Here is a 144,179-nt window from a genome sequence, read left to right on the forward strand (position 1 = left end):
AGAACTACTCCTCTCCTTTTTTGGTTATTGTTTACTTGTAAGATGGTTTTCCAGCTGTTCACTTTCAACCTTTTTGAATCTCTGGGTCTAAGCTTATAGATGGATCATATTTCCTTATCCATTCTTCCAATTTGTGTCTCTTGGCAGGTGAGTTTAATCCATTGACATTCAGTGTTATTATTTTCAAGGAATTTCTTATATGAGCCATATTTTCTTTGGATTTGTATTGTCATATTTTTTTTTCTCTTTTCGTCTTTTCAGTTGTACTTACACTTCCCTCCAACTCTGTCTCTCCTGTTTTTTGTTTTTTTTTTCTCTTTCCTCCTGCAGAACTCCCTTTAATATTTCTTGAAGGGCAGGTTTCTTGTTGGCATACCCTCTTAGTTTCTGTTTATATGTGGATATTTTGAACTCTCCATCATTTTTGAATGCTAGCTTTGCTGGATAGAGTATTCTTGGTTGGAAATTCTTTTCTTTTAGTACCTTGACTATGTCATACCACTGTTTTCTTGCCTCCATGGTTTCAGGTGAGAAATGATCACTTAATCTTATAGAGCCTCCTTTGTATGTGATGGTTCTCTTTTCTCTTGTTGCTTTTAGTATTTTCTCTTTGTCTTGTGCATTGGATAATTTGACAAGTATATGTCTTGGTGTATGTCTTGGGGTAGGCCTGTTTGGGTTTATGCTGTTTGGGGTGTATTGTGCTTCCTGGACATGTACATGCATGTCCCTCAATTGTTTTGGGAAGTTTTCAGCCATTGTTTCCTCCAACACCCCTTCTGTCCCCTTTCCCTTCTCTTCTCCTTCTGCGATGCCTATAATGTGTATGTTTGCATGTTTTCTGTTCTCATTCATGTCCCTAAGTCCCTGCATGATTTTTTCTCTCTTTTTATTGATCAATTCTACTATCTGTTTGATTTTAGATGTACTGTCTTCCACATCACTAATTCTTTCCTCTGTCTTTTCAAATCATCCATCTCCCTCAATAAATCTGGAAAGTTTTCAGCCATTATTTCCACCAACACCCTTTTCCCTACTCTTCTCCTTCTGGGATGCCTATAATGCATATGTTTGTGCATTTTGTGTTGTCATTCAGGTCCCTAAGTCTCTGCTGGATTTTTCTATCTTTTTATCCATCAATTCTACTATCTGTTTGATTTCAGATGCACTTTCTTCCACATCACTAATTCTTTCCTCTGTCTCTTCAAATCTGCTGTTATTTGCTAAGAGTGTATTTTTGATTTCTTGGATTGTGCTGTTTATCACAATCATATGCGTTATCTTTTTGTGTTATGTTTATAATTTCTTCTATATGTTCTCCACGTATTTTCTTAATAAACTCAATATCTTTCTTGACTTCATTAAATTGGTCCATGATATTTGTTTGGAGAGCTTTGATTAGTGGTTTGATGTTCTGCTCCTCTTCCTGGTTTTAATTTGTTCATTGTAGTGGGTCATTGGGTTTTCCTGATTATTGGTATGGTTTATAATTTTTTGTTGCTGTTTGACTATCATTATATCTTGATGGGTTTGTTCAGTTGGTTAGCTTTTCTGTCAAGTCTCAGGATTTATTTAGGTGCTGTTTTTGTGTGCATGTTATGTCTTGTCTTTGTCACTTTGTTCTTATTCTATTTCCTTGTTGTTGTCTAAGTTCCCTTGAAGGAAAATATTAGGGCCAGGGAAAGGTAAATAGGTAAGAAAAGAAAAAGTATAATAGTAGTATTTATAGTAAATATTAACAGAAGAACCATGTGAGAAATAAGAGAATGAATATTAAATTCATGTAGGCTGTGTAGAGATATAACAATAAAAAAGTGAGATGTAAACTGAATATGGAGAAGAATATAGTATGAATTAAAAGGCCAGTGTGTTCAGGAGAGAAGGAAAGAGAAAAGAAAGGAAAACAACATAAAGAGTGAATAAAAGAGAGAAAACAGAATAGAGGTGTTAGAAATAAAAAGTTAGAAAAATTGGGGGCTAAACAAAGAAAGATGGAATGTAAGAGCAACAACAGAAGATGGAAGATAGAAAGATGTAAAGGAAAGGGGATAGCATTAGTAGCCAAAATCAGTCCACAGAGAAAAGAGAACATCAAGGATGAAGAAGCACAGCAAACAAGAAACACTGCCTGCAGCACCTAATAGAAAAAAAGAAAAAAAAATGGTGGTGGGGGGAGAAAGAGGAAGGAAAGACAAGAAAACAAACAAACAAAAACCAGACAAGGCATCAAACAAGGATCCTCTTGCAATTGAATAAACTGCTTGGGAGTCTATCCTCCCCCTTTTTACCTTCCTCACTTCTCTCTCTCTCAGGGCAGCAGGAAGCCCATGTGAGACCTCCCCTCTGAGATTCAAATGGGACCCTGGTGAACCAACTCACCACAGAAAATAATGACTCTTAGTCTCTTTGAGAGTGAGCACCCACACCTTGCCAGGATCCCTAAATATGCTATTGGAAGTCTACCAGCACATTCTACTGTCCCCCTCCTTTAGATGTGTTGCACAGGACTAGTTAATTGCCTGACTCCACCTTTTCCCAGATGAGTTCTCCCTATTCCAAGGCATTTACATAAATCAGGCTGTCTCAGGAGATTCACCTCTCCTCTCTTGCAAGCCTCTCTGCAAGCCAGCTAGCATGCTCATCCAAGCTCAAAAAAGGGGGGGACCAGATAATTAAACCTCAACTCCTCAGGGCTCTCTGCACTCCTCACAAGAACCCTCCCACTCTCAGAGTTTGTCTGTGACCAGTGGGCTAGGGGAATGCTGGGGTTCAGGGAGTTCTAGGTTCAGGGAATGTGGGCTTTGGGAATGTGGGCTCGGAGAATGTAGGTCTGGGGAGCAAAAGGGTATGGGGAGTGTGGGATTCAGGAATACGGGGTTCAGGTAATGTGGGTTTGGAGATTGCGGGTTAGGGGAACAAAGAGCTCAGGAATGCCACTGTACAAACCAGCAGTGTTCAGGGAATGCTGTGGCTAGCGGCCCTAGGGGAAGGATTTAGCCTTCTCACAGTTTCCAGCTCAAGTGCCAGAAACCCATAGTTTTACCTTGAGCAAGCACTCCTTTTGTCACACTCTCTCCAGATTGATGTCCAGAAACTTCCTACTTTGTGGTTCACAAAACAGCTCACTTAGGCAGGATTCTGTCCCCACTAAGCCAGGTTTTTTTGCAGGAGAGATGATGAGGGTGCACTCACTCGGATGCCATCTTGCCCCACCTCCTATAGCTTTCTTTCAATTGGCATTTATGTCCCTACCCCACCCTTTCACTCACAATTATATTTATAAAACATGTGTATTAGTTATACTCACCGTAATGTGTTAACATCCACTCTATCCATTTGAAAACTTTTAAAATAACCTTATTAAATATTCTACATATATTAAACATCAGTTCCCCTTCTCTACCTTCATTCTATCTCTCAGAAACCTATATTCTAGATTTTAACTCCATGAGTTTATTCATTGTAATTAGTTCATATTTCTGATACTATACAATATTTGTCCTTTTGTTTCTGGCTTATTTTACTCACCATAGAGTCCTCTACTTTCATCCACATTGTCATTTTCATCATGATTTCATGTTATCTTATAGCTGAATAGTTTTCCATCTTATGTACATACCACATTTTATTTATCGATTCATTGATTGGTGAACACTTGGGTTTTATACACCTTTTAGCAATTGTGAATAATGCTGCTTTGAACACTGGTGTGCAAATGTCAATTCACATCCTTGTTTTCAGTTCATCTGAATTAATTCCTAGTAGTGGGATTGCTCAATCAAATAGCAGTTCTTTGTCAGATCACACAATAGTTCTACAACTTAGCTTCCTGAGGAACCACTAAACTGGATTCCACAACGGCTTCATCATTTTACATTCCCACAAACAATGAAAAAGTGTTCCTCTTTCTCCACATCCCCTACAGCACTTGTATTTTTCTCTTGTTGTTTTTTTTTTCAGACATGAGACCAATTTACTCAGAGAATTCACATTTCAGTTTGGCAAAGTATATCCAGGGACAGAGAGTTTAGGATAAGCATTTCATGGAGGCAATCACATTTACTAGAGCTATGAAGTCATAGGTTAGTATCTGAATAAAAGAAAGCAAAACTCCTTTAAATCATTTAACAGGGGTGGTGGAAGATAACCATAATTGAAATTTCACAGAATAAACAAAGGAAACAATCAGCTTACACAAGTAAGGCCTGAAATATGTTAGTGCTAGTAGTAAACTTTTAGTCAATTTAACTCAATGTACATTTAGCATCTTATTAGTGTAAGACACTGGACTACGTGCTGGGGTTGAGATGGAAATACAAATCACAGTAAAATAAAAAATCTACAAGATGCAATCCTGTCCTTATAAGTGAGGTACACATAACTGCTCCAATAACAGGGAGGAGGGTTTACTTCCTGGTAAAGGTTAAAATTGGGAACTGCTTACATGTGCACACCATGCTGTGGGCCACAGTCCAACCACCCTGTGCACTGTTGGTTACCTATGGGGTGTAGGGACAGGTCAGACCTTGTGGGAGCCTTGGATCTGATGCTGAAAGGAATGGGAAATCTTTGGAGGGTTTTAAACCTGAAGGTGACAAAGTCTGCTTTTCACAGAATTTCAAGCCCCTCCTGGTGTGGACTGGGAAATGAAACCAAGGTGGTCATGATTTTCTCAAGATCATACTGCCAGAACTCAGCCCTGTTTCAAGTTGTTTCCTGCTGCTTCCATCCCATCTTGTATTTCTTCCTTCTCTTCATTTGTGCATTGGCTAGATGTGAGACCATGCCTCAAGTTTACTAGTAATTTTCTCCCATCCACCTAATGGGAAGTGTAAGCTAGATTTCATCCCTTGTGTAGCAGGGGAAACTTGGGTGGCCCTGAGAGACACATAGACATGTCCAGAGTCACAGAACTGGTAGGAGGAAGGTTGTGAATCCACTTGTCTCCTCAGATAGTTCTCGATGCCCCTGGCCCTAGTGGGGCAGCCTGGAGGGCTGTATTTGGGAAATTCTGTACAGATGGGAATTGTCATGGGAAAGGAGGGCAGGGGGTAGGCATTCAGCCGCCCAGAGGGGACACTGAGGAGTTGTTGTCCATGGAGGGGTCACAGGAAGTGGATGCAAGAAGTTACCTCACTTCCTTGGAGATAGAACACAACAGAAGTTTGAACTCTGGTAACCAGGCACCCACATTCTAGAGTCTTCTCCTAACAGCTCACTCAGGCATAGATGCTCAAGGGAAGGTGTTTTCTTGTTGCTGTCTACCTGATTCCCATGGCATTGGCCACAGGAAAGCCCACAGCAAGAGCTTTATCCAATGCTGCAGGCATTGGCTCAACCCTCACCTTCAAAGATTCTGGCCATTTACCAAAAGGAAACCAAAGGTGATGCAGGGACCCCATGGAAGGGGGATGCAGGCCAGGCTAATCCTGTGATTCTTCCTGGGCAGCCTCAGCACTTCCCACTCCCAATATGGATGTATGGAAAGAAGACATGATTGTGGACTAGGGCTGGGCAGAGAGAGGTGATTGGGGGTGAACACCTGGTAGACTCGTCACATTTACATCCAGTTCATGGATGGCAGTATTAGAAGGGGAGACCTCGGGTTGGTGCCATCTACCCAGACATTGATCCTGAGCTGTGGAGCTGTCATTTCCCTCCTGGAAGGAGATGTATACATCAGGGAGTAGAACTTCATGTAGGGCTATTCCTCTGGATGACTACCAGGCTGAGCCTTGAAACCTCGTGGCCCTGCTGATGACCCTGTCTTTGCAGCACTCCAAGCATACCAGCTCAGAGCAGGATGATTGTGTCATCACCACCACCTCCCTGACCAGAACACCTGAACACATGGCCACCAACAGAGGCCAGAACAGCCCTGAAGTGAGATGAGATCTGAGGGTTCTCCACACACAGGTCCAAGACAGCCAGGAGACTCCAGAACTATCCCTATTCTGGGAGAATCTCTAGGCTCCCTGCCAGGGATTCCCCTTGTTGGAACTCAGTCCCATTCTCTGAGGAATCTGGAATTCCACCCCAACCCCAACACCCAGCCCCACTCGTGACCAGGTGCAATATGTGTTAGAATATCAGAAATGAGGCTTTTATAATGATTCATCTGCATGTTAAACCATGACAGTGTTTGTTTTTTATCCTGCCTTGGTGGTTTGATCTACCTGCCTCTAGGTGTTCCCATCCTCAGGTGTCCCATCTGCATTCAGATAGACTGTCTCTCAATACCTTCTCTATCTTTATGCATCCTCATGTTTCCTAGGTTGTTTTCATCCAAAAAGGGTGAAAAGATTATACTGTACTTCATATTTCTCTGGAACTTGCAAACTCATATAGTTCAATACATGACTCTTGCAGGCCAGGTGACAGGGCTACAGTATGTTTTAAAGGTGAGGCCAGGAACCTCAAATGTCCAGCTTCACTGCCCTTGGAACTAGACAGGATTTCTTCCTCTTGCCATTTCAACAGGGCTGCAGGGAAAGTCATGTGATCATGAATATTCTAATGTTTCCAGTTCTCCCAGTATGGACTCCCAGGAATGGGATGGCTTGTTTGAACATTAGACATATTTAATGATTGAATGGCTGGGGCCAGATTCCATGAAACAATTCAGACATCCAAGAGCAGGCAATGAAGTGCTTGCTTCTCTTCAATCCAGTGTGACCTTGGTTGTGAAAGTCTGAAAATTTGCCCATCTGGTGTCAGCAAGGCACAATCATATTTGCAATTGCCCCTTTAGAAGGTGATCTACACTTGAATATTTTCAAGACCATTTGGAATTTCTCTTCCATGTGGTATCAGCTCATTTCCCTGGACAATCCAGGGTCTTCCTCCCTCTTGGAATCTCCAGAAATTTAGCCTTTACAGAATTTGGTAGCACCTTAGCTTCAGATCTTCAAAACTCCCTTTAATTTGAAAGTGAGGAGTGAAGGTTTTTGAGGTCTTTGAAATCAAATGCATGAACACAGGATGGGTCTCCCTATGTCCTGTCACCAACTTAGAGGGACCAGGAGTACCTGGACACATGCAACATCCTGGGGAACAGTCAAGCTTTCCCTCCCACCCAACAAACAGGGCTACAAAGGGTCAGCAGGTGAGCACAGCACCGCTTCCATAACCTTGACTCTGCCAATCTTCTCCATGGGACTTTGGAGGTCAATTAATTTCTCAGAGCCTCAGGCGGATCCTTAGAAGAGTACAGGGTTAGAGGACACACAGCAAAGGGTTACTGAGTGGATGGAATGGGATGAGACAGAGAAAGTGCTGACCAAGGCCAGGCCATGCATGATCAGCTATCATAGGGGCTGGGGATGGACAGAATTATTTTCCACTCACCTATAGAAAAGCCACTGACTAAGCCCTCAGTTACCCCAGGGCAAGGCACAGATGAATTTTCCTATTGTAAAGGAGATTGAAGATTCCATTCTGGAGGTCTTCAACCAAGGTCTAGTCAAAAGGCATTGTGGGGGCTGGAGAAGCAAAAGGAGTGAAACCTGATACCTGGGAGTGTGATGATTGGGCTCAATCAACAAATAAAGAGTGGGTGACTGTGTTATTGCAAAATTTAGTAGTTGAAGCAATGAAGGAGCAAAAATGCCTGCCTCTCGGACTTCCATTCCATGGGAATTCAGATAAAAACAATGAACTCACAAGCATAGTGAGAACACAGCACGTTAGATGTGATGCACTATACCTCTCTCTAGGTATGGGCAAATCCGCTGGGACTATGAAGACCAAGGAAGATTTCTGGACATAAAAAAATTGTGAGTGGGCACTATGTCAAGAACGAGGGCACCAAATGACACAGTTGAGTAAGAAATCTGTGGCAGGGAAGTAGTTGGAAAGTTCTTGTCAGATCCCTATGTCCCGTAAATTTTGTGCTTCTTATCTTAGATTAATTTCTCACCAACTGCTCCATCCTGCAACTGGAATCCATGGTCACAGGATAATACATGTGTTGAGCCTACTGCTACCCACTCCCCATGGATGCCCAAATAAGGGTGATGAGCAGTAGGCAAGATGGGGTCACGCAGTGCCCATGCCAACAAAAAAAAACTGTATGAAGGGAATGAGAAAATCACAGACCCTCAAAGAATATGGCAGTTCTTGGTATCTTGGCCTCAGGCTGAACAAGAGTTAGGACCTGGAAGATGAGGTAGGAGGTCCCCATTCTGCAGGTACTTAAGAGCACCTAATTTTTAAAAAAAAGTGTAATGAACAGGGCAGTCTCGGTCTTTCAATGTCTTTCTGCAGCCCAGATTCTTATGGAGGGGGGAGGGAAGACAGACAGAGATGTATCAAGGTCCCTGATATAGGTAAGAATTGATCAAATGTTGGACAGGAGCCTTCTATGATCGACTGTCCTCAGTCCTCAGTTAGGGGACAATCAGCCACTGCCAGGTCTGAGAGTTTGGGGAGTTGGTTCAGGGCCTGGGATGGGCACTGGCATGCACAGGAGCCCTTTGCAAATGCACACATGATTACCTTCAGAAGGAAAGTAGGCTGAAAGGGAAGGCCTTTCTGATCTACTGTCTATAATCCTCTCACAGTACTATTGGCTCATTCACAGAAATTGGGTGGGCCACCCCAGTAGGGACTTGATCTAGCCCCAGGGATGTCTTATACAAAAGGACCTGGTGGTGCCCATAGCAATGAATATTATGGGATTGTCATTTAAACGGAGGTTCATTCCTGCAATTGCCCAGCATGAGTTTCATCAACCAAAGGAATCCAGCCAGGACATGAGGATTTTTGGGAGTGAGTGCCTGTGAGCCTGGGCAGACTGCGTGGGTTGGAGAATCCAGGCAGGATCTCCAGGGCTGGGGCTGTCCATGAGTAAGAAGAAACTCAGAAGGGGCATCGCTTGAACCACTACTCAGGAAAGCTTCCTGGTTTGGGTGTGGTGAGTTTGTTTTTTTTCACCTGAAAGGTTTGGGGATATTTTCTGCCTTGGAGATGAAGGGTATTAACAAGACGCAGGTGGTCTTGAAGAACAATTTGAAAGCCTGAGAAGAAAAGTAACAGATGTTAAGGGAATGAAAGTCAAGTTGGATGAGATTAATAACATATTAGAGGTACATAACTGCAGATTGGAAATGTGCAAAGACAGAATTAGTGATTTTGAAGGCAGAACATCTGAACTGGAAAATACAGGAGAACAGAAAAAGAAGAAAAAGGAAACAATGGAAGAGATTTGAATGACAAAGCAAAATGCACAACCATACACATTATTGATGTTCCAGAAGGGGTAGAAAGACTATTTTTGGAAATAATGACTGAGAACTTCCCAGTTCCTATGAAGAACATAAATATCAAATCCAAGAAGGGCATCTCACCTCAAACAGAATAAATCCAAACAAAACTGCCCCAAGACACCTTCTATTAAGTATTACAAATATCATAGATAAAGATAGCATGCTGAAAGGAGCAAGAGAAAATCAAAGAATCACATGAAGGGAAAACTCAACAAGATGAAGTGCCAGCCTCTCATCAGAAACCATGGAGAAGAGAAGAAAACTGATGTATTTAAGATAATGAAAGAGAAAAACTGCCAGCCAAGATTTCTGTATCCAGTAAATCTGTACTTCAAAAATGAGGTGAGTTCAAAGTCTTCACCAACAAACAAAAATTGAGAGGAGGTTTTCAAAATACAGATATACAAGAAATATAAAAGGGAGTGCTACAGTCTGAAAGGAAAAACAAGGGTGAGGGAGTTGGAGAAGTGTGTAGAAATGAAGATTATTAGGAAGGATAAATTAAATGTTAAAAAAAAAACAACAACAGACAATAGTATGATATGTAAACAGAAAGCCAAAGGAAAAAATGGATGACGTATGTAATGCCTTTATAGTATTAGGTTGGTGTAAAAGGAACTGCAGTTTCAGGCAATGAATTTTAAATCATTTTAAATAGGCTCAAGCACATCTTTATTAACCAAAATAGGAACCATTACAATCAACACATTTTTGCCAACAAGAGATAAGTTTTTTTATTCCTATAGGTCAAAATCCATGCTTTGGGGTTTGACAAACACTTGAAAAGCATTTTCTGCATCCTATTGGTTGCGGAAGCATACAATGCACTGCTACTCAGCTGAGAGAAGGAATATATATAGTACAAACACATAGGATTACATGGATGAATCTTGAGAACGTTATGCTGAGTGAAGCAAGCCAGGCATTGAAGGAAAAATACACTGTGACTTCTTTGATATGAAATAAGCAAACCAAGCTGTCTCAGAGAGCTAGAGACTGGATCTAGGCTTATAGGAAATTGGGGGGGGGGGGCGGGGAGAGGAAGGTTGTGAGCTGATGCCTAAATGGGTGAAATCTATGATAAAATGGAGATAAGCAGTTGTACAGGGAAGGGCAAGACATTGGGCATAGGGATACTATTGGGTGGGGCTTTGCTTGATGGGAGCTAGAGTTGGGAGGATGGGTCAGATTGGCCAAGGAATTGGGGGGAGGGTGGGGGGAAGCAGATGAACATGGGAGAATGTCATTATGTGATTGAAACTATAATATTGAGAAAATTCTTTAGAAAATATAATAAGGAAGAGTGACTTTTTTAAGGTGCTTAATGTGGGGCATCTGGCACAGGGGCAGGCTTCCAGGGAGTGTGTGAGTGCTCATCTTGTCATAGTGTGTTATATCATTGGATGGAGACCCATACAATGAGTGGGAAAGTGTACCCCCTTCCTGGAGAGGTCTGATATTCTCAAAAATAGGGAAGGGTGTCTCAAGAGAGAATTTGTGGTTCTCAATGGGGGAGGACAGTCTAGTATGTCAAGCCCTCAGCATTGCTGCAAGTATCTGTGAATCTGGTCCTTCAAGCAGTGAAGCTTGGTTTTCACTGTGGGCCCAGAGGGGAGGGGGAGAGAGGAATAGAACAGATGAAAGCAGGGGTAACTGGGGGGCAATGGAAGTGTTCCACAAAATCATGCAATGATAGATATAGAACATGTTAAATTTCACCAAAAATTTATAGTCTAAAATGTAAATGATAATGTAAACCATAATGCAACTAAAATTTACAAAAGTGAACTGTCTAAAATATAAACCATAATGCAAACCAAAATGAAACCATTATTAGTAGCTATGTTTCAATATCTGTTCATCAGCTGCAGCAAATATAACATGAACATGTAAAGATCATTGCTGGAGAAGGAGGAAAAGGGTTTGATGTTGGATATATGGGAGTCTCTCTATTGTATAGGTGACTTTAATGTGATCTAAAACTTTTTTGAAGGCAAAATTAAAAATTAAAAATAAAGGATGTAGACACTGAGGAAGGAATGAAAGAAATTGGCTTGCCACTGTACATACAAGGCAACACCTATTAGAGTAATTAAAAAACAAAACATCAAAATCAAAGTTTTGTGATATTTTTTCATTTTAATACCCCAATTTATTTTTTACTTATTTTAGTTTTTCTAAATTAGTATGCATTATATTTCTAATCTTTAAAGCTATCATTAATATTTCATTTTCCTAATAATTGAATTTAGCAATATATTAGGTTTCATTTTTGAAGAAGTTTTGGACTACATAGGGGTTCATCTATGGTAGGGGTGGAATGCTTGTGTGGGGTGTTATTGATGGGGGAACACATGGTTGGGAGGGAGTTCTCCAGGGTATGCATATAGGGTACATAAAAATGTTTGGATATATGTTGGGTATTTTCATAGCAGTTAGAGTTACAAATGACTACTCAGGTGCTGAGTTCCTAGCCAGGGGGGGCTCTGTCATGCTCCCCAAAGGAACAGCAACAATCCCCTAAGTGCAAGGGCAAAGACCAATGAAGAAGGAGGGTCCAATGATGAGCCCTTGATACTGATGACTATGCTTATAAGCCTGTGTGCCTGAAATTTCAACTAGGCCTAGAGCTGCAGGATGCCTAAGAGTTACCTCCTGAGAGACTCCATGTTGCTCAAATGTAGCCAATTTCTAAGCCAAACTCAGCATGTAAATGCGTTACCTTCCCCCAGCATGGGACATGATTCCTGGGATGAGTTTCCCTGGTGCCGAGGGATTACTACCAATCACCAGCTGATGATCAACTTAGAAAAAGACATTGAATGAAAGGGGAAAATGGTAAATACAAATGAGTATATATGGCTAAGAGACTTCAAAATTAGTCAGGAGGTCACTGGAGGGGTCATGCTTACAAACATCTCAGCAGGATCCCAGAGACAGCCAAAGTAGATCCAATCCCAGGTACTGGTATTCCTGAGCACTAAGGAGACACACAGGTTCTATGGTCATGGCAGATGGCTCTGGAGTTCACTGCCTTGTCAGTGGGCCCTACTTTGGAATTTGTGCTCCTGAGTGTGATTGGGTTGATGTAACCTCAGATGTAACCTTTCTGAACATGCCTCTTCTGTCACTTTTATTGAATCTGTGGTTGGTGCTGGGGTTGTTGTATACTCAGGAGACTTGAATCTCTGGACTAGGCATGTGCCAGCTGGGCTCGGAGCCTCAGCAGAATTCCAGATCCTACTCTCTGGTTCATTAGACTTACCCAAGTCAGGTAATATGGAGGGGAAGATGGCCAACCACCACACCAGATTACCAGGAGTGCCTACAACTTCAAGCAGGAAAATCACATCCATAAGCCATGTGGGATCTAAGCCCCCTCTGATTTAGAGGTGCAGTGGACATAGCCATCCCAGGGTCCACAGAATGGAGGAATAAAATATGAATTAGAGCGAACTTACTGGTGTTCTACTATAGAAATATAGTGACTGTAGCAATGGAAGAAACTATCATTGGTGAGGAGACTGGCCACAGTAGTTGCTGAGGGCAGGGAGAGGGAAGAAAAGATGTGATGTGGGGGCATTTTTGAGACTTGGAGTAGTCCTAAATGATATTGCTGGGACAGGTCTTGGGCATTATATATCCTGCCATAACACACTGAATGGACTGGGGAAGAGTGTAAACTTCAATGTAAACTACAATCCATATGGTGCCGCAATGCTCCAAAATGTATTCACCAAGTGCAATTAATATGCCACAATGATGAAAGAAGTTCTTGATGTGGGAGGAATGGGGAGATGAGGTGTGGGGTATATGGGAACATCTTATATTTTTTAATGTAACATTTTTTGTAATCTATGTAACTTTAAACAAAAAAGACAATAAAAAATGAGTAGTAAAAACAGAAAAAATAGTTGTTGAGATGCTTGAAGAAGTGGTAGTCAGTTGACAAGAGGTCAGGTGAATATGGTGGGTCAGGCAAACCTTTTAAGCCCAATTCATTAATCTTTTGAAGCATTGGACATGTTATGTGCAGTCAGGCATTGTCATGGAGAGGAATTGGGCCCTTTCTTTTGACCAATGCTGGCTGCCGGTGTTGCTGTTTTCAGTGTATCTCATTGGTTTGCTGAGCGTAATTCTCAGATGTAATAGTTACACCAGGATTCAGAAAGTTATAGTAGATCAGAATGGCAGCAGACTACCAAACAGTGTCCATGAACTTTTTGTGAGTGCAAGTTTGGCTTTGGAAAGTGCTTTAGAGCTCCCACTCTGTCCATCCACTGAGCTGGTTGTCACCAGTTGTACAAAATCCACTTTTCATGTCCCATCACAATCTGATCAAGAAATGGTTCATTGTTGCTGTGTAGAGGAGAAGACAACACTTTCAAACGATGATTTTTAAAATTTTCAGTCAGCACATAAGACACCCACTTCTTGAGCTTTTTCACCTTTCCAATTTGCTTCAAATGTGGGATGACCATAGAATGGTCAATGTTGAGCTTTTCAGCAACTTCTCATATATTTACAGGAGTATCAGCTTCAATGATTGCTGTCAATTAGTTGTTGTCAACTTCCAATGGCCAGCCTCTATGCTCCTCATCTTCGAGGTCTCGTCTCCTTTGGAAAACTTATTGAACAACCCCTGCACTGTACATTCATTAGCAGTTCCTGGGCCAAATGATGTTATGAGTTGTCTCTGCTGCTTTATGACCCATTTTGAACTAAAATAAGAAAATCACTTAAATTTGCTTTTTGTCTATCATCATTTCCATAGTCTAAAATAAATATAAAATAAACAGCAAGTAACAAAAATCATTAACAAAAAAACATAAAGCAAGAAATGCACATTAAAATTATGTTTAACATAACCACATTTACCTAAAAATATATTCCAAAATCAAATGGCAAATTTTAACATGCAAAACCACAATTCCTTTTGCACAAACCTAAATAAAAACACTGAATGTTAATGACTTAAACTCTCCAATCAAAAGACATAGACTAACAGAATGGATGAGAAAAGATGAACCATCTCTATGTTGTCTATAAGAGACTCACCTCAGATGTACCGACACAACCAGATTAAAAGTGAAAGACTAGAAAAAGATATTCCATGAAATAATAACCAAAAAAGAGCTGGAGTAATGATACTACTATCAGACAAAATAGTTTTTAAATACAAAACTGTTATAAGGGATGAAGAAGGCCATTATATATTAATAAAAGAGGCAATTCACCAAGAAGGAATAATTATACTAAATATTTATGCACCCAACCTGTGTGCCTCAAAATATATGAGGCACACACTGATAAAGCTGAAGGGAGAAATAGATGTCTGTACAATAATAGTTGGAGTCTTCAATACACCATGCCTTCTATTGGATGGAGCATCTGGACAGAAGATAAATAAAGACACTGAAAGCTTAAATAATATAAGTGAACTAGACCTGAATGTTATCTATAGAGTGTTGCCTCCCAAAACAGCAGGATATATATTCTTTTCAAGTTCTTATGGATACTTCTCTGAGATATAGCATATTTGGGTCACAAGGCAAATTTCAATAAATATAAAAAGATTAAAATTATACAAAAATCTTTCCCTGATCAATAATGAATGGAAAAAGAGAAAATTGATGAACTGATAATTATAAACCACACACTCTTAATCAGTAGGTCAAAGAAGAAATTCCAAGTGAATTCAGGAAGTATTTTGAGATGAATGAAAATGACAACACTACATATCAAATCCTGTGGGACACCATAAAGGCATTGCTGAGATGGAAAATTATAGACCTCTCTTTTTACAATATAAAAGGAGAAAGAGCTAAATTTGAAGATCTGATTGCACACCTGGAGGTACTAGAAAAAGAACAGCAAGCTAATTACAAATAAAGATGAAGGAAAGAAATAGTAAAGATCAGAATAGAAATAAATGAAATGTAGGACAAACAAGAAATAGAGTGAATCAACAAACCAAAAGTTGGCACTTTGAGATCATCAAATTCTACAAGCACTTTGCTATACTGACAAAGAAAAAAAGAGAGAAGATATAAATAAATAAAATCAGAAATGAGAGGGGGACATTACCACAGACCCAGCAGAAATAAGAAAGACACTATGAATAACTCTAAGCTGAAAGAACAGACTATGTAGATGAGATAGACAAATTCCTGGCAACACAGGAACCACTGACGAACCATTGCACACCTGGAGGTACTAGAAAAAGAACAGCAAGCTAATTACAAATAAAGATGAAGGAAAGAAATAGTAAAGATCAGAATAGAAATAAATGAAATGTAGGACAAACAAGAAATATAGTGAATCAACAAACCAAAAGTTGGCACTTTGAGATCATCAAATTCTACAAGCACTTTGCTATACTGACAAAGAAAAAAAGAGAGAAGATATAAATAAATAAAATCAGAAATGAGAGGGGGACATTACCACAGACCCAGCAGAAATAAGAAAGACACTATGAATAACTCTAAGCTGAAAGAACAACACAGGAACCACTGATGAAGTCCTCAACAAAACAATCACAAGTGAAGAGATTAAAATAGTCATCAAAAACCTCCTACAGTTAAAAAATCTGGGACCAGATGGCTTCACAAGTGAATTCTACTCATCATTCAGAGATCATTGCCCAAGCTCTTCCAAAACAATGAACAGGAAACTATGGTACCAAACTCATTCTATGTAGCCAACATCACCCCAATATCAAAACCAGATATAGATACTACAAAAGAAGAAAATTACAGACTATATCCCTAATGAATATAGATGCAAAAATCCTCAATGAAATACTTGCAAACTGGATCCAAAAGAACATTAAAAGAATTAAACGCCATGTTCAAGTGGATTTTACCTGGGTATGCAAGGATAGGTCAACACAAGGAAATCAATTAGTATAATAAACCACAATGATAAATTGAAGAAGAAAAATCACATTATCCTCTTGACTGATGCAGAAAAAGCATTTGACAAAATACAGCACCCTGCCTTAAATAAAAAAATTTCAAAAGATAGGTATAGAAGGAGGTTTTCTCAACATGGTAAAGTACAAATATGAAAAAACTACAGCTAGCATTGTACTCAATGGTGAAATAATGAAAACTTCCCTGCTGAGATCAGGAACAAGACCAGAATGCCCACTGTCCACACTGTTAATTAATATTGTGCTAGAAATTCTAGCTAGAGCAATTAGACCAGATAAAAATCAAAAAGGCACCCAAGTAGGAAAGGAAGAAAAAAACTTGCACTATTTGCTGATGATATGATCGTCTATCTAGGAAATCCTGAAAAATCCACAAAAAACCACTGGAACTAATAGATGAATTCAGCAATGTGACAGGACACAAGATTAATACCCAAAAGTTGATAACATTTGGTAGCACTGATGTGCTTTCTGAGAATGGATAAGAAAAATAATTCCATTTATAATAGCAACTAAAAAAATTAAATATTTAGGAATAAACTTACCCAAGGCATAAAGGCCTTGTATTAGAAAACTACAAACCATGGCTAAAAGAAACAAAAGAAAACATAAATAAAGGAAGGGATGTTCTGTGTTCATGGATTGGAAAATTAAATATATTTAAGACATCAATTCTATCTAAACTGATTTACAGATTCAACACAATCCCAATAAAAAATCCTAACGGCATTTTTGCAGAAATGGAAAAACCAATTATCAAACTTCTTTTGAAGGGTAAGGGCCCTGAATAGCCAAAAAGCCCTTAAAAAGGAACAAAGGTGGAAGATTCTCATTTCCAGACTTTAAAGCATATTACTCACCTACAGTGTTAAAAGCAGCTTGGTACTGGCATAAAGACAGACACATTAACCAATGGAACCAAACTGAGAACTCAGAAATAGATCCTAACATCAAAGTCAAGGGATTTTTGACAAGGCTGCCAAGCCCTCCCAAGAGGGTCAGAAAAGTCTAGTCAACAAATGGTGCTGGGAGTAATGGGTAGCCATATCTACAAGGAAGAGGACCAATATCTCACACATTATTTTTAAAATAACTCAAAATGGATAAAGACCTAAATATACAAGTGACATAAAACTCCTGGAAGAAAATGTTGGAAAACATCTTCAAGATGTTCTAAAACCTTGCACTAAAAGCATGAACAACAAAGTAAAAAAAAAAAAAAAAAAAGGTAAATTGGACCTTCTGAAAATTAAACTCTTTTGTACCTCAAAGGACTTTGTCAAAAGGATTAAAAGGCTGCTGACTCAATTGTAGAAAATATTTGGGAATCACATATCCCATATGGGATTAGTATTGATATAAGGAGATCATACAATTCAACAATAAAAAGACAAAATACCTAATTAAAAAATGGGTCAAAGACTTGAAAAGATGGTTGCCCACAGAAGAAGAACAAATGGCAAAGAAACACATGAAAAAAATATGCAACATCACTAGCAATTAGGGAAATGCAAATCAAAACTACAATAAGATATCATTTCACATCTATTAGGCTGACCACTATTAAAAAGTTGCAAAACTGTAAATGTTGGAGAGGATAGGAAAGGTGGAAATGTTTATTCATTGCTGTTGGGAATGTAAAATGGTACAGCCACTGTGGAAAACTGTTTGACAGTTCCTAAAGAAGTTAAATATAGACTTATCATATGACCCAGAAATACCATAACTAGGTATATATTCAGAGAACTGAGAGCAGTGGCATGAATAGACATCTGCACAACAATGTTCATAGTGGTGTTATTTACAATAGCCAAAAGTTGGAAATAACCCAGATTGTCCATCAACTGATGAATGGGTAAATAAATTGTGGTGTATACACATGATGGAATATTATTTAGCTGTCAGAAGAAATGACATCATGAAGCATTTGACAACACGGACTAACTTGAAGGTCAATATGTTGAATGAAGCAAGCCAGACACGAAAGGGCAGATACCATATGATTGCACTATTATGGAATAAATATATTATGCAAACTCATGGAGTTAATAATTAGAATATAGGTCACCAGTAAATTGAATGAGGTTAGAGAATGGAAGCTAATGGTTAATCTGTGCAGAACTGGTTTAAAGGTAGTTTGCAAATCTTTGAAAATGCATGGAAATGGCGAGAGCATATCATGTTGTTTGTGACTAGCAGAGATATTGTATGGTTATTAGAGTGGTTGAAAGGGAAAGCTTAAGTACATATGTATTACTAGAAGGAAAGCTAAAAAATGTAACTAGGGATTGTATAACACTGTGAAAACTCATGTAAAATATGAATGTGGGTGATATTGCATATATAAGATTTTTACAATTATGTGTATAAACTAGAGAGAAGAAAACAATATCAGCTATGTTAAAAGATGATCATTGAGCTGTAAGAGAATTTTATATATTACATCAGTAAGTCAATGCCAGTGTATCTGTGTATTTTAGATTGAACTGTATTCTAGATATGACCTGCAATATGTTCTACCTTTTATTTTATTTATTTATTTTTTTATTATTCATTTTTTAAAAGTATTACATTCAAAAAATATGAGGTCCCATTCAACCCCACCGCCCCCACCCCACCACTACCCCCACAGCAACACTCTCTCCCATCATCATGACACATCCATTGTATTTGGTAAGTACATCTCTGTGCATCGCTGCACCTCATGGTCAATGGTCCACATCATAGCCCATACTCTCCCATGTTCCATCCAGTGGGCCCTGGGAGGATCTACAATGTCTGGTAATTGTCCCTGAAGCACCACCCAGGACAACTCCAAATCCCGAAAACGCCTCCACATCTCATCTCTTCCTCCCATTCCCCGCTCCCAGCAGCCACCATGGCCACTTTTCCCACACCAATGCCACATTTTCTCTGTGGACATTGGATTGGTTGTGTCCATTGCACTTCCATGTCAAGAGGGGGCTTAGATTCCACATGGATACTGGATGCAATCCTCCTGCTTTCAGTTGTAGGCACTCTAGGCTCCATGGTGTGGTGGTTGACATTCTTCAACTCCATGTTAGCTGAGTGGGGTAAGTCCAATAAATCAGAGTGTAGGAGTTGAAGTCTGTTGAGGTTCAGGGCCTGGCTATCATATTATCAGTCCAGAGATTCAAATCCCCTAGATATATCTTAAACCCCAGCACCAACTACAATACCAGTAAAGTAGCATGAAAGTCTTGTGAAAAGAGATCCCATCTGAGTCCAGTTCCATCACGCAGAAACACCAGCTCCAAAGAAGGGCCAACTGACATGGCAGTGAACCCCATCTGCCATGACCATAGAACCCGTGGGTCTCTTTATCCCTCAAAAGAACCAATACCTGGGGTTGTATCTACTTTATCTGTCTCTGAGACTCTGCTCAGGTGTGCATAAGGGCAATCCTTCTGACAACCTCCAGACTCTTTTTTAGAGACTCATAGCCATATAAACTCATTTCTCCTTTCCAATTCCCCCTTACATTAGGTCAAACAGCATTTTAAACTCCTGTTATTATATGTAGACAGGGATACTCTGCTGGTCCACGTTGAACCTTTAATTCAAGATCATTTTCTAGTTGCATCATCAGCTGGTATTTGGTAGAGATCCCTCGGTGCCAGGGAGGCTCATCCCCGGGTGTCATGTCCCACACTGGAGGGAATGCACTGCATTTACATGCTGAGTTTGGCTTCTAGACTGGCCACATTTGAGTAACATGAAGGCTGTCAGGAGGAAACTCCTAGGCACAGTGCTGTTCTAGGCCTTGTTCTTATTTCAGGCATATAGGCTCACAAGCACAGTCATTAGTATCAGGGGCTCACTGTTGGACCCTCATTCCTTCCTGGTCCTTACGGTTGCACCTGGGGGACTGCCACTGCTCCCCTAGAGACCACGACAGAGCACCCCAGGCCAGGAACCCAGCACCCCCCCAGCTGTTGTTTTGAATTGTTTCCACTATGAGTATATCCAAACATTACCATGCACCCTGGACATATGCCCTGTATAGTTAACTCCCTGTCAACCATATATCACCTGTCAATAACATCCTTTGTCACATTCTTGGTAATGTCATTTGACCATGAAAGTTTTATTTTGGTTTGATTTTAAAAGTTCTATTTTTGTTTTTGTTTCTTCTGCTTATGGTGTTATATCTAAGAATCCCATGGTTAATATGTGGTCATTAGATATCACTCTTACAACATTTCTAGTATTTCTAGTTGTATCCCATATTCAGTGTTATGATCCATTTTCAGTTAATTTTTGTGTTGGATATGATAACAGGGACCAAATTATTTTGCTTGCCTTTAGATACCCATTTTTTCCAGCACCATTTGTTGAAAAGACTATTATTTTACCAATTGATTTGTCTTGGGCCCCTTGTGGAGAATAATTGTGTTAATTAATGGAACTATTTCTGCACTATCAATTGTTTTTAATGCTATTATAAAGGGAACTCATTATTTTAACTTATTTTTTATTTGTTATTTATACATTTTTGCATTATGTTAAGGACATTACATCATCATTGTGTGCTACCATCTCCAGCATATATTAACAAAATGTTTCCATCATTTTAAATAGATACCTTTCCCCTTTAAGCAAAAATATCCATTGTCCCCCTCCTGCCATGCCCAGCTTATCTCAAATCTACTTTCTGTCTCTATGAATGATTTTACTCTATATATTTAATATAAATAGAATAATACACTAATTGTGCTTTTTGTCTGCATTATTTTGCTTAGTGAACAGTTTTCAAGTTCCATTCATGCTAACCATTTATCAAATTTTACTCCTTTTACTGAGGAATAATATTCCATTGTTTATCCATTTATTTGTTGATGATATGAGTTATTTTTAACTTTTGGTTATTGCAAGTAATGCTTCTATAAACTTTGATACCCAAGTATATGATTTTTGTTTTCAAATTTAGGGATATATACCTAGGAGTGGAAGGGACAGGTAATGTGGTAATTCTTTGTTTAGCTTGTTGAGAAAATGCTGAACCATTTTCCTCAGTTGTTCTATCATTTCATCTTTCAGCCAACAATGTAATGTATTTCAGTTTCTCAGCATCATCATCAAGACTTGTCATTTTGCATTTTGAAAGTAATAGCCATCTGAGTCATTGGAAAGGGGTATCTCACTGTGATTTTGATCTGCAGTTCTTATATGGCTAATTATATTGAGCATACTTTCATGTCTTAGTAAAGACCATTTGTATATGTTCTCTGGAGAAATGTCTGTTAAAGTCCTTTGCCCACATTTTAATTTGGTACTTTGTTCTTTTGTGTGGAATTGTAGGGATTTTTAATTTTTTTTATTAAAGAAGTTGTGAGCTCACAAAACAATCATGCATATTGTGCAGCACTCCCATACATCACCCCTTCACCTTCACCTTACAATGTTCTGGAAAATTTGTTGCAGATTTTGAAAGAACATCATCAAAATATTACTTCTAACTATGGTCCACAGGTTACATTTGGTGTATTTTTTCCATAAACTTCCCTATTATTAACATCATGTTATTAGTATTATAATTTGTTGTATTTCAGGAGAGAACTCTCTCATATTTGTGCTAGTAACTGTAGTCTGTCACTGACCACATGGTTCACTCTGTGATACAGTTCCATGCCTTGTACAATTCATCAAAAATATATACTCAGTGGAATTTGTGTTCCTGAGTGTGATGGAGTTGGACTCACATATGACCTTTCTACACATGCCTTTTCTGTTACTTTTACCAGACCTGTGGTTGGTGTTTGGGTTGGTGTATACTCAGGAGAACTGAATTTCTGGACTGTCCATGTGACAGCCAGGCTCTGAGTCTCAGCAGACTTGCAACTCCTACCCTCTGTTTTATTGGACTTACCCTGGCCAGATAACAAGGAGGTGAAGAAGATCAGCCACCACACCAGGAAGCCAAGAGTGCCTACAACCGCAAGCAGGAGAATTGCATCCATCATCCATGTGGAATCTAAGCCCCCTCTTGATGTAGAGGGGGACTGGACATAACCATCCCAGGGTCCGCAGGATGGAGGAATAGAATATAGATTAGAGTGGACTTACTGGTGTTCTGCTGGGGAACTATTGTGATTCATAAGGGAAGAAATTGTAATATCATGTGGAGAAAGTGGCCACGGTAGCTGCTGAGGGTAGGAAGAGGGAAGAAGAGATATGATATGGGTGCATTTCCAGGATTTGGAGTTGTCCTGGGTGGAGCTGCAGAGACAGATGCTGGACATTGTGTGTCCTACCATGGCCCACTGGGTGGACTGGGGGAGAGTGTAGACTACAATGTGGACCACTGTCCATGTGGTGCAGCAGAGCTCCAAAATGTATTCACCAGGTGCAGTGAATGTGCCACGATGATGGAAGAGGTTGTTGATATGGGAGGAGTAGGGTGGGGGAGTGGGGGCAATACATGGGTCCTCATATTTTTTTAATGTAACATTTAAAAGAAAATAAAGGAGAAAAAAAGAAATAAATGTATAATCAGGGGAAATTTGTAGCATGAGTAGAATAATTGTAAGTGTAACTTATCAAGCTCCTTAGGGCAGACATAAAGTTTCTGTAGAAAAGCGCATAGTCCTGCCTACTATGATATTAACCAGATCTTTTCATACTTCTTTGTAAAGAAAAATGTATGATTCAAGCAAACTATATATATATATACTCAGTGGCTCTCAGTTTCATCACAGACTTGTGCTATCATCCTTTCAGATAATGTTTCCATTACTCCAAAAAGAGAGGGATATATATTTGTGGTGTTTATTTTATTAGCCTTCTTATTTAACATTTCTGATTACCTGCATTTGTTTCTGTGAATTTTTGTTTCCATTTATTGCCATTTTTAAATTCTAATGGAGTTTCGCTCCTACATCCTGATATTGTCAAATATATTTCAATTCCATATGTGGTGAACTAATTCTCTATATCTCTAGAAATAATGGACCTATAAATTGCATCAACAATGAGATGGTTTGTCCATAATTTTAATAAGAATTAGTAAATAACCATATCATATACAGGTAAGTAGGTATGTGAATAGAATTTTGTTGGCAGAAGTATAAATTTGCCATTATTTTGATAAAGCTGATTGGTGATATTTACAAATATGTAAAATCTATTTTCAGTTTTTATCAAATTATTTATTTTAGAAACATTTTCATATGTGAACAAAAATTCAGGTACAATAATATTGAAATTATTCTTGAAACTTTGAAACTTAAGAAGAAGGTTTTTATTGAGAACTGTGTTATTTTATTTCATATAAAAGTTGCATTGAAAGAAGAAGATGAAATTCAAGAAGACTTGATTTGCACACACTTGCCAAGTCTCACATGCTTCAACCTCATTGACAATATTTTTGATTTATGATACTTATTTAAAGCCTCATACTGAAGCCCAGTATGCATCTAACCCAGACAACAAATGTGAAAATGTATATGCAAAGCAACATCTGGAGATAAGTGTCTCCTAGGTCATCCACTATATGTGGTGGTCCTCTGGTTGTCACACAGCTCTTCAGTGACTGATTCCATTTCAAAACATCACACAAAAGAAAAGACTTAAAAAAATAACACAACTTTCTTTACTTGGCTACTGACTATCTATTAAGTCCCTTTGTGATAATTCATCAACAGTTAGAGTTCAGATTGCTTTACAAAAAGTGTTTTTAAAAAGATCAAAGATAAACAGACATAAACACTGGGAGGGAAAGACCTTCTTTGTGATCAAGGGGGAGCACTAATGAATCCCAGGTAAACAGAAATTCCCTGAAATGCTAGTTTGAGAATTGATTTTTTTTATGATTGAAAAATTCAGCTTCAAACAATTATGCTTTTTCCTGAGTAACGCTTTCTCCTCATAACTCTCTTTACAGCTTCCTTTATCTGCTTGTTTCTAAGACTATAGATGATTGGATTCAAGAAAGGAGGGACTAGAGAATAGAACACAGAAGAGAGTGTATCCTGAAATGTGGGTGAGCTGGAGACTGGCTTCACATACACAGCAGTACCTGAGCTGACAAAAATTGTTAACACAACGATGTGAGGGACACAGGTGGAAAAAGCTTTTCCTCGCTCACCCCTGGTTGGAAACTTGAGCACAGTAGAAAATATGTGAATATAAGACATGATGATGAAGGCAAAGCAGCCACCAGCAATCACCACTGAAGAAATGAAAATTAAAATTTCATTGTTTAAAGTATCAGTGCAGGAGAGCTTCAGAAGAGAGGACAGGTCACAGAAGAACTGATGGACCACATTGGACTGACAGAAGGACAGCCTGAATGTGTTGCCAGTTTGGAATCCAGAGTGGACCAGACCACTGAGTACAGAGGCCAGAGTCATCTGGACACAGACCCGAGGGTTCATGATCACAGAGTAGTGCAGGGGCTGGCAGATGGCCACATAGCGGTCACGAGCCATGATTGTAACGAACAGCAGCTCTACTGTCACAAATGCGACCACAAGGAAGATCTGAGCTGCACATCCAGCCATGGAGATTGCCGTGCTGTCAAGCAGGAAGATGACACATGCCTTGGGGACTGTGACAGAAATGTAGCACATGTCTAAAACAGACAGATTCCTAATGAGGAAATACATGGGGGTGTGAAGTTTCCAATCAAAGGTGATTACTATGACAATGAGAAGATTCCCCACCAGGGTTGCCAAGTACATCAGTAATAACAGCAAGGCATGTAAGACTCTGAGCTCCCACACATCAGAAAACCTTGTAAGCAGGAATTCGGTCACTGTGGTGGAGTTGGGCATCTTAGGAAAATTTCCCTTGGCCATGAAGAGTCAGGCAAATAATCCCTAAGAAACATGAAAGATTCACATGTGGAAGGAATTAATCTAAGCTCATATATTGCCTCACATTAATACATTTATATTCTATTAAAATGTTTTGTCAAGGTTATAACATACTTCCCATTCTCCTTTGGGCTCCCTGCTTTTTACACTTGTCTTCAGAATTGAGCTAGCAGTAAAATGTAATATTTACTAGCTTGTCCATATGTTTGCATCGATTTCTATCATTTACTAGTTATAAAATGTATCTACTGGAAGTTATATATTTGCCCAGAAGATTAAAAGATTTAATATAAGTAATTTCTATTCTTCCCCATCTCATTAGTCAGGTTTTGTGTATGTTAATATTTATGACAATGTGATAACCTTGTAGAATCTGAGTAGAGATTGGAGGGTACTATTTATTCAGAGCTTATCAATATATTATAATCAATTATAATCCATTCCATGACCACTAAATCATTCCCATTAAATGCCACCATACATTTCTCATTCTTCTCCATGTACTCCCTGAATGTACATAGGTGCTTAGTTTTCTCTGTTCAAAAGAATCACTTACAACTCTTGATATGTAGATATTACCTGTGGTGAAAACTATTTATATATTGATACTATCAGGGTCTCTAAATTTAGAATGTTTATTCTTCTGTTTTTTGTCAAATACTGTTATGTTTTTTTCAATAAAACCTGAACATACTTCAGAACTTGAAGAAGCTAATATGGAAAGACATTGCTTGAGTGTGAGTCATTACTTGTTGTTGTACTCACACATGATTCCTTCATAAAGCTCTTTTTATAGTCACTCTCAGCACTCAGCAATCCTTACTCAACCCTCAAGTGCAGAATGATTTCTTCTGAAGTTCCTTCAGCTTTGAGTCATATTTTAACTCATGCCATTGAAATGGGAATGGCTTTCCTTGTTGCCTTGAAACTGCAGAATGTACCTTTCCGACTTGCTTATCCAGCCTCTCTAATCCTCAGGGCTAATGCACTTCACCTTCCTGCTCTGTGTCCCTTTTTCTCCTGACAAATGTAACTACTTCTAGAGAAACTCTGCTCACTGTAAGAAGACAGGACACCTGTCACTTTCAGACTGACCTTCTGAGCTCAAGAGTAAAAGCTTTCTATCTCTGCTCCTCTTTATTTCAGAATTCTTCAAAAAACTACTTCAATAAGTAGTTGTTCTTGTTTTATACCAACAAGTTTACTGAAAACTTACGATAGTATTGTATGATGACCCTGATTGAAAATTGCTAACTTCAACTATTTATAAGTAGTTCTAACCTATTTAAACTAGCCTCATGCAGAATTGAGATTATTAAAAATAATTGCTTAATTTTTTCCTCACTAAATTCCGTATCAGACTTCTACTTTATTACAAAAATACAATGGGATCTCACAGTTGAAACATAAAGTGAACATATTTTATTATTTTACAATCACCAATTATACATTTCTAGCTTAAATTTATAACATGTCAGCAGGACAGAGGTGAATTTTTGCAGATTACAGAAGAAGATATATTTTATATCTTGACTCTGCCATTTATTTCTATGTATGTAGATCTTCATATATATCTTTGATTTTCAGTTTCTTTTTTGATAAAATTTGTAAAAATGCCAAGTTCATGAATTTAATATTTTTAAAAGTAATTAAAGATTCTCATAATGGTAGCAATGTTAATGAAAAATGAATGAATATGAATTAAAATTTCTAAAAGGGGGTTTAAGCACTACATTTCTTCCATCTCAAATTCATATTACTCTTATTTTTTTCAGAAGCAAACAAAGAAGCAAAGGAATGCTAGCACTCTGAATTTGATAAAGCAATTTTCTTTTAAAAGAAGTACAACATCATAAAGGTTATGCACATGTAAATACAGATTTTCAACCATGATTATTCTTAAGTAGTATACAGACTACAGGAAGATTACTCACAAAGTAATATCTCCTGGGATAACTAAGCTATTGAAGAGATGTTCCTATACATAAAATTGTAAAAGCAAATGATTGCTTGCCTTTTCTGCAAAGACCTAAAAAATTTAGATGACATATTTTGGTAATTAATATATTAATTTGTGTATTTATTGATTTAGACAATCCTTGTAATGTTCGTTTACAATATCTACCTTTAAACATATTTTGGGGTGAATTATGTGCAGGCATTTGTCTGGAAGCTGTGGAACTCAACTATGAACAATGCTTACATGGTTTTCACAACATGTTATTAGAAACTCCCAGAATTACACGTGAAGTATAAGGAGTCATGTGCACTATTTATTTTTATGACAAGGACTGACTTACTCATTATGTACTACCAAATGAATATAACAGAGTGCTGGGGAAAAAGAAAGTAATGTGAAAATAATCATTGAAATTAATTGATTTGCAATAATACACATAAATCAAAATTTATATTCTTTTAAGATAAAACACGTCAATCAGAATTAGATCTGTTTAAGTATAAACTTAAATTAGCATTCTGCGTACTGAAGCTGTGGTCAGTGTGCCGAGCAGCTCCTGCCCCTGCTCCTCTGGTGCTGCAACCAGCTCACTCTTTGCTTCCATGAACAGCTATCAATTCTGCTAAAACTGCTTGAACTGTGAGTTTATTTCATTGAATAAAAAAGAAGTGGTTCATTTCACTGTGTGAGTACCTTTCATAGACCCCTTGACAGCTTCTCTTAAAAAATCAACTAAGCAGTGAGGGAAAGAAATGCAGGCGATTTTTGGAGGGAACAGAAGGAAGAGAGAAAGAAAAGAGTTAACATCAAAGTCTCAAAAATTGATTTTGTTTATTACTTACACTGGATAGCCATGTCAAGACTTCTGATAAGGGTCCACCTGGGGACAAGACTGAATGGGCATATTTGGTAGAGGTCACTGACATCCTGTCTGGAAACTTTCTTTTGTAATAAGAGCTTTTGTGTAAAGTTTTATATCCAAACAGGGGTCTCCAATGGCATCATAGAAACCCCCAGGAGCCCAGGCTTTGGCACCAATAATAGCCAGTGCCCACGGGTAATTTCCAAGAGATAATTGGTTGTAAAGGTTAGGGAACAGGACCCAAGTAAAATCTGTCCATGAACAGCACTTGTGTAGAAGACATATTAGTGTATTTGAATGTAGAAAATGGTGTAGATTAAATGGCTAATCATAAAGAAAACCACAGGTCTCCTAATATTCTCAGTGCTCTTAGGGTGAAATGCCTGCGGATCTGAGGGACCAAGGAGCAGGGAAGACCCAGAGCCTGGCCCCGGCCCAGTCCCAGGACACCGAGGTTTCCTGCTCCTCCTGAGGGTTTTCCTCTTAGGAACAGAGTGATTTTCTCTAGTCCAAACAAACCCACGGTATTGTTAAGGATGACAAAACAGTGTTTCTGAAATTGTCCAAAGCACATAGGAGCCTGGTGCCAAAGCCCAGCACAGCGGCCTGTGAGCTGGATGATCCTCATCACGTTGCTTTATCTCTGATGACTCAGTAGCTCAACAGGTGAGCATATTAACAACGGTGTCCACCCTCATGTGCCATTGGAGGGTAGGACTAAATGGAGCATGTAACCACTTAGACTAGTGCCCAGCACAAAGTGCAAACATATTAGGAAGCACTACAGTAACTGTTCAGTCTTCACAATCATGAAATAAGTGGGTCGTTTTTATCGTGTTAGGGAAGTAGAAAGTCTCAATATGTTTCTTAGAAGTGCTATGAACCTTTCTGTCATTGATTTCCAGTATAATTCAAATGTAAGTAAACAATATACACTTTTTAATTTCAAACTACTTAACATACACTTGAATGCACTTTCTACACCATTAGGAGTTAGTCAACTACACTTTTCAAGACTTTTATACCTTTCCTGATGGCTGTCTCATGGTGATTACACTGTCTGAATTGTTTTTGCATATCCAGGTACAATATGGGATATTTTAAGTTGTCCTTTGTGATACAATGTGTTGGGCATTATGTATTTGGAAGCCATGATAATAGATGAATATAAATTTAGCATTGTTCGTCTACCATGATGCAAAATAATCTTAATCTTGAGCCATACATCTTGCCTTCAGGTGTACACTGTTTGATAAGAAGGTAGCCTTTGATGTTTTCAACTTATATGCACCCCCGAAAATCATGTTCTTATAGCTAGCCCATTCCTCTGCATGTAAACCTATTGTAAATAGCGTATTTTGATTAGGTTGCTTCAGTTCAGGCTTGGTCCAATGTGAGTTTTAATCCTTTTAATGGAGTCCTTCATAAAGTACGAATATGATTCAGGATGAATATGAAGTCAAAGGAGAAAAAACACAGAATCAAGAAACTGGAAGGAATTACACCTGGAAAAGAAGGGAGACACCAGCAGATACTGACATGTGCCGTGTCACACGGCCTAGTCCAAGCTGGCTGGCAGTCAAGCTTCCCAGAGAAACTTCTCTCCATGATGCCTTGATTTGGACATTTTTCTCAGCCTCAGAACTACAAGCTTGTGAACTAATAATGTTCTATTGTTAACGGCCAACCCCATTTTATGGTGTCTGCCTGAGCAGCTTAGCAAGCTAAAATGCAGCAGTAGAGCCACAGCAGCTTTTGGTTTGTGCTATATCTATATCATCTATCTATAGATCTTTATCTATATTGTTTTAAATTTACTATCAATGTATATAATTTACATATATTTCAAATAATCTTTCTTATCCACAGAAAGGTCTTGTATATACTTCAGATCTTATATAGGTAAATAATAATATGAAGATGATATTTATACCCTAAGTGCAGTTACTTTAAGTTTCTTCACATGGTGTAGGTTCAATGTTGTCATCAGGATGCAAGATTTAAAATTGGGAAAATCAATCACTGACATCTCATCCCTCCAAACATCAACATCTTCAACAATATATTTATTTGATCATTGCTCTATAGTGCCTTCAGTTAGGCATTCATATTTTCTAGAGTTTATAATGATTAGAGAGTTGGTCCTGTAGTAATATACTCAGCATCCAGAAATAGAATGGTTTTGTTTGTGTGTTTTAGTAGATGCTTCCTATCATATTGAAGAATCCCCTTCACTTATTTCCCCCGAGGTGGCTTCCTGGTCTGTCTGCTCCCCGTGTCCCCTCGTCTTCTTTCTTAGGAAGCACCAGGAATGGAACTGGGCCCTTCCGTGTGGGAGGTCAGCACCCAACTGCCTGAGCCACATCCACTCCATCCATTCACTTTTAATTCGATGAAAGTTTTCAGCCTGAATAAGCTTCGGCATTTATTGTTTTATCTACAGTTAATGTGAAAGTTACATAAATTTTCTCCTTTATTGTTGCATCCTCACTCCAAGAGTCTTAAATGAGATATAACAGCCACCTACAGAATCTCACTTTAATCAAGAAAGGAACCTCCATCAGTCCCCCCCGAAAAAAAAAAAAAAAAAAGGATCAAGTAAATGACAAGGCCTAATCAACTGATAAAACAAGAAATTAATGAGGTGATGGAAGTGTTTCGGTCAACTTTCCATTGAGATCATTGGAACAAGGTTCAAATTGGGATCATAATTAAGTAAAATAAAATGGCCAGATGCTTTGGATATAGCTGGGGGGTCACTGCCGCAGACTGCCAAGGCTGCTGACGCGGGGACCTGAGCGGCAGGCGGCAGCGGCGGGCGGGCGGGCAGAGCCTGGGATCCAAGAACTCCCGGGAGCCCAGAGAAACCTCGGCGGGAAAGGGGGCCGGAGCGCAGCGCGGCGCTCACTACTGCCGCCCCCGGCGGGGCCCCGCACTGCGCTTAAACCCGGGACGAGCTGCCGGCAGCTGCTCTCTGGCCCGCGCGGCCTAGTTTAAAATAAAAAACACAAAATAAGACAGGATCTCTCTATGAGTAAATCTCTGGCACAGCATCATAAATGTGAAGTTGCTTATCCAAACACTTGAAGTTATGTGAAGATTTGCAGCACTAGGAAGAAGTGGTCCCTGCAAAGGAAAGGGGTAGATACAAAGAGAGTGTGCTTCCTGGGGGATGCCTGCCCAGGGGACCAAACTGTAGAACCACGTAGAACATTGTTGAAATAACTGTTATGAGATCTGGTTTCTGTTTCAAAAACTGAAACACCTTGGCTATGTTTCCAAGTTAAATGGTATGTAACAATAACTGTATAATTTGGGGGGTGTGTGTTCATGTATTTAATTGTACTTAATAACAAGACTTCTCCAAATTTCAACATAAAATGTGTGCTATTTATATCCATACAACTTTCCTATCTTTTCCTTATCAATGGCTATTAAACAGATTATATCTATTAGGTGCCCATTAACAATTCAGTGAATTCTTAAAGATAATCCTGTGAGGGTGCCTTTTCTCAATCTGGTAACTTATTTACAGTTTTTTTCATTTGTCAAAATAGAGCGAACGATACTTACTTGTCAGGGTTGTAGGGTTTTTGGCAGTACCAGGGACTGAATCCAGGACCTCGTTCCTGCAGAGCAGGCACTCAGCTCCCGAGCTACAGCAGCTCCACAGTGTCAGCCTTGTTTTTAAGACAAATAGATGATGTCTTTAAAGTGCCTAGTTCTGCCTGGTAGGTAGTCAGTTCACTCTTAATGTAATAGCTGTTTTTAATTTTATGATTTTCCTAACTGATGACTACTGTTATCAGTGCTAATTCTGGGAGAGGTATCATTTGTTCTTGTGTTCCTCTCGGATAGTAAGGATTTTTTTGTTTGTTTTATTTTCTCAAAAAGACATCCTTTTTTAAAACCCTGAAGATAAGAGTGAAATGAACAGACCACTAACATAAAGGGTGTCATCACTGTAAGGGAGTGGGATTTTTTCTGATCGTTGATGGATGTTCTTATCTACTTGAAGAATGGCCACAGAATAAATACTTAGCTTAGGTTTTCCCCAAATTTCAAAATCCAGCTCTTTGAACCACTTTGATCTGTTTAAATTGGAAAATGGGCTGTTTTCCAGTCAGCCACTGTCTCCAATGTTAGAAATATCTGGCATAGTGAATTTTTATGTATGCTTTTTGGGATATCTTTGAGGTATACACGACATAAAGTAAACTATACAGATTTAAAGTGTGCAGTTTGATAAACATAACATACATCTACACCTGTGAAACTATCACCACAATCAAGGTAGTGCACATATCCATGACCCCCCAAAGTTTCCCTTTTATAAGTCCCCCCTTCCATTCACCCCTCTCTCCCCAGACAACCATTCATCTGCTACAGATTAGCTTAATTTTAGATTAACTAGAGTTTTATAAAAATGAAATTATATAATATAGACTATTAGATTTGATCTGGCTTCTTTCAGCAAATTATTTTGAGAATCGTCCATGTTGCATGTATCAATTTATATCTTAGGATTTTAAATTTCACTTCTATTTGAGTTCCTAGATGGGAAATATTAATTCTTTGAAAACTGTTACCTAGATTTTTAATTTGGTTCAGGAATTATTTGAATCTTAGTCTTAGTGAAAATCTTAAGATTGCTACTCTATATTGTCCTTGTGCAAGTCTCACTCACCTTATATTTAGATTAACTTCCTCATGTATTTTAATTGAAAACTTTTTAGGCATTTAACCGGCATATCATGTTACCTTGTTGGCAAGAGTTTCTTGGGAAATAGAGAGTGCATTTAAATATTGTCATGTGTTTACTTTGAAAAAGTTGCCGTATGTCTCGTGCTAATACCATCATTACTAATTCCAGATTTATTTTTCTTTGCAGATCCTTTCCAGGAGTTCAGTTATGGGTGTGAGAGGCTTCCAGGGATTTGTGGGAAGTACCTGTCCGCATATATGCACAGTAGTAAATTTCAAAGAATTGGCAGAACAACACCGAAGCAAGTATCCTGGATGTACTCCGACCATAGTGGTTGATGCCATGTGTTGTCTCAGATACTGGTATACTCCAGAATCTTGGATCTGTGGTGGCCAATGGCAAGAATACTATTCTGCTTTGAGAGATTTTGTTAAAACTTTCACAGCAGTTGGCATCAAGTTGATATTCTTTTTTGATGGCTTGGTGGAGCAGGACAAGAGAGATGAATGGGTGAAACGAAGACTCAAGAACAGCAGGGAGATATCCAGGATTTTTCATTATATCAAGTCACACAGGGAGCAGCCAGGCAGAAATATGTTTTTCATTCCCTCGGGGCTGGCCATATTTACACGATTTGCTTTAAAGACACTGGGTCAGAAAACTTTGTGTACATTACAGGAAGTAGACTATGAGGTGGCTTCTTATGGGTTCCAAAATAACCGTCTTGGAATTCTTGGAGAAGATACTGATTATTTAATTTATGACACTTGTCCCTATTTTTCAATTAGTGAGCTCTGCTTGGAAAGTCTATATACTGTTATGTTCCATAGAGAGAAATTTTGCGAGAATGTGAATCTCAATATAACAGATCTTCCTCTTTTGGCTTGCCTACTTGGCAATGATATAATCCCAGAAGGCATGTTTGAAAGTTTTCGGTACAAATGCTATACCTCTATAAGAGACAGCCTTGACAAAAAAGGTAGCCTTATCCTAGCTGTAGCAGATCATATATCTAAAGTTCTTCACTTGCATCAAGGTGAGAAAAAATTAGAGGAGATGTTACCTTTGGGACCAAACAAAGCTCTTTTTTATAAAGGAGTGGCATCATATCTTTAGCCAGGACAGAAATCTCCATGGTTTTTCCAGAAACTCAGAGGTACAATAACTTTGGACAAGCAAGTAGCATCCATGAGTTCAGACCCTGAATCCAAGCAAGTTCCCATGTGTACAGACCCTAATTCGAAGCAAGAAGTTCCCATGCATACTGATCCTAAATCCAAGCATGAAATTCCCACACGCACTTTCCCTAAATCTAAGCTAGAACTTCCTGTGCGTCCTAACATTAAATCCAAGATAGCTCTCATGCGTACTGACCCTAAATCCAGACTAGGACTTCCAATGCGTCCTAACATTAAATCCAAGATAGTTCCCATACGTATGGACTCTAAATCCAAGCATGAAGTTCCCATGCATTTGGACCCCGCGTCCAAGCGCGAAGTTCCTGTGCGTACAGACCCTGAATCCAAGCAAGATGTGCCCATGCATACAGAACCTGAATCTAAGCAAGACGTTCTCACATATACAGACCCTGCATCCAAGCATGAAGTTCACGTGTGTACAGACCCTGAATACAAGCAAGTTGTTCCCATATGTACAGACACTGAATACAAGCATGAAGTTCCCATGCATACAGATCCTGAAACCAAGCAAGAAGATTCCAGGTGTGTAGACCCTGAATCTGAGCAAGAAGTTCCCATGTGCACAGAGCCTGAATCCAAGCAAGAAGTATCCATGTGTACAGATCCTGACTCCAAACAAGAAGTTCCCATGTGCACAGACCCTGAATCCAAGCAAGAAGTAACCATGAGATCAGACCCTGAAGTTAAACAAAAATTACCCATAGATTCAGATCCTGAATCTAAGCTAGAAGCACTCATGCATATACACCCTGAAATTAAACAAGGTGAATCCATGAATGTGGAGCCTGAAACTAACCAAAGAGTAACCAAGAGTTCAGACCCTGAAATCCAGCAACAAGTAGTTATTTATTTAGCCCCTGAAATCAAGCAAGAAGTAACCATGATTTCAGACCCTGAAATCTTAAAGGTATTTAGATATGCTCACCCAAATTTAATATGTCATGATTGAGAATGTGTCAAATGATGGGTTTGTCAGTGAATATTTATTGAACATATTCAGTGAATATTGAATATATTCAGTGAATATTTATCTCTGCAGTGGCTAAGGACCACAAGAATGGGAATCTATGAGACTAATTAGGGGGTATGGCATAATTGCATGTGAAAATTCAAAATAGAAACTCTATTTGATATTGTTAACATGAATATTACAGGTAAGAGTTCTAGGAATTAGGAGAGAGATCACTGTGGGTTAAGATAATTAGGGAAGGTATCGAAAGAGGTAGAACTGGAGCCAGACCTTAATGGGACCAAAAGTTGCTTTGAAAAGGCAGAGTCTTAGGGTATGGGAGAGCACTAAGGGTGTAAAGTTGGGAATCTTTTTATCTCTTTGAGGAACATAACAATAGTCAGGCTGGGGCATGGGGTTTAAGGGGAGAAAAATTTGAAAAGGTAAGCTTTGCAGCTTACCTTTAATTACAGATTGGGAATTCGAATTTATCTGCAAGTAATATAGACTCTCAACAGAGCTTCAGAAGTAACATTAGATATTGAACTTGCAAACTAGGTAGCAGTTTGCCAAAAGGACAGGGTGGGGAAAGGATGCCAAACAGAGCTAACAGCAAAAATCTGGAGATAAGAGAGTATGCCTGAGGCATAGAGATAGTACCTGCCTTGACTTGGTATCCGTGAGCAAACCCAGTGCATGCTTAGTTACACATGAGCCATAATTCCCTACCGGCGTGTAAGGCAATCATTCTGGACCCTTTGGATTCTGGCTGAATCACAGTGGTTTTATAAGGATAAAAATGATGTATAATGCTAGAAAAGTAAACGGAAGCCTTAGAACGGGAGGCCTTGAAAGTTATGGTGAAGAATTTGAGGAGCCATTCAAATGTTTCAAGGAGGATGGTGACTGGCCCTCTCTTTCCAAGAAAATAATATGACACTAGTGCAAAGGATAGGTTGGAGTCAGGGAGAAAATGAGGCAGAGGTTTCAGTTAAGAGCGTTTAATAGTATAGGAGAAAAGCAATGAACACTTGATTAGTATGAGAGTATCAAGTAGACCAGGGGTTCTTAACCTTTTCTTGTTGCACGGACTCCTTTGCCAGTCAGGTGAAAAGCACAGACTCCTTACTAAGTCCACCCTATGCTGTGTATTATTTAATAAATATGCCATATCAGCACCAACATGTCCCCACAAGAATTTTTTTTTATTCAAGCTCCTTTACCCCTTGTTAAGAACCCCTGAAGTAGACAAACTGATGAGCTACTGCAGAGGTAAATCTGGTAAGACTGATAGATGATTGGAGCAAGGAGGAGCGAGAGTCATAGAGATGAAGTTTGGAGGCTGGAAGCCCAGAGGAAAGGAAACAAATACCAGCTTGCCATCATGAGTTCAAATGGCAATTATTCCATTTCTGAGTGCCTTAAGAAAAAACGCATAGGATACGGGGGTGGGTATTTTTTATTTGAAGGTTACTAGTTTGTTTTCAAGGAAACCTCAGTTGAACTGTATTTAAATTTTGAACAGATTGCTAAAGCACATCATGTCCAAGCTGAAAGCTATCTGGTGTACAATATTATGTGCAATGGAGAGATTGAGTGCAGCAACACCTTGGAAGATGAGCTCGATCAAGCTCTACTGAGCCAGGCCTTCATTTACCGTCCTGTTCGACAGTGTGTTTACTCACTCATTTTGGGAGAATGTAGAGGTACGAATTAGTCTCTCTCGGTAATGGTTCTACATGGAGTCGAAGCCAGAGAAGCTGGCCAGATGAAACAGTGCATTCTTCCAGGACCCCAAGACAATTAAAGGGGATTTGGTTCTCCATCAAATCTATAATTGAGAATACCATTCACATCTGTAAAAAATTAAGGATAAATGCCATGGGACGTTTATATATAATTAGCAAGCAGTTGATCAGTATTCATTAAATGGAGAGTGCATTGTTTCTATAAAATGTCATATTTTTAGGCTTTAAAAGAATTTGTGTTTTTAAAAAAAGTAAGGATTCTTTCCTGCTATAGGAATGTAGGGTATGTTTATTATTAGAAGACAATGCGTACTTAGTCTCCCCTCAAAATGTGATTTTCATAAAATAATTTTGCAGAATCTAGTATATCATATTTTTAAACATAAACAAAAAATGTTTTGTGGAAAAGAAAATACTGCTTTATGTCTTTGAAATTAAGTTTGTTTTTTTACCCATCTGTATTTCCATTGTGCGCTAGCAGTAAGAGTAGAGGAAGAATCCTCCATGACCAGAGCAGTGAAAAAGGAGAAGACCTTCAACACCAAGTATAAAGTTAATCAGCGCTCTATAACCTTCTACTAGAATAGTTTAGGGGGATAAGGAATATAGAAGAACACTGCATAATTAGAATGCAGGGATGCTTAATGCATTTACTTACCTCTTGGGTAAGGCCTAGCTCATGTCACAGACTGACTGGTACTTTATAGTCTGATCGGAGAATGCTTTGATAAGAAATGTGGTCTAACAAACTATTATCAGTACCAGAGGGAGAAACATTCAAATCCTGGTGAAAGAACATCTGTGACCTGTTTGTGTAAACACCATTATTTCCAAACATATCAATATTAATATTATTCTAGAAAGTAAATATTTAAATAATCTAGAGGTGATAATAGAATCATCAGAATAAAATGTTGTAATTATTTCTTTTTTGAGGTGTGGGGCATAGAGTATTCACTGAATTCCAGTTTTCATTAGCTTCAGCACTAACTATCATGTAGTACTTTCTCCCATATGTACTGCAAGAGGTCAAACACTTATGTGATCAATGGACAACATAAGAAATATGTTTAAGATGATTTTTAAAAACCAACAAAAACAGAAGCAAAAGAACCTATGTAATAAACTTTGAGGCCAAATATTGTGTAAATTTTTTTTCTTTTTCTTTTGTGGCTCTGTGCCCATTCCTTATTTGTTAACTTGAATGGTGGCAAATTTACACTAATGAATTAAAAATATATATCTTCAACATGAAAATTTTTTCACATTATACAATCGTATTGACCTGGAATTGTTTTAGAGTATGTCATTAAATGAGATAAAGATATATAAATTTTTATAGTTTATTTTTCAATTTCATATTTTGTTCATTCATTTCTAGCCATATAGATACCTTTATTATATCACTACATAAACAGTAAAAACTATTCAAATTGAGCTCACCTTCACAGTTGATCTTTGTTTTCCTTCATTCTTAATATTTTGAAGTTTTACAATATTAGTATTAAATTTTATTATGAAAATAAAATGCTGCTTTTACTGTTTTATTTACAATGTTAGTAATGAAACTTATTCTGTGTTACTTGCTTGGCCTAGTTTATTCCATGTGCATTAAATAGTTGTTAATTGTAGTGTTCGATAAATATCAAGTGTTAATAGAGTTATTCAAGTCTTATGTCCTTACTGATTTTCTGTCTACTTTCCTTAGTTCCTGAGAGAAGAGTGTTGAAATCTCCAGATGTTATTGTGGATTTGTCTATTTCTTCCTTCAATTCTATCAGTTTTTGCTTCAGGTATTTTGAAGCTCTGTTATTAGGTGCATATACATTGAGGATTGTTATGTTTCTGAATGAACTGACCTTTGTAACCTTATACAATTTCCCTCTTTTTATCTGGTAATACTCTGTGTTCCAAAGTTGGTTATGTCTGATATTAATGCATGCATTCTACTTTTCTCAAGATTAATGTTTGCATGGTGTATCTATTTCCTATCCTTTTACTTTAAACTGTTTCTTTATAAGTTCATCTCTTTTAAACAGCATATCTCTTCTTTTGATTGGACAATCAACCCTTTTGATTGTCAATCTTTCTTTTGATTGGACTGTCTATATCATTTACATTTAATATAATTATTGACATGGTTGGGTTTTGGTCTTTTTTTTTTCTTATATTTTTCCTTATTTTCCCCTTTTCTGACTTTATTTTGAATTAGTTGAATATTTTTTAAAAATATTTTGTTTTATCTCCCTTACTAGGTGATTTCAATTAGCTATTTATTTTTAATGCTTGCAGCATTTACAATGTGCATTTTTAACTTACTGAAATTTGCTTTCAAATAATATTGCCACATATAATGGTAATATAAAAAAACCTTACAACAGTGTACTTTGATTCTCTCCTCACTTTTGCTGTTGTCTATGTTTCCTGTATTTTTAAAAACTATTTATTGTGAAACAATTAGACTCCCAGGGGGTTGCAAAAATAGTGCATGGAGTCCTATGTACACTTTACCTAGCTTGCCCCAAAGGTGGCATCTTATATAACTGCAATATTATATCAAAATCAGGACACTGATATTGGTACAATACTGTTAAGTAGACTACAGACCTTATTCACTTTTCACCATTTTTATATGCATTTGTGTGTGTACATGTGCATGTGTGTGTGTGTAGTTCTTTGCAATTTTATTGTATGTATGGATTCACGTACCACCACTGCAATCACAATACAGAACTCTTTGGTTATCACAGAGGAAATTCCTCATACTACCCTTTTGTACTTGCCTCCCTCTCCCTGCCATCCCTATTCCCTGGCAACCACTAACCTGTTTTCCATATTTATACTTTCGCAATTTCAAGGTTGTTATATAAATGGAAGCATATCATTTGTAACACATGTTTTAAGCTCCATAAAACATTGTTTTTAATGTTACTTTACATAAACTTTCTGTGAAGGGCCAGATGATAGTCTCTGTTGCTACTACTCAATCTGCTCCTTTAGTGCAAAAGTGGCCATAGACAATACAAAGATAAATCAGTGTGGCTGTATTCCAATAAAACTTTATGTAATTTTCCCATACCATGAAATTGGAGTTTTATATAATCTTCCTGCATCACAAAATATTATGATTTTGATTTTTTTTCAACCATTTAAAAATGTGAAAACCATTTTTAGCTTACAAGCTCTACTAAAATAAGAGGCAAGCTGAATTTGGCCTATGGACTATAGTTTGCCAACCCCTGCTTTAAACAATTATCTTTTTAAGAAATGTGGTGTGGGTGTTAATTTTGAGTTTTTTCCTAATGAAAATCTTATTTCACATTTATTTCAGAAGTTCCGTATGGATATGATAGTTTTGTGGGGGGTTTTTTCTTCCCAGTGCTTTAAAGATGTCATTATATTGTCTCCTGGCTTTTATTGTTAATTATAAGATGGCAGCAGTCATTCTTATTGTTGTTGCCTTTATGTAATGTTTCTTTTTTTTCTCTGTTTTCAAGATTTTATTTTCTTAATCACGTTTTTTTTTAGCAATTTGATTAAGATATACTTTGGAGTGGTGTATGTTGTATTTATCCTGCTTGGGGTTCTTGAGAGTCTTGGATCTGTGGTTTATATTTCCTGTCAAATTTGAAAAAAAAGGAGGCATTATTTCATCAAATATTTGCTTCTGCTTCAACCTCTTTCATATCTCTGTCTGGGCCTCTAATTACTTATATATGTTATGTGTTAGATTGAATTATATACCCTAATTTAGACATGTCCTTAATATTAATCCACATCCCTGTGGTTGTGAACCCATTGTAAATAGGACCTTTTGAAGATATTATTTTTAGGTAAGCTGTATCCAGCTAAACCAGGGTGGGTCTTCAACCACATTACTGGTGGTCTTATAAGAGAAGGCCCCAGGGAGAAGCCAGTCAGCAGGAACCCTTAAGAGGAAAGAGAGGACATCGCCACATGACAGGGAAGCCAAGGAACCCAAGAATTGCTCGCCAGCCGGAACACTACCAACCCTGGGAGGAAGCAAGCCTTTAAGCCTCTGAAACCGTAAGACAATACATTCCCATGGTTTAAGCAAACCCATTGTGTGGTATTTGTTATGGTAGCCTGGCAATCAAAGACATGGTATGTGACTTCTTAATGTCCCTCAGGTCATAGAGGCTTTCCTGTTAAGACTCTTTTTTTCTCTGTGCTTTGATATGAATAGGTTTTATTGCCTTGATTTCAAGTTCACCAATTTCTTCTTCCACAATGTCTAATCTGCTATTAACCCTGTCCAGTGAAGTTGTCATTTCAGATATTGTATTTTTCACCAGTTTTTTTCTTTCATGTCTCTTTCCTGTCTTCATGTTTTTCTTTAAATCCTTAAGTATATTCAAAACATAATAGCTCTGTAAAGTCCTTATCTCCTAATTCTATCATCTCTGTCATTTTTGGGTCTATGTCTGTTTATTGACTTCTCTCCTCTAATGTATCCAGACATTTTTGGTTATTCTTATGTGTAATATTTTTGTGTTATATACTAAAACATTTTGGATGCAATAAAGAGCATTGGGATTTGTTCTGTAAAGCAGTTAATTTACCTTATCCTTTTGGGGTTTGTTTTACAGCATTAGTAGGGCCAGTCTATAGTAACCATTACCTTAGACCTAGAGAGGCCCTATTTTTTTTTTTTAAGATTTATTTTATTTATTTATCCCACCACCACCCCTTGCCATTTGCTTGCTGTCTGCGCTCTGTATCCTTTCACTGTGCATTCTTCCGTGTTTGCTTGTCTCCCTTTGTTGTATCATCTTGCTGCACTAGCTCTCCTCAGGTGCAGCCCATCAGCTCTCCACAGGCGCAGGCTAGCTTGCCTTCACAAGGAGGCCCTGGGAAGTGAACCCAGGGTTTCCCATATGGTAGACAGGAGCCCAGTCATTTGAGCCGCACCTGCTTCCCAAGAGACCCTACTTCTAATACATGAGCTATCAACTGAGTGCTCAGGGTGTTTGACAAGGTTTCTTACTTTGGCTGGTGGGAAATCCAATGTCTTCAAGCCCTGTGCAAGCACCATTAGTTGTTCAGCTCATGGCTTCCAGAAGTTATTCTTTGCCTGACCTCACTGAGTCTTGCCCTATGCATGTATAACTTATTATTCATCCAACATCTCAAAGGCACTTCTAGGAAGATTTCTGGAATACTGTTTCTGCCTAGCTTGCTCACTCTCTGTCTAGCTCGCCCTCCCCTCTCTTCCCTTTCCCTCCTCTTCCCCTCCCCCCCCCCCCCGCCATACTCTACCCTGCAAGTCCCAGCTATCTCAATAGCCTTGATCTCCATCTCTGTTCCTTCATCCTGGAGAGACTGTCTTGGTCTACTAGGCATCACTTTCTTTAAGCTGCAGTCTGGAAAGTGCCTTTGGTTGGAAAACTGGAGTGATTGTGGATTTTGCATTGTTTTTCTTCTCCCAGGATCATAATCCTTGCCCATTGTCCAACTTTTTAATGCGGTTACTTCAAAAGTTTGTCCAGCTTTATAGTTATGATAGGAAGACCAATCTGATAGCACTACTCCCTCATGGCCAAAAGCAGAGTCTATCTACAGGATTTTCAGTCATTGTTCCATTGTCATTTGGCATCAAGTGTGGCTAATGAAGTCTAGTGCTAGATTGATTAATGTCCCTTTTTTGGTGACATTTTTCTCTTGGAAAATTTTGAGCTATTATCTTTATCCTTTATGTTTAGAAATTTTCCTCTTCTATACTACCTCTGTTTTCTGTTACTAGACTTGCAGTTAGATGGATGTTGGACTTCCTAGATTGATAGTCTATGATTCTTCATATTTTAATTCCAGTTTTTGCCTTTTTGTTCTACATTATGGGACAATTTGTCAACCTCACTTTTCAGTTGAGGAAAAATACCCCTCTTTCCAGCTAGACCTGCTTTTCCCAGTGCCCTCAACTGAATGTACTGCTCTTTGCTTTTCTCTGTTAAAGCAGCTCTGCTGAAATTTTTTGGCTTCTGTGTGACACCACCTTCTCCTGGTTATCTTCCTTTCCTTCCTTGGCTTCTGCGTCTTTGTCTGGCACCTACATTTCCTTGATTGACTTCTACATGTTGTAGTTTCTAGGAGCTGGGTCTTTGGGGTCCTCTTATGCCCATTCACTCACGTTGCTTAAACTTTATCCATGTTGGCAGAAGCCACATTTATATTTCTGGCTCAGGCCATTCTTCTGAACTCCAGGCATGTACCTGATTAACGCTCTTCAATCCCCCAAGTCCCACCTTAAAGTTAACTTTCTCCAGTTCTTCCCATATTCCCGAGTCAAAAGTAAGTTCCTCTCTCAAAGCACCTTATGCTTTTCATTCTCAGACTTATAAAAGTTTGTAATTACATATTTATTTGTGCAGCTTTTGGTCTAATATATCCCTTCCCCTCTGGGCTGCAAGCTGAATTGCTAGGGGATGTTTTTTGTTTGTTTGTTTGTTTTTGGAATATGGTTTTACATCCTTTAGCCTTAATGATGAACCTGCCTCTAGGTGTACTGTGGGCCTTCAAAAGAGAGTAGTTCAGGGAGCGTTTGTAGCTCAGTGGTTGAGCACCTGCTTCCCACGTACAAGGTCCCAGGTTCAGGGAGTGTTTATAGTGTTATTTGCTGCACTTGGCAGATTTCTTGGTGTGAATTAGGTAATCAATATGTGTTTGTAGAATGTAGGTTTAAAATATGACCTTTTCAGGAATATTTGCATTTAAGGAGCCATTCCTTAGAAAAGAATGACTAACAACTGAATTTCAGACACATGTGGGAGAAATTTGTGACTCTCATATCCCATTAGGTAAGCAGCTGTCTCCAAGTGAAGCTAGCAGGTGGGAGCTCACTACTAGAAAGTGAGATTTAAAATCAAAAGTCCCTTTAAACTATATCGTATGGGCTGTAAGCACTAGAGCCAGTCTTTTAAATATGCACAACGAGCTCTGAACCAAAAGGTTTTAAGTCACAGACATTGAATTGATACGTTAATACATCAAAATTCCTAATTATGGGTGCAATTTGGATAACTGACCTATTGGACACACCAGTTCATCTAATTATATTATAGTATCACTTCCTACATTTTTAATATAGTTGAGTACACAATGTTTAGCTTTACTAGATGGCTTAGTGGTCAAAAAGGGGAAAAGAAAACTTGAAATGGCATACACATCCACAGCCCTGAATCTGGCTTTTAACTCTTTTTGTATTCTCTCTGAATGATATTCTTAGCTTAAAGCACTTCATAAAACTTTACAAATTTGAGGAAATAGAAGAGATTCAGGAAGGTATAAGAAGCAGAATCTATTCTCTTCTCTCTTACCACTCACACAGTTGTGGGCAGCCTTTAACAATGGCTCCAGTTCCTTTAAGGCAAGGGTCCTTGTCATTCTCTCCTTCTCACCTAGCTGAACTTCTAAAAAATCCATAGATAATTTGGAGAAATCAGGTAGCATTGTTATGGAGATACACATTAGCCTTCTGAGTAAACAGTCACTGCCCAGTTGGTTTAACACTTTACAGAGCTGCCACAAGGCTATCAATCCATTAAAATCCTAAATATTTACTTAAAAGTTGACTTTTTCCCCCCCACATGTGTATACAAAAAAGAATTCTGGGGTGCTTTTCTGTTATGTTTTTTTTTTTAAGGACTAAGGCCACACACAATTTAGAATAAACCAACAGTATAAAAATACTACAGAACCGTAAGGACAAGATATACATTTTTTATAAGTCTGGAGAACTGTTATCAAATTTTTAAATCCCAGTAATTAAAAGGTTAAACTCAACATTGCTTCTCCTCATCCTCTTTCTCCCTGCCCAGTGCCAACCCTCCCACCCCCGTACATCCTCACATACCCCTCATACTTGAGCAAAATCGGCCTCCTCTCAAGCTGCTTTGAGTCTGTTCAACCCTTTCGAGACCTTGTGTATTTGCCTAATCTAGTCAGAGTTTTTTGGGGACAGAGTTGGGAAGTATAGACAGTTCCACAGTTTTGCTCCCAGGGGGAAATGTCTTAGTTATATATAAAAGCTTTTACAAAGTTGAATAACATGTCCTTTGGGGATACCAATAGAGCAATTTGATTATTTTTCCATTTTCCTTGTGAAATGTCATAGGCAAGAAGTAGAGTAAAACTAACAAAGGATTTTTATTTAGTTAAGGACTTAGTTTCAGTTCAAACAAACACCTTTCTATTTCTTCTAGTATTGAAATAAATAAATCAAAAAGTATAAACTATGCTTAATATAGTTTTCAAACTGCTACTTAATTTCAATTTTTTGAATAGTGCTGTCAGAATTTGATTCTTCTCTACTTTTTTAGAGCCCTTGAATTAAACTTCACCTAGTTTTATTTTATTTTATTTCTTATTTCGTTTCTTTGAATCTGCAGTGCTTGCTATGTTGGTATAACTTTATTTGTTCTCTTGAACTCAGAGCCCAGCAAAGTGAAAGCTCCGATGAGAAAAACCAGTCTTTCCTTTTAGGATTTCCCAGACTTAATTTCCTCTTCTTTTTTCTTGATATATCAGACATTTAAAATGAGTATTTCATTTTTAATTCAGACAAATCAAATTGTTGCAAATGTTGCTGCTATGGTTTTAAAAATGAGTGTAAGATTAAAATCTGAAATGATAAGACATACAAGAGTATTTGCTAAACTTTAGGATTTTCCTATACATCATGTTTATTTTTTATTTCAAGATGTAGTCTCTGATATTGCTTTGCATCCACTTCAAGTTTTTTAAAGTAACACCGGCAATTGTAAGTCTAACTATAAGAATGATAATCTGAATTAAAAATGAAAAACAATTCTCCGCTGAAGATTTAGATTTGAATAGACATTATCCAGACTTCCAACATTATCCTTTATTAACATCAGTTATATTTTCTAGCCACTACATGCTAGCATTTTATCCTTTTTTGATAAAAGAATGAAACTAAAGCATATAGGTCTCATAATTTACATGTCCACTGTTGAAGAATTAGTCACAAAGTTAAGGCTAGAATGTAGAACCTGACAACATTGCTCTATTGTTTCACTATTGTGATTTAATTAGGCTACTGCTACCTCAGAGAAAATACTGAATTTTGATCTCCCTTTCTTTTAGCTACCCAATTCCTTTCTGGTATTCTACCCCATAATTTACCAAAATTTCAGATGAAATTTCATTTAGACAATGAAACAAGGCATCAACAGAGTTGAGTTTAACTTTTATTCTTGGGTAAATTAATTTTATATGTGAATGAATAGTTTTTCACGTTAATTCTCCATCTAGTAAATAGCTTTGAGTACTGAGTTTTACGAAGCATAGTTTACCTTTGTTCTGTGACCATCTTGCTTGGTCAGTAAAAGTCATCAGAAGTAAATCAGTTAAAAAAATAAAAGCTTTAGTTAATCTCTTCGTTTAAGAATGCAGTGTATTCTTGCTTTTTGCTGTAGTTATAGTCTCTAGAGTTGCTGCAAATGCTAAATTAGCAAATACTGAACCAAAGGAGATACATAGTGTTAGGTTCCTTTGAACCTCTGGTCACAAAATTTCATCAACCAGTTAATAAATTATCTTGTTTTATGTGCTTTTCTGTAACAACACCTTATTTAACATATGTGTTTGATTCATTAGCATTTAACTCATGGCCAATAGCACTGTAATTGTGCCTCAGTGAAGCTTATGTAAACATCTATATTTACCCTATAAGACACATCACAGCCTTCTTGCATTTAGGACCACTGGACAGCCCTTCAGCACTACACTTGGGGATTATTTTAAACAGTGAAATCACACACACACACAAAAGTACAAAAATGTGAAAAATGTGGCACTAAATATACCACAAAAAAGACACTTGTTTACTCTGTGAAAACGGAAACAAAAGAGTCAGGGCACTATAGTTACTAGTAATAATTTGACGATGCTCTTTCATAATTTGTTGCAAATGTTTCACAGCAATGCAAGGTGTTTGTGGTGGGGTGATGCATAGGAGCCCAGTATGATGATATGCATGTTTGTTTCGTAAGTTCACAACTTTTACTATATACTTATTGTTTATTAGGTTCATGTATGAGTGATATACTTCAATAAATTCTTTTTAAAATGAAAAAATAGAGGGAGGGGGCAAGATGGCGGCTGAGTGAACATCCCTGTTAGAGTCTTCTGCAGGGAATCGGCTGGGCGGCGTTGGAGACTCTTTGGGACCGGATTGTTTCGGGATTTTTGCTGGTCCGGAGGTGTCTGGACATCGATTTGGAGGGAAGGTAACAGAGAGGATTCGTCTGTGAAATATACACGGAGATCCCAGCTACCTGCAGAGGATTCCCTTCTTGGGTAGGCGGAGACGAGGCATCTAGCCCCGCTCGGTGGGGCTGAGCCAGGCCGGGCCGGGCCGCGGTAGCGTTTGGAGCCGGGCGGGGCCGGTGCAGGCCCCGGCTGCGGGCCGCGGTAGCGTTTGGAGCCGGGCGGGGCCGGTGCAGGCCCCGGCTGCGGGCCGCGGTAGCGCTTGGAGCCGGGCGGGGCCGGTGCAGGCCCCGGCTGCGGGCCGCGGTAGCGCTTGGAGCCGGGCGGGGCCGGTGCAGGCCCCGGCTGCGGGCCGCGGTAGCGCTTGGAGCCGGGCGGGGCCGGTGCAGGCCCCGGCTGCGGGCCGCGGTAGCGCTTGGAGCCGGGCGGGGCCGGTGCAGGCCCCGGCTGCGGGCCGCGGTAGCGCTTGGAGCCGGGCGGGGCCGGTGCAGGCCCCGGCTGCGGGCCGAGGTAGCGCTTGGAGCCGGGCGGGGCCGGTGCAGGCCCCGGCTGCGGGCCGCGGTAGCGCTTGGAGCTGGGCGGGGCCGGTGCAGGCCCCGGCTGCGGGCCGAGGTAGCGCTTGGAGCCGGGCGGGGCCGGTGCAGGCCCCGGCTGCGGGCCGCGGAAGCGCTTGGAGCCGGGCGGGGCCGGTGCAGGCCCCGGCTGCGGGCCTCGGTAGCGCTTGGAGCCGGGCGGGGCCGGTTCAGGCCCCGGCTGCGGGCCGCGGTAGCGTTTGGAGCCGGGCGGGCCCGGGTCAGGCCGCGGCGGGTACGGAGCCGGGCAGGGCCGGTCCAGGCCGCGGTGGCGGGAGGTGGATGCCGGAGCCGGCTGGGCCGCTGTAGCGAGCGGAGCTGGGCGGAGCCAGGCCAGGCCAAGGCGGCGTGAGGAGCCGGGCAGAGCCGGTCCAAGCCTCCGCGGCGGGCGGAGCCGGGCCTGCGGAGGGGTTTCTGGTTTTTTTTGTTTTTTTTTGTTTGCTTGTTTGTTTGTTTTAATTTTACTTAAATTTTTTTTTTTTTTTTTTTTTTTTGAGCATCTGCAGTACTGGGGAGTTCGTGGGCCCTGGGCGGCCTATTGGGGGTTTGTGGGAAGGGAGGTGCTTGCAGACCCATTTGGGCAGACAGACGGGGGGGTTTTAGGGCAAAGCGGGGGGAAGTTGTTGTTTTAGATAGTGTTGCAATTGTGACACGTGTGTACCTGTATCTCTCTTCTCCCTATCCGTTCCCCACCGTTTGCCCATCCTCTTTTTCTTTCTTCCTTTCTTCTTGCCTTTCTTTTTTCTCTATTATAATTAGTTTGTTTTTTTGTTTGTTTGTTTTTTTTTCGGTTTTCTCTTTCCCTCTTGTCCCTCATCTTCCACTTATTTTTACTTTAATTCAAGTATACAATAGGTGCTACAGGGAACACCTCACATTTGCTGGGTTTTCCCATCCTCCACTGCCTCATTTCTGTGTGAACTGATTTAGGCTACCTACACTATCCCCCTTCCCCTGCATCTTGATATCCACTATCATCTACTGTCTCTCCTATATTCCACCCCCCACCTCCCGTTCTTTGATCCACAAAGTGTCTAACTCTTAATTTCTAATACCTTTGTTCTGTTTTCTGTCTATTATCCACTCTTGAAACTATTACCTTTCTTTTCTTTTTCCCTCTCTCATGAAAACAATAGCTGTGTAGTTCATACCATATTCCTCCCAAATTCAGCCATCAACTTCATAAAAGGTACTCTACCTACAGCTATAACTCTATACAATCTACATGAATCTAACCTCCATCCTTCCAGATCTCATATTCCTGCTTTATTAACATACATCACCAATACAACTTTACACTTTTCCCTTGCTTACACAATTGCCTTTCCCCAACACTAATACTTTCCTCTAAAGTGAACTTAACCAACAACAAGTAACTAGAATAAGAAGAAAAAAGTGACAAAGAGAAGATATAACACCTGTGCAAAAATAACAACTAATTAACCTCCAAGAGCAGAGAAAGAAGCTAAGGAACTGATTAAATTCGTCAAAATAAAGAGATGACCAGAAAGCAACAAAAATCTATGAACCAAACCAATAATCAGGAAAACATGGCTGAATCCAATCAACAAACCAATAATCACGAAGGGGAGCAAAACTTGGCACAAGCAATGAAAGATCTCAGAACATTTATCACCGACAAATTTGATGCAGTAATGAAAGAGGTTAACAACATGAAGACATCACTTGGAGGGGAAATTGCAGACATACGCAAAAACATAACAGATATGATGGGAATGAACACCACAGTTCAAGAAATCAAAAATACACTTGCAGCAAATATCAGCAGACTAGAAGAGACAGAGCAGAGAATTAGTGATGTGGAAGACAGTACATCAGAAATCAAACAGATAGTAGAAGGGGTCAATAAGAAGATAGAAAAAATCCAATTAGGATTTAGGGACCTGAATGACAATGCAAAACGCTCAAACATACGTATTATAGGCATTCCAGAAGGTGAAGAGAAGGGAAAGGGGTCAGAAAGAGTGTTGCAGGAAATAATGACTGAAAACTTCCCAAATCTACTGAAAGAGACAGATGTACATATCCAAGAAGCACAGCGCACTCCACAAGTCATAAACCCCAACAGGCCCACCCCAAGACATATACTTGTCAAATTATCCAATGCTCAAGACAAAGAGAAGATCCTAAAAGCAGCAAGAGAAAAGAAAACCATCACATACAAGGGAAGCTCAATTAGATTAAGTGCTGATTTCTCTTCTGAAACCATGGAGGCAAGAAGACAGTGGTATGATATAGTCAAGGTACTAAAGGAAAAAAATTTCCAACCAAGAATACTCTATCCAGCTAAACTAGCATTCAAACATGATGGAGAGTTCAAAATATTCGCAGACAAACAGAAACTGAAAGAGTATACCAACAAGAAACCTCCCCTTCAAGAAATTCTAAAGGGAGTTCTGCAGGAAGAAAGGAAAAAACAGGAAAGGCAAAGTTGGAGGAGAGTATAAGACCAACAACAACAACAAAAAAGACAAAAAAAAAATATACAAACAAAATATGACAAACACAAATCCAATCAAAATATGGCTAACACAAATAATTCCTTGATAGTAATAACACTGAATGTCAATGGATTAAACTCACCTATCAAAAGATTCAGACTGGGACACTGGATAAGGAAATATGACCCATCCATATGCTGTCTACAAGAGACACATCTTAGACCCAGAGACGCATGGAGATTGAAAGTGAAAGGCTGGAAAACAATCATACAAGCTAACAATAACCAAAAAAAGGCAGGAGTAGCTATATTAATATCAGACAAAATAGACTTTAAATGTGAAACAATTGTGAGAGACAAAGAAGGATACTACATTTTAGTCAAAGGGAAAATCTGTCAAGAAGATCGAACAATCATAAATATCTATGCCCCTAACAAGGGTGCCTCTAAATACGTCAGGCAAACGCTGGAAAAACTAAGTGAAAGAATAGATACATCTACAATTATAGTGGGGGATTTTAATACACCACTTTCAATTCTGGACAGAACATCTCAAAAGAGAATCACCAAAGACACAAAACATCTGAATAGTATATTAGAGGAGCTCGATCTAATAGACATATATAGATCGCTACACCCAAACACAGCAGGATATACATTTTTCTCAAGCGCACATGGATCATTCTCCAAGATAGATCATATGCTAGGCCACAAAGAAAGGCTGAACGAATTCAGAAAGATTGAAATCATACAAAACATTATCTCTGACCACAGTGGAGTCAAGCTGGAGATTTGCAAGGGAAAGAAGCCCAGATTTCACACCACGATTTGGAAATTAAACAACACACTCTTAGAAAAACAGTGGGTCAAAGAGGAAATCTCAAAAGAAATCAATGACTACCTTGAAACAAATGATAATGATAACACAACATACCAAAATTTATGGGATGCAGCAAAAGCAGTACTGAGAGGGAAGTTTATAGCCATAAATTCATATATCAAAAAAGAAGAAAGAGCAAAAATTGAAGAACTAACTGCACATTTGAAGGAATTAGAAAAACAACAACAAAGTAACCCAACAGGAAGAAGAAGGAAGGAAATAACAAAGATAAGAGCAGAACTAAATGAAATAGAAAATAAGAAAGCACTTGAACAGATAAACAAGACCAAGAGCTGGTTTTTTGAGAAGATTAACAAAATTGACAAACCTTTAGCAACACTAACAAAGAAAAAAAGAGAGAAGATGCAAATACACAAAATAAGAAATGAGAAAGGCGATATCACCACTGACCCCACAGAAATAAAGACTATCATAAGAGGATATTTTGAAAAACTATATTCCAACAAAAATGACAATCTAGAGGAAATGGACAAATTCCTAGAAACACATAAACAGCCCATATTGACAAAAGAAGAAATTGATGATCTTAACAAACCAATCACAAGCAGAGAGATAGAATCAGTTATTAAAAATCTCCCAACTAAGAAGAGCCCAGGGCCAGATGGCTTCACAGGTGAATTCTATAAAACATTCCGGAAAGAACTGACACCAATCCTGCTGAAACTATTCCAAACCATCGAAACAGAAAGAACATTACCCAACTCCTTCTATGATGCCAACATTACCCTAGTACCAAAGCCAAACAAAGACATCACAAGAAAGGAAAATTACAGACCAATTTCTCTAATGAACCTAGGCGCAAAAATACTTAACAAAATACTTGCTAATCGTATTCAACAACACATTAAACGAATTATACACCACGACCAAGTGGGATTCATCCCAGGTATGCAAGGATGGTTCAACATAAGAAAATCAATCAACGTAATACACCATATAAACAGATTGAAGGAAAAAAATCACATGATTATATCTATTGATGCAGAAAAAGCATTTGACAAAATACAGCACCCTTTCTTGATAAAAACACTCCAAATGATTGGAATACAAGGAAATTTTTTAAACATGATAAAGAGTATATATGAAAAACCTAAAGCCAATATTGTTTACAATGGAGAAATCCTAGACTCCTTCCCTCTAAACTCAGGAACAAGACAAGGATGCCCACTGTCGCCGCTCCTATTTAACATTGTCTTAGAAGTACTTGCTCGAGCACTGAGGCAAGAACCAGAAATAAAAGGCATTCAAATTGGAAAGGAAGAAGTCAAAATTTCATTATTTGCAGATGACATGATCCTATACATAGAAAACCCTGAGAGATCTACAACGAAGATTCTAGAACTCATAAATGAGTTTAGTAAAGTCGCAGGTTATAAGATCAATGCGCAAAAATCAGTAGCATTTCTGTACACCAATAATGAGCAAGATCAGGAGGAAATCAAGAAACAAATACCATTCACAATAGTAAATAAAAAAATCAAATACTTAGGAATAAATTTAACTAAAGAGGTAAAGAACTTATACACTGAGAACTATACAAGATTGTTCAAGGAAATCAAAGAAGACCTAAATAAATGGAAGACTATTCCTTGTTCATGGATAGGAAGACTGAACATTATTAAGATGTCTATCCTACCAAAATTGATCTACACATTCAATGCAATCCCAATAAAAATCAATGCAGCCTTCTTTAAGGAACTAGAAAAACTAACTATGAAATTTATTTGGAAAGGAAAGAGACCCCGAATAGCCAAAGACATACTGAAAAAGAAAAACGAAATTGGAGGAATCACACTACCTGACTTCAAAACATACTATAAAGCTACGGTGGTGAAAACAGCATGGTATTGGCATAAGGAGAGACATATAGACCAATGGAATCGAATTGAAAGCTCTGATATAGAACCTCACATATACAACCACATAATATTCGATAAAGCCACCAAACCCTCTCAACTGGGAGAGAGTGGCCTATTCAACAAATGGTGTCTGGAGAACTGGATAGCCATATGTAGAAGAATGAAAGAGGATTACCATCTCACACCTTATACAAAGATCAACTCAAGATGGATCAAAGACCTAAATATAAAAGCCAAGACCATAAAAACCTTAGAAAGCAGTGTAGGGAAACATCTACAGGACCTTGTAATAGGTAATGGATTTATGAATATCTCACCAAAAGCACGAGCAGCAAAAGAACTAATAGATAAATGGGACTTCCTCAAAATTAAAGCCTTCTGCACCTCAAAGGAGTTTGTCAAGAAAGTAAAAAGGGAGCCCACACAGTGGGAGAAAATATTTGGCAATCATATATCTGATAAGAAACTTATAACTTGCATATATAAAGAACTCCTACATCTTGAAAATAAAAAGATAAACAATCCATTTAAAAAATGGGAAAAAGACTTAAACAGACACTTCTCCGAAGAAGAAATACAAATGGCAAGAAAGCACATGAAAAAATGTTCCAAATCTCTAGCTATCAGGGAAATGCAAATCAAAACCACAATGAGATACCATCTTACACCCATAAGATTGGCAGCTATGAAAAAAACAGAAGAATACAAGTGCTGGAGAGGATGTGAAGGAAGGGGAACACTCATCCACTGCTGGTGGGAATGCAGAAGGATCCAACCATTCTGGAGAACAGTATGGCGGTTTCTCAAAAAACTAGCCATAGATTTGCCATATGACCCAGCAATACCACTGCTGGGAATATACCCAGCAGAACTGAAAACAAGAACACAAACCAATATATGTACACCAATGTTCATAGCAGCATTGTTCACTATTGCCAAAAGTTGGAATCAACCCAAATGCCCATCAACAGACGAGTGGATCAATAAAATGTGGTATATACACACAATGGAATACTACTCGGCTGTAAGAACAAACACACTACAAACACATGTGATAACATGGATGAATCTTGAGAACCTTATGTTGAGTGAAGCAACCCAGACATTGAAGGACAAATACTACATGACCTCAATGATATGAAATAAACAAGCTGCCCTAGATAGCAAGAGACTGAACGATAGGCTTGCAGGAAATCGGAGGGTGGAGGAAGGATATGAGCCGATGTCTGCAGGGGTGGAATTTAAGACGAGATGGTGGTAAGTATGAACACAAAGAAGAGATAAAAGGGGGGCAAGGGGTTGCCTTTGCTTGGGGCTTTGCGGGTTTGAGGGTGGCTGGGGAGGGACGGGTGGGTAACGTTGCCCAAAAGTGGGGGGAGGGAGGGGTAGCATACGAACCAGGAGAGGGTCAGGTGTTGGTGGAGAGTAAAATGCCGAGAAAATCATATCAAAATATAATAAAGAGGGTTACCTGTTTAGAATGCTCGGAGGGGAGGGTCTGATGCAGGACGGGCTCCTGGGGAATGTCTAAATGCTCATTCTGCCAGAGTGGGTGACACCATGGGGTAGAAACCCAAGTAGTGAGAGTGGGGGTGGACCCACATCCTGGGGAGGACTAATGCCATCCAATAGAGGGAACTGTATCCCTCGAGAGAAAGGGTGGCTCCCAGGGCATTGGGGCAGTTGAGCAAGTTAGGCCCTGAACACTATTCCATCTATCTCTGGAAGTGGCTCCTCAGGAAACGGAGGTTGGCTATCACTGAGGGCACTAAGGTGGAAGGGAAAATGGACGTTAAATGTGTGGAACCAAAGTAAATGGGGGGTAAGAGAGGAGTTTCTTGAGAGTACACAAGGATGGATATAAAACATGTAATATTACACCATAACATATAGGAGATGACAGACTGATAATGTAAACCATAATGTAAAACATAGGATAACTAAAAATGTAAAGAACTGTGTATCCTAAAGTATGCACCATAATGTAAATACAGATGTCACCTTGTTAGAAAGCTAATGTCTCAGACTCTGTACATCACTTTAAGTAAATATGATATGAATAGGGCGTAAGAGTATCACTGTGGAAGGGAAAAGGTTTTCTGGTGGATGTGTGGGAGTGCTGTATATTATATATATACATTGCTGTGGTCTAGGACTCCTGTGAAGAAAAGCTGAATAATTAGGGGCGGGGGGGGGGGGGGAAGAAAAAAATAGGATGTGGAATTTTTTCAAGTCAACATTCTTTATCTAAGTTCTTTATCTAACTTTATCCAAGTTCTTTATCTATCCTTTAAACTCATCGCTATATGCCATTCCCTAGTAAGGGACCATGACATTATATTGGGCTTCAAATTTCGGGGAGTTCTGGATCACAGAGTGTTTCAATAATGGCAATGGAGGGATACTGGTATGGGATACCAATGACAGATGATATATGACTGACAGGGAGCTGTACAGAACATATATCCAGGGTGCATGGTAATGTTTGGATATACTCATAGTGGCAACAATTAAAAACCACAGTAGGGGGGGTACTGGGTTCCCGGCCAGTGGTGCTCTGTCGTGGTCCCTAGGGGAGCAGCGACAGTCTCCCAGGTACAGTGGTGGGGACCGGGAGGGAGTGAGGGTTCAACAGTGAGCCCCTGATACTAATGACTATGCTTGTGAGCTGATAAACCCAAAATAATAACAAGGCCTAGAGCAACTTTGTGCCTGGGAATTTCCTTCTGTCAGCCTTCATGTTACTCAAATGTGGCCAGTCTCGAAGCCAAACTCAGCATGTAAATGCAATGCCTTCCCCCCAGCGTGGGACATGACACCCGGGGATGAGCCTCCCTGGCAACGAGGGACCACTATCAACTACCAACTGATGATGCAACTGGAAAATGACCTTATACGGAAGGTTCAATGCGGATCAGCAGAATATCCATGTCTACATAAAATACCATGACTTTAAAATGCTGTTTGACCTAAAGTAAGGGGGAAATGGAAAGGAGAAATGAGTTTATATGGCTACGAGTTTCTAAAAAAGAGTCTGGAGGCTGGCAGAAGGTTTGCCCTCATGCACAACTGAGCAGAGTCAGAGAGACAGATAAAGCAGATACAACCCCCAGATATTGGTTCCTTTGAGGGCTAAAGAGACCCATGGGAGTTATGGTCATGGCTGATGGGGTTAACTACCAGGGCAGATGGCCCCTCTTTGGAAATGGTGTTTATGTGTGATGAATCCGGACTCAGATGGGATCTCCCTTCATAAGACTTTCATGCTAATGTGCTGGAGGTGCAGTTAATGTTGGGGTTTAAGATATATTTAGGGGATTTGAATCTCTGGACTGACAATGTGATAGCCAGATCCTGAGCCTCAACAGACTCCAGCACCTACAATCTGATTTATTGGACTTACCACACTCAGCTAAGATGGAGGTGAAGAAGGACAACCACCACACCATGGAGCCTAGAGTGATTACAACTGAAAATGGGAGGATTGCATCCAGCATCCAGGTGGAATCTGAGCCTCCTCTTGACATAAAGGTGCAATGGACACAACCAATCCAGTGTCCACATAGAAGAGGTGGCATTGGATTGGGAAAAGTGGACATAATGGACAAAGGGTATGGGGAAAGGCAGGAAGAGATGAGAGGTGGAGGCATCTTCGGGACATGGAGCTGCCCTGGATGGTGCTTCAGAGGTAATCACCGGACATTGTAAATCCTCACAGGGCCTACATGATGGAATAGAGGAGAGTATGGGCCATGATGTGAACCAATGTATATGAGGTGCAGAGGTGCCCAAAGATGTACTTACCAAATCCAATGGATGTGTCATGATGATGGGAACGAGTGTTGTTGGGGGGGGGAGAGGGGGGGTGGGGGGGTGGGGTTGAATGGGACCTCACATATATATTTTTAATGTAATATTATTATAAAGTCAATAAAAAATAAAAAATAAAAAAAAAAAAATAAAATGAAAAAATAAAAAATAAATAAAGGGCAGAGCATCACCTTGTTCAACCACAGCTGGGAATGTGCACATCAGATGATTCAAAATTTTCACTGCTTGCACATGTCTTGAATGACTATAAAAGTACCACAAGGATTGATTCTGGGGTTACAAATAAGTTTTAGTGAGTAGACAAATTCGCAAATATGGAATCCCGTACAGTGGGGAGTGTACTTTATAATTAAATATGGACATTAACCCTAGTTCACCTAATACCGATTATTGAGGAAAGAGGGAATCTGGTCTTTGTGGTTCCCTCCAGTCTTGTTTTGCTTGCTGAGTCTTGTACAGAATCATGGTTTTATAGATTTTATGGTTCAACTGCTCTAGATGACCAACTGTTTCATTCTGGACTGTAGCTGAATTACTGACTCAGTTGTGTGGCATTTCTCTTGGAATTTTTGTTCATAAAACTGACTTACTTAGGTTTTAACAAGAAAGGAAGTAATAGAAAATCTGCTTTTTTTTTTTTTAATAAAGAATACCAGTGCCTAACACAAAATTCTTCACTCTCTCTGTATAAGTTATTTAGACTTAAAACTATTTGGGAAGTCAACTCTAAACCTCTGTGTTGTGAACAGTTTAGGATGAAGCATCACTTTCTGCATCGGTGATATAATTATGGCTTTGTATATATTTTAGTAATTTCCCAAGAAGGACATTTGGCAAACTGAGCATTGACAGTTGTGGAACGTTCTTACCCAGTGAGTTACTAAAGCCTAGTAATATCTTTTGGCATGAGAGACTAAATTCTTTCTGAAATAGCAATTTAGGATACAGTTCACTGAGTTGACCAATTTTGTTTTTATTAGAGCAGCTTTAAGTTTACAGAAAAATTGTTCAGAACATTCCCTTATACCTCCCACTCACATGCAGTTTTCCCTATTACCATTTTGCGTTAGTGTGGTACTGAAGGCGGCCAGTCGGCTGCAGCTCGTGGACCTGCTCCGCGGGGGGAGAGGGCCTTCCTCACACTGCCAGTGTGAGATACGGGTTGTCGGGGCGACCTCTCTTGCCTCGCTCAGGGAACCGCCGCCGGGGCCACAAACCAGCTGCAGCGAAGAGGACCAGGCTACGAACTCACACAAACACCGGTCGGAAGAAACAGGAGACTTTATTAGGAGGGCCAGCACGTGTGGGCTCATGCGCATGTGTGGGCTCATGCGCAATCTGCAGACGGTTAGGGGAAGAGGAGGAGAAGGGGGAATATATAGGGATATGGTAATTTAGGGGAGGTGCATGGGCCTTGGCCTTGCCCCATGACTCAGCATTCCTGACTCATCATGACTCAGCACTCCTGACTCACCATGACTCAGCACTCCTGACTCATCATGACTCAGCACCTATGACTCAGCACTGTGATGGCACCCAGGCCCACAACACGGCCTATTCTCCCTACATGGTACTTTTGTTACAATGGATAAAACAATATCATGACCATGCTATTAATTTAAGCCCACTGTTTACATTAGCGTTCACTCTTTGTGTTGTACAGTTCTATGGTTTGTGTGTGTGTGTGTGTGAGGTAATTTATATACAACCTAAAATTTTCCCGAGTTGACTATTTTTTAACATAGTGAAACCCTAGGCCAGGACGATTACATAGGAAATGGTTTGTTTTGTTTTGTTTTGTTTTTCAACTATAAGAATACTTTCTCAGACTTTCTCCGTATGTGTGAATTTAGGCTGAGTTGAATTTGTTCATTCAACTTATTTTAACGAGCATTGTTCTGTGCTGGAAAATGGAGATACCATATGAAGAAGACATAGTTCTTGTCCTCAAGGAGCTCACAGTTAGGAGGGGTTGGTTCGCATTTACATTCCATTAGCCAAAGTACCGTGATGGATGTAGGATGCTTCAGGAATTCACGGGAAGGGCATTAGATCCCATCTTTGAGGAGCTGACATCGAAGCTTAACAGAAAAGTAGAAATGACTGAGTGAAAAGCAAGGGAGGTGAACCACAGAGGAGAAGGGTTTGGGGACCAGGGGGTCCCACACCAAAGAAACACCACATCCAAACCCTGATGTATGAGAAGGTATGAGTTGGAGGAGCTGGAGGTAGATCAGCACAGCTGGACCCCGAAGCGTGAGCCAGAGGCTTGGTTCCCAGAGGCCAGCAGCACCTGCGCTGTCTGAGAACTCATTAGAAATGCGACTTTGTGAGTCCCACCTGCATCTGCTAAGGGAGGGGGGCCAGGAAACTGCTTCAACACGACCTCCGGGGATTCTGATGCTCGGTCGGTCGAGCATGAGAACTACTGGGGAAGAGGACAGTGAGCAGTGGGCTAGGGAGGAAGCAGCCGCCAGATCGTGAGGGCCTTAGGCCGTCTGCCCTCCTGTGTTCAGACTTTTACCCTGGGGGCATTGGGGAGATTTTAATTAGGGAGCAACCTGATGAAATTTTCATTCCAAGCATTGGATTAGAGAGGGATGAGACTGAAGTCTGAAAGAGTTATAACCAGGAGACTGTTATAACTAATCCAGGCGAAAGATAGTCATGGCCAGAACTAGGGTGGGAGTGGTTGGCATAAAGGGACTGGGTCCATTGCCGAGATAGTTCCGTTTACAGACTTGATTTTATTGGCTGTGAAGGGCACGGGCAAGGGTAGTCAAAAGCATTTTAGTTTGGGTGCCCAGGAAGTTCAAAGTGTCATTCACTAAGATAGGGAATATGACAGGAAAAAGAAGTTTGGGCTGGAAGATGGTCACTTTAGCCGCGGGCGTGTTGAGCTGGAGGTACCCATGGGAGGGTACAGCATGACGGGTGGCAACAGAGGTCCTGGGCTCAGGCCCCTCAGAGCCTTGGTTTCCTTTTCTGTATCTTTAGAGTTGTTACAAGGATGAAATGAGAAAATGCATGGTAAATGCCTAGCACATAGTAAACAAAAGCGTTAGCTGCTGCTGTCATCCCTAGTACAGGTGCCTGGGGCTTAGGAGAGAGCCAGGCGGACACTCAGGTGAAAGTGTCAGTCTAAGTGTGGAAGCCTTGGGAGTAGAGGAGTAGCGTGGAGCAGAGCAGGAGAGGAGAGCCCTGAGCAGGGAAGGGACGGGCAGAAAACTGCAGCCTTACAAAGGAATTCAGGAGGAGACCTGAGGGGTGGGAAAGAAACCAGGGGAAGGGGATGCCACAGAATCCGAAGGAAGCGGAAATGCTGATGAGAAGGCTGTGTGGCCAGCGGTGTAAGACAGAAGTGAGATCTAACTATGACAGGGACTCAGCACAGCCACTGGAGTCCGCGACGAGAGGCCCTTGCCGGCTGGCCTTGGCAAGGCCGGGTCCGGGGCGGAGTGTGGACGGAAGCGGGAAGCGCGACGAGCGCGCTGGGAGTGAGGCCGCGCTTCCAGCCAGGTTGGCTGTGAAGGGAGGCAGCAGCCGAGGGGGGCCTTGCCGTCCAGGGAAGAGGCTTCCAAGAGGAAAGGCGGGCCTAGTGAGTAGAGAAACGCCAAGAGGGTGGGATCCAGAGCCCAGATGGAGCGAGGCGGGTGTTAGGGGCACGAGGGGGTGGCATGGAAGCTGTAATAGAGCTCCAAGGCTGCCCTTACCCGATGGCCCCTGTGTTCTAACTTTAAGATAGGCTAGTTGAGAACACGGAGTCGGAGAGCTTTGATTTCACTTTAACTGTGTCGCGTAAGCGAAGAGAATTGAAATGGAAAGCATATAGAAGTACATTTGTTCTAGATTATTTCCCTCACTTTTGGAATAGTCACACGAAATATTAGTTTTGACAGTTGTTTAAAATAGTGTAAGACAGAACAGCCTTGTCTTATTTCAGCAAGTTGTCCTCAGTGTTTTATGGAGCACGTGGGAGGGAAGGCAGGAAGGCCATTTTAGTAATCGTTGATCAGCTCTCTGCTCTCCTTCAGACCTAGATTATACCCCCTTTGCTTTTTAGACTTTTGCTTCCAAGAGTACCTTGTTTCCTCAGGCACCTAGATTTTAGTCAGAGCCAGAGATTATTGTCCTTTCTGGAATGAATGAATGAGCCCCAGAGCTGATGAGGGTAGGAAACCAACTGTTGGATCACTGAAATCACTTTAATCACCCTTGGCCATGAGAACACACTTGCGCTGATGGATTTTGAGTTGGTTAAATGCAGGCAAATTTGGGTTTGTTACACTCTTAACCTGGTAGCAGAAGTTGGCATTGGTGTGCATTCCTTGACCCAGCTGTCTTTGTTTAGGTGGTGGTAGCTCCTCCACAGTGAAGGAGTGGTTTGTGTACTCTGGGAACCCGCTGAAGCGCCCGGATCTGGTGAAGCCTCTACAGATGAACATCACAGGTACAGGCAAACTGGACTACATTAAAACACAGATCTGTGTATTATATCTTCTAAGTCCCCAAAAGGATCAGGCAAGGATATGTACTTTTTCCAGATCTACATATACACTCATTTTCGTTTCAAACCTTAGCCCAAGATGAATATATTTATCTAGTATTGTTTTGAAAAGACAGAGGCAAGGACATTGTAGCAGACTCATCCTAGACCTGCTGCAATTCTGCCTCTCCTGGACAATCTGCCATATTGCTTTGCTCCTATCTTCTGCCTCCACCCCTGCTCAAGGTCCACACCAATGGGAAGAGAAGAGAACCCTTGAGAAAACCCCACGCCCCAAAGGTCAGTGTTGTTGTGGTTTAGAGCTCTTTGCTCCTGTACACCCAGTGTCTGAAGCATAGTGGGCTCCCAGTAAAGAGACACCAAATAAGCAAAACTGGATTCTTGGTGTTCTGTTTCAGTCAACTCTGGTCGTCTCCCACTACTGGAAGTTTACTTTGGGGAGTGGATGTGGCTCAGTGGTTAAGCTCCTGCTTCCCACATATGAGCTACCAGGTTCAATCCCCAGTACCTCCTAAAATAAGAAAGTATATTTTAATGAGTTCTAGAATTGAAGGGAGAGATAAAAAGAACAACTTAAACTGAAGAAACAAGTTTTATTTTCATTAAAACATGTCAAGAGAGAGGAAGAAAAACAAAGTTCACTTAAAACTTGGCAGCTTTTCTTCCTAAGAGTTCTTAGTATCTGAAAAATGCCAAGAATTTATACTATAAGGGATAATATTCTACATACAGATAGTTAAAAAAAACAGAGTGGATTTTAGAGTTTATTTTTAGTGGCCCTTTTCATTCTTTCAGAGAAACAAATATTTTTCTAAAACTTTGATATTCCATTTTTGTGTGCATTAAGTTCTCTCATCCCACTATTATTTTCCATCACATGAGCCTGTAAGTTACCAAATAAGTATTTGATTACAGCAAAATGTTTTTATAAAATGGAATTGAATTTGGAGAGAAGTTGAAAACTTTATTCTAGGGAAATGTTCCCTATTCTATCAATCAGTGATAGACTCAAGCTAAAAAAGTACTTGTCTTGAAAGGAGATACACTGAAATTTATTTTTACTGCAAGAAGTATTTTTAAATAATAGCAAAAATAATTTTTTAAAACTAATGTATATAATTACTACCCTATAATCTCTTTCCAAAAAGAATAAAAGAATTATTATAGTTCTCTTCATGGTTTGAGTTAAAGGGAATATTTGACTATCCATCATTATATTTTCAATTAATTTTAAAAGTTACTCTATATAATATTTTAATAAACTCTAGAAATAGTGTAATAATCAGAGCTACTGCTCCTAGAGTTTATTAAAACATTCTCTTTGGCCCTAAAAGAACGGCAAAGCTTATGCATATAGTACTACATCACAGAATTTTGCTTCTGGAAGGACCTTTGAAAGCCTATTCATATTTCATATCTAATAAACTAGTGATGTGATTTTGAATTTTTATTGCAGATAATTTAACTGAATGAATCTCATTGTGTATGCTTATGTTAATAATGATAAAGTAACATTTTAAAATTTAAAACTTTCCTGTATCCATGAGGAATAACGCCAAATGGTTTTAAAACTAAAATAGAAGCTTTTCTGTTACAGGTATTCTCCATTACTTACAAAAGCAATTATTATTAAGAACAACAGAATCCTACTGATTGATCCTCTGCTTCCACCTCTGTCAGGAAAATCTGAAATTGGCAATTCACCTTTCCCATAGGTGCTAAATACTGTTACATGAATAGTCAGTTGTTTCCAAGTAAAAGAAGCAACAAGGTCATCAAAGAGTTGAGCATCACCATAAGAGTACTCATTTCAGATTTTACTTGTTCTTCTGAGATCATTTCAGTTAAGTTGATCTCATAAATGCTACATTTTTCAAGGAGTTTCCTAATATTGTGGCTGGAAATGTTCTCTTTTTTTCTTTCTTTTTTTTTTTAAAGACCCTTTCCTTTAGCAGCACATATGATTTAGTGCTTGCTTTCTTAAATGGTAGAAATGAAAATTTTCTCTTTAAATTTTAGATAGCTTATTTACATGCATATATTTCCATCTCTGTTCATAAAGTATGTATATGTATGATATATACACCCATCATATGTATATTACATTTCACTTATCTACAATATATCATGAAAGATGTTTCTGATAACACAAGAAGGGTATACATTTTGAATTTTAGCTTCCTTAATCCAAACACAACTCTTAAAAACTCCTTGTGTTGCATATGTGTTTGTTTATTCACTCTCAACACACGTTACCCCTACTCTCATTTTTCTTCCCCAGTTTACTAGTAGCATGCATTGTGTGGGAATGAATCTTAGGCCAAACAAAAGGCAAATATTTGAAATAGCTTTTTCTACAGAAATTAGAACTGCTTCTTTAAACAAAGTACAGGGATTTTTTTCTCTTCTCAGTGTCATTTTTTTGGTTGTCTTAAGACATCTTTATTTTAGAAATCTAGAAAAGCTCATTTCACACATCTAATTGATAATTATCCATCCTGAATGATTTTTGAAGTGTTGTTTGGTTCAAGAAACAATAAGTAACCTTAATATTTGACTCACCAGAAGCTTGCAGAGCATCTTAGAAGACTTTCCGAAAACAGAATGGGGTGAAGTGTTATATTTCATGAGAAAAAAGTTTCTGCATTTGGTACATTCATTCTGTCATTTGCTATTACACAATTTTAGTGAAGTTTTCTCGGTTCACTTTTACATATACTGTTGAAGGTTTTCATCCTGACACTTGTTGTATACAAGTCAACAAAGTCTTGTCAAATCTTAGAGGTTTCTATGGCTGGTGAATAGAAGACTTAAAGTCACCAACTGTTAGATGTACACATGTATATGCAATTGGCACTGCAGGATGTGTATTCCAACAGATGCTAACATTGCTGCCAGTCTCGAAAATTACCTAGCCTGACCATCATAAATCAAGCTAAATGAATTTAAAAGCTCAATAGTGACCTTTCTTCCACTTGTAAAATATAGTTTGAAAATTTGTCAAATAAATGTAATACAAATACACAGAGTGACAAGCCAAGAATTCAGTTTTGCATTGAATATTTTTATAGCCACATTAATTATATTTTGAATGCATTAGATAGAAGTAGTGTAACAATATCATTTTGCAGACATGAAATTATACAGCTTACCCATGTAAATGTAGAGTTCAATGTCTTGAGATGTTAATATATTCTCCATTTATATCTCAATTGTTTGTTTATTGTAAATAGGCTGTTGAAATTTATCACTTCATTGAAAAGGAAAGATTTAGTTTGCATGTGAGTAGTCAGGGTTTTTTTGGTTGTTGTTTCATTTTGGCCAAGAATGTGCTACCAACAGAGATTGTTAAATAAATAGCTATTTGAATTGAACGTATGAATTAAAACCATCACTGATGAACTTGAGATGTAAGAATCTCTGCAGGGTAATTCCAGAAGTTTCACCTCTCACATTCTGAGAGTGGACTCAAGCCAGACAGTTTTATCGTTTTTCTCACCCTAAGAATATGCAAGAAAAATAACCATATGCTAACTCTAAAATCCAGTTATTAGAATACTTCTTTCCCTATAAAAAGCACATAGAAATACCAAAGCTTAGGGTCTAGGAGTCTGTATTCATTCACTTGTGTTCATAGCTGTAAAAATACGAATGGGACACTTGCTTTGTTACTAATGAGGCAAGTCCAGCAACCCTCCCCCAGGGTTTGAGTCCTCCCCTGCATGTCTCAAGACAGTCCTCAAAGCTGTCAGTCATAGAAATGACCTTCCTCCTGCCCTCTGCTTGATCCTCTGGGGTCTGTCCAGCCTGAAAAATCCCTTGGCTGCCTTGTCCATCTATTCTCACAAAAACTTTGACCAATTTATATAATTAGGTTTTGAAGTTGGTGCATTTTAGATGCAATGCTAGTGAGTGACCTAGAGACCAAAGTGCCTGTTCAGCACTCTAGATTATTCTTTGAAATATTTCGTATGCCCATGGAACCTGGGTGAAATGTGAGGGCACCTTGATCTTTATTGGAAGAACCTGCTTTTCTCATGATCTGGAGAGGTATGTGTTGGGGCAGGGGGGACTTGCCAGATGGTTTGGAAGTTTGAGCTTCTCTTCCTCTGATAGTTTCAGGCCTCTTAGAGTTAAAAACCATTTTTCTTAGAGTAAGTTTATCAATTAAAGAGAACCTAAATGGTCCTTCAAAGTAATTCATATCCTTTCTTGATTAAGATGATTGGAAATCTATCAACTAAGATGCACATCTTGGGAAGTGTATTTGGCTCAATGGAGAGAGCATCTGCCTACCACATGGGAGGTCCAGGGTTCAAACCCAGGGCCTCCTGCCCGTGTGGTGAGCTGGCCCACGCACAGTGCTGATGCGTGCAAGGAGTGCTGTGCCACACAGGGGTGTCTGCCGCGTAGGGGAGCCCCATGTGCAAGGAGAGCACCTCACAAGGAAAGCTGCCCTACGTGAAAAAAGTGCAGCCTGCCCAGGAGTGGCACCGCACACATGGAGAGCTGACACAGCAAGATGATACAACAAAAAAGAGATTCCTAGTGCCACCTCACAAGAATGCAAGCAGACACAGAAGAACACACAGCAAATGGACACAGAGAGCAGACAACTTGGGGGGGGGGGGAAGGGGAGAGAAATAAATAAAAAGTAAATCTTTAAAAAAATTATTCTTTGTTTTTATCTGGGTATAAATGATTTCTTAGCCTTTTTGTTAGAGAATATTCTTTAAGAAGTGTTATTTAAACTCTGCCTACGAGGTTTGTTAAAACACAGATTGCTTAGTAAGTGAATGTGGCTCAACTGATAGTATGTCCTTCTACAATATGGAGGGTCCAGGGTTCGATCCCCAGGGCCTCCTGACCCATGTGGAGCAGGCCCACATGCAGTGCTGCCAAGCACAAGGAGTGCTGTACCATGCAGGGGCGCCTCTGCATAGAGGTGCCCCACGTGCAAGGAGTGTACCCTCCAGGGAGACCTGCCCTCCGTGAAAAAAGCACAGTCCACCCAGGAGTGGTGCCACACACACGGAGAGCTGATGCAGCAAGATGATGCAACAAAAAAGACGCAGTTTCCCAGTGCTGCCGGATAATGTAAGCGGATGTAGAACAAACAGCAAATGGACACAAAGAGCAGATGGGGGGGGGGAGGAGGCAATAAATTAAAAATAAATCTTTAAAAAAAACAGAAAAACACAGATTGCTGAGCCCCATCCCTAGAATTTCTGATTCAGGGAGTTTGGAGTCGGGGAGTGCCCTAGAAATTCACATTTCTAACAAGTTCACAGATATTCCTAATGATCCTAGTCAGATAAAAGATATGCTGAAAAGAAAACTAAAATCCATCAATCATGTGTTACAAGATTTTTCTTTTTCATTTATGTTGTTCCCCTGAAGGTTCAGAGTTCCCCTGAAGGTTGAGGGTTAGAGAAACCATTCAATTCATATTTATTTAGTGCCTTCAATTCTAAGTGCTGTGCTCATTACTAAGCAGCCCCATTACAAAGAGGCCACACTTTGAAATAGTGTTGTTTTCTATGAATCTCTCCACCATCCGTCTAGTACAGAAAGCATAAATCTGGGAGTCTTACTTAATATATCTGGTTTTTCACCATGTCCTACCTATTTTCCTCCTAATCGTCTCTTAGCTCCATCTACTTCTTTCCAGCTCCAGCTCCAGCTCCTTTGTCTTCCTTCCAGCCTGCTGTCATACCTTCTTGTACTTTTTGCTCATGTCCCATTTTATGTTCCACCAATCCATTTTCCACTGCAGCCAAATTGACCTTTCCAAAATGCAGACTCAGTTATGGCATTCCTTTGGTTTAACCCTTCATTTTCTTCCCATTGCTCATAGGATAAAGACCTTTTCCTGGAACCTCTCTCTCCTTCATCTGATTTAATTGCTATTCTTCCTTCAGATCTCAGTTCAAATATGTTTTTCTACCATGTTACTCCCCAGATAGTTCAGGTCTTCCAGAATATGCTCTCAAAGTACTCTGTATTTCTCTTGTATTGTACAGTTAGCAATTATATAGGCATGTGATTGTTTGGTTAACATCTCCCTTCTCTACTAGGTTGTAAAGGCCCTATAGGCAGGCACTGTGTCTGTTTCATTCCATTCCCTCATGTATCTCCAGCACCTACCAGGATGCCTGGCAGATGGTAGTTACTCAGAAATATATGTTGAATGCATAGTTGCTTGATGTTTATATACATGGTAGGAGGAGAGAAAACAGCAAACATTTTATTTTATTTTTTGTAGCAAATTTTTTAATGTTCTTTTTTTTTTCTAAAGATACATAGATCACACAAAACAGCAAAGGTTTTATAATATACCCATTGCTGCCTCCTCACAATCCTAGAAGAAATATCCTGTATTCAGCCAAGCCCAGCCCAAATGTTTCACCCGTCTCTTCGGTGGAAACTCTCTCCGTACTTCCCGCCCCAATTGGTTACTCTCTTTGAACTTCAGTATTCCTCTAATAAAACTTCTGTGCCTCTTGTATTATAATTTGTTTGCAGGACTTTTTTCTGCAAGTTCTTCCAAGGCAGGGACTGCTCATATATCATATGGGGCAACCCATTAACTTTTTCCAATCTCAACCTTCAGAGAAACTTTGTATCAAGTTCATGAAAAAGAAAAAAGAGATGGTAAAAACAACTTATGGAACTCACTGGTTTTGCTTTTCTCTCTCATATCCTTTATTAGACAAGATACTAGGACACACCTCACCTGAATATTTCACCCAGTTTTGTTCCTGTTGGAAATGAATAGCAGGTGTCCACTAGCACCATCATTTTGTTGGTGGTTTCATTGGTGAAGTCGTGGCAGTAACTCTTCATTCAGGAAATCCTTCTTTTAGCATTCTGCTACTCTTGGTTCTAAATATATTTTGTGAATCTCCATTTTTTTGTACTAAAGTTTTATTAAGAGCAAATGAAACACAAAATCTGTTAATCTCTGTGCACTCTATGATAGACACTTGACCTTTTAGATATGTTTGTAAATGGTTTATATGCATTGAGGAAAGGGCTAGAAATTGTATTTGATAATATGGTTTTATCTAGATAGTGAGAATATAGATTATTTTTCTTTTTTTCTTTATGCTTCTCTATTTTTCTAAACTTTCTACAATGCAGCAGAGTTTTTTCATCAAAATAAATGTTTTTCTAAGACTTTAGTGTATTTGAAATAACTTAGATTCATATTCATTGTTTACCTTAAATCAGAGGTTGGCAAACTTTTTCTGTAAAGGGTCACAGAGTAAATATTTCAGGCTTTGCTAGCCGTGCAGTTCCTGTTGCAATTATTCAACTCTTCTTTTACAGCATAGAAGTAGCCATAGATAACAATACATGAGCATGGCAGTGTTCCAGTAAAATTTTGTTGATGGACATTGAAATTGGACTTTCATATAATTTTCACATGTGATGAAATATTATTTTTCTTTTGATTTTTTCCCCAACCATTTAAAAATGTGAAAACCATTCTTAGTTCACAGACTGTACAGAAGCAGGCAGTGAACCAGATTTGGCCCATGGGCTGTAGTTTCTATTTTCTATCTTAGATGATGCTTTTCCTAAAAGCATGCTTCTAAGAAGACCAGCTGATAACTTGTCATTTTCCTGGGAAAATATCTCTATCTTAAGTACTGTTACCACAGGTTTTTTCCCCCCATGTTATCTTCACTATATTCTTTCTCCCAAGAGAAAAATGAAGGTTTTGTTTTGGTTTTTGTTTTTCTCCCTGAAATAAATAATGAAAAAGTTGTGTTTTGTTGTTTGTTTTTGGTGAAGAGAACAGTTTAGCCACTTCAGAAATGCAAATGACTTTTACTGAGTTGTTTCACTTCTAATGGTGGATAGGAAATACACCTCTGAGAATATTAAATAAATAACACTGCGAGAAAGGCAAAAAAAAAAAGGAGAATTTCTTTTTTTTTTTTTTTTTTTGAGTCATTAAATTCTGTTACCATTTAGTTAGTGGGTTTTGTTTCTTTAATAAACCTGTGGAATATTTAGACCCCAACCATCCTTGCACTTTAGTTGTCTATTATAGCCAAGTGTACTAATAGAAACTCACAGCTGCTATTAATAAAGGGAGATGTGTTACCCATTATAGATTAATCTGCCCAATCTTAAAACTGGCACCTTTCTGTTTATTCAATAAGCAAAAGCAAAATTGCTCTCCTGTGGCTGCAGCTCTGTATATCTTCATTAAGACTCAAGTGTCTTGGCACAGTATTTGTTTTGTCAGTGATTTAAGTAAATGAGGAAGGGGTTTTTCTTTTGATTGTAGTAATTTAGACATAGATAGAAATGGTATTTTAAAACTTCTAATTTGTTTATAGTTTCAGAGAAGTGCTTTCCAAACTGTGGACTCCATAGACTTCTGGGTTGTTATTTAAAGTACACCCTTGCAGAAACTGTCACAAACCTCATGAAACAGAATCTCTGGATAGAGAACTCAGGAAAATGCTTTTTTTCCCCCCAATACAATCTCTACAGCTGATTTTTATGCACACCAAAGTCTGTAGCATTGGTTTAGGGAAATGAAAGCAAACTAAAGGGGTAAATTGATGGTATTTCAGTGAAGAACTCTCATCATAGTTATTTTATCTCACTGCAGCAGTACTTTGTTATATCCTTAAGGCAGTGCATTTGGAATATATTCTGAAAAGCATTCTTAACAACATAATATGCAACTTGAGTAGGAACGAAACCCCTTATTTCCCCAAAACTTTGAAAAAGAATGCTTTTGAATATATTTATTATAAAAGCTAGCTCTTTAGGGGTGGTTGGATTTTTAACCAGAAAGCTCTGTTCATGTTTATTTTCTAGTTCCTTCAAGCTTTAAAGCCCCAAGTATATCAGGAAGGGAAGAGATTTGTTTCCTTTTATTGTGTTTCTAGAAGCAGTATGTTATAACTTGCTACTGCAAAGAATAATGGTAAATGACTTTTCCTTTTTTTTTTTTTTAATCAGGGGAAACACCTAATTTGAAAAGCTGTGGCTGAACCAAGAGCCAGGAATACAATGTCTGTGCTTTGACACGCTCCTGGCCTGTTTCAATCTTTCCTGTGCAAAAGAAGAGCTGCAGACTTTAGAAAACCCATTTAAAGCTTTATGCTGCCTCTTGATCTACCTCTTTGTGCAGGTAAAGTCGAAGTGATTTGTTCTAGTAGCTGCAATCTGCTGTTTACTTCTGGCCCTCATCTTTCACGAGATACAGTGTTATGAGATATTTCCATGGAGCAGTGCCTCTGGGTCATCTTTTTCCATTATACCTTCCACAGAACTTTAGACCTTTGAAATGCTCTTAAAGAAAAAAGAAAAAAAAAAAACAAAAACAGCTTCTGGGTGAAATAAGTTTGAGAAACATGCCTGTTATATCTGACTCTTGAGATTTTTAATGTATATGAAATACAGTATTGCCGGTAAAGAAATCTGTTTCAACTTTAAGCCAACATTCCCAAACTTCTTTGGCCATGGATTTACCTGTACTCACCCACTTAGTCGTTGTTTCAGTGGTGGTGGTTATTGTTACTGGGTTTCTTTTAGTGTAACAGTTAGAAGATTCAGCCCCATAGTCAGGCAGACCTGGCTTTTCCACTCAGTAGCTGTGTGACTCTGGACAGATCATTTTCAGTTTACCTAAGTCACATTCATTCATCATCCATTGGATGCTTATTGAGCACTACCCTTAGTTTTCTAATCTGAAGATGAGATAATAGTTCTTCCTCAGATTTCAAGGGATCATATTATATGATACACACAGTGTTTTTGCACCATGCCCAATAAATTCCCCACTATCATCATCATCATCATCAGTGTCCTCTTTGTCCTACTAAACTAGTATGCCAAAAACTATATACTTTGGATGAGTCCTTTTTTATTAGTTTTATTCTTTTTTTTTTGCAGTTCTTCCCATATTCATATTTCACATATTTTTTAACTTAATTTTTAAAAATATTTCTATTCTTTTTTTTTTAAGATTAATTTTTTTTCTCCCCTCCCCCCCTAGTTGTCTGTTCTCTGTGTCCTTTCGCTGCGTGTTCTTCTGTGACCACTTCTATCCTTATCAGCGGTACCAGCAATCTGTTTCTTTTTGTTGCATACTGTTGTGTCAACTCTCCGTGTGTGCGGCGCCATTTCTGGGCAGGCTGCACTTTCTTTCGCACTGGGCGGCTCTCCTTACGGGGTGCACTCCTTGCGCGTGGGGCTCCCCTACGCAGGGACACCCCTGCGTGGTATGGCACTCCTTGCCCGCATCAGTACTGCACATGGGCCAGCTCCACACGGGTCAAGGAGGCCCAGGGTTTGAACCGCGCACCTCCCATGTGGTAGGCAGACGCCCTATCCATTGGACAAAGTCCGCTTCCCTTTTTTTCCTTAAGATACATGGATCACACAAAATGTTACATTAAAAAATATGAGGTTCCCATATACCCCACTCCCCACACCCCCCACTCCTCCCACATTGACAGCTTCTTCCATTAATGTTGTACATTCATTGCATTTGATGAGTACATTTTGGAGCATTGCTGCACTATGTATGACAATAGAAACAGTCAATTAAAAGATTTGCCTTTTAATAGTTTTCCTCATACATGATAATTTTTGTACATCTTAATGAAAGAAGGATTGAAAATACCTCCCTTCTTCTAGTCCCTCTTTCCATATCTTTCTCCACCTCCCTTCTACAGTGCTGTCATTTTAAATGATTTTTGTCCCACTGTTGTCATAACAACAACAAAAAGCCCTTTAAAATTGAGTGTCATTTCTTTAGCCCATCTAAATAGTCTTATAAACTCTCTTGACCCCTTCAAGCTATCTTGTCAAGTCCTCTGATCTCTGTATGAGTCTACTCTGGCACAACCATTAAATTATCATTTGCCTAAAATAGAAAGTTAGGTAATTGTGTTTTCAAACCTGAATTCACTCTACAGTTTACTAATTGTAATTAAGAAGCTTATTTTAGAATTATATCCCAAGAGAATACTATCCTGATTTTTTCATCCTAATTGTCCTCTTGTCCCTGGCCATTCTATAGCTAGCTCTTTATTTTATTTTTTATTTTCATTTTTTTATTTTTTAAGAGGTACTGGGGACTGAACCCAGGACGTCATATATGTGAAGCAGGTGCTCAACCACTGAGCTGCACCTGTTCCCCAAACTTAGTCTCTTTATTTGTTTGTTTATGGAGGTGTGGGGGATTGAACCATGCAAAGCAGGCATTCAACCACTGAGCTATACCTGCTCCCTCTTCATTTTAAATATCAGACAAATGCGGTATGGATTAAACAACTTTTTTTTTTTAAAGATTCTTTTTTCCTCCACCATTCCTACTCATTTGTTTTGTGCTTGCTATCTTCTCTCTGTGTCTGTTCAGTGTATGCTCATCTTCTTTTCAGGAGGCACTGGGAACCAACCTGGGACCTCCCATGTGGGAAGGAGGCACCCAATGGCTTGAGCCACCTCTGCTCTCTTCTTTTGGTGTCTCTCATTGTGTTTGCTCATGGTTATTCTTTGTTGCATCATTTCATTGTGTCAGCTCATTGTATTAGCTCCCCGCGCCAGCTTGCTCTCTTGCTTGTCTTCTTTAGGAGGTACTTGAAACTGAACCTGGGACCTCCCATGTGGTAAGCAAGTGCCCAACTGCCTGAGCCACATCTGCTTCCCCTAAACAACTCTTAGAAATGTTATTGCTTTATTATTGGTTTCACATGCACCAATAGAAACTTTTATTTTTTTTTACATTTTGTTTATTTGTACAAAACTTAGCAAAGTATAAAACCATAGAGGATGACAGGAATTGTTTTGTATTTAAATGTAAGCACACATTTCTTTTTTTATTCTATATTAAATATACATGACTATATGGATTAATATTTTATATCCATTGTTTATTAATCCACAGGTGGCTATGGTTGAAATTGAGTCAAAATAGAACTGGAAAGTGGAGGAAAACCAATAAGCTGAGTTATCTCACCCATAAAAATAAATATGCTGTTCTCTGTACAGGATTGGTATATATAGAGATAGATAAGAATGCCTTTGTATTAGCACTTATAAGACATACATTTTGAATGATTTTTTCCAGCAGTAGAAGTGGGTTATGTGAACCCATTCTCACTAATTCCACCTAGCTCTGTTTTCTGTCCAGTTAGGCACTTGATCTACAGATATTACAGTTCACTTCAAGGAGAAAAGACCCAAAATCCCAGAACGATAGTTTTATATCTGTATTTATATAAGCCTGAAGCAAGAAAAACAACAGAAGGAAAAGTTTTCCTTGCGCCTTTTTCCTCTCTACAATTTGCTTTTAAATAAAAATGTGTAATTCAGCATAAAATAGACTTGATGATTTGGCTTTAAAGGACATATTTAAATTATAACTTTAAAAAATTAGAAAACATCAAAACCATACTTGGTAAATCAATAAAGCTGTAGTCTGTTAGATTAAGAGGTACTCTATTATTATACACAGGGATAACTTTCTCTTACAATAAATGAGACTAAAATGATAAATTTATTAACATATTCTAATTTTATGTAGTTAAGCCTAAATTAGAAGATTGATTTGCAATGTGGGATAAAATTGCTTTCTTATCAGTGTAGAAAACCTACAGAGAAGCTAAATACTCATTTGGTCCAACCTCCACATTAAAAAAAAATTATAAAAAACAAAAAATAAGTAAGTTTTCAATGACTTGCCTGAGAAAGTCTTCTGGAAAGGGAAGTTTATATCATAGAAAGTATGAAATCTATAGTACAGCAAGCACTTTAAAATAATGATCCCCATTATGTGAAATTCTAATAAAATATATTATTAAGAAACTTTGGACCTGTGACATGTTTTAGATTTGTTAGCTGTAAAGATGATGGCAGAGTGTGAAATTGCTTAACTATAAATCATGACATAGCAGATAGGTGTTCTTTTCTTATAGATTGATATTTTTAAATCAGCCTTCTTCAAAAGTTACTAATGGCAAGAAGTAAAATTAAATTCCAGCAAACCTCAGCCTAAGCAGAAAGAGATGGGAGTTGATGGATTTAAAAAAATAACTCCTGCGTTTGATCTCGCTTCTCTAGATGGGGATCCGTCTAATGTACTGTACATTTACAGATAACTCTGGCTTTCCCTAAAATAATTGCAATTGCTATCATTTATACAAAGGTGACACCTGCTTTCAAATAAAATGGAATAGGATGGTGGGGGGTAGGTTCAGTAAGAACATTCTTAGGTCTTAGCAGCCAGTCAATACCTTCCGCTCGGGTGGAGATGGTGAGTGGCAAACATACCGTCCAGCCTTACACTCCTCTTAATCAGCATCCCCCCACCTTCTTCATGAGAGATTTAGCACATCTCTCAAAAGGGAGGAGAAGTTTCATGGTGAGAAGCAGCAGGAGCCCCTAAAGAAAAGTATTTCTGATATTTCTTATTTATGGTGGGATCATTTTGATCCTTGAGAGGCACCTTAGCCATTTTTCTTATCCAGGAAGAATCAATGAAATTGTTAGCAGAAGATTTGTTGTTTTCCATCTTTGTTTTCCCTCCAGCCCATACTTGCTACAGAGTGTGCGCCTCTATAAAATTCTCAAGAGTAATTCTCATGTTCATATAGGATAACAGAATTATTTAGGGAGAGGGCACCATAGTGTTTTTTGTTTCTTGTTGGGTTTTTTGGTGGGTTCTTTTGTTTGTTTTTTGTTTTTTAGGAGGTGCCAGGGATTGAACCCAAGACCTCATGCATGGTAAGCAGGTGCTCAACCACTGAGCTACATCCACTCCCCAGTGAGAGTTGGTTTTCTCGGTTGTTTATTTTTAGGAGGTACCAGTGAACAAACGTGGGACCTTGTATATGGGAAGCAGGTCCTCAATCACTGAGCCACATCAGCTCCACCATATTGTTTTTATGTGGTTAGCAATATTTGATTGCTATGCTAGAAAAGGTGCAGCCTCATCACCATATGAGAGAGGAGAAAGTGCATTAGACAGATGGCTGTGCTGCCCTTGCCCCATCGTCTCTGCTCCTCAGGTCCTCTCTGTTGTGACCATTCATTATTTGAGACCCAGCTATTGCCACAAGGTCTCTTTCTTTCTGTGCATTTCTCTGTCTCTCCTGGTTTCTCACTTTTGTTATGCCTTTTGATTTCACAGAGGATTTGAGGGCCCTCATGTTTTAGGTCCCTGGTTCATTTTCAACCGGGATCCAAGGACATATGTTTCATCAGGGATTGGTGAAGCTCTGTTCACCTCCCAGCTCAGCCTCGCTGTGGATGATAGTAGTAAGTTGAATTGTGTGCTTCCCCCAAAAAAATGCATGTTCTCAGTGTGCATTTGTGTGGGTATGACCCAACTGTCAAGAGGACCTCTTGAAGAGCCATGCTTAAGGTGTGGCTCCACTGAATGACTGGAGTCCTTTTTTAGCAGAAAAAAATTGCAGCACAGTTGGAGGAGGCCTCAGGGAGAAGCCAGGAGTCAGGAGGAACCCGCAAGAGGAAGGAGAGGACATTGCTCTGGGATAGGAAAGCCAAGGAGCCCAAGGATTGCCAGCTAGTCAGAACACTCCTGATCCTGGAGGAAGCACGCCTCAAGCCTCCCAGACCAACCCATTGTTGGTGTTTGTCAGATCAGCATGGAAACTAAGACAGTGGTCTCTGTCTGGAAACCTCAGAAACACTTTTTTTCATTTTAGGGTCAACTCTGGCAATTTGTTCCCCCCCACCCCCCCAGAAAAAAAAGTGATCAGCTGTACTACTCTATGAATTGGATTTGGTCAGTACCTCATGATTACTTCTAGACATTCTGGGGCTTTCTGTATTGCTAGAGAGAAGGGATATTAGAATTCCAAGAACGAGAGCTTTTGCCCCTGTGAGTTAGGTAGAAGGCCTTGGGCACAGTGGAGAAGATTTGATTTTACAACCACTGATTTTGGACTGTGAAAGAAGAGATTGTACTCCCTTTTATCTGCATTTTTCTCACTTGTCTTGTTTTTTTCTCTCTCGCCTTTCAGGTGGACTCTCTTTGCCTGGAGGATTTACATGCTTTCATTTCTCAGGCTGTTTGTCTCCAAGGAAAATCAACTAGTCAACTTGCAGGCATTCAGGTACAGACATGACTGATTAATTACCACATTTCCAGTGATAACCCCAGATCGAAGGTTCATTCAATGTTCTAAGTAGTTTTTTCCTTCGTTATAGTTGGTATTTCACAGAAAAGCTCAAGATCTTTAAGTCAAGGTCTTTTTTTCTTTTTTTCTTTTTTTAAGATTTATTTCTTTCTCTCCTCTTCCCCCCCACCCCCTTGTCTGCTTTCTGTGTCCACTTGCTCTGTGTTCTTCTCTGTCCGCTTGCACCCTTGGTGGCACCAGGAAACTGCGTCTCTTTTGTGTTACATCATCTTGCTGCATCAGCTGTGTGTGTGGTGCCACTCCTGGGTGGGCTGCTCTTTTTTTCACGCAGGGTGACTCTCCTTGCAAGGGCACACTCCTTGTGTGTGGGGCACCCCTACACAGGGCACCCCTGCGTGGCACAGCACTCCTTGCTTGCAGCAGTTCTGCACGTGGGCCACCTTACCACACAGGTCATGAGTCCCTGGGTTTTGAACCCTGGACCCTCCCATATGATAGGCATACGCTCTTATCAGTTGAGCCATATCTGATTCCTGGTCAAGATCTTTCCATAGTGCAATGATTAGCTTCATTTCTTAAACAGTAATTTTGTAATAACTAAGCTGAGATTCCTGTAAGATTAGTCAAAGTAACTATGTATATATATAAAACTTCTGCATCCCTCTAGAATGAGGCCATTTGAGATTTCTTCATGAGCAACTGAAATCAAATGCTTACAAGTACTGGCCAAATTCTATTTTTGAGAAGCTTGTAGTTCTCAATACTACCTTGATATTCCAATAATTGGGAGGGAATAGTTTACTTAGATCCTTTATAAGCTTTACTGACCTTAGCATAATATGATACTTTGCTCTGGTTTTGGTAATTCTGGCCATAAATGAGTTGTTCTGCCTATTTTGTCTGTGAGTCTTGCCTCCAGACTACACTGTTTAATACAGGAGTCTTGGATCCATATCATGTCTCTCTTATATCCTCTCCCAGTGTTGTGCTTAGACACTAGGGGTTAAGTAAATCATGTTTACATAGAGGAAATAAGGCACTTCATTTCGGGGATTCATACCCGCCATTGTTTTTATTCAAGTTTCATTTCATTCACAAAATGGTCCAATCCCAGGATAAACTTGGTAGCTCTTCTCCAGAGCTTCATCCTTTTTGATCTGACTGATATTTACTGATGGGAAATTCCAAGGCCAGGTAGTTGGAATCTTAAAACTTTGCTTTGTAAATGCCATTTGATTATTAGTTTTATCTATAGCTTCTATTTTACTGAATTAGTTTTTCATGTCTTTCTAATGGAAAAAAAACTAATACCATTTATAAATTACTTTTTAATCTAACTTTGAGATTTGCATACTGGGTTTAACTCATAAACTAATTCTCATAGCAGTCCAATTTTTTTTTAATTGCCAGATTTTTTTTCTTTTGTGTTAGCCATTTTATCACATCACTTTCAAAAAAGCTATTTTAAAGTGCTTTTTTCCTCAGGCAAAACAAAATTTTAAAATTTGAATTCTGAGTTCATATAAGGTCTTTTTGATACTAGATTGTAGTTCTAATGCTCAAGACCTCCCTTTCAGAACATTTCCTACCTACCACCAGCCCATTAATTCCTGAAACCTGTTAAGCTCTTCCATTATAACCTGAGGCCCTCTCACTGCCTGTCCTGGTCCCCGTCAATAAAATCAAACAACTCAATGAAAGTAGAAATGAACTATGAGATCATTTAGTCTAATCCTTTGTGTTATAAATGAGGAGACACAAGCTCCTAAGGCACATAGGTAGCAGAAAAAGCTGGAGATTTGGAACCATACAGATAAGGGTTAATCCTGGATTATGTCCCTTACTAGCTGTGTGATGTTGAACAAATTCTTAAAAACTTGAATCTAGCAACTGCTCTGTATTAGTCAGCCAAAGGGGTGCTGAGGCAAAGTACCAGAAATCTGATAGAAGGTGTTTATTTGGGGTAGAAGCTTAAAGTTACAAGGCCCTAAGGAGTCCAACTCAAGGTTACTTCCTCACCAAACTCAATTGGCATGTGTTGATGCAAGATGGCAGGTGGTCTCTCCTGGTCTCTCCTTCCTCTTAAGGTTTCATAGGCCCAGCTTCTTCCAATTCATTGGCTCAAGGCTGGAGAGCTCATTTCTCTCCAGGCTCTTCTCAGCTGCTCAGGGCTCTGTTCTCTTCAGCTGCAAATGGCTCAGTTCTCTTTGGAGCCCCTGGATCAAGGTTCTCTCCTCTGGGTGTCTGTGGAGCTCTCTCTTTCTTCCTTGGGTCCTCTGTGTGTCTTCTTGATTGATTGCCAAGTTATATTGCCCACCGAGGGGGCAGGGATTCAACCCTGAGTCACCCTAATAATGTGGGCAAATCAAAGCCCTCATCTTGATTTAATCAAATAAACATTAAATTTATTAAAATTTATTAAAATCAAAAGGTATGATGCCCAGAGGAACAGACCAGTTTGCAAACATAACCAAATATCTTTTTTTGGAATTCATAAATGATACCAAATTGCTCTACTGCTCTGAGCCTCAGTTTCCTCTTCTAAAATGAAGGTAATAACCTCATGTACTTGTGGCCAAACCTACCTGCAATAAAATATGTAATGTTCTTTGTCTTCCTAGGCATTTATTAAATGTTATTCCCAGTCCTACACTGGTTTGTGACCTGACTATGTTTACCAGCTCATTATTGGTAGAGCTGAGGTAAAATCCTGGTCTTTTGACATGCAATCCAGTGTTCTTGCCACCTCACCATTTTCCATGAGAAAGATTATAAGAGTAAAGATATAATAGAAAAAATCCACTTTAGAAACAGACTCTTACAAGTTTATCCCCCCATAATGCAGAATTCCATTACTCTTAGATCTTCATTTGCTGACTTTTGATATACACAAACAACAGGGCTTCTTTTCATGGTTCTAATTTTTTTTCCTTCAAAATATGGACCTAGGCCAACTCGTATCATCATTGGTTTATTCTGGTACCGTAAATGGGTAGAATGTGTCCTTTGAGTTTAAAGTAATGCTCCCAGTGATCGTCAGAGCCATTCAGGAAAGTGTTTTAAAGAGGATGGCGGTTTGACCAAGCCATGGTACTAACAACAGAGTATGACTTTCAGTTCCTCATTCTTGAGCCTAAGATTTGCTGTTATAGACATACAATGAATGCTTATCATTAGCCCTCCCTTTTTGGCTCCCCAGATTGACTTTGTGGAAATAGAGTAAAAGATGAAAATGGAGGCTGGAGAGGGGAAAGGAGTATCAGGTACGGGCAGAGTCTCATTTCACGTTTTGACTTGATTCTGGTTGCTGAGGAACACATTGTAGGTTGAGTTAGCCTTGGCATTGGTTTCAAAACCCCCTATCTTGATAAGGAGATAACTGAGCCACTTAATGTCTAGTGGGCCTGTCGTCAGTGCCTGCTGCTCTCTGCAAAATTGTTTAAATGCCCTGTTAGATCTTTGCCCATCATTATTTTTCTTGTCCCAATAGCTCAAATACATTCTTTACAGCTATGAATGTATTTATATATTTCTTTATTAAAAACTCAGATGATTGACTTACATACATAAAGATATGTATATATATATGTATATATATATTGCACATTTGTTAACAGACATAAAATCTCTATGAAATAAGGGAATATACAAACTCAATCTGCAATAATTATATAAAAAACAAAAGGAAAGAGCTATCTTTGATATTGTATAAAAGCTTAACACAGAGAAGATGATAATAGGCTACACCTTTTATTGATACTGAGGATATGAGAAACTGCGTATACGTATGTTAAAATTAAATTGCTATAGTTTTTAAAGTTATGGATGTGTCTTCTCTGTACTTTCAGAGATCATGTTCTATTTATCGTACTTTTAACAGTATACATGATTCTTTAATAACTACTTCTAGAGCCCATATTAAAATATATATACACACACACACACTTATATACACACCCATATGGGATTTAAGTTAGAGTTTGTTAAAGTGAAGTAAAGTAAATTAATCCACTGAATTAGTTAGCAAATAAATAACTGAGAGCTCTCCTTTAAATAACTTTAAAGGGCCGGACACAGATTCTTATCTCTGGATGATTTAAAATAAGTTTGCCTAGGGCAGAAGAATAATCTCTCTGAGCTCTGACCTTGAACTCTGCTGCTCTGGCTAGTACCTCTTTTATTTATGCCATGATATGTGTCCTCCTATAGATACTCGTAACTCTTTATCCCTTTCCCAATTATTACCCAGCTCTTTCACAGCTGGTACCAGCTGCGATATGATAGACCCTGAACTTGGAGTTGAGCATCCTTGTTCAAGGTCCTATGCTTAGTAGCTGCTAACAAGGGCAGACGGTTTACCTGTCAAGTATGTAAAAGAGGTCGAAATATCTACCTCACTTATCTTAAAATATTTCTTAAGAATCATATACATGCTGAGAGTATTTTGTCAACCATAAAGTCCTCTTTAAAACATACTATGATTGTCATTATTCTTACCACCGAGCCAAATATAGTGTATACTCTGTGTATTCATATGGGACCAGAACCTGGATTCTGCGTGTAATATACTCTCAAAAGTCTGTTTGTTCCTCTCCTACTGCACAATGGGACTTTTAAATTTGCTCTTGCTCTCTTTTTTTTTTTTTTTTTGGTGGGGGGAGCCAAAACAACTGCTCTTGCTTTTTTTTTTTATTTTTTTATTTTTTATTGACTTTGTAATAATATTACATTAAAAATATATATGTGAGGTCCCATTCAACCCCATCCCCCTACCCCCCCTCTCCCCCCCCCCAACAACACTCGTTCCCATCATCATGACACATCCATTGGATTTTGTAAGTACATCTTTGGGCACCTCTGCACCTCATATACATAGGTTCACATCATAGCCCATACTCTCCTCCATTCCATCCAGTGGGCCCTGTGAGGATTTACAATGTCCGGTGATTGCCTCTGAAGTACCATCCAGGGCTGCTCCATGTCCCAAAGACGCCTCCACCTCTCATCTCTTCCTGCCTTTCCCCATACCCTTCGTCCACTATGTCCATTTTTCCCATTCCCATGCCACCTCTTCTATATGGACATTGGATTGGTTGTGTCCATTGCACCTCTATGTCAAGAGGAGGGTCAGATTCCACCTGGATGCTGGATGCAATCCTCCCATTTTCAGTTGTAATCACTCTAGGCTCCATGGTGTGGTGATTGGCCTTCTTCAACTCCATCTTAGCTGAGTGTGGTAAGTCCAATAAATCAGATTGTAGGTGCTGGAGTCTGTTGAGGCTCAGGATCTGGCTATCACATTGTCAGTCCAGAGATTCAAATCCCCTAAATATATCTTAAACCCCAACATTAACTGCACCTCCAGCACATTGGCATGAAAGTCTTATGAAGGGAGATCCCATCTGAGTCCAGATTCATCACACATAAACACCATTTCCAAAGAGGGGCCATCTGACCTGGTAGTTAACCCCATCGGCCATGACCATAACTCCCGTGGGTCTCTTTAGCCCTCAAAGGAACCAATATCTGGGGGTTGTATCTGCTTTATCTGTCTCTCTGACTCTGCTCAGTTGTGCATGAGGGCAAACCTTCTGCCAGCCTCCAGACTCTTTTTTAGAAACTCGTAGCCATATAAACTCATTTCTCCTTTCCATTTCCCCCTTACTTTAGGTCAAACAGCATTTTAAAGTCATGGTATTTTATGTAGACATGGATATTCTGCTGATCCGCATTGAACCTTCCGTATAAGGTCATTTTCCAGTTGCATCATCAGTTGGTAGTTGATAGTGGTCCCTCATTGCCAGGGAGGCTCATCCCCGGGTGTCATGTCCCACGCTGGGGGGAAGGCATTGCATTTACATGCTGAGTTTGGCTTCGAGACTGGCCACATTTGAGTAACATGAAGGCTGACAGGAGGAAATTCCCAGGCACAAAGTTGTTCTAGGCCTTGTTCTTATTTTGGGTTTATCAGCTCACAAGCATAGTCATTAGCATCAGGGGCTCACTGTTGAACCCTCACTCCCTCCCGGTCCCCGCCACTGTACCTGGGAGACTGTCGCTGCTCCCCTAGGGACCACGACAGAGCACCACTGGCCAGGAACCCAGTACCCCCCCTACTGTGGTTTTTAATTGTTGCCACTATGAGTATATCCAAACATTACCATGCACCCTGGACATATGTTCTGTACAGCTCCCTGTCAGCCATATATCACCTGTCATTGGTACCCCATACCAGTATCCCTCCATTGCCATTGTTGAAACACTCTGTGATCCAGAACTCCCCGAAATTTGAAGCCCAATATAATTTCATGGTCCCTTACTAGGGAATGGCATATAGCGATGAGCTTAAAGGATAGATAAAGAACTTGGATAAAGTTAGATAAAGAACTTAGATAAAGAATGTTGACTTGAAAAAATTCCACGTCCTATCTTTTTCTTTCCCCCCCCCCCCCTAATTATTCAGCTTTTCTTCACAGGAGTCCTAGACCACAGCAATGTATATATATAATATACAGCACTCCCACACATCCACCAGAAAACCTTTTCCCTTCCACAGTGATACTCTTACGCCCTATTCATATCATATTTACTTAAAGTGATGTACAGAGTCTGAGACATTAGCTTTCTAACAAGGTGACATCTGTGCTTACATTGTGGTGCATACTTTAGGATACATTTTTAGTTATCCTATGTTTTACATTATGGTTTACATTATCAGTCTGTCATCTCCTATATGTTATAGTGTAATATTACATGTTTTATATCCATCCTTGTGTACTCTCAAGAAACTCCTCTCTTACCCCCCATTTACTTTGGTTCCACACATTTAACGTCCATTTTCCCTTCCACCTTGGTGTCCTCAGTGATAGCCAACCTCCGTTTCCTGAGGAGCCACTTCCAGAGATAGATGGAATAGTGTTCAGGTCCTAACTTACTCAACTGCCCCAATGCCCTGGGAGCCACCCTTTCTCTCGAGGGATACAGTTCCCTCTATTTGATGGCATTAGTCCTCCCCAGGATGTGGGTCCACCCCCACTCTCACTACTTGGGTTTCTACCCCATGGTGTCACCCACTCTGGCAGAATGAGCATTTAGATATTCCCCAGGAGTCCGTCCTGCATCAGACCCTCCCCTCCGAGCATTCTAAACAGGTAACCCTCTTTATTATATTTTGATATGATTTTCTCGGCATTTTACTCTCCACCAACACCTGACCCTCTCCTGGTTCGTATGCTACCCCTCCCTCCCCCCACTTTTAGGCAACGTTACCCATCCGTCCCTCCCCAGCCACCCACAAACCCGCAAAGCCCCAAGCAAAGGCAACCCCTTGCCCCCCTTTTATCTCTTCTTTGTGTTCATACTTACCACCATCTCGTCTTAAATTCCACCCCTGCAGACATTGGCTCATATCCTTCCTCCACCCTCCGATTTCCTGTAAGCCTATCGTTCAGTCTCTTGCTATCTAGGGCAGCTTGTTTATTTCATATCATTGAGGTCATGTAGTATTTGTCCTTCAATGTCTGGGTTGCTTCACTCAACATAAGGTTCTCAAGATTCATCCATGTTATCACATGTGTTTGTAGTGTGTTTGTTCTTAAAGCCGAGTAGTATTCCATTGTGTGTATATACCACATTTTATTGATCCACTCATCTGTTGATGGGCATTTGGGTTGATTCCAACTTTTGGCAATAGTGAACAATGCTGCTATGAACATTGGTGTACATATATCGGTTTGTGTTCTTGTTTTCAGTTCTGCTGGGTATATACCCAGCAGTGGTATTGCTGGGTCATATGGCAAATCTATGGCTAGTTTTTTGAGAAACCGCCATACTGTCCTCCAGAATGGTTGGATCCTTCTGCATTCCCACCAGCAGTGGATGAGTGTTCCCCTTCCTTCACATCCTCTCCAGCACTTGTATTCTTCTGTTTTTTTCATAGCTGCCAATCTTATGGGTGTAAGATGGTATCTCATTGTAGTTTTGATTTGCATTTCCCTGATAGCTAGAGATTTGGAACATTTTTTCATGTGCTTTCTTGCCATTTGTATTTCTTCTTCGGAGAAGTGTCTGTTTAAGTCTTTTTCCCATTTTTTAAATGGGTTGTTTATCTTTTTATTTTCAAGACATAGGAGTTCTTTATATATGCAAGTTATAAGTTTCTTATCAGATATATGGTTGCCAAATATTTTCTCCCACTGTGTGGGCTCCCTTTTTACTTTCTTGACAAACTCCTTTGAGGTGCAGAAGGCTTTAATTTTGAGGAAGTCCCATTTATCTATTAGTTCTTTTGCTGCTCGTGCTTTTGGTGAGATATTCATAAATCCATTTCCTATTACAAGGTCCTGTAGATGTTTCCCTACACTGCTTTCTAAGGTTTTTTTGGTCTTGGCTCTTATATTTAGGTCTTTGATCCATCTTGAGTTGATCTTTGTATAAGGTGTGAGATGGTAATCCTCTTTCATTCTTCTACATATGGCTATCCAGTTCTCCAGACACCATTTGTTGAATAGGCCACTCTCTCCCAGTTGAGAGGGTTTGGTGGCTTTATCGAATATTATGTGGTTGTATATGTGAGGTTCTATATCAGAGCTTTCAATTCAATTCCATTGGTCTATGTGTCTCTCCTTATGCCAATACAATGCTGTTTTCACCACCGTGGCTTTATAGTATGTTTTGAAGTCAGGTCGTGTGATTCCTCCAATTTCGTTTTTCTTTTTCAGTATGTCTTTGGCTATTCGGGGTCTCTTTCCTTTCCAAATAAATTTCATAGTTAGTTTTTCTAGTTCCTTAAAGAAGGCTGCATTGATTTTTATTGGGATTGCATTGAATGTGTAGATCAGTTTTGGTAGGATAGACATCTTAATAATGTTCAGTCTTCCTATCCATGAACAAGGAATAGTCTTCCATTTATTTAGGTCTTCTTTGATTTCCTTGAACAATCTTGTATAGTTCTCGGTGTATAAGTTCTTTACCTCTTTAGTTAAATTTATTCCTAAGTATTTGATTTTTTTATTTACTATTGTGAATGGTATTTGTTTCTTGATTTCCTCCTGATCTTGCTCATTATTGGTGTACAGAAATGCTACTGATTTTTGCACATTGATCTTATAACCTGCGACTTTACTAAACTCATTTATGAGTTCTAGAATCTTCGTTGTAGATCTCTCAGGGTTTTCTATGTATAGGATCATGTCATCTTGCTCTTGCTTTTTTTGCCCATCACTTTATCTCTGCTGCTGTGGGTCCCTGAAACCAACAAAACAATCCACCCCTCCTCCTGCTGGCCTGGTCTCCAGCCTCCTTCCAGGTGAACAGCCCTTGACTGTTTTAAGAGTCAGGGTTCAGAAAGAGCACGGAGGGGGTCATATCTTCCAAACCAAGGTCCTAAAGAATGTGCCTCCTCTATTCCAGACACTGGGCTTTGAGGAAATTCCAGTCACATTTTTCTTGTCCCTCATAACCTCATTCGAAAGTTCTTTGTCTTTTTTTTTTTCTTTTGGTTTGGGAATAAAAAAGAAAAGAAATAGTTAATGAAAGGAAAAATTCTGTTATAAAATTCAAGTCATCCCACATTAGAAAGTAATCTGTTGTAATTAGCCTTCTATTTTATTGCTGCTGAGAGGACTTTTTTAAATTTTTGGTGGAGCACATGGCCTTAACATTGGAAAGGACTCTTGATGTTAATAGGACTGCATACTAAATTCTACCCACAGCAGCAACATCACATGAGAAGGAACACAGTAGGACTTCAGAAAGGGACAAACTGTGTGTGCACTATTTTTGTTACAGTCATTATAATTGATGGTTATTGTCCATTCTAGCAGCAGATTTTGGTTAAAATATTTTATGGCAGACTCAGGCAAAGCCTTATGCCCCAGTTTTTACTTTATTATGATCCTATTTATTCTGGGTCCTCAATTGCCCAAGCAACAAATTTACTTTTCATTTTATTTAAAACTGTCACAGTTGTGCACACTAACTGAACGCTGCCTTCCCGCCATGAGATTATGTCAAAAAAGCATTTATTAAACTTGAATTTTTTAAATACTTTTCTTGCTGGGTTATCTATTTAGGTGAGTTAGTTTTAACTTCACGATTCTTAATAGTTTGTAAGTCTTCAAGAACCCCTTGTATAGCATGTACCTTTTAAGCTTTCACTCTTTAATAATTTGTTTTAAAAATCACGGAAATAATTCAGCAGTTCACTTAAAATGGGTCAATTTTCCTGTTCACTACAATTTACGATGCACTGCTTGTGACTCCCAGGGCCTCTGATCGAAGCTGGTCTCTCTACCTTGACTCTACTGCCCATTTCCCATACCTCCATGGGGAGTTTGCAGTATAAAGTATCCCCTTCTCTTTATCTTTAATTTCATCTTTTCTCCTGACTCTGGTCACTTGTTGAAAAACTCACGAGTCTCCCAACTGGAAAAAAAATAATTCTCCTGTAGCAATGTTTTACATTCAAGCTCTTGCCCTTCTTTCCTTTTCAGAGCCAAGCTTGAGGACATAACTGGACATTTACTGTCTCTACTTCATTTCCTCTCATTCAGCCCATTACAATGGGAGTTCACAGCATGAAACTGCTGAAGCAAAGGTTATAATCCAGCCTTCTATAACTTTCTCTAACCTCTCGCTCCTTTGAGCCTGCAGTGTATCTTTTGTTTATCTTTGTTAAATGATACCTTTCACATTTTAGACCTTTTTCTAAATACACATGTTGAAGCCTCGCCCTGCAGAGTCCTGGGTTGGTAGGTCTGAAGCAGCGTCCAGGGCACGTTGTTTTGATCTGTACCTTTGTTTAAGAAACCTTTGGTATTCCATTTATGTGTTTCCATGGTTCCCTTCCTCTACTAGACTAGGAGAAAGGACAGTGTTTTCACGTATCTTTTTCTAGTGCCTAAAATTAACTGTAAACATCATGCTCTGAGATGGATGGTATTAATATGCATCATATGGGGAAGCGGATTTGGCCCAATGGATAGGGCATCCGCCTACCACATGGGAGGTCCAAGGTTCAAACGCAGGGCCTCCTGACCCGTGTGATGAGCTGGCCCATGCACAGTGCTGATGCACGCAAGGAGTGCTGTGCCACACAGGGGTGTCCCCCGCATAGGGAACCCCATGCACAAGGAGTGCACCCTGTAAGGAGAGCTGCCCAGCACAAAAAAAGTGCAGCCTGCCAGAACTCGTGCCGCACAGACGGAGAGATGACACAGCAAGATGATGCAACAAAAGAGACACACAGATTCCAGATGAGACTGACAAGAATACAAGCAGACACAGAAGAACACACAGCGAATGGACACAGAGAACAGACAGCTGGGGGGGAGAGGGGGGGAAGGGGAGAGAAATAAAAATATAAATGTTTTTTAAAAAAAGAAAAAAATATGTACCATATGAATATAAAGCTAAACATCTGGAAGAAGTTCTACTTTTGCAAAGTTCCCTTTGCCTCACTGATGCTTCTACATGGAGTACCCAGCTATACCAGTTCTATAGAATCGGTGAGGACTTCAGCTGCCTGAAGAGTTGATTGTGCAACTTGGAGTTGATTCTGGGGATTAGGAAATGCCAGTGGATCCTCCAAAGGCTCAGGGGTTTCTGGCTGGTACTGCAGAAACAGAAATGTGGAAACCACCCATTGATACATTCTTCTTTCTTCTCCAGATAACTGACAACACTTTATGTGTTACCACTGTGCCCTGCAAAAATGCTACTGGCTTGTAGACTCTGTTACAATGTTCAAATCTACAACTGGTGAAGGCAAAATCCCCTTTGTAAACGTGGACTCAGGTGGCTGAAGAATGATTTGGGGATTCACTTGACTGACCTCCTGGGTTGCAAAGCAAAGCTAGGGCTCTAAAGTTTGCAGTACAGAATAAGGGAGGGCAGAAGATGGAAGCAGAAGTGGCAGGGAGAAGGAGGGAATAGTATAGAATCTATTGCATCTGTGGCATTATATTTCTGTTGGTTAGGTCAGAAACTAGAGTCCTACCCTGTCTCTAGCAGCTCCCAGCCCAATGCCCTTATGTGTGTTAAATTGGAAACATGGATTTGTTTTTGTGAAGCTATTCACACTTTTGCAGCCATTTGGATTTTCTGAGACCAAAATAGTGTAAACTAAAGCTAATGGGAAACTTATATCTAAATGGTTTAGGATAGCAGACAGAGGAAATATCCGTGTCCATTTTCTTTTTGGTCTTCTAGACAGCCTTTCTTGCCTTATCAGAGATAGTATTTATGGTCTATATCATGCATTTTTTATTGGTTTATTTAGATTGGTTTTATTTAGAAAATTTTAAATACTGTTTTATAATCATGTGAAAGACATGTTTCTACAACTAAATGGTAAGCTCCTAAGGGCTGGCACTATATCTTATCTTTTTTTGTAAGTACTCAGTACCTAGCATAAAATAGATACTCAATAAATGCTTGTCGAAATGCATAGTAACAGTCATTTAAGATTTTTATGGAATGAATCTACAACATTAGTTTTACCAGTGTTGCTGTCTTTATTTAATATAGGGCTAAATTGTCCTGCTAGAGCACTGTCTGATGTTATACCAGTAGAATATGGCTAAAGACATGAGGCATTTTACCATATGGTTAGTTTTATGATTTAAGGTTGGGTTTGGACTTGACCCTTTGATTTTGTGAATTGTTTTCAAATATGTCCATTGGAAAAAAGTAGGTCACAAACAATGCTTTAAATGATAACAAGTGCTAGACCATGAAACCATGGAGGAATGAATTGTCAAGGAAAAAGGCTCCAGATATTTTCCATTCATTAAATATATCCCACTTCAGGAGAGAATTCAAATCAAAGAATTGTTAAGAAAAAACTGGTACCAGAATGGTATAAGACTAGGGCATGCCTTAAAATATCTTCTAGAGCAACCTCTGGATACAGGATGCTTTATTCTTGGCCAGAATTTCCCATTTTCTCTCCAGCTAGAATTGTGGAAAGAAATCATGCAGGCCGTTTGGAGCCTACCAGAACTGCAAAGTCCTGTGATTGTTTGGTACTTGAAAATATATCCCATGACAGATTCTAACATTTGTTGGCAATTAACTACATGATTAGAAATAAAATGGGTGCCTACTGAATAAAATAACATAAACATAAAATAGCAGAGGAAAAAAAGTAAGCTCCTTGCTATGATGGCAGCACTGATGTGCTTCTTGATCTCTGGAGGAAAATGCTTAGAACCTAAATCCATTGAGTAAATTAAATAAATAAGCAAAACAGATTTGGTGATATATGTCATATGTTGAGAGCCCAGATTTTCAGCATACATAAGAACCTCTCTGCAACTCTTAGGAAGTGGTGCAGGTTACTTACTGGGAATTAGATTCTTATTGTCTGAGGGCTAAAAGGTCAGCAAAGATTTCTTTAAAATAAACTGATGAAATAAGACCTTGGGGTAGAGTAGGGTAAGACCAGGTATGGAAGAGCAGTTAAGAGATAAGCTTGGCTATGGATATGTAGAAGTTGGTTCCATTCTGACAGAAAAGGGACCATAATTTCTAATGGATTGATTAGTCACCTCCCAGTTGTCTTCCCATAGTTTCTACTTGCCCATACATAAAAGAGCTTTTTTATATGGACTTGAAAGGGATGATTGTGAACAGGAATGAAAAATGGGCAAGGTTAGGAAATAGAGTTTGCTTGGCTGGGGTGGGGCTTCACTTCATCAAGTGTTTAGGGTTGACCTGTGTTCCTACGTAGCAGGTGCTGCCCAGAGGGTGGGGCAAGGCGGGCCTGGAGAGGAGACAGCAGTAAACAGTGGCACGCGTACCTGCCCATCATGTGCTCTGCTGGCCACCTGCACCTGTCAGTGAGCCCCTTGTTACCCTGACAGGAGCATGAGTTTCACATCTGACTAAGCTTTCACCAGATGAGGCAGATGGTGGGGCGAGCTGAAGCCCAAAGAAAGTCGGAGTGCTCTAGGAGCCTCCCACACAGAGTGGTCCTCCGGAGTGGGACTGAAGGGAGCACTGATGGTTCCGCCATACCCTCGCAATCACAATGACTTGGTGAAGTTGTAGATCTTGCTGAACAATAAAAGACCCTGGCAAGGGATAGCCTCTAGTTGCAAGCTTTTGAAAAAACGTGTTGTCACATATAGGGTATTTTGCTGAAATGAGTACATGAAATGAATAGTATTGCTTCTCTTAGTTTTGTGACTATTGATATATCAGAATGTGGAGTTTCATACAGATCATTTTCCTGCTTCCCCATTTGATGAGGGTAAGCTTGAGGTAATTGGGTTTTTAAATTGTTTTTCCTTCTTCTTTTTACCATATTTATATTCAGGACTTTGACAAACAAACAAGATACTAGATGTTTCTTCCTGTTGTGCCTGTACTACATTATCCTTCTTGACTTTCTTAGAACAGTATCCAGAAACAATTCCATAATGCTGGATTGAGTTACTTTTAAACTTATTATAAATTTTGGCAATTCTGACTTCAAACAAATGTTTTTCTTTTTGCATTGTAGGAAAGCTGTAAAACTCATCAATAGAAATTTTAAAGGAAATAATTCTAGGACATTGAATCTCCAGATCATATCTTTATCTTGCTGCAAATTAAAGTTAGTGAAACTTTAAATGATAGTCTCACATTGTCATTGGCAAGTGACAGCCCATAGGCCAAATCGGTACTGCTTGTACCTATTTTTCTAGGGTCTTCAAGTTAAGAATGGTTTTTACGTTTTTAAATAGTTGGCGGGGGAGTCAAATAATATTTCACGACATGTGAAAATTATTTGAAATTACAATTCCAAATAAGGTTATTTATTTATCTATGTATTTTGAACACAACCATATGCATTCATTTACCTCTTGTCTATGGCCACTTTTGCACTACAAGGCAGTCAAGTGGTTGTGATAGAAACTAGTATGGCCTACAAAACCAAAAACACTGACTGACTGAAAAAGTTTGCCAGTCCCTGACTTCAAGTCAACGGCTCCTAGGCCAACAAGATAATCACTGGAGGATGCGCCCCCTCAGCAGGGACCCTTTCACTGGTCTTTATGCTGCCCTCAGCACCGTGCCTGACCTAGAGCTCACAGGCAGTGCGACAGTAAGAATTCTTACATAGATATTGCAGTTTTATAGAAATTTTGAGGGCTTCAGAAATATTGTATAGTTTTCATATCTCTTTGAGATAAGTAAAAATCATATCATCTGTTTTACTGTAAGAAAAATGCAAACATGAAGGGGTAGGTTCTTGGCAGAGGTCACCATGAAGGAGCTGAAAGGAGGATGTGTATTTCTTGACCCTCGAGTCTACCAGCCCTATCATAAAACCTGCACCCAGGGTTTGGGAGACTCTCGGGGTCAAGGATTGTCGCATATTCATCTTTGGGCCCTCTGTGTCACCTGATGAGAGGCTTTACAAATACCAAGTACGTAGCAGGTTTTTCAAAATGAAGTCTACTATTGCTCATTAGAACCAGAGCAGAATGGAGCCTGAGCAACAAGTTAGTCAAACTTCTTGTTTTTAGAGATTATTAGTGTCTTTAGTACAATGATCTGCCCAAGGTTAAGGTACTTGCAAGGGTCAGAGCCAGACTGAGAGCCCAGGTTGCCAAGTTCTAGTCAAGCATTCTCATTATTTCGTATCATTTTCCCAAACAAACAACTAAGCTCCTTTAAAGTTATGAGCAAATGTGCCATGTGTAAAAAGCAATCTTCCATTATCCAGGTATCACCCTTGCTGTTGAATCCTCACTTTCCAAATCAAAAGTTTAAATTCCATAGATAAACATCAAAATGCTGAGGATATATGGAAATCACATTTTTGTAATATATCAAAATCAAGTCCTTAGATTGGTGCTTTATTGATTTGTTTAAATCCCTAAAACAACCACAACAATACAGGATTATATAAATATTCAAGGGAATATTTACAATTGCATCCTAGAAAAATGCTGTCAATAAATACGTGAGAAATGAATGGACAGTAGAAATAGAAGCTTTTAAAAGTTTTTCTGGACTTTAAAAATTGATATGTAAAAACAGAATGACCTCTAGACAGCTTAAGTTAGATAATCACTATGGCAAAGAAGAAAAATAAGGAAACTGTCTTTCATATTTTCCTCATTTTTTTCTTCTGTGCACATATGACTTTCAAATATTTATCAAAAAGCTCCACAGGTAGAGTATCATTGATTTGCCTTCATGAAAACAAATTTGTGGCAACATTTTATCCTAGAAAAGGACTTTATTTGAGGCCCCATGCCACATTGGAACCAACTGCACACCTTCTGGGTTTGGATTTTGCCTGATGCCCCATAATCCTAATATTTGATTCAGAAAATATGATCTTTTGGGGTAGGCAAGAAAGTACATGAAGGGACATAATGAAAAAGTAGAAAATTTAGATTATAGTTCGAAGAGAATAAAGAGGTAAACTGTAAAGAGCTGTAGTGATAAAGATAAGTCAGATTTTGAGGACAGCAGTGTCAGGGAGACCTGAACAGCTAATGGGCTGAGCTCCAGCCTCTCTTCTCAGAACCTTAGCCGTGTGGGTATTGCTTAAATAACCTTTGCTCCAACCTAATTACTGTGCTCTTCTACTTCCTGCTTCCATATCTAGTTGTTAAATATGAACTTTCTCTTGGCCCAGTGAGCCTTAAGAAAAATAGATGTTTTTGGTAATCAGAAGAGAGCTGGGGCAGGCGCCGGTAGCTGAGACTCAGGAAATTTGTTTTGGCACATCGTCTTAGGAGTGGGCTGGCACTGCCTTTGTCAGTGAGTCTTTGAAGGAGGGAAGTACGTGAGAAATTTCACTGAAGAGTTCCTGAGGAGAGATCCATTAGCTGCCGTTTCCAAACGCTCAAAACCTTACCCGTTCCATAACTTGTTCCTTTTTTTTTTAAACTTTGAATGTTTATCTTTTTAAAGTACAACTTATGTAATTGAAGTTTTTATCATTTAATTTCTTCTTTAATCTTTTCATTTTGAAATATTTCAAACTTACAGAACAGTTACAAAATAACACAAAACCCATACAGAAAAGTCTACCTGGATACCGAGATCTACTACTCTTAACATTTTGCCACATTCACTGTATCTGTCTATCCATCCTTCCGTCTTTCTATCCAGCCCATCTATTTGTCTGTTTTCTAACATTTGAGAGTAGGTTGTATATGTCAGGTTCCTTGAACACGGTGCTTCCTTGTACATTTCCTAAGGGCAAGGGTATTGACTTATGTAACCATAGTAAGTAGATTTATCAAGTTCAAGAAATTTAACATTAATATAAAGTCTACAGTCTATATTACAGTTTTTCCATACATGTCAATAGTATCCTTTTGGGACTTTTATCCTCAACAATTAGATATGGTCTAAGATCATGCATTGCATTTAATTGTCATTGCCTCTTTAGTTGCTCTTTTTTTAAAACTGTGGAAACATATATACAATATAAACTTTCCCATCTCAACCACTCCCAAGCACACCATTCAGTGAGATTAATCATAGTCACAGTGTTGTGCTCTTCTTACCACCATCCATTACCACTAATTTTCCATCATCCCAAACATAAACCCTCTATCATAATTTATTATTAGAAAGCCAACCATCACTAGAGGCAAATCCTTTGAAGAGATACTGTATAAATCATCTATTTCCTTAATCAGGGTTTTTTTCCAGGGACTCACCTAATTATCCAAAGCCTAATTTGTAGTGGAACTGTTCTAATGATCCATACTAATTGGAGGGAGAGACCAAAAATTGATATATTGATAGGCTCATTTACAACAATATTCAATCTCTCCAGACAACTAATGTGCAGTTTAAATAACACACAAAGTAAGAGATTTAAAGCAGGGATTAGCCAACAACAGCCTGTGGACCAAAGCCCACCTACTGCCTGTTTTTGTAAATAAAGTATTTTTGAAACACAACCACATTCATTTATTTTCTACAACTGCTTTTACACTACAACCAGATTGAATAGCTGCAATATAAACCATGTGGCCCGCAAAGCCTAAGATTACTTATTTTCTGGCTCTTTACTGAAAAAGTTCATATTCCTTTTTTCAGTGCTTCAATGGTTTTACTATTGAGGATTTTTAAATATCCTAATCTAAGGTCTCTTCAGATCCAGCTCTGCCAGCAACTTCTGCCCCTCTCAGCCGCCCAGAGTCATTATGCTGCTCCCACACAGACTGGGCCAGTGAGCCTTTGGGAGACCCTGTCTGCCGAGACAGCCCCTGTAACCATCTCTTCTCGGGGATTTGGCCACCTTGTGGGGCTTTACCTGGGAAGGTGGTTGCAGCTCCTTTCTGCTCTCAGATCCACGCCCACTCCCCACACCCCCCACCTATGTCCGAGGGTTCCATCTCTTCCAGGAGGGACAAGACCGAGGACCCCATTTTCTGTAGGTCTTGCACTTTTCCTGCACACCTGGATTTCCCTCATCCTCTTTCTAGCCAGAGAATCTGCATCTAGTCTTGAGAATGAGGATTCTTGCTCTGAGTCATGATATGTTATTGTAGATCAATCATCTATGCTGAGTTCTTTAAAGTTCTCCAGTTAAGGTTTGGCTTTTGAAACCCAGAAGCCAAAAATTGATAATATTCTCCTCTTCTGGTTTGCTCATTTATACTACACCTATAGATTGATTGTTGTGGGCATGCCCCTGGGGCCGTTAGCTATACGGCTGGCCTGGCGGTTAGCTAGACGGTTTTTGCCTCAGTGAGGCGAACTTCTCGAAGGGCTTGTGAGTGACGACGGGGCCCCGGTATCACACAGCCAGGTTAAACACACAGTAACCACGCCGGAGACGCAGGCTCGTGGCGCAGGTCTGGTTTACTGGGGAAGTGTTACAGCTTATATAGGCAGGGGTGGGGGCTTGAGGTGACGTGTTAATTATAGATAGGCTAAGGGGATTGGGATAATATGAAGCAGCTACTTGATTGGATGAGGTAGTTTTGAAGTTGGCGTGGGCGGGCTTCTCTGGCGGGAAGCTGGCTAGGAAGAAGGGAAGTGCCTTTTGTGATAGCCATTGTGTATGCTTAGTGGCCATTTTGGCTACATGTTGTTTGTCAGCAAGCTCACCAACAGATTGTGAAATATCTTAGATGAGTAAAGGGGTTAGAGGCGGGAGATAAGGGGGAAGAAGAGTGGAATTCTGGTTAATAATCCAGATTATGATCTCACTACATTTCCTTTAATGATTAGCCTTTAAGCTCTTTGAAGGATTTGTTTTCCTTAATATACTTTTTGACTAGGATTCTTCCTGTATCTTTATCCTTATTAAATTATATCATCACAGAATTACTATGGTCCACTAAATGGTGAAAAAGCCCACACCAGAATGTCATGGTGAGGTTTTTCCTTCTTGGGATTAGAGCACTGAACTACTACCACAGAGCCTCCAGAATTCTGGGTTATGTAGTCAATCAAGAAAAGTGGTATACTTTTTTTTTAACATACATTTTTTTCATTTGTTACTGAGAAATAACTTACATAGACCATACAGTTCACCACTGGAAGTGGACAAGTCAGTGTGTTTTAGCATAGTCACAGGGTTGTACAGCCATCACCACAGTTAATATTAGAACATTTTCATGACCCCAGAAAGACTTCCAAACCCATTAACAGTCACTCCAAATGCACCAGAGGGCCCCATTGCATTGAACTCTACAATAGCTGGTCATTTGTGACTGGCTTCTTTCACTTAGCATGTTTCTGAGCTTCATCCATGTTGTAGCATCAGTTCTTCATTGCTTTTTACAGGTAAATAGTGTGTCATTGTAGGCATATACCATATTTATGTCCATCTTTTTATCAGTTGATGGACATATGGGTTGTTTCCACTTTTTGGCAAATATGAAGAACACTTCTATGAACATTCGTGTGCATGTTTTTGTGTCGACATGCTGAAGGAATTTCCTTAATATATGAATGTAATAGAAGTCAGCTCTCAAGTGTTGAGTAACTGAAGGCTTTCTCCTTTTTAAAAAGTACCTTTTCCACAATCAGAACCATCTCTCCTCAGAAGTTTCAAGAATTCCTTAAAATATTTTGAAGAAAAATCTCTACCTCAAGATGCATAAGGAAATAGGGACAATTCTCCAGAAATAAAAAATGAGGAATGAAAAGAATCATTTGATAGCATTCATCAAATGGATCTCAGTGACAAGAACTTTCTGGAATAAATTATAGGTTTGAACCCCCTATATAGATCAAAACTCTTTACACATCAGGCCTTCAAAAGACTGTGGCCAAAGAATATGGAATATTGGGGAGTACAAGATGCTGCTAGCTACTTAAAAGGTTAAGATAAAAATTGAAGCTGGTGCCTACTGTGACTTTTGTAGGAGCAGTACAGGATGCTGAAACTCTACAAAATGTTTGAAAAAGGAGAAAGATTACTTGGAGGGGGGGGGCGAGTTGAAGCATGGAAGAGGGAAAACCAAAGCAAGATGAGCTACGTATAAACTTTGCTATCTTTCTTCAAGACATTTCTGGTTTTCAGGTGTTCACTTGAAGAAATTCAGCTTTTCATGCTTTTTCCCATGTTAAGTGAGCCAAGAAATTTTTTAAAAGTAGAGAAAATTAACATTAAATTAGATAATTATTTCTCAGATTTATTCAATAATTATTTAGGAGTTTGCTCTACTTGAAGCAAGTGAAATAAGGTTTTTATTAGAAATACCGATAGTTTATTTTTTGTTTAGACATAACAAGGATTTATATTCCTGCCACTTGGTAAAAATATAGCAATGAGCTCTTTGTAATTTATTGTTTGTCCTCAGATTAACTAAACTTTTTTTTTTTTAAGGAGGTACTGGGGATTGAACCCAGGACCTCCTACAGGGGAAGCAGGCACTTAACCACTGAGTCACATCTGCTCTCCTATGATTTTTTTTTTAAGATTGGAATTTCTTTGTACTAGATTTGTCAAAAATGCTAAGAAAGCCTCAATTCAGATACTGCTTTTACAAATTATTTAATTACTTTAATATTACAAAAAAAATAATGAAACCTTTACTAGAGTGAGAATAGTATCTCACAGTCACCCAGTAAAAGCAATTTGACTATTTTATTTTCAAAAGTAGTAGTGGCGGGGCAGGGTATTTAAATTCAGCTTTGCCTGGAAGTGTCTGCCAAAATGTCTTCCCAGTTCTGTGATTCCTTGAATTATAAGAGTTCTTAGAAGGGGAAATGGTGTAATTATATTAACTGATAATTATAACTCAGAATAATATTTTGAACTTTCTTCCCAACTTATCTATATAAATTGTGTGTGTGTATGTGTGTGGAGAAAGAGACATGCCATTCCCAATCCATCTTCTCCCTTGTTGCCTTTCTCTGTAGAGACTAGAGCCTCAGATTCACTTTTCCATCCCTCTAGAAGCTGGGTTGACCATGTGGCCCAATCATAGCCAATAAGACATGAAGAGAGGTTGGGAACATTTGGGAAAGATCTTCCTTCTTGCCTTGAATGTAGACATGACGTCTCAAGCTATAGCAGCCATTTTATTACCATGAGGAGAAAATTCTAACACTCTAAAGAAAGCTAGAAAGAGCTTGGGTCTAGATGATCCTGGTGAGCGGCTGACCTAACTGTGAGACTGCCTGCCGCTGGTTATTCTTATTAGGTAAATAGCCAATAGCTTTATGGTTTAGGCCGCTTTTAGTTGTGGCACACACGCAGTCTGAAGTACTCCTCCTTAACAACTGCATGGTGCTGCTTTTTGCAAGTCTAATTTTTGTTCTCACTTGGCTTGCTTTTTATAACCAGCATATTGATGCCAGGGAGAAGTCAGATAAGGATTATTACAGGCCTGTATCCTTTAGTTGCATCTTAAAAAGGAAATTGTAGTTTTAAAGGCAGTGAGGATGGGGCAGGTGGGGTGGGGGTAGTGCTTTCTAGTCAGAAGGAAGAGCATGTTCACAGCCCCAGGTAACGGCAGAGGTTGGCAGTTACAGGGAGATGGCCTGAAGCTCTGGCTGCATGTGGGGGAATAGGTGGAAGTGAGGGCCGAGGGCCCAGTCCAGGGTTGCAGACAGATGTGTGTCTCTCTCTCCCTCTCCTCCTCCCACCCTTCTCTTCTCTCTGTTCTACTCCCCTCATTCTTGGATAGGCTCTCTCCAAGCACAGCCCCAGACCTATGTCAGTCTTGTGCAGCTCCTTCTTTGGCAACTCCAGAGAAAAAGAGCTTGGAACTCTTTGATGGCTCTGGCAAAGTTTTCAAGAAAAGTGCTTATTTGCCAAGACTAAGTTGCATGTCCATTCCTGGACCGAATAGTACTCTGACCAGCTCTAGTGGAAGGGGTAGAAGATAGGCCCCTATGTGAGTTGAACAGGATTACAATCCATTAGGGGTTGAATGATTTCCCAAAGAAATGACTGGCAGGAAGAAATAATGTCCCTTACCATTACTATAGGAAAAAAAATTTATATATGAGATGTTAGGGAGTGCTGGGAGATCTACCTAGGCTTTCCTAAGAAGATATTTGATCAGTAATAGTAGCTAATTTGTCCGTGTCTAAATAGAATTATGGATGAATTTTGTTTTCTTTCTGTTGCTTGTTTGCATTTTCTGTTTTATAATAATGCACTTGTAACAGGCATATAATAGAGTTAAAAATAATAAAGGATAAAGTGCTAGGCAAAATAAACCCAAACATACACAATGTGGGTATGTAGTATATATTATTAAGAATCTGTTCCCAGTCAAGCTTTTTTGTAGGTATCTCAACCAGTTCTTAATAAAACACAGCTCAACAGGAAACTGCGGTTCAGAAGTAATTTGCCTGAAGCTAGAAATGCTAGAGCCAGGATTCCAGTCCTTGACTTTCTAAAATCAAAGTAGATGATGTTTTCTTTATGTCATAGAAATGCCAATTAAGAGGTCTCTGCTGTAGACCAGGTAAGAGATAAGATCTTGAGCTAAGACAGCCCTAGAAGGAGGGTAGCACCGCCATTACATGAGAGCGTCTAAGGGAGGAACAGGTGGAAACTTGAATGAGCTCTTTTTTGGAGCTGTAGAATATATGGGATGTCCAGGTAGAAATATATGGTATATGCATCTAGAGAGAAGTCTGAAATAAAGATCCAGATCTGGAGCCATTAGCATATGGGTGTTAGTTGATGCTGTGAGAGGTGGTGATGTCACCCAGTGGACTTAGAGTGGGGAAGCAACAGGCAGAAAGGAAGACTGAAAAGCATTACTCAGAGAAGGGAGAGAACTGAGAGAATCTGGTGTCCCGTAAGCAAAAAAAAAAAAAAAAATTCCTTCCATCAAGGGATTAAGATAATGAGGGCTGACACTTGGCCTCTGGAGCTCTCAAGTTCATTGGCACCTTTTTCCAGAATAGTTTTGCAGCTGTGGCAGGAGCAGTCTGCTTGGTGCTATATGGTGAAGAATAGAAAAGTGAGGAAGTAGACATCAGGTGAGGCAGTTCTTTCAGGAAGCTTGGCTCTGAATAACAAAGATGACTTTGTCAGAAGCTAGAGGTGGCCCTGGAGTGGAAGGGGGTTAGCCTTTGTATTGATGATTTCATAACTTTATCTCCATTATCTCCCTCAATCCCCACATATTCTCTGTCTGGGGTAAAACTGTCTACACTATACAGTGCATCTACTTTGTATGTTCTGCTTTCATAGTTATTGCCTCTTTTCCCATAAAATCTTTCTACATTTTCATGTCTTTATACTAAACTTCATTTTTCCTTCCCCCATTCTTGGTTCCTTCCTATAAGCCATCTGAAAAAAAAGTAGAAGAGAATTTGTTTTTCCTGGTTATTGTCTGTGGTCTTCAAGTCTGAACTTTAGTTTCCCAGTAAATTTAATAAAACCATAGACTCTTAGAGCCATTCCCACTAGACATTAGGTAGCAAGGATCAGTTTGAAAAAAATATATTTTTTTAGGCAGTAGTAAGGCCTTTGAATTTTTTTTTTAACAAATCAATTTTATTGATACTTATTAAGACTGGAAATTATTGTTTTCAGAGAGTAGAAAGACTGCCTCATTTGCCTCCTTGGGACCCTTCCTCTTTTTCAGTACCATGGGTTGCAAATAAAGAAGGTTACACCTTGTGGGGATGCCAGATAGAGCTAATTGTTAGACCTAATTGTTAGACCTATCTAGGATGCCTGAGACAACACACTGACTTTAGCCAGGTGGAGATCTTATTTCTTTGCACATTAGGTTTAGAAAACTTGCTGTTGCTTTCACTTGATATCACGCATATTTCACTGATGGATAATAAGGTGCCGCAGCCCACCCTAGGTCTGTTGTACAGGAGTTCCTGTTGTACTCCAAGCAACACTCACTCGTTTATCAATTATTCCCTTCCACCTCCTACCCATCTGTTCTTTGGAAGGGTCAACTCAGATCCTAGGAAGGCATTTCAGCACAATTCACTTTATCCCTGGTTTAATGATGTGAAGTAAAAAGAAACAGCATTGGATAAGAACATGTACAAAAGAAATGGAGTTTTTGTTTAGCTTGCTGAAGATGGGATTAATCTAAGGGTTGAGTGTTGCTTCGATGGAGGCCTTGGTGTTCTGTGGTTACAGCATCTGCTGCCTTTCCTAGGAGCCAGGTATCTTTACTCTCTGGCCAGTACCCACCCCTGCCCCCTTTGCATTATAGGAGAAAGACAAGACTTCAGAACGCAAGGTGGCTGGTTCCTTGTTAACCCATACCCCCCATATAATTATTGTCCCTTGAAGAGAAGACCAGAAAATAGTAGGTTCCCCCATGCAGCCTTCAAGTATAGTCATTTACTTACTTATAAATACAACACACATATTTAAAGCACCCACTCTGTTCAAGGCATTGGGCAAGGTGTTAGGGATCACCGGCCCTCAGCGACTTGCCTTATATTTAAAGTCTAATTGTACTTTTCCTGCATTTCTGCTTCCACAGTGTTTTCAGAGGCTTACCTGAGTGTCAGACAAATCTGTCGTGTCATAGTTCTGCTTAAAAATATTAAATGGTTTTCCAGGGCCCACCAGATAACTTCCAGAGTCCTGATGCTGTGGTCTGCAAAGCCCTCTGCCCCGAGGCTCCCCTCTCTCCCCTCCACACATTGTGTCAAAAGTTTAAGATTTACTCCCTCTTTCCTCAACACATACTGCATTTTCACACTCCTGCCTGTTTGGTCATTTCTATCCCCCTTCTCAAGTCTTTGAACTGACTTAAAATATCTTGTCTGTGGTCATGCACTTGATGTTTGACATCTTTTGTCACCCCCTCTCCCCCAGGGAGCCCTTTCTCTTTGGACAGTTCTATTGTTGTAGAATTTGAGAGAAGTTCAATTATTTGAGTATAGAGAGGCCAGGACTCAGGAATGATTTTGAGAAGGAAAAATGGTTTATTGACGGCCGGCCGGCTAGGGAACTTTCTGTTTGAATCCCGAGCCCGGAATAAGATTTTCAAACGTCTTTTATACAGAGAGGAAAGGCCAAATGGTTCCTTTGTTTCAGTTCTCAATAGGCTTCAATTAGCATATATATCTTCCACATCTTAGGTAAGCTTTTAGCATGGACTCCAGATATTCTAGATAAGCTTTTAGCATATTTACTTTTTGCATTTCCCCTAAATACTTAAAGTTTATAGCCTTTGCATTGTTAAACTGTTTCCTGGGACTGGAGCCTGTTGCCATTGTCCCTAAGGGCAGGACTGCAGCCTCTTACCATTCCACACCCACAGCCTTCAGCTTAGGTTATCTCTGAAGAGACAAAGAGCCTTCCACCCATAGCCCACATCAGTATGACAAAGTTCTACCTTAGGATAAGCAGAATTCTGTCTTCTAGATGCTGAACTATCACATCACATTTCCTCCCAAGGATAAACCATTGGACAAGTTCTTAGATGTGTAAAGTAAGTAAAATGGAAAGTTTAGAAGTTTAAAGTTGGAGAGTGCTGTTAGGCTATGGAATAATATTGGCATTTTGTTTCAAATCCATGGCTTTTTTCTAGGTCTTGGTACATTGCTCCCCCTGCTGAAGTCAGTGAGAGTTCTGGGAGGGTCCGAAGGATAACTCATGTAGGTAGTCATTTACTAGCCAAGCTCTTTACCAAATGTAAGGTTTTTTAGAGCGAAAAATATGAAAACCATGGAGATGATCAAGAAAAATCATAAGTGAGATATTAAATACAAAATGAAAAATTTCAAATGGTTCAGTTGTTTTGATAAAAGGCTGCAGTCCTGCCCTTGGTGAGCAGGAAACTGTTTAACAATGCAAGGTCTATAAACTTTAAGTATTCAGGGGAAATGCAAACCAAATATGCTAAAAGCTTATCGAATGCCTGAGGTCCATGCTAAAAGCTTACCTAAGATGTGGAAATATATGCTAATTCAAGCCTATTGAGAACTGAAACAAAAGGACCATTTGGCCTTTCCTCTCTATACTCAAATAATTGAACTTCTCTCAAATTCTACAACAGTTTAGTGCAAGTAAGCAGATGGTTAGCCTAAGGTAAAATGGTCTCTGCCCTCATGAATCATTTTTTAAATGAAGTTTCATGTAAAACTTTGGACTCCTTTCATCCTGGCTTAGTAAGGGTTGAATAACAGCTTGGATGTAAATAAAAGTTACACCTTATTTCATTTTACATCTGCCTCAGCCTACATAATGTTAACTGTTTCCAGTATTCTCTATCATCAGAACACCTGCCCCTCCCACCACCAATGTTTAAAAAAGTTTCCTTTATGGCTATTTTGTTTATGCCAAACTTTTAATCAGACTTCTTATGCAGAGGAAGAATTGTAGTGAAGAACCTCTAGAATCAAACTAGTCCTTTTGAGACCAAAAAACCTCAAATCTTACTTTTATTGTTTTGTTTACCAATAAATAGTGATGTGTTTATAGTGTTCTCCTCTGTTTGCATTTCCATCTAGTTAGACAACTATCTGGTGAAGCAATATTTGAAGCTTTGTTTGGGTTGGCTTAGATGTTTAGGCTTGTGGAGAATAGCCATTTTCTTCCTCGCCAGTATCATTTTACATATCTACCAACAAATCTCAGTAAATGAACCTTCCTTAGCATATAAACACCAAACAGTTGAGCTGTTTACTGTTAAATATTTACTGTGAGGCATTAGGAACATTAAGAACTGGTTCTTCTAGTTTCCATGTTCCCAGCAGACCACCATTAGGCCACCTCTTTGCTGTCCGCTCCATTACCTCTGCAGGAAGAGCACAGCTTTACCTTGTCTTTTATTCCAAAGCACCTTAAATCCTGTTTCCAAAATATTGACTGCTCTTATTTATTAATTTTATTTGTTGAGCCAGACAAGCAAAAGGCCATACCTTTTAGCCACATCAGATTGCCTGATGCTCACTTGTGATCCTGAACCTTAGATCTGGGTGGGGAGGGGGACCCCCTCTGTCATGCTGACTTGGGTTCCCAAGTTTTCCCTTAAATTCCAGAAGTTTAGAGGGGAAAGGAGAAGAGTTGCTCTGTGATGTCCTCTCTTGCTGAAAATATAACTGAAATCTTCAGATTTTCCTCCTGTAGCCTATGAAAATGTTCTGTTTTCCATATAACTTCAGTTAAATAAATTAGTGTTCTCTGTTTGATGAGTAATTTAGAAATCAGTCTTGGTTGCCAAACTTTTCATAAGCCTCTGATTCTCTCAACGCTATTTTTAATATTTCTGCAGCCCATTTAGTATGACCTTATTCCTTAACAGAGGAAAAGTATAATTTATATTCTAAAACCTTACATTATAATTAGAAAAATTAAATCGTGAGGAAAACATGTCTGAGAATCACTTCTAAAACATACTCTGAGAAATGAAAATTTTGTAGCCATGATGCTTTACAACTAATATATTCTATCTCCCTGACCTCAAGACACACAAGAAAAAGATACCCTAGTTGCTTCTAAATATAAAATACATCTCTGAGAATTATTTGTGGCAATTGCTAAATTGCTAAAGCCAAGTGTCTCCAAGTCTAGTGCCACCACTAACATGCATGTCTTTAGCATGCCAGTTTCCCTCTCAGCTAAATCTGTGCTTTTGTCCTAACTTATATCTAGAGTAGTGGGGGAAATAAAATCCTGTTTAGGAAAGTAGGTAGGTGTTTATAAAAATTTCTTAAGTTAACAATTTCACGTAAGTATCCGTTAGCTCCATTTTTAGTCCCTAAGTCTTATTACCCCTAAAGAGAGCATAGTTGAGTTGTACTGCCCCCCCCCACCTCCCTCAAATGGTTGGCCCTTAAGACAGGTTCAGATCCCTGCATTTGTTGTTTTTACCTATTTTGGATATGCTACATGCTTAATTCTCTGGGGTGGAGAGATCAAGAGGTAGAATCACATGTCATATAAAATGATTTATAAATTGTGGAAGGGGAGCATGATAAGTTCAGTTTACTTTTAGCTCAAAGTAACCTGTAAGGAAGCAGTTTCTTTAGGAAGGGCAGGGGTAAACTGAGTGTGGTCGCTGCTTCAGTTCCAGCCATTTACTCGCCCTAGATAAGATTGCTTTTCTTTTCATTACTGCTCTTACTTTGATTAAATCGTGAGGGGTTGACAAGTTCTGCTTTGTAACAGAACCACTTAGTGTAATGTTTGTTGGATTGTGAAGGATTTTCTTTCACTAAAAAATTATTAAGTAGCTCTCAGTTCAGAGCATATTCTAATCGCCAAGAACGCATGCTTTATCATTTAGGTTTAGTTATTTTTCAAGAGCCAGCTTTCCAGTTTAAAAATTAGTAGTCTTTCCTTTCCCTTTCCCCTCAGTACTTAGTAACATAAAAGTATGTAGAAAAGGATATTGTTGGTCTAGTTTTTAACCCAGGATATTATCAGATGACCTCTGGATACATCATTATCATTTTACCTTTCCTAAAGAATTTTACCCTCACCTCGTGTAGCATGTAACAACATGGGATTTCAATCCAAGAACTTTGTATTCGCTGGGACTTTAGAGGACATCAATAGATTATAGTTTCATGCCTATCTTTATTTCCCATTATATTTTAGTTTCTTGAGGATAGAAAATTATCCCTTAGCACTTGGCACAATGTCTTGTCAGATGGATAGTTAGAACTTATTAAGTATTGGTAACTGAATTGACTCAAATCCAGTCCCTCATTTTACAGATGGGTTAAATATCCAAGACCCAAAGAAGTTAAATGACTTGCTCACAGTCAGCTGGCTAGGTGGAGGAAGAGGTGGGACTCCTTCCGCAGTAGCGTGCTGACTCTGCTTGAGTGAGGAAGCACTAATGTGAAGTAGGTTGTTACTTTCATCAATGTTGCAGTGCAGAGAATTCTACAGTTCCAGCATCATACCAAATCGGAACTCACTTCAGAATGTTTACAGCATATACAGCCTATAGGCCAATGGGCTCAGGAATCCAAGGTTTTGTGAATTCCATTCCTTCTGGAATGGAAGGCTACTGTTGGCAATACATTGAACTATCAGTATTATTTATTGTTTTTTACAGCAAGCCACTTAAGTCAAACACTATCGTTGCCTGCTTTTGCTTACAGAGAGAGGTCTCTGGTGTTACGTTGAGTCAAAAGTTTTGGCCTGTGTTAAGCAAGAACCCGGTGACAGACTTGTATAGTAATTGTGTCCTTGTAAATCAACACTGCATTATAAGATGGAATTAATATATTTACTGAGAAGCCTCAATTGATAGAGAATAAATATGAATATATATGAGGTTCTGATACTTATTCAGCAAACTGAATCATTCACTAGAAATTTGAATGCCAGCTATGTGCCATACTGGTATTGGGGGTGTTAAGAAGATAAGGCAATAAGGCCTTCAAAGAACTTGTAGTCACCTCTGGAAGATAATTACAATGGTAGATATGAAAAGGTGATTATGAGATCACGGAGCAGAGGTCTGACACTTATCCTGAGCAAGAAGGGTATCTGTGTCTTAGAAAATCTAAGGAGGAGGCACCTCCTAGATGGGAGCTTTCAAAGGGCGGGCAGACTTAATGAGTCAGAGGAAAGTGCTGGAGAAAGAAGCGGAAGCATTTCAGAAGAGGGAAAATTATTTGCAAAGGAGCTGAGCTAAGAAACTCCATGGGATGATCCCGAAGAGTAAATTATAAAATTAGTAGTGTGAAGAGATGAGTCCAAGGCATACAGGGCAGTGTAGATTATATAAAGGAGCTTAGATTATCCCAGCTGGCAGGGAGCCACTGAGGGGTCGGGGGCAGCACCATGACATGAGACCACTCTGGTGCCTGTAGCAGAGGTATGTATTTAGGCCAGAGGGCTGGGTAGTGGGTCAGCTCAAAGAGGGTGCAGCGATGCAGGGTTGCTGTGGCAAGTGGGGCACTAGGGCAGGGGGGCTGAATGAAGGTTGATTTGAAGAAATGGAGGGCAAGAAATAATTAGGGGGTTAAATTGGCAAAGGTTAGTGAAAGAAGATGGTGTGGAGTAGAGAGAGATTGCAGGAAGGACATTTTTTCTGATCAGGGTGTTTGAGGTAGGTGAACAAGCAAGTAGAGGAAATGACAATGAATTCCTTCTGGGGAATGTCACATTTGAGGTAGGTATATCCAAAGAGTTGGATGTACCAGTTGGAAACTTGGAGGAGAGATTGGCACAAAGGATAGATTTGGAAAGTGTAAGCACAAATGTATCTGTCAAAACAATAAGAAGACGAACCACCTATATGGTGGTAAGGAGCGTAAGCCAAGGATGGGATCCTGAGAACACACTATCATTTAAGAACCAACAGAGAGAGAAGAGCTTATGAAGAGCACAGAGTGTCTAAGGTCACAGAGTTTTGAAGACAGATTATAGTTGATATAGCCTGTGCATTAAATCAAAATTATTTCCAAGAGTACCTAGTCTCCAAAGATGGCCAAATAAGTACTATAGGCCCTACAGTCTTTGAATGTTCAGAAGGGATGTGAGACTGAGTGTGTATTCAGGGCTGCCTCCAGACAATGTGGAAGATATGCTAATCCAAACTGGCTTGGATGTGGAGAATATGTAACTCACCTGGAGGAAATAACCTATCTGATACTAAGATCAAACACTGAAGAACCTAACCAAAGGTCTGTTTACCATCACTGTTAGTCTTCCTAATCCTATATCCTCTGTATAAAAGGGTCTGGAAAAGGCTGTTCGGGGCTCGGTTTTTATTAGGACAAGAGTCTGCCAAGCCCGGCCGGTCGAAATAAACCAACTTCCTTCTCGGTATTCTCGTGTCCTGGCCTTCGATACCGCGCACACCCGATTTCTCCACTACATAGTCAGAATAGGAAATAATTCCAAAATGAAAGGAACGATCAAATATAACAAGAATATTTAAGAAAAATACTGAAAAAATGTTTATTGGATTTGAAACTTTGGTCATTGCTGACCTTGTTGAGAACAGTTCCAAAAGTGTTATGAATGGAAGCTGGTTTGGTACATGAATGGGGAACAAGGAAGTAGAGATAGTGACAAGGTTAAGTGAACGAGTGGACAGTTGTTAGGTGGGAACCTGAGGAGGTGTGTGGCGATATGGCTGTTTGGTAAGGATTGTAAATATGGATGTTTGAAACAAGAGGTTTGGGTGACCCTCTAAAAAAGAGAAAAAATAGTCATGCTTTAGCATGTAACAAGCTATCTTTGTGCTCTTGTTTCCGCTGGCATTTCCTAATCCCCAGATGTCCCCTTTGGATAGCAGAGAAACCCTTGGCATAAAACAGTTAAGTGAGGAATTTAGAATCAAAAAGGAAATGATTACATGTTGAGAAATGAAATTATTAACACATCCAGCCCTTCAATACTATGCCTTTTTTCCTAATTTAATGTATTTTTCTGGGTTTAGATTTCATTTTTAATGCCCAATGATTAGTATCCTCATAAGTTTCCGAAAAGTGCCCCATGTCTGTCTGTAGAATTATCCTCAGCTAATACAATCTATGACTCCTCCAGCAAAGATTATTTTAATATAAGGAAAGCAAATGCAAGTCTCAGGACTATGATCCATATGTTTAAAGAACTGTTCTGCCCCAGTTGATTTTTTTTTTTTTGCCATATCTAGAATTGTTGTAGTATAATTTTGAAGACTCTTTAACACCAGAACTAGTTCTAAGGGGAATTTCAGACTTCAGTCATTACAATATGCTCAAAACCTCACAGATCTCAAGGCCTTGGACTTGACCTCCGAAAACCCATCAGAAATATCTTTGTTCACTTACAAAGTAAGTTACATATCTTACTTAGTAGGATATGTAACTCTGAGTACTTCTAGCCATCATCCCTTTGGGAAGAAGAGGGAATGATAAAGCTATAATCAGTCTAAAAAGTGATAGGAGGCACAAAAAATAAATGTAACTTGAAATTCTGAAGTTGAAATACAAAACAACTGAAATAGCAGGGCAAAAATGTGTTCTTTTATAAGTATAATTTGCAGTTATTTTAGATATTTACTTGGTTTTGAAGTATTGAAATCTGATTCATCTTTTTTTCTGACCACAGTAGAGATAAACTAGAAATCAATAATTAAAGCAAGAAAAATTAAAAATTCCCAATTATTTAAAAATTAGGTAGTGTACTTCTAAATAACTTATAGATTAAGGGAGAAATCACTGTAGACATTATAAAATATTTTGAATGATGGTGAAACTGCTACATATCAAAATTTGTGGGATAAAACTATAACCTGCTTGGAAATTTGTAGCATTAAATAAATATATTTGAATAAAACCTGAAAATCAGTGATCTAAATATGCATCTCTATAAATTAAAAAAAGAACAAATCAAACCCAGAAAGTATACTAGGTAGGAAAGAAAGAAAGAGCAAGAACTAATGTAATAGAAAACAAGTATAAACTACAGAAAAAAATTTTTAAGGTAATTCTTTAAAAAGATTAATAAAATTGATAAAGTTCTAACAAGATTAAGCAAGAAGAGAAAGCACAAATTACTAATCCAAGAAATATAAAAAGGGCATCATTATAGAGAATATAGACATTTAAAAAATAAGAGGATATTATGAGACAATATTATACCAATAAATTGGAAAATTTAGGTAAAATGACCATCTTCTTTGAAAAACACAACCTAATGTAACTGAAACAAGAAGAAACAGGAAATCTGAATAGTTTTTTCTGTATTTACTAAAGACATTGAATCTGAAATGAAGAAAAAACCTTCTCACAAGATAATCTCCAGACCAAATGGATTCCCTGATGAATTTTCCAAACAGTTAATAAGGAAGCAATAACATCAATATTATACTAATTCTTCCAGAGAGGAATTTAGAATGCTTTTGGATTTTTTTGAGTCTGGCAAAGCCTTGATACTAAAATCTAACAGATATTGCAAGAAATTATGCCATTCTGTTTCATGAAAATGAATTCAAAACTCCTGAACAAAACTTTTAAAAATTGAATCCAACAATATATAAAACTGATAATCCTTGATGCCAAGTGGATTTATTTTTGGAATACAAAGCTGATTTAACATTCAAAGACCAGTGTAATTCACTTCATTAACACCATAAAAGAGAAAAAAAACGATATATCAATAGGTGCAGAAAAGTATTTGTTTAGATTTGATATTTGTTCAAATCTAAAGACTGAAAAGATTAATAAAATTGATAAAGTTCTAACAAGATTAAGCAAGAAGAAAAAGCACAAATTGAGGTAAAAGGTTGAAGGTAAAAACCTTCAACAAACTAGGGTTAGAAGGGAACTTCTTTAATCTGAAAAAGAGTACCTACAAAAATTTATAGCAAGAAAACTTAATTGTGAAATATTGAAAGATTTTGCTCTGCAAGGAGAGTGATTGAAGGATGCCTTCATTTACTACTTCTGTTAAACTAGAGGTCCTAGCTGGTATAATCACCAGAAAGAAAGAAATCAAGAGATAGGTTTTAAAGAAAGAAAGAAAACTATCATTATTGGCAGATGACATGAATGTGTATGTAGAAAATCCAGAAAAGAATCTACAGACAGCAATTACAATTAATAAGCAGATTTGACAGGTTGCTGGATACCAGGCCAATATATAAAAACCAATTGTATTCTATAAAGCAGTAACAAAAAAACCCCACATTTTTTAAAAGTGGTATCATTTACACCAACATTGAAGAAAAAAAATACAAAGTACTTAGGAAAAAACAAAAATGTGCAAAATCTCTACATTGACAACCACAAGATCTTCCTGAAAAAAAATTAAAGGAGCCCTAAGGAAATGAAGAGAAAAAATATATTCATGGATTGTATGAAGACTCAATATTTTACAGGTGTCTATTTTCCCCAGATTGATTAATAGAGTCAATGCAATCCCTGTCAATGTTCCAGCATACAGTGGCATATAATAATAGCAATGAGAGTGAAGGAACTTGTTCACATAACAACATGGATAAATCTAACCGTGTTTCCCAAAAGAAGCCAGAGACAAAAGTATTTATACCGTTTGTTTTTAAATAAGGTTCAAAAATAAGTAAAACTATAGTTTTACAAGTTAGGGTAGTGGTTACTTTTGGGAAAGGATAGTGACAGGGAAGGCACAAGGGAACCTTCTATGAGGCTAATAATTTTTTTTTTTTTATGTAGGTGTTGGTTCATGTTGTGAAAATCCAAGTGCACACTTTTGATTTATGCATTTTGGGATGGTTTACTTAAAAATTATTTTAAACAAGTATGGAAAGGGAGAACAGAAGTTGATTCCATTCCAGAAGAATCTGCCAAGTCAGAGATCTGCCGCCCCCTGCCCCACTCCACAATGCTCAGAGCAGCTATGCATTAACCCCTTTGACATCTTTTGGGCAGTTGCTGCATGATGCACTGAGGTGGGGACTAGGGTTCAAATACAAACAAGGCACCGCCACCCCTCACGGAGCCTGTAGAAGTGGTGCTGTACATGAGCTATGTACAGCATGCTGTGGGCGCCCTGCAGAGAGGGTGCCTCTGGGTGGAAGAAGGCCTCGTGGGCTGAGGCTGGGGCTGGGTGGAGTAGGATACGTTGGAGCTGACTAGAGCTGTTGAATAGAACTCTCCAAAATGATGGGAATGGTCTGTGTCTGTGCTCATCTGGTGGCCACTAGCCACATGTGGCTGTTGAACACTTGTGCATCTGAGAAGCTAGTGCATCTGAGGAGCTGAATTTTACATTTTATCCCATTTTGATTAAGATTTCAGTTCAAATGCCCTCATGTGACTCCTAGCTGCCAGATGGGACGATGCAGTTCTAGACAGACAATATGACACATAACAAAGATGCAGAAGCTCAAGGGCTTGCTTTAGTGAAGAGTAAAATGATAGATACCTAATGACAACAAAGAGTAAATAACATGGTAAGGAACAGTCCGATGATGGAGAGCCACTTCCCAGGATGGCTCAGTGGAGAAAAGAGAATAAGGAAGTTGACTCTCTAGTCAGTGTTTTGTGACTAGAGCCACTTATCTGGGCAACTTGCCTGAGAAGCCTATATCTAGGGTGTTGAGCAAAGTGTACCTGTAATTGGGTACATCGGCTTTGAATATTGTTAAACATGGGCTTAACTGATTTGAAGACAAGTAAATTTAACAGAGTGAAGATGAATTAACACCAAAGTACTTACTATCTTGTTATTTCAGAGTGAATTGTATGTTTTAAGAGTGATAGAAGTTGGTTGGGTGTACTGTAATGTGAAGTTTTGTTTAATAACGTTAGAAATGAAATTGTATTCTTCTCAGATAAGTACAGGAAATAGTGTGTAGACAGAGGGTAAAAGGATCCAAATTGAGGAACTATCAACAGACTTGACAGGACAGCTTCACAACCAGCCAAGAACCTAACATAGGATAAAAATGAAAGGAGCTTTGAGGTGAATCTCAGTTTCAGCAACCTGACAGCTCCTTTATCTCCATTTCTAAGGGGTAATTTTAAACCCCCACCAGCAGGTACCCTAGATACCCTCGCCCTCTCAGTATTGCCTTCTCTGCTCACCACTTCCTCTTGGCCTGAGTCCTTTCATCCTGAGGAAGAGTACACTGTCCTCTCACTCTGCAGATTCACTTCCTCCAGCTTTTTGGATTGCCTGACTTGGTGACCAGGACTCTAAGAACCATGCAGAGATTGGGTTTGAGATCATGGTAGTATCCTTTCACAATCACAAGAGACCTGTATGAGGAGCTAGCTAGTAAAGCAAACATGTTTGACCATTCTAAAGAAGTAGTAAGACAATTGAATGATATTTCTAAATTTTGTCCAACAATATTCTTTCCACCCTCATAGTTACTCAAGATGTTCAGTGACATTGATCAGTAAGTACTGTGGTGAGGAATAGCAAGCAATAGAGGGCCCCTTACCTGGATGTTCCTGTAGAGAAAGGGGAGTAGCAAATATGCTTGTAATTAACCTATCCTTCCAGTCAGAATAAGCTCGGTCCTGCATGCCTGCTTAGTGGTTGCTGTTTCTCAAGAATGAGTGTTTTTTTTAGGATAGTTTCTAAAATAGTCCTGTGCACCAAAGGCATTTTGATTAAACCTTAAATTAACTCTTGGCTAATCTCAGTTCATGGTAGGTTCCTGTTTTCCTAAAATGATTATCAAACTCTAAAGGTGTAAAACACCTTTTCCCTAATTTATCACTTTTTTCCCTAATTTATTTCCGTTTTAAAATATAAATACTAAATATGTAATGGCACTTAAAACAACCCCTTGTTAATTTGAGCAACATAGATAAGCCAGACAATGAATGACCCAGTCACTGACAAAATCACTTAGGCACTTGCTAGATATTAATTGTCCCCTGCTCCCACCCTGCTTTTCGCTGTATTATGGCCCTTCTCGGCAGCAGCTTATGCTGCTGCCTCCCTCCGCCCCTCCTCCCAGCCACTGTTATCTTCCCCCTCCCAGCCGATCGCTGTTCTCCCTGCCTCATTCCAACCGCCCTCATCCCGTATCCGCCCCGGCACAACCTCCGAAACAACCCCCTCTGCCATCAATGGCTTAAGTCATAAACCGCAGGTCCGCCCTTGCCTCTGCAGCCAATCCCCAGCTGCCCCGCGGACATGGCCCTCCCACAACCTCCCCGCCTCCATGAGACTATAAAACCCTATGTACTTCCCGAATAAAATCAGACCTGCGCATAGACCTCGTCTCCGTGGTTCTTCTTCCATTGAACTGCGCATCCCCACCAAGCCTTGAGCCGCCCGCTGCCGCCCCAGTCCGGCCGTGGGCTCGGCCCGACTCCCGGCAGTGACCCGCCCACGGTACCGCAGCGGCAGACACAGGTGGTGCCTGAACAGGGACACCCGCACAGGGACCACCGCTCCCTTCTGTATGCGGTGGAGCGACATCTTCGCGTTCCTGTTTGGCCGGCCAGCCGCTCGATCTCCCGCACGGGACCCATCGCCGTCCTCCCATGCCGCCGGTCAAGGTAGGGACTCTCCGGCGCTGTTCCCTTCCTCTTCACCGTCCCAGCCCATCCGTGAACCTAACCCGGCCCTCAGCGACAGCGAGTCTACCCCCACACCTGCTTCGATCTCCGCGCCCTTACCTGCCACCCCAATTGCCTTGTCTCCCACGCCAACGTCTCGGTTATCACCCATACTGTCTCCTCGCCTACAACCCCTCCCCCCAACGTCACCTTCACCTCCACCCCGTTCATTCGACACCCTTACTATTTCCTTTTATGCCCCCCTCCTTCCGAATCCACCCTCACCAACTGCAGCCTCACAAACCACTGGAACTCTTCCTTCCCTTCCGCCTTCCTGGTGATGCAGCCCCGCGTTATGTGGCTCCCCGTTGACTCCCCCGACTGGGTTGCCCCCCAGCTGGTAGATCTCCCCCTTTCTCGCCACCCCCGAAATTTTGGCATCACAGCCGCCATTACTGCTGCCGTCCTCGCATCCCTCGCAGCCGCCACCACCGCGGCGGCGGCCCTTACCGTCTCTTCTGGCGCTGCCTCCGCCGTCATCAATGTATCCACAGCAGCAGCCCTTGCCCTCGGCGACCAAAGCAACATCAACTACCTTCACCACCAAGCCTTATTCAACCTACAGCAGCAAATAGACCTGCTCGCCACTGACGTTGCCGCCCTCTACGACATAGCCACCACCACCTGTGATGCCCGTTGGCCCCTCTCTAGCTTCTGCTTAACCCCCCACCCCATCAACTCGTCGGTGACCACCCACCTTGCACTACGCCAATGGATGTTTTCCTCTTACAACACCTCCTTCCTCAACTACACCCACTCCCTCCAGCAACACATCCTCACCCTCGAATCCGTCAAGCCCCCAACCCTCTCAGCTTCCCTCCTTAGAGACGTGCTCCAAAAATTCCTCTCCCTTTTCCAACCCTCCAGCCTCCTCCTCTACGCCTTCCTTTTCCTCCTTCTCCTCCTCCTCCTAGGCCTCGCCTGCTGTATCTGCAAGTCTGTTCGCCAGCACCGAGAGCGGCAAAGGCTCTTGGCCACAGCTGTCCTAGTCCTCTCCCAAAGCCATCCCCTTCCCGAGGAGGCCCGGCATGCCCAGGTGTGGCTCACGGAGGTGGCAGGAGGTGGCCATCGATAGGGCCCATCGTGGTCACCTCGAGCTGCGGGTACGTGTTCTCTGCCCTCCGCATGGGGAATCGGGCATTTCAGCCGCCCTCCCCTCTGCTCACGCCCCCCTCGTGCCCCCATGCCCCCTGCCGGTAACCCCTCCTCGTTCCTTTCTCTCCTATTTCCTCTCCTCTCACCCCCCTCATCTTTCCTCCCCATAAAGATGTCAATCCTGCAAAATCTGCGCTTTCTTCAAAGCCGCCAATGGTTCTTATTTTCGAAAGAGGGAGCAATTGTCCCCTGCTCCCACCCTGCTTTTTGCTGTATTATGGCCCTTCTCGGCAGCAGCTTACGCTGCTGCCTCCCTCCGCCCCTCCTCCCAGCCACTGTTATCTTCCCCCTCCCAGCCAATCGCTGTTCTCCCCACCTCATTCCAACCGCCCTCATCCCGTATCTGCCCCGGCACAACCTCCGAAACAACCCCCTCTGCCATCAATGGCTTACGTCATAAACCGCAGGTCCGCCCTTGCCTCTGCAGCCAATCCCCAGCTGCCCCGCAGACATGGCCCTCCCACAACCTCCCCGCCTCCATGAGACTATAAAACCCTATGTACTTCCCGAATAAAATCAGACCTGCGCATAGACCTCATCTCCGTGGTTCTTCTTCCATCGAACCGCGCGTCCCCACCAAGCCTTGAGCCGCCCGCTGCTGCCCCAGTCCAGCCGTGGGCTCGGCCCGACTCCTGGCAGTGATCCGCCCGCGCGGCAGCGACCCGCCCGTGGTACCGCAGCGGCGGCCACAATTAATTCACTTGGGGCCGGACTAATGTAGGCTAAACTGTAAATGAAAATTTCAGAATTATAAGGGGGTTCACTTAAAACATAAATTAATAAAGAAAGAGCAGTTTATAAACTGCTCTGAAAATTTGTGTTTTAGAACTTCCTGGAATTCGTTCAGAAATCTTGAACCAAATCAAATAAGGGAATCAGAAAGTAAATTTCATAAAATGCATTTTTTTGCACAGAGAAGAAAATATTTATTTCTTACCATGTCTATCAGGAAATTTACAAGGAAAGGGAAAATAAGTGATAAAATTCAATACTAGTTATAAAAAATTATTTTATCTAAATTTCTGTAGGCTTATGATATTTCATATTTGTTTTAATATTGTCAATATTGCCTATCTTGAATGTCAAAGACAATATTGGAATACGTTTGTGTGTTATGAATTGAATCCTACTTTTTGAATTACCTTTAATGTTCAGTAGGAAGAACAGTCTTTGGTTTTATGTATCCAATAAGTCCTATTGTTGTAGAATTTGAGAGAGGTTTAAGTATAGAGTGGCCCGGACTCAGGAATGATTTTGAGAAGGAAAAATGGTTTATTGACGGCCGGCCAGACTCGGGAACTTTTTGTTTCAATCCCGAGCCCCGAACAAGATTTTTTAGTTCCTTTTATACAGAGAGGAAAGGCCAAATGGTCCTTTTGTTTCAGTTTTCAATAGGCTTGAATTAGCATATATTTCTACATCTTAGGTAAGCTTTTAGCATGGACCTCAGACATTCGATAAGCTTTTAGCATATTTGGTTTGCATTTCCCCTGAATACTTAAAGTTTATAGACCTTGCATTGTTAAACTGTTTCCTGCTCACCAAGGGCAGGACTGCAGCCTTTTATCATCCCACACCCACAAGTCACAGATAGTTTAGGTTATCTCTGAAGAGACAAAGAGCCTCCCACCCATAGCCTACATCACTATCACTTATTAAAACCATTAAGAATCTTAGAAAGTAATTAAATTATTTGGATTTAATACAAAAAGGTCCTAGGTATTCAGGTGTTTTTATAATATCTGTTATTGCTTGCTGCACATCATTGATATTCGTTATAAAATGTTTAAACTAAGTGAATTTTTATGTTGCCTTTTTATTATTTAATAGAATAATAAAATAAGCAGTAAAATGCATGTTTTCATGATATGATTTCAAAGCATCCCAACCAACCAGCTAGTGCTTGTAACACCTCTCTAAAGCTATAAGCAGGTCACACGCCCTCCCTGGCCAAATTAGCTATAGGGCAAGTGTACCCCAGGTTAGCTTGCTTGCAGTAGATATAAAATTCTACCTAACTGCACTAATCAATTGTCTAGAGAATGATAAAATTATGCTCATCTTCCACTAACTGAATTGTCACATTTTTATGTTTTTAAAAGGGAAAAATATCATATAGATATATCATTTGTATTTTTACTGAAAAGCTTTTAGTAAATCAAAAATTTTCTTTCAATTGCTAGTAATTTAGAACTGAAGGCATATAATATCTGTTTATTGACATATAAAAAGAAATGCATGCAATATCAATATATATATCTCTATGTCTATTTATATATACTAATCTATCTACCAATCTATAACACATATATATTGTGGAATTCCTTAATGGTTAATCAAACACTGATTGCTTCATTAATCAACAAATGATTAGTAGTTACATCTATAAAAATGGCACAATTCCCTTCCACTCAAATATATGTGTCTAGATAAAATATATATGTCTAGATGTATATGTCTAGTTAACCCATTACCTCTTAGGATCCCTCCCTTGTGTCCTTGCAAAGGGCCTCCACTTCCTATTAGATTGTAGCTGCTGACTACAGCAGTTATACTGTAACTGTAAATGTCATATTAGCTTATTTCCACTCATTTACTTGTTATCTTATGTTAACTGAGCAATTTACAACTGTTGTGGTGCATAGCCAAATGCTTGCTCCCAGCAGGCTTTCGTCAGTCTTCAGGGGCTCTGGGGGCAGTTGCTTACACACTCCCTATTGACCAGCACTCTAATATAACCCAACAATATTGACCAGCAACACTATCCCCCCCTCCTTTTGTGTAAATCCATGAAAGTCCTAAACTCTTTAGATTTGGGAGACAGACCTGCCTCCATACTTGGCACCTTGCATAAATTCTTTCTCTTTTTGAAAAAAAAACAGCGTCATGGAATGGGCCTCTCACACTCACTGGTCTATGAACTCACTTTTCTGGCAACAATATAACTTGCCATTTTGAATGAATTGCTTTTACCTGTCATACTTATTGAATTAAAAAGTATTTTATCACTCCCCCTTCCTGAACCTAGGTCAGTTGATGTAGCCAGGGAGCTTCTTGGTTAATTGTTCTTCAGTCACTCACTCTAGACTTGACAGGAAAGTGTTAAGTTCAGGGCCGGAATGCTGAGCAGGACATGAAGGTGCACAGAGAGAGGGGAAAGGGCATTCTCACTCCAGCTTGGCCTTGCTTTGTTCTTAAGATTGCCCAATGCCAAAAGAATTCCTATTCACTTGACTGGAGGGGTGTTAGGTCATTCATCTAACACCACCAGAACCCATTTCATTTGTGATTGCAATAATCTTTAAGAGGTAACAACTTAGCCAGGGTGTTCCTGCAAAATGACCTGGGCAGAATGGAACTCTAGGCCTTTTCTACTAAATTGGATGCATTTTCACCCTTTCACTCTTCAGAAGAGTATCCTAGTTCCAAATCCACACCCTCCATATACTTCATTATTTCACTCAAATGAATTGTAAATTAAGATCATAAAACTGAAAAAATCAAAGTATACCCTCTGGAATGATGTGCAAGGGGATGAAGGAGACTTGGGTCCTGGTCGTTCTCTTTATACAGCCTTACTATTTGAAATGAGAGTTAAGATTATCAATAAATAAAATGTCAATTTAAAATTCTAAAAAATGAAATGAGGGAAGCTAGAAATTCATTGGTTTATTTTCCCACATGTAAAATGAAACTCAATGGCATGACCTCTGCTGCCCTACCATCTCTGACTGTATTTACCCATCATCCACAGAGAAACTGCCTTACACATGTCATTCCACTGTCTCTGGGGGATGCTGACTCTCCTTCCACTTATACCAGGGAAGGGACACTTGCACCAAATCCAAACGTATTGATGAGTTGCTTCCTTTTGCAACCATAAGCTGATCTTAGGCACATCTAAACCTCATTAAAATGATAAAAATTAAAGTAATCTATGCTAAATTATTATTTCCATGTTTTTCTTTGATAAGATATTACAAAGAATAATTACAAATGGATAAATAAAATTCCTTTAATCAAATATCTGCCTTGATGATTTTCTAACAAATACAAACATTGACTGAAATAATTCTTTACAGAAACCTAAAGCAAATAAATTCCTCTACCACAGTGGGTAAAAATTTCAAAAGCTCCAGAGCAATAATTCTGTTACATGCCTCTGTTTATTACAAGAAGAAATTATGTAATAAAATGTGAAAACTCAAGTCAGACTTCTGGGGAAGATGGTAGAGTAGGGAGCTACAGGACTCACACCCCCTCCAAAAACAGCCAGTTCATAGGCAAAATTGTATGAAACAGCTGTCCTGGAGCTCTGTGGGCCAGGGGTGTTCTCTACAGCATCCAGGGAAGAGCTGGATGAAGAGACTGAGAAACTGTGGTAAAACAAAAATGTAAGTAACTCACTCTACCATGGCTGGCCCCCCATCCTCAAGTAGAGCAGCCTCAGATCTGGTTCCCGGATGACTGCTGCAGACAAAGGGATTTGGAAGAACACCTCCCCAAGAAGGGGTGGGGCACAGCTGAGGACTGATCCTGGTTCTCAGTGGGCAAATTTAAACTTCTGGGTCCCAGCTGTGAACCTCTGTTTTAGCCTGCCGTGGAGTGGGAGCTACAGTCATTGCATCAACTTCAAGCCCACCAATGACAACGGGCAGAGCCAAAGGAGTTTAAAGAGGCACTCCTTCTTAGAGCTGTGGGAAGAACTTGGCAAAGAGCACATTCAACTGAGCATGCTGGAAAATCCAGTCTCAGTGTGCCAACAATAGTGTTCTGGGCCTTCTTTCCTGACCCTTGTCCAAGGGCTCATTAGAACTGTTCTGTACCTTTCTTTCTGGTGTCTTGGCCCTGTTTTGGCTGAGAATTACTGACAGGGAAAGTCCTCTCTGGGGGACTTTTCACAGAATTTGCCCTCCACACAAAACCATCTACAGACAATGAAAGAGGAGTTTTTTTAAAGTAGCAAAAGAGAAAAAAACAGAACTGATTAAGATACCCACAAAAAGAAGAGAGTAAAGGAAAATTTCTCCTGAGGTTGAAACAAATGCACAAACAGAGCAATAATAAAATTGAACTGAATACACAGAGAAAGAATAAGATGTAAAAGAGGTGAATAAATCTCAACAGTTAAACAAGGGTAATTCCAAAGGCTTGGAATAAGTTGAATCAAGTACCAGAGAAGAAGACTAACACAAAGCCAACCAGCAACTAAACCCTAGATAAGAGAGAGAAGCTGACCTTCAGAATAAACTCATCAGGATAATCAGATGCCTAGACATAAGCAAAAAAATAAGCCATATTAAGAAACAAGAAGTAATGACCCAGCAAGAAATAAATTGAATCACACTCCCTATATAAAAGCAAACTCAAAATGGATCAAAGACCTAAATATAAAATCCAGGACCATAAAATTACAAGAAGAAAATGAAAGGAAATTTCTTAAAGATCTTGTGGTAGGTGGTGCTTTCTTGTACCTTACAGCCAAGGCATTAGCAACAACAAAAAAAAGTTAATTGAATCACAGAGTGGTTCAACAATGGCAGCGGAGGAATACCGGTATGGGATGTTATTGACAGGGGACAGATGGTTGACAGGGAGTTATGCAGGGCATGTGTCCAGGGTGCATGGAAATGTTTGGATATACTCATAGTGGAAACAGTTAAAAACAACAGCTGTGGGGGTACTGGGTTCCTGGCTGGGGGGCTCTGTCATGGTCCCTAGGGGAGCAGCGGCAGTCCCCCAGGTGCAACAACAAGGACCAGAAAGGAATGAGGGTCCAACAGTGAGCCCCTGATATTAATGACTATGCTTGTGAGCATATACACCTGAAATAAGAACAAGGCCTAGAGCAGCACTGTGCCTAGGAGTTCCCTCCTGACAGCCTCCGTGTTACTCAAATGTGGCCAGTCTCGAAGCCAAATTCAGCATGTAAATGCACTGCCTTCCCCTCAGCGTGGGACATGGACATGACACCCGGGGATGAGCCTCCCTGCACCGAAGGATCACTACCAAGTACCAGCTGATGACATAACTAGAAAATGACCTTGAAGTAAAGGTTCAATGTGGACCAGTAGAATATCCCTGTCTACGTATAATAACAGGAGTTAAAAATGCTGTTTGACCTAAATTAAGGGGGAAATGGAAAGGACAAATGAGTTTATATGGCTATGAGTCTCTAAAAAAGAGTCTGGAGGTTGTCAGAAGGATTGCCCTTATGCACACCTGAGCAGAGTCCCAGAGACAGATAAAGTAGATACAACCCCAGGTATTGGTCCTTTTGAGGGCTTAAGAGACCAACAGGTTCTATGGTCATGGCAGATGACCATAGAACACTGCCATGTCAGTTGGCCCTTCTTTGGAGTTGGTGTTTCTGCATGATGGAGTTGGACTCAGATGTGATCTCTTTTCACAAGCCTTTCATGCTACTTTACTGGAATTGTAGTTGGTGCTGGGGTTTAAGATATATCTAGGGGATTTGAATCTCTGGACTGACAATATGATAGCCAGGCCCTGAGCCTCAACAGACTTCAGCTCCTACACTCTAATTTATTGGACTTACCCCACTCAGCTAACATGGAGTTGAAGAATGTCAACCACCACACCATGGAGCCTAGAGTGCCTACAACTGAAAGCAGGAGGGTTGCATCCAGTATCCATGTGGAATCTAAGCCCCCTCTTGACATAGATGTGCAATGAACACAATCAATCCAACGTCCACAGGAAGGAGGAATACAGTAAGGATTAGAGTGGACTTAATGATATTCTGTTCATGAACTATTGTGGTTAATAATCGAGAAAATGTGGCATTGGTGTGGAAAAAGTTGCCATGGTGGCTGCTGGGTGCGGGGAATGGGAGGAAGAGATGAGATGTGGAGGCATTTTCGGGACTTGGAGTTGTCCTGGGTGGTGCTGCAGGGACAATTGCTGGACATTGTATGTCCTCCCATGGCCCACTGGATGGAACGTGGGAGAGTGTGGGCTATGGTGTGGACCACAGGCCATGGGGTGCAGCGATGCCCAGAGATGTACTCACCAGATGCAATGGATGTTTCATGATGATGGGGAGAGTGTTACTGTGTGGGGAGTGGTGGTGTGGCGGCGGCGGGGGTGAATGGGGACCTCATATTTTTTGAATGTAGTATTTTTTAAAAAATAAAATAAAATAAAAATAGTTAAATGGGACCTCCTCAAAATTAAACACTTTCAGTTGGTACTATGAGGTAAGTTCTGCTAATTGGGAGAAAGCAGATATGGTACATCTCACTTCCTGGCTCTATCATAGAAAAATAAGTGAATTATCTGTACTCTCTTCTCTCTCTGTGGTAACTCTTGGTGCCAAGTATTGAAATGGGCATATTAGAAAACACTAGAACCTCTATCAACCTTGATTACTTTATGACTAAATGGAGAACTGTTTGAGAATTGCCCTTCTACAACCTCACCAACACTTAATCAAAAGTTTTGTCAGCCTTTGAAAGTTTTCTGCCAGTTCAATGGTATACATTATTTTTTAACTGATAACAAGTGAAAATTAGGAACTTTTTCAATTTTTGTTGGTTATTTTAGTTTCTACTTCTGTAATTGCCTGTTCATATTTTTTTTTGCCCATGGTAGTGACAGGGTTCTTTAACTAATTGGTTTTTACAAACACCTTATATAGTTCAGAAATTAAACTTTTACCTGTTACATTAAAAAAATAGCCCAAATCGGTAGCTTATCTTTTTAATTAATTTGTCATATCTACCTAACTGGTTAAAAAAAAAATCAAATGAGGCCTTTTATACATTTATAGTTTTTTTAAAAATATTTCAATTATTTTTATTTTTTTATTAAATTGTCTTTTTTTAAAGATACATAGATCACAAAAAATGTTACATTAAAAAATATGAAGTTCCCACATACCCCCACCTCACCCCCCCACTCCTCCCTTGAAAATCTAAAGTAATAGCTATTTTTCAATATTCTGAAGTTACACTTTTTGTTTGTAAGCTTTTAATCCTCTATATAGTTTTTGTTGGTGCATATTGTAAAGTAAGACTATTACTATTTTCCCTTCAAGAATAGTTAATATTCTCAAGACCATTTATTTATTAGCCCATCATTTTAATTGTTGATAATAAAAATTAAGTCATATATCAAGTTTCAATTCATGCAGGGGTTTTTGATAGTTTCAATGGATTTTTTGTCTTTCCCTGGTTCAAGGCCTTTCTGCTGAGTAATAAGACTTGATATCTGGTAGGGTGAGAATCTCTCCAACTTGAGAAGAGACAACAGGCACAAGGGAGAATGTCTTGTGAAGACAGAGGCAGAAACCATATCATATAAATGGAATAATATTTATATTTTATATCTGCCTTATTTCATGCAACATGTTGTTTACAAGGTTCATCTGTGCTTTAGGATTTATCACTACTTTCTGTATTTATATGGCCAAAAAATATTCCAGTGGATATATATGCCATTTTTTCTTATCAAATAATGGATTGATATTTATGTTGTTTCCACATTTTGATTTTGATAAAAATGTCAACAGCAAAAACAGTCTACATTAGGAAAGAAGAAAGATATTAAAGATCTAATTTTGTATTTTGAGGAAAAAGAAAAGGAAGAGCCAAAAAATAACTAAAGTGATTGGAAAGCAGGAAATACTAAGGATTTAAGTGGACATAAATGGATTAAAAAAGAGAAAAAAGTAATTGAATTAATAAAACCAAATATGGGCGGCAGACTTGGCCCAGTGGTTAGGGCATCCATCTACCACATGGGAGGTCCATGGTTCAAACCCTGGGCCTCCTTGACCCATGTGGAGCTGGCCCATGCACAGTGCTAATGCGTGCAAGGAGTGCCCTGCCACGCAGGGGTGTCCCCGCAGAGGGGAGCCCCACGTGCAAGGAGAGCGCCCAGTAAGGAGAGCCGCCCCGGTGCGAAAGAAAGTGCAGCCTGCCCAGGAATGGTGTCTCGAACACAGAGAGCTGACACAGCAAGATGACGCAACAAAAGGAGACACAGATTCCCGTGCTACTGACAACAGAAGTGGACCAAAAAAAAAAAAGATGCAGCAAATAGAACAGAGAACAGACAGCCGGGTTGGGGGTTGGGGGAGGGGAAATAAATAAATCTTTAAAAATAAATAAATAAATAAATGAAACCAAATATTGGCTCCTTGAAAAGATCAATAAAATTAACAAAATAAACTAGACTTATGAAGAAAAAAGAGAAGACACAAATAACTAATCTGAGAAATAAAAATGTGGACATCATTACTGATCATAAAGAAATAAAGAGCATTATAAAATAATACTATAAAGAATTAAAGGCCAAGCAACGAGATGATCAAGATGAAACTGACATTTCTAAATGCATAAAAATAACCTAAGAAGAAATAGAAAATCTAAACACATGTAAACATGTAAAGAGATTAAGTCAATGATCAAAGTTGTCCTAAATGGAAAAGTCTAGGACCAGATGGTTTCACTGATGTGGTGTACTGACCATTTGGAGAAGAATTTCCAATTCTTATGAAAATATTTTAAAAATTGAATAAGAGGGTACACTTCATTCTATGATGCCAAAAATTACCCTGAAGTGGTTAGAATGGGGGAAAAAATTAACCTGATACCAAACCAGATTGCAATGACAGATATAAGCCATTATACATCTTGTCAAAAGCAATAAAATTGCATGGTGCAAAGTGTAAAACATAATCTAAACTATAGACCTTGCTTAGTAGCAATGCTTCAATATATGTTTGCCAATTATAGTGAATGGCCTACACAAATGAAATATGTTGTTAATGGGAGAAAGTGTGGGAGGTGGAGGGGGTAGAATATAGAAGAATCCATACATTTTTGAGGTAACATTTATATAATCTAATGTTCCTTTAAAAATAAAGAAAAAAATTTAAAAACTAATAAAAAAGATAACACATGAAAATTACAGTCCAATTTCTCACATGAATATTGAAGCAAGAATCTTTAATAAAATGCTAGCAGTAGAATCCAGCTATATATATATTCCCAAAGGCAGTACTTAAGCCATTTCATCCTTTGTTTTTTATTTGTCACTCTTTTTCTATATTTCTCCCTACTTTTCTGTATACTTGATCTTTTGTGATGTATCTAAATGACCCCTATTCTGATTTCTGTTTCCATCTATAATTTTTTTGAAAATGAAAATTTTTATTGTCTTTTTTTAAAAGATACATAGGTCACACAAAATATTACATTAAAAAATATAAAAGCCTCCCACATACCCCACTCCCCACACCCCCCACTCCTCCCACATCAACAACTCTTTCATCAGTGTGGCACATTCATTGCATTTGATCAATACATTTTGGAACACTGCTACACACAGGGATTAGAGTTTAAATTGCAGTCTTCACTCTCCCCCAGTCCATTCAGTGGGTTATGGCAGGATATATAATGTCCTGCACCTGTCCTTGGAATATCATTCAGGACAACTCCAAGTCCCAAAAATGCCCCTGTATCACACCTCTTCTTCACTCTCCTTGCCCTCAGGAACTACCATGGCCACTGTCTCCACATATAATTTCTTCCATTGCTAGAGTCACAATAGTTCTAATTCATACTTTATTCCTCCATCCTGTGGATCCTGGGATGGTGATGTCGACTCCACCTCTAAATCGATCGAGGGCTTAGATCAGACATGGCTGAGGGATGTGATTCTCCTCCCTTGCAGTTGTAGACTCTCTCGGTTCCCTGATGTGGTGGTTGACCAACCTCACCTTCCTGTTAACTGACCTGGGTACAATGAACCGGAGAGTAGGTGTTGCAACTCTGCTGAGACTCAGGGCCCAGCTGGTACATGGACAGTTCAGAGACTCAAATCTCCTGAGCATACACCTACCCCAGCACCAACCCCAAGTTCAATAAAAGTGACAGAAGAGACATGTGTAGAGAGGTCACATCTGAGTCTAACTCCATCTCACTCAGGAGCACAAATTCCAAAGTAGGGCCCTCTGACAAGGCACTGAACTCCAGAGCCATCTGCCATGACTGTAGGACCTGGGTGTCTCTATAGTCCTCAGGAATGTTTCTGTATATTTTTAAAATACTTTCTTTGTGGTTACCACGGGGTTTGTATTACAAAACTTATCTCTGTAACCTACTAATTTGAATAGATACCAAATTAGCTGCAATAGCATATACATTTTCTGCCCCCATATCCCTGTTTCACCTCTTTTGTTGCTTTGGCCCTATTTCCTCTTTTAATTTAGAATTTGGTATGAACTAATCATTTTTCAACCATTTTAGTTATGAGTATTCTCATATTTTCTAAAAAGAATAGCTTTTTTGTGGTACCTTTATGATTTATATATGAGATATATATACATATATATTTTTTAAGTTAATTTTGACGTTTTCAAATTTAGATGTATTTTATTTATTCTTCTTGCTGAAATTCTCATACTAGAACTCCTAGTACAATACTGAAGAGTAGTGGTGAAAACATGCTTCCTTGTCCTGTTCTGTTTAAGAGGGAAAGCATTATCTACTTCATCTTTATGTTAACAATGGATTTTTCATAAATGCCCTTAATCAAGTTGAGTAATTTCTCCTCTTTTCCTAGTTTTGCTTGAGTCTTTATCTTGAAAGAGTTGAGGATTTCCTCAAATGCTTTTTCCTTGTCAAATGAGATATTCATTTGTTTGTTTTCTTCATTCTATGAATAGAGTGTATATATTGATGGAATTTCTTTATTAAAACAAGCATGCATTCCTGGGATAAATCCTTCTTGGTCACAGTGATTAATCTTTTTAAGAGATTTGTTGAATTCTGTGTATTAATAGTTACTGATTTCTTTGGCAATTTCCTCCTTGACTCATTGATTAAGAGTGTGTTGTTTAATTTCCATATATTTGTGCCTATTCTGGTTCTCTGTACTGTATTTACTTCCAGCTTTATTTTGTTGTGGTCAGAGAAAGTTCTTTGTATAATTTCAATCTTACTAAAATCATTAAACTTGTTCTATGACCTAGCATGTGATTTATCTGGGAGAAAGATCCATCAAGCACTCAAGAAGAATGTATATCCACCTGATTTTTTGTTGTTGTAATTTTCTGTAAAAGTTCATTAGTTCTACTTCCTTTATTATTCAACATCTCTGTTTCTTTATTTAATCTATGTTGAACTGTTTGTTCTAATGGTGATAAAGGTATACTAAATTCCCCCACTATAATTGTAGAGATGTCTATATCTTCTCTCAGTTTTGCTAGTAGTTGCCTCATGTAATTTGGGGCTCCCTAGTTAGATGCATATTTATGATTGTTCTTTCTCCTTGGTAGATGAACTGTTTTATATACTGTCCTTCTTTGTCTCTTACAACATTTCTGCATTTAAAGTATTTTACCTCATATTATTATAGCTAATCCTGCATTTTTGGTTAATGTTGCATGTACAATGATTTTCCAACCTTTCACCTGCAACCTCTTTTTATCCCTGATTTTCTTGTTGACAGCATATATGGGTCATATTTCCTTATCCTTTCTGACAACATTGTGTCTTTTGATTGGAGAGTTTAATCCATTAAAGTTCAATATTACTATTGTAAAGGTAGCACTTATATTAGCCATTTTTTAGCTTATATATGTCATATTTTATTTTTTTATCTTTTTATCCTTGTAGTTATTCTTACCAATAATCTTCCTTTCATTTTTTTCTTTTTCCAAATTTTTTGTCTTTATTTTTTTAATGTTACATTAAAAAAATATGAGGTCCCCATATACCCCACACACCCCTCACCCCACTCCTCCCCTCATAACAACAACCTCCTCCATCATCATGAGACATTCATTGCATTTGGTGAATACATCTCTGAGCACTGCTGCACCTCATAGTCAATGGTCCACATCATAGCCCACACTCTCCCACAGTCCACCCAGTGGGCCATGGGAGGATGTACAATGTCCGATAACTGTCCCTGCAGCACCACCCAGGACAACTCCAAGTCCCAAAAATGCCCCCACATCACATCTCTTCCTCCCACTCCCTACCCCCAGCAGTCACCATGGCCACTTTCTCCACACCAATGCCACATTTTCTTTGATTACTAATCACAATAGTTCATGAATAGAATATCAGTAAGTCCACTCTAATCCATACTCTTGGCTGCAAGTTTTTCTCTTGTAGTATTTTAAATATATCAGACTACTGTCTTCTTGCCTCCATGGTTTCTGGTGAGAAATCAGCACTTAATCTTGTTGGATATCCTTTATATGCTATGCATGGCTTTTCTCTTACTGCTCTCAAAATTCTCTTTTTGTCTTTGGCATTTGACATTCTGGTGAGTATGTGCCTTGGAGTTGGTCTGTTTGGATTTTTTTGGATGGGAGAACATTGTGCTTCTTGGATAGGGATAATTTAAGTTTCTCAATAGGGTTGGGAAATTTTCTACAATTATTTCTTTAAATATTCCTTCTGCCCCTTTTCTCTTTCCATACTCTATTCCTCCATCCTGTGGACCTTAGAATGGTTGTGTCCACTCCACATCTATATCAAGAGGGGCCCTAAATTCCACATGGATGCTGGATGCAATCGTTCTTTTTTCAGTTGTAGGCACTCTTGACTCCCTGGTGTGGTAGTTGACCTTCTTCACCTCCATGTTAGCTGAGTGGGGTAAGTCCGATAAACCAGAGTGTAGGAGTTGCAAGTCTATTGAGGCTCAGGGCCTGGCTATCACATGGCCAGTCCAGAGATTCAGGTCCCCTGGGTATACATTAATCTCCAGCAACAACTACAGTTCTGGTAAAAGTAACAGGAGAGACTTGTGGACAAAGATCACATCTAAGTCCAGCTCCATCACACAGAAACACAAACTCCAAAGTATGGACAACTGACATTTCTCTTCTTTTCTCCTTCTGGGACACCCATGACACATATGTTTGCATGCCTTTTGCTGTCATTTATTTCTCTGAGACCTTGTTCAATGTTTCTATTCTTTTCTTCATCTGTTCTTTTGTATGTTCCCTTTCAGAGGCTATTTCTTCAGGCTCACCAATCCTTTCTTCTGCCTCCTCAAATCTGCTATTATATGATTCCAATGTTTTTTTAATTTCATTCCCATAAGATCAGCTATTTTTCTATGCATGTGTTCAAGTTGTTCTTTGTGCTCATCCAATGTCTTCTTAATATCCTTAATCACTTTAGCCATCTCATTGAATTTATTAAGGAGATTTGTTTGAACATCTATAATTAGTTGTCTCAACTCCTTTATGTCATCTGGAGGCTTATCTTGTTCCTTTAACCGGGCCATGGCTTCTTGTTTCTTGGTGTGGATTGTAATTTTTTGTTGGCGTCTTCATATCTGGCTTACTAGAGTATTTATTCTGGGTACAGTTTTTCTCTTTAGTTTAGGGCTTCCTATAGTTTCTCCTTTGTTGGTTGTGCAGTAGGAGCCAAGCAGGTAGTTGGTCCTGTAAGCTGTGGAGGCTCAAGCTGCCCTCATTGCATGAGGGACCAATGAAGCTTCTTCCAACTTTCTCCTTTGCAAGGGGTAGGGACAGAATCACAGCTGTGTGGAAAAATCCACATGCAGGCCTAGACTGTAGTTGCCCTGAGAGACTTCACATCCCTTTCTCCTCTGCCTGGGGCAGGGATGGAGCTGGAAGTGTGGACAGCAATCTATGCAGTGCGGGTCCTACGATGACTGCAGTTGCCCTAGTAGACTTCTGATTTTCAGTAAATACCAGCCCAAGTTCTCTGCAGTTTTCTGTATAGGCAGGTGCAGGGCTCTCCAGCCTCCTCCCCACCAGAGGTGGGGCTGAAGCCTAGGCTAGGGCTGCAGGCTGATCTGCATGAAAGAAAATGGTTCCTGCCTATACTGAGAGTTTCAGTCAGCCCAGCTTCCCCTCAGGCTGGAGGCGGAGTCAGAATGGTGGCTACTGGCTTCTTTCTGACTTGGACTGGTTCTCACCTCAGCCGTTCCCAGGGTTATCTCTTAGCCAGCCAAGCATCCCAATCCATAGCTGAAAGCAGCAGCAAACCATCTCCTCCTCCCCTGTTCCTGGGAAATGGAGTTTCCAATTCCCATCACAGAGCAGCTCCTGGGGCGACTCATGCCCCCAGACTAGGATTATCACCAGTTTCCATGGCTTGGCAGGTAATTTCCCAGAGAGGCTGGCACAGGTCCCCATATCTTTCTCCCTGCTGGAGGTGGCACTGGGGCCTAGGCTAGACCTGCAATATGATCTGGATGGGAAGAAGCCTGTCCCCCCCCCCCCCCCGCACTGGATCCTCAGTCCTCCTCGCTTCACCTCATGCCAGGCATGGAGTTAAGATGGTAGCTCCTGGCCACTTTCTGACCTGTACAGGCTCAAACTTTAGCTGTTTTCAGCATTATACTGTTGCCCACTGAGTTTCCTCATCGTAGCTGAAATTGGTGCCCAACCATCTCTTCCTCTCCTGTTTTGAGAAAGTGGAGCTTTCAATTCCAGCCACAGAACAGCTCTTGTGGTGGCTTGTGCCTCCAGTGGAGGATGGGCACTGGCCTCCTTGGTGTGGAGCACTCTACTTATGAGTTTTCTTGTAGACAGGCAGTCTCCTCCTTCCATTCTCCTCAGGATGTTGCAGTATGCTCTTCTGGCCTCCTGGAACTCCCAAGCAGGTTCTTCAGCTAGCTCCAGAGATCTCTGGGTATTTATTAACTGCCCTATAGCAAGATCTGACTCTAGGAGCACCTTATTCTGCCGCCATCTTGCTGGTTTTTCTTGAAAACAATTTTTAACAGAGTATACAACACTTTTTAGAAAGTTAAGATTTTAAAATATCTTCCTGAAAAATAAGAGGATTGATCTGAATATATCTAATTTCAAATTCAAATTATTTTCATTTAAACATGCTTGACATTTCTGGAGGTTGAATAGAGTTTTTACATTTGTAAAGTGGTTTACTTTTTGTTAAATCTCTACAATAAGCATTACTTATCAACCTTTTTAATCTTTTAATGTTATAACCATATGAGTCTATTTTCCATCATTTAGCATGTCTTGAGCACCCATTCTGTGGGTGATACTAGGCTGTGTGGGGCACTACAAGTTTTTATTTCCCTGGATCAAAAAGAGTGATGCTAAAACTTAGAGTGAAATCTTCATGACCATGGATGTAGAAGTACTTACTTAGATATGACAGAAAAAGCACAAGCAACAAAAGAAAATCACAGGTAAAGTGGACCTCTTCAAAATTAAAGACTTTTGCAAGGCAAAAGACATTATCAAGACAGTTAAAAGCACCTACAGAATGGGACAAAATATTTACAAAACCTATATCTGATAAGAGTTTAACAGCCAGAATATACAAAGAAATAGCAAAACTCAATGAAAAGAAAAACAATCCTTTTGCAAAATGGGCAAAGATATTGAAAAAAATTTCTTCAAAGAAGATATACAAATGACTAATAATCAAATGGCATATGAAAACTTCTTCAAAATTACTAGTCATAAATTGAAATGCAAATCAAAGCCACTTCAGATACTGCTTCACACATCCTAGGATGGCTTATTAATTTAAAAACAGAATATAGCAAGTTGGTCAAGGATCTAGAAAAATGGTAACTTAGGAATTTAATCATGTGAATCATATGAATCAATTGTGAATCATGTTCTCCACAAATGATATGTTCAAGAATTAATCCTGTTTCCTGTGGGTATGTACCTATTCATAAATAAGACATTTGAAAAATATTATCACTTAAGATGTGGCCAAACTGCAGGAGGACAGTCCTTGATCCAGACTGACTTAAGTTCTTTACAAAGTAAATTAGACAGGGAAGTAAGATAGCAGAAGAGGCCTGAAATAAAGGAAACTACAGAGAGAGCAATCTCCACATGATGGAAGACTGCCACCAACAGAAATCTACAAACTTTGGAGAAAATGTGGCCTTGCGGACACCTTGATTTTAGACTTCTAGCTTTCAAAACTGTGACTCAATCAATATATGAGCTATTTATGGCAAACCAGTAAGTGGTATTTTCATAGCAACCCTGGTGAACTAAGATACTCTGCAGCCCAGCAGTAAGATCTGTTGGGTGGTTTTTCCACTAAGGCACAGGGCACTGGGCACTGCATCTCCAACACTGATGTTCTCAGAAGACACGGGGATATTGTTAAACATATATTTGTGTTAGGGGATTGCTATATGGGACCCCTATATTTTCAGTGTAATTTTTCTGTGAACCTAAAACTTCTCTAAAAAGAAAGTTTATTATTGTAAATTTAAAAAGAAACAAGTGATGTAAATGCTGCTTTAGAAAATCTGGATGGGGAATGAGACTGCATTTCCAATAAGCTCATGGATGATGCCCATGCTTCTGGCCAAGGACCACCCTTAGGGCAGCAAATACCTATAGAAGCTGGTTGATTTTTCTGGTTCATGGCATTGACATCAGCCTCCAAAGTCACCTAGCTAGTGGGGGAGTGGGACACTGCTTCTCAAACTCTGCCTGCCTAAGTTGGCTAGGCAATTGTTCTCAGCCTTTTTACGTTCGCCACATTTTTGAAGTGTTACACAGATGTCTTCTTTAGGGAATGAGTTGCAAGTTATGACAAGAATGAAATGGACTTCACATAACAACAGGCACAATGTGGGACAACCAGGGAGCTTATGGCTTGTCTGCATTGGGTAGCAGCTACTGTGAGTTTAGTGTGGTTTGGATTTTAGAATTTTAAAGGAAGCCAGAAATTTGTATTTATATTACATTTCTCAATTTTGAAATGTTTATGTGTTGTTAATTCAATTTAATTTTAAAATGCTGTGAGGCCAACATACTTCTTATTCTCTAGATGTATTCTATATCTTGATTTGTATCTTATTTTGATGTATACATTTACAAAAACATTCATCATCCAGGTGTATTTATAAGTTACAACTCATCAGAATCTACAATTAAGATTTGTATATTTTCCTGCATGCAGAGCATGCCACAATTAAAATTTGAGAAAAAATCCTTGCTTGGGAATGAGACACACCAACCAAAAGATAATTGTTGCCTCTGGAAGTGGAGACAGAGAGGGAATTGGGTTAGCATTATCTGTATCATTAACATTTTTGCTTTGAAGAAAGGGGGCAGGATCACTTGTGGGAAAAATATTTCAGTTGAGTAGTACATATGTTTCTGCCTTATTATAGTCTGCAGAATTTCTTTTGTTCCATCTATATTGCTAAGTAACCTAAGAAATAAGGTTTCAGAATAAAAATAGATAATTTACCTAATAACGGCACATCCAAATCTGCTGGGTTTTTTTGCATTGAAAGTAGGATCTGTCCTCCCCCTAATCTGGTACGAACATGTTTAACTCATGGGTTATATGGAATAATAATACTAATACTTATTTAATTTTACTCTGTAGCCTAAAGTGTGATACTCAATTTTGCAATGTTATTGCATAGCCACTATCCCATTCAATTAATTATCCAACAAAAAACAGATAAAAACCTGATTCTTAGAGTGGTTTAACTCACAATGGAAAACTTGATGCTCAATGAAGACTTAGAAAACAGTGGTGCAGATCTGAATTAATCACTTTCCTAGACTGAGAGTATCTATATTTCAGTTGAGGCTGGCTACACTGAAAACTGAGTCTTCTGCAAAACTATGTGCTCCTGCAAATCTTGATCAGGAAGTTAAGACTGCAAACCAATAAATAACTTCATTGTTTGCTTCAGGAAATTCTTATAACTCATTATATCTGTACACTCATTAGGTTCATCTGAATAAACAGACATTTTTATGAAGAAAAGAGTTTGCTCATTAAGACTTTCCATTCTCAGGGTACTGGTTTTAAGTGCTGATTTCAAAACATTTGACTCCTTTGTCCTTCAATATCAGCAAATTATGTTGTCAATATTATCCAATCAAAAACAGTTCTCTACTTTGAACCTCCTCTGTATATACAATTTGAGACATTCATGAACAAAATGAGGCATAGCAATGTGCTGCAGTAACATCTCTTTTTATTTACATTCCCTATACAATTGTCTAAAGAGAATGCTAATTGATTGCCCATTTTGTGAAAAGAGCACATAGAATCTTTCAGATAATTGGAAATGGATGGGGTAAGAAGTCATCCACAAACATTAGTTAGGTTGCTTGATTGTAATCATTGCTGTCAGATTTACTATTCATAGAACCTTGAAAGCTTCTGCACAACCACCAGATGGCAGTTCATGTATCAGAAGCAGACTGAAAGTCTTGAAAAAAGCATAATGGAATCCCTTGAAAATGCCACTTGAAGCCAAGATGGTAGTATAGACTGAATATCTAATAATTTGCATTTCCTCTGTGAGTTCATCCTGTCACCACCTGAAAAGGGAAAATCAAGAAAGTATTTAAAAAGAAAAAAAATCCATATATTTAAGCACTTTCCTAAAAATTGTAAAATCAGACCATTACTTTTTATCAAAAGTCCTAACCAGCAGAAGCAAATAGAATTTGTTTAATGCCAGGATCCAAAATCATTGAAAGACCTAACTGAAAGCTCCTTTGCTGAACAAAAGCAATAGGACATGTTTTAACCCACTGTGGATTAATCTCTGAAATCAATCCATTTTATCAAGGAAGGTGTTAATTAGCATGATCGCCATATATAACTCAAATATCTCAGAAATTTTTCTCCCATTAACCATCATTCAGTAAATTTCTCCACTGGCAAGTGTTTTCTTGCCTGATAAGTCTAGAAATATATATTTTTAAATAAAATTTTATTGATGTATATCATTCATACCTGTACATCCATAAACAATAAGTGTATACTAAATGTTGTGAGCTTACTAAACAAATATGCATATCATCATACAGGATTCCCATATACCACCTTACCATCAACACTTTGATTTGTTTTTACACATTTTTAAAAAACTATGAAAGACTGTTGTCAAAATATTGATACTTACTATAGCCCATACTTTGCATTTGGTATTTTTTTCTCCCAATCTACCTAATGATTAACAACTTGTATTAGTATATATTTGGTATATTTCATGAGAGAATTTCTCATAATTGTTCTGTTAACCACAGCCCATCTTCCACCAGTAAATTCCCATTATTATATAGTCCCACGCTTTGTACAATCCATTAAAAATCTTTTAAGATTCACAGAAACCTTTGGGTTCCTTTAGCCTGATGAAAAGCAATTAAATAACACTTGTACCCTTTCCAATTTTTTTACCCTACCAAGGATCAGAATAATAGGAAGAGGATTTGTTCTGACTTAACAAATCTGAAAAATGGATATGAAAATGGGAATGCTACAACTTCCTTAGAGTTTTAAAATCCTTCGTAGTTTTGTCAATACTTTCTCTTGTTGCATAATTCTCTATTTTATACTCCCCCAACATAGCTGAGGGAAGTAATTATTTTCCAGGTGGAACAAGTTCTTTGTCCTCCTCAAGAGAAATGAAAACCCACATGAATATATTGTTCTTAAGCCAGTTGGGAATGGGGAGTTCTCCCCATACTTCCTATTTGCACTGCCATATTGGATGTGAAAATTGGTTTTCACCAAAAGATTATACTAGAAAGCCAGGAGGAAAAGAGGGAAGGAAAGACCAGAAGAAAAGCAAAAGTGTAATAGATGGAAAGTGGGACAGGGAGATTTAAAGTACTCCATTAATCTGCAATGGAATAGCATGAAAATGTAAGGTCTGAGTTTCTTCCTTCTCTCTTTAAACCTTCTTAAGTTGTTTTATTTTTTCTTGTTTTTTTATGAAGATACATAGATCACAAAAAACGTTACATTACAAAATATGAGGTTCTCATATACACCACCCCCTTCCCCCCACTCCTCCCACATCAGCAACCCCTTTCATCATCATTGTGGCACATTCATTGCATTTGGTGAATACATTTTGGAGCACTGCTGCACCACATGGATTATAGATCACATTGTAGTTTACTGCCAGGATATATAATGCCCAGTATCTGTCCCTGCATGTAGGACAACTCCAAGTCCCAAAAATGCCCCCATATCACATCTCTCCTTCTGTCTCCCTGCCCTCAGCAACTACCATGGCCATTTTCTCCACATCAATGCTACAATTTCTTCCGTTACTAGTCATAATAGTTCTATAGTAGACTATCGGTAAATCCACTCTAATCCATATTTTATTCCTCCATCCTGTGGACCCTGGGATGGTGATGTCCACTCCACCTCTATATCAAGATGGGGCTTAGATCCCACAAGGTTGATGGGTGTGATTCTCCTGCTTGGAGTTGTAGGCACTCTCAGTTCCCTGGTGTGGTGGTTGACCATCTTCACCTCCCTGTTAGCTGACCTGGGTAAGTCCAACAAACCGGAGAGTAGATGTTGAAACTCTGCTGAGGCTCAGGTCCCAGCTGGCACATGGCCAATTCAAAGAGTCAAGTTTCCTGAGTATGCACCAACCCCAGCACCAATCATAGGTTCAGTAAAAGTGACAGAAGAAACGTGTAGAAAAGTCACAACTAAGTCCAACTCCATCACACTTGGGAACACAAGTTACAAAGTGGGCCCACTAACAAGGCACAGAATTCCAGAGCCATCTGCCATGACCATAGAATCTGCTTGTCTCTGTTGCCCTCAGGAGCACCAGTACCTGGGGTTGGATCTACTTTGGCTGTCTCTGGGATCCTGCTGAGGCATGCATAGGTGTGACCCCTCTGATGACCTCCCAACTCTTTTTTGAAGACTCTTAGCCATATAAACTCATTTGTCTTTACAATTTCCCCCTTTTATTCAAGGTCTTTTTCTAATTGCATCACCAGATTATGATTGGTAATAATCCCTTGGTGCCAGGTAGGCAGATCCTCGGGAGTCATATCCCATGCTGGGGGTAGGTAATTCATTAACATGCTGATTTGAGCAACATTTGATTGGCCACATTTGAGCAACAAGGAAGCTTTCAGGAGTAACTCTTAGGCACCCTGCAGCTCTAGGCCTAGTTGAAATTTCAGGCACAAAGACTCATAAGCATAGTAACTGGATATTGATCATATCTTTATGAAAATTGTTATGAACTAATTAGGTAAAAGTGTATTCAAGTTGAAAAACAAAAATTTTATGAAGAGTGACCTTTTCAATTCAATGCAGGGAAATATATTTATACAAGTCTTTATGTCACATGTACAGATGTAAGTTATATTATATTAAAATAAAATTAAATATTGATGTGGATTGAAATTTAGGCCCATAATTAAAGGACCAGATCTTCATGTCATACATAACCATTTATTTCTTAAAAATGTGTGAGAAATAACAGGTGTGAGAAGGAAATAATGAGAAATATAACTACCCAGCATCAAGACTTCAGTTTCTCAAAATGGATCATTCAACCTGTAATTTTTAAAATAACAATAAATGTCAAAGGAGTTACAAGATGGTTCCTCCCAAGGAATAGAAAATTCCTTTACCATGCAAATAAGTAGGTTTCCGCTATTACTTTCTCAGTTCTCATTTTTGTAAACATGTTTATTTTTTCTTTCTCACTTTCAAGCGAATTACAATTTAGTTTTTTTCTATCACTGGTTTAGATGATCATTTCTTTAGATTTCATTTTTAATTTTTAAGTACATAAATTGCTTTCATTGATAAGAACCCCATTTTCCAGGACTGCTATGAGAAACTCCACACACTGTTTAACTTACAACCATAATTTATCACCTCAAAATTTGGAAGCTAGAAGACCAAAATCAAGGGCCTTGTATCTCTGCTTCTCTCACGTGGTGAATTCTCCCTCCTTGTGTATGCTTTTTGACTTTTCACTGAATTCTGCTTTCTGTTGACTTTGACTGGCTTTTTTCTACTTATAAGGACTCCAGTGATATGGGTTAAGTCTCACCATGACTAATCAGCCTGTTCTAAATGTGATTTTACAAGATCCTATTGAAAAATGAGTTCATACCTTATATAATGATAATACTTTCAAAAGAACTATTTCCAAATGGATTCACCACTCCAGGAAAACAGATGAAGACTTGGATGTGTGAGACATGATTCAATTCTGACTGTCTGTCCCTGGTTCTAAAATGACATGTTCCCAAAAGTGTATTCACCTTGCCCCCATATCCCAAGAAAGCTATAGAGAAAGCTAAGCAGTGTACTGTGAGGAGGGCTATGGGACCACCTGTTTGGAGGGCCTGGAATAGCATAATGAGGTGACACTTACATTGCAACCAGAATGACAAGAGGAAGACAACCCTGTCCACAGTGTGGGAAGAGGGAACCTGGGAAAAAGCACAGCAGGATGAGAGTCAGAGCCAGAGGGAGTTTGGCCAGAAAGGAGGCTAGGAAGGCAGCTGCTGTGTGCAGAGCCTCAACTGAGGCTCAACTGGGGGAAAGCTGCTTCCCAGCTCTGTTCTTTTGATCTGCAGTTCACTCACAAGAAAGACAGTTCACTCTTGTGAGTGACAGTTCACCCACAAGAAAGAGCAAAGACAGAAAAGCATTTAGTGAATGTCTTAGGAAGGGAGTCCTGACATTTAGCCATATTATTTTGTTTAGCAGCAAGTCACTAAGCTGGGAATCAGTCCAAGTGGGATTATATGAGCCTGCTCATACCTGGAAGCAGAAGTAGAGATGGCAGGTACTCAGGGCACAGGCAGCCCACCACAGTGATTGAGAGGAGGCACTTGCCTCTGACTCTAAATACAATGGGAAGCCTCTCAAAGATTTGTGGCACAGCAACAATGGCTGAATTTCATCTCATTTCAACCTCATTATGGAACAGACTGAGGCAGCAATCCAGAAATGAAAGTGAGTTTCCTAATATCACACAGACTTACTTAGCCCTATTTTGAATTTTATTGGATATTACTTCCATCCCATTCCTGTTTATTCTATACTTGTCTGTGTATTAGCTACATGGGAAACAAGACTATGGGATTTGCAGTGTTCTCCCCACAGACTTGATGATATCCCCAGGAACCAGACCCTAGAAATGTGTCCCACTGTGTGGGTGAGGAGACAGGGGAGGCCTCCTTGACTAGGCTACTGTCACAAAACTTAAAAGAATGAGTAGCCAGGTCTGAACCAGGCTTGGTCTCCTCATAGCTGGGGCCTGAGCTGCACACAGGCCTTCCCAGGTTGCTATGAGGAGGGACATATTGGCAGAACTGTGTCCAATTAATAAAGTGATCTAGGTGAGGAGAATAGACAGACAAACATGCAGAGGAACTTTTGTGGAGTTCTTACAGTTGAGGATAACCAAGTACGGGGACCTAAGGATGTGACCTCACTTCCTTGGTGAGAGGCCCCAACAGAATGTGAAACTCTGGTAACCAAGTACCCAGATTCCACAGGCAGCCCCTTCCCAGTTCACTTGGCAGGAATACCCAAGAGGGAATAATGTTCTCCTGCTGTATTCCTAGTTCATGAGGCTCCAGCTTCAACCAAGCAGGAATGAGTTCCCTTTTCATTGCTTTCAACATTGGCTCAGGCCTCAGTCATGAGGCCCCTGGTCTTCAACCAAGAGGTACCCAAAGGTAACGTGGGGTGGCCCAGGGACAGCCAAGTCAGCACTTGCCCCTACTGTGTTCCTGCCTGGGCAGCCCCACATCCCCTCTGCCTCCCAGGGAATGGGAGTCATGAGTACTGGGACCACATGGAAAGGAGCAGGTGTCAGGGATGGAACCCAGTAGATCCTTCCTTGTCACCTTCCCAGTCTTGGCTGGAAGGGTGGGAAGGTGCTACTTGGTGTGGCACCCACGTGTACCAGTGTTAATCCTGAGCCCTTAGCTGTCACCTCCTCTCCACTTAGCTGTCACTCACCTTTTGGGCTAGGTGCTGAATCCTAGCCCAAGTGAGTTGCAGCTTCCCTGATTGGCAGGCACTGTCTTCACAGAGCTCCTTGCAGGTGGTCAACAAGGAGCTGGAGGATGGTCTCATCTACACCATCTCTCTGAAGAAGGTGCAGGTCCATCATGGCCCCAGCCAGAGCCTATGCTGGTTCCAGGTGGGAGCAGGTGCCAATAGAGGTCTTGAAACAGTAGAGGAGCATCTTGGGGCCTGTATCCCAACCTGGATACTCCCCCACTCCCTTACCCAGGTCTTTATTGCCAGAGTGGCCCAATATCCCTCTTCCTGATGAACCTGGGTCTCCACCAATCACCCACCACACAGCCATTCCATAGACCAGGGGGCAGGTCACTTCAAATGGTTAAAGGAATAGCAGGAGGATCTCTTCCATGGATTTCACTTCAGGGTAGGCTGAAGGGTGGGCTCATTTCAGATATGTGTGCATTTTACTGCAGTATTTCTGTTTCCACTCTCTAACTGCAGGTCTCCAGGCAGCAGTCTTTATGACTGTCCTTCCACAACTGCTCCACACCATACTGCTCCTCTCATTTAGGAGGGTTCTTGCCATCTCCCATAATTGTCCCCTTGACTTTCCCAGGACAGGAGCTGAGGCCTTACTCAATTGCCCAATATTCCAAAAGGGAGGCAGCTTAGAGCAGCAATTCAGCCTTTGGTGTTGCTGGACCTTGTACGGTCTTTCCCTGTGGAAATTCATGGAAAACCAATGAGCTATTTTCAAGATCTGTATGAAAGAAACACATGTCAGCTTGAACTAAAAGGAACAGGGAGAAGAGGTTAAAGGAAAAATGGCTTTAAGAGGAAATCACTGAAGCTGGGGTCTGGACCTAAGACATATTCTCAGGCCAAGAGTAGGACCCCACCCATGTATGCATAAAGAATGTATTTGCCCTGGCATTTGAAGAGGGTAGACCTTCCAAAACTCCATTGTTCAAGGAGAGGTGGACCACCCCAGGCTATGTACCTGAATATTAGAAACAGTTAGATAGACACCCCAGTGTTCTGAGATGGCTGGACCTGTATGCCAGAGATGAGGGACAATTTGGCCACCACTCCTCTGTACTAAAGGGGCTGGGACTGTGCCGCAGATATTGACAAATGTGTGGTTGTCAACCCAATGTTTGTGGAGAGTGAGGTCCGAAGCTCAGATCCCACTCAGGTACTGAATGAGGGTAGAAAAGAGTAGATAGCCATTGGGAAAGTCATGGATGGGGTAGGCCCCCAGAAGGCCTGAGGAGAAGAAACCATCTTTCTTTAGATGATTCTCAGACTTTGAAATCTAATGGCATATACCCTGCAAGATTCTGGAACTGTTTTGGAATCATGACACCTGTTTTCCTTCCAATTTCTCCTTATGTTAATACAAATGTTTATCCTATGATTTTCCTCCTTTGTATGCTGGAAGCAGATAACTTGTTTTCTAAGTTTCATAGGTCTACAGCCAAAGAAGAATTTTGACCCAAGAGAGACCTCATACCTAAAACTTATTTGTATGAGATTTTGTACTTAGCATTGCTACTGAAGTTTTTAAAGCTTTTTGAAATATTGTGATGAAGAGAATATATTTGCATATGGAAAGAACATACATTTTGGGGCATGTTCTACTCTCTTTTTTGTTGATGCCAGCAAATTATGTTGTTAAACTAAGTCACTCCTGTACTTGTAAACAGGGCCTTTTGTTTAAATTCAGTTATGGAGCCTTGATTAGCTTACTTGGAATTAGATGACTTTTGATTAGACTGTCCATCAGGTATGACTCAGGTTGGGTTTTCATACTCTTGATGGTTTTTTAAAAATATATTTATATTAAATATACTTAGATTACACAAAATCCTATGCAAAAAAAATATAGGGGATTCCCACATACCTCATTCCCCACTCCTCCCAACCGTCCCCATATTAACAACTTCTTTCATTAGTGTGGTACATTCATTGCAATTGATGAACAGATTTGGAGCATTGCCACTAAGCATGGATTATAGTGTACATTGTAGTTTACACTCTTTCCCACTCAATTCTTTAGGTTATGGCAGGATATCTAATGGCCTGTATCTGTCATTGCAATGTCATTCAGGACAATTCCAAGTCCCAAAAATGCCCCATATTACACTTCTTTTTCCCTCTTCTCGACCTCAGCACTTCCAGTGGCCAGTGTCTCCATATCAATGATATAACTTCTTCCAGTGCTAGAATCACAATAAGTCTATAATACCAGTAAGTCCACTCTAGTCCATATTTTATTCCCCAATCCTGAGGACTCAATCCCATATGGTTGATGGATGGGACTCTTTTGCTTGCAGTTGTAGACTCTCTTGGTTTATTATGTGGTGGTTGTCCATCCTTACCTCCTTGTTGGTTGTCCTGGGTGAGTCCAATGAACTGGAGAGCAGGTGTTGCAACTCCACTGAGGCTCAGGGCCCAGGTGGCACATGGACAGCACAAAGTTTCAAGTCTTGGATGTACACTTACCAACTCCAGCATCAACTATAGGTTCAAACAGAAGGAACAGAACAGGCATGTGTAGAGAAGTCACAACTGAGTACACCTCTGTCACACTCAAGAGCACAAACTCCAAAGTGGGATCCGCTGGCAAGGCATCAAACTCTGGAGCTATCTGCCCTGACCATACGACCTAGATGTCTCCAGATCCCTCAGGAGCCCCACTATTTGGGGTAGCATCTACTTTGGCAGTCTATGAGATCCTGCTGAGACATGTATAAGCATTACCTCTTGGATGACCTCCTGACTCACTTTAAATTCTCTTAGCCTTATAAACTCATTTGTCTTTAACTTTTCTGCCTTTGTTTCAAGGTCATTTTCCAGTTGCATTTGCTGGATCTTACATAATCGGAAAACAGAAAGTAGAAACAAAGAAGACACATGGAGAAATGAAGCTGCTGTTTTGATCCTACCATGTGAGAGAAAGGAGAAAGCAGAAAGAGAGAGAGGAATCCAGGTTAACCCACAGCTGCAGAAAGACAGGGAAGCCATGAGTGGTTCAAGGAGAGAAGTTCAGAGAGCAATGGCTGATCATCCAAGCTGAGATCAGGGAAAGAAGGCTTGAGAGGCTCAATTATATGAGACACACAGAGAGATGCCTGAATGTCACAGCTAAGCTCAAGAAGAAAATAGAAACCGGTAGACCAGCCATCTTGCTTTGGCCACATGGAGGGATGCCGGGATCACCCGTAGCTGACTTTAGTGAGAAAGTGTCTTTGATGGTGCCTTGACATGGTGTCTTGACATTTCATGGCCTTAGAACGGTAAGATTTTCCTCTATTAAATTCCCAATATAAAAGCCAATACATTCATAGTACTTTGCGTCATCAGCCCTGTGGTAAATAAATACTCTTCTTAATAATACCATGTTAGGTTGTGTGGGGAGTTCCCAAACCCTGAGTGGGCTGTTTTGGGGGACTTGCAGAGCAGGTGGTGTCTGGAAGTTGATTTGGTGAGACAGTGACAGAGGAGATTCTTGCAAGAGGTGGAATTTTGGGTTTCTGACATGGAGGTCAGAGGTTCTGGCTGGAGCCCCTCACCCTAGGTCTGGTGGCCAGGCCATGGCAATCCCTGGGATCTTTGTTGAGTGGGGTGTTCCCAAACTCTGAGCGGGCTGTTTCAGGGGCTTGCAGGGCAGGAAGTGTCTGGATGTCACTTTGGTGAGACAGTGACAGAAGAGATTCTTGCAAGAGGTGGAACACTCACTTTCTGACACAGAGGTCAGAAGTTCTAGGTGGAACCCCTCCCCCTAGGGCTGGTAGCCCATCCATGGTGGTTCCTGCAATTTTTGTAGTGCAGCAGCGCCCCCAGCAGGTTGTTTCGGGGGCTTGCAAGGGAGGTTGATTTGGTGAGACAGTGACAGAAGAGACTCTTGTGAGAGGTGGAATTTTGGGTTTCTGACACAGAGGTCAGAGGCTGTAGGTGGGACCCCTCCCCCTAGGGCTGGCGTCCAGCTGCAGGGATCCCTGAAGGCTGTGTTGAGCTGCAGTGCTCCCAGGCCCCCTATTAACTGGATGTGTGATTCCCAGGACTGTGTCCCCTAAACCCTGGTGGCTCACACTCCGGAGACTCACAGATCTTCAGTCTGCAATATCGCAGACTTCCCATCCCTGAATCCACCATGCCGTGAGGTCCATCTGAGGTCCTTGATTACTGTAGCCCTCAGCATTTGTGGTTGTTTTTTTTTTTCTCTTTTTTTTCCTCTTGTCTTGGTTGCTAATATTGCATTGTCTCCTGGTTTTTCTGCCGTTTTATCCCCCAAGGTCCTTGATTTTTTTATCCTTTCTTTTTCTTGCTTGTTTCTCCCCCTTTTCTTTGCCCACCCCCTTTTTCTCTTCTCTTTTTTTTTTCTTTTCTCTCTTTTTCTTATTTTATTTTCTTTATATAATAGCTGCCGTGGTTGCAGACTTGGCCCAGTGGTTAGGGTGTCTGTCTACCACATGGGAGGTCTGCAGTTCAAACCCCAGGCCTCCTTGAGCCCTGTGGAGCTGGCCCATGCACAATGCTGATGTGCACAAGGAGTGCCGTGCCATGCAGGGGTGTCCCCTGCGTAGGGGTGGCCCCTGCATAGGGGAGCTCCATGCACAAGGAGTGTGCCCCATAAGGAGAGCCGCCCAGTGCAAAAGAAAGTGCAGCTTGCCCAGGAATGGTGCCACACACACAGAGAGCTGACACAACAAGATGATGCAACAAAAAGAAAAACACAGAGTCCTGTGCCACTGACAACAACAGAAGCGGACAAAGAAGACACAGCAAAATAGACACAAAGAACAGACAACTGGGGTGGGAGGGGGAAGGGTAGAGAAATAAATGAATAAATAAATCTTTAAAAAAAATACTACAAGTCATGAGATAAA

General features: G+C 39.7%; 2 protein-coding genes across 2 annotated transcripts; one reads left to right on the forward strand and one right to left on the reverse strand.

The window, feature by feature from the left end:
- Nucleotides 1-24,047: 24,047 nt before the first annotated feature.
- Nucleotides 24,048-24,995, reverse strand: LOC131276292 (olfactory receptor 14C36-like). Its single transcript, XM_058289245.1, has one exon. It carries the CDS (start codon nucleotides 24,993-24,995, stop codon nucleotides 24,048-24,050), a length of 948 nt encoding a protein of 315 aa, XP_058145228.1.
- Nucleotides 24,996-29,985: 4,990 nt separating this feature from the next.
- Nucleotides 29,986-62,312, forward strand: LOC131276293 (constitutive coactivator of peroxisome proliferator-activated receptor gamma-like). Its single transcript, XM_058289246.1, is given in 8 exon segments — nucleotides 29,986-30,000; nucleotides 32,751-33,893; nucleotides 33,987-34,670; nucleotides 36,238-36,418; nucleotides 58,613-58,632; nucleotides 59,982-59,985; nucleotides 60,705-60,782; nucleotides 62,296-62,312. Coding segments are annotated over 8 exon segments (2,142 nt in total).
- The last annotated feature ends 81,867 nt before the right edge of the window (nucleotides 62,313-144,179 follow it).

This window comes from Dasypus novemcinctus, chromosome 27 (genome assembly GCF_030445035.2).
Source record: "Dasypus novemcinctus isolate mDasNov1 chromosome 27, mDasNov1.1.hap2, whole genome shotgun sequence".
Lineage (NCBI taxonomy): Eukaryota > Metazoa > Chordata > Mammalia > Cingulata > Dasypodidae > Dasypus > Dasypus novemcinctus.

Coding starts and splice junctions, on each gene's coding strand:
- LOC131276292 (XM_058289245.1), bottom strand. CDS start 24,995: ATGCCCAACTCCACCACAGTGACCGAATTCCTGCTTACAAGGTTTTCT.